Source organism: Aythya fuligula, chromosome 7 (assembly GCF_009819795.1).
Source record: "Aythya fuligula isolate bAytFul2 chromosome 7, bAytFul2.pri, whole genome shotgun sequence".
Taxonomy (NCBI): Eukaryota; Metazoa; Chordata; class Aves; order Anseriformes; family Anatidae; genus Aythya; species Aythya fuligula.
The window spans coordinates 1,167,111-1,311,289 of NC_045565.1; the positions used below are offsets into that span (position 1 = coordinate 1,167,111).

Consider the following 144,179-nt stretch of genomic DNA (forward strand, 5'->3'; position numbering starts at 1 on the left):
TCATCCAAGATGCTGACTGAGAGAATACGAAAAAGCACCTGAAGTATTAATTTCCCCCAAAACTGAAAACCGCTGTAACATTCACACTAAACAAGTCAACAGACAACCAAAGCCAGAGCACAGTAGCTGTATCATGAGCTCTCTTAGATAAGCCCCAAAGAATAAAGGCAACTTTGCAGACAGCATCATCAGATGCAGAGCATGAAGTGGTTACCCAGGTCCCTTGCCAACAGTGCAAGTGACTGGCTGTGGTCTACTACAAAACGATGAGATTAAGTTTTACACAGCGCTGCCCCAGAGCAAAGTCTCTCCAACCCTGACATGAGAGAGAGACAGAATATACAGCAGCTACTGTAACTCTCAGGAAAGTGACACTGTGCTAATGGATTTTGCTAAATTCAAATGAAATGGCAGGATAAATCTGCTAAAAGAAAAGTTATTCTACTCTACACTGATAAGGGTTTAGTGATTTAACACTCACCAGAAGGACAACCACTGAGGTCTTGAATTGCCTGTTTGGAAATACTGTTTGGAAAGCTATGACTCAGAAATCCTGAAACTTGCCATTCTATGTTTATTTCTTCTTCTTTAAAGATAGCAGAAGTTTTGTTTTATTAGCTATGATAAAATAATGTTTTGTTTTTCATCTGGTACTACCAGACTTTTTGATTTGTTGATTTCTGTGATTGTATTTATCTCTTGCCCACAAAACAATTACAGCTATACCTTATACTTTACACTGCCTTGTCTTGCAGTCAGATATTTATAGCATTTAAGTCCTAACCTTTTATATTAGAAATTGTTGAAACATCCCTTTACCTTTACCAGGCAGTGAGAAAAGTAAGGAGCCCAGAGGTATTATATACTCAGTGAAAAAGAATCACGGCCGTTTTATTTGTCACGGGCCTTATTTCGCAGTCACATGCAATGATTTGTACTTCTTACTTTTCTTACTTCTTGATTCAATGCTGCATAAAGTCAATCCACTGATGTTCCTCCCCACCACCAGATAATTATAGCCTAATGAGTCTGATAGAGCATATTGATGTTCTTCTCAGGGAAGGTGGTTTCTGTGAGATTAGTTTTCTGCCAGTTTAGCTCTTAGAACTGAGTACCAAAGCACATGTAGGGAACAGGATATAACCTGGGAAAAGGGGTAGGGAAGGCAGGAAGAAGCAGGTAACTAGATTGGGTATGTTGTCAACCTACATCCCTCATAACAGCTTCATGAGAGAGACAAAGTTTTGAGAATACACCACTACATCTCCCGAAGGGAATCTGGTCACTGACACTTGAGCTTTGCACTGTCGTGGCTTCAGATGCCACCTTCCTTCTCTTTACGTGTCACAGTCACATGGAAGAAAGCAAAGTGGCCAAAGAGCTGCTCTGAAAAGTATGAGCACTTTGGTGGAATGACCTTGCTTATGAGCAGGACTTATTTAACAGCCAGAACGTAACTGGCTCATTGCAAATGCCAGTTTTGTACTAGCAGGAATTGGAAATAAATGGAATCTAACAGTCTTGTAAGAACACATTTACATGTAAGGTTTGGCATGAGAGATAACTCAGTGGAGTTCTCTTTCTAAACTATATAAAAACTTTGACTAAGCAAATAAAAATCCTAAATCCAAATTTCTCTAAAAGCAAAATGGGAAATGGTTGATACAGGGAATCTCCACCAGACTCACTGCTACTAATGCATGAGCAGGCAAAGCACCAGTCACCAAGGGTGTCATCATAAAACATTCCTCAAAGCCATTTGCACAATGAAAACATCAGATGTGTTTTATAGAGTTTGGTCTTCTCTCTGCTCTCATGAATTGCAGCTGTGACTCAGAAATCCTATGCCTCTGCTGAATGAATGGCTGTCACTTCAGGAAGCCATTCCAAAAGGGTTCACTATTCTGAGCAAAGCCATACTACTACCAGGACAATTTTTTCCTTCATCCATATTTCTCTTTTCTCATCTTCTTTCTCTATTTCTTTCTTCTTGTTCATTGCTTTACCTCTTGCTATATGAAAACCACATTTTGTATTTTATTATTATAGAACATACCTTGGAAAACTGCTTGATGGTGTTAGAATGCATGCATAAGCAATACTACACTAATGCAACCACCTGCTGATTGCTTGGTGTGGATACACCAACAAGTTGTGTCCAGGTTGGCTGAGTCTTATTTCCTCATCCTTGGGGCAGAGAGGCAGCAGGGCTGGGGACAGACAGACAGACTCAGTTGTAACCACATGAGGGGCCAGGTCTAGGAGACAGATTGACCCTTATGCTACCCAATGAAATCCTGCAGGTCAAAACCCTATTAAAAAATAAATAAATAAATAAATATATATATATATATAAAATAAAAAACCACATGCAACTACATGCATTCTATATTCCAAAGTGCAAACCATCTTGCAAAAAACAGCATCTTCTAGACACCAACATGTTCTTTTTCAAAGCAAATATTCTTGGAAGAAAAAGAAAAATGTGGGAAGCAGAAGGGACAAAAAAAGAAAAGAAAAAAAACCTGCTCCAAATCAAGTCTACAGAAAAGAGAATTTGATCAACAGATACCTAACCTATACACAACTTGTATAAACATCACTAACTGATGATAGTGACATTGGAGTGGTTCATGTGGATAAGTTTAAACACCATTGAACATAAGTGTGTGATTATAAATGAAAGACAGTTAAAAAGAAGTACCGTAAAGTACCGTAACATGCAGAGGAACACACACACACTGGAGCAACAGGGATAACACGGCTTCATCCACAATCTCACTAGGAGAACTTACAGGAGAAAAAAATAAACATTTTAAAATGACATTAATATACGAGATTAACACTAATGAGTAAGCATGTGGACACAGAGGGAAAAAAAGCCCCAAGCAGACTAAGCCCAGCTTTAATTACTGCTAATCTGCAGATATGTTCACATCAGAAATATCACCCTGGCATTTTCCTGTTTACCAGCTGCAGATCGCGCTCTGTAACATTTAATCTTTGCAAGTACTTGCCCTTTGAAAATCTTGCTTTCCCTCATCTTTCTCTCCACAAATCACCTTTGCTCTTCTATTGCTCATGCTGCACAGCAGCTTCTGTCAGCCTCTTCTTGGCCAGTCCCCCACAGGGAGTGCTCCCACCTAGGTGTCCTTTCCACTTCACAGTATTTTCTTCCTGGAACCCACCAGTGGCGGAGATATCGGCTTACTCTGACCAACAACAACCCTGGGAGGCCAGGGCAGTCACAGACATGCTCCTGGCAGTGTGCACTGCAACTGCAAAACCAGTGAGAATTCACCTGGCAGAACGGTTTAGCTGTCATTAAAGTCAAAGTAAAGGGCTCACAAAGCTGTTGAGATCACAACATGTGGACCTAGTAGCACGCAAGTCACTTCAGGAGATCCAGAGCTACTTTGCTTCTAGATAAAGGCAATTTTAGCACCACCTCAGTTTAATAAACCTACGCTTAATTAAATTGCATATGCCAACGACCACACCAGAACAATGTTTATCCTCTAGGCATAACTAGCCAATAGGATCCCAATTATTTATACACACTGCAGTTGAGCTCATATATACTTGAGGCCAGACCTCACTTGTTTTTTGATTAATCCATTGCAACAGCCTGGAAAAGCACATTTCATAACCTGAACCATGACTTCACAAGCCATGTTATGCTGTTTCCCTCACACCCCCCCACACTCTTTTGTTCTAAGGTATAGGTCATGGCACTAAATAGAGCAGCAGCACATGAGGTCATGGGATGGTTCTTATTCCAGTTCTGACTCCAAAAAGAAATATCCATCCTTTTCTCACATTGCTTTAAAAATAACATTAAATAAATAATAATAATATTTTTCGGTATGAGTTGAAACACTGATAACCCCCTCTCCCAAGCAAGTTCACTTCCTTTTTCCAGATAGGTATATGCGAAATGTTTGTTAGTATCAGCACTAAATGTTTTAGGAAGAAATACAGATAATCCAAGCTCTACAACTGTCTTCACTTTTCTAAATGTTAAACTTCCTAAGTAATATATGGAGACTTAATCAGTTAATAATCCCTGCACATGAATTAATCAATACACTTTCCCTGTGATAGCGCTACATATGGTAAATGGTTCTATTTTGCCTGGCAGAAGTGACTCTTTCTAGATGTTTTGAAGCTATGGATACAGGTTTTAGGGCACTGGGGCTGGCACAGGAAAATTAAAGCACCAGAAAAAAAAAGACCTTCAGAACAGACCGGATCCTAAAGACTTCTGGATCCTAAGAAGAGTGATACCTGCTTTGTCACAACTTATTTCTTATTTTGTCCGTCTGTCCCTCACAGTATCCTGCAAAAAGAGGAAGAGCGATCAGCCATGGGTGATGTCTGGCTGTCAGACTGCATAGACAGGTTGTTTTCCTACCAGTTTGTCACAAAAGATTGGCATTATTGGTGGCATTAGATGTTCTCATAATCCTGTCAGAAACATCCCCATCACTGCATTGCACTGCTGTACTCCGCTGTGAACAAGTGTTCCCCAATGCAAGCTCCTTAGAGCTCACACAAGCCAAAATAGGGCCCATTATGCTCCTAACAAAGCTAAATGGGATCTTCCTTCCCAGTCCTGCAGCACATTATCAGTCATTATGAGAGTAAAAAGCATCTCTGACATCCCTCAGAGGGAACTGGAGCACTGCTGGAGAGAGCTAACAGCCACATGGCTGAAACTAATTACAACTTCCAGCAAGAGAGAGGAGGTAGAAACATGCTGTACAGTTGCACATCTTCGTAGCACCCTCAGTAGACATCTCACACAGTTCTTCACCATCGAGGATTCCACTGAAATATGCTGTTTGCCCCTCATCACCCCACCCCACAAAAACAAACAAACAAACAAACAAAAAACCACTACGCAAAACTCAAACTGTTTACATTGACTAAAAAAATACTGGAAAACAATCTTGACCTCTTTGTGACAAAAAAGATGTTGTCGCTAATCTAAACTGGGACTGCAGCTCGCTGTAAATCTATTTCATACTGAAAATAAAATCTCTTAGGATTCTGCCTCAAGGAAGCTTTGGATTTTCTTTTTCTATTTTTAAATCCCTACATTATTTCCAGTATAAAAAAAAATACATTATTTTTCTGGTCCATTCAAATATCTACCACACATTCTGAGACATCTCCACCCACATCCAGTAAGCAACATATACTAAATATGGTGTCAGAAAGACAACTCTTATCCTTATTTCTGCTCCTTTTGCCTACTGTCACAAGGGACAAGCCCTATTCCCCTGCTGTCTCACGCCGTGCACCAGAGATGATACCAGCCTTCCTTTGGAAACACTTTCAGAGCCCCCATATAAAAGGGACACCTGGGGCTGTTATGGACTTTCAGCTTTCCAGATGTAATAAAAATATGAATTTAGGCCTGGCTCGTAGCTTTAACTGTATTGAAATGTCCAAAAAAAAGTATAATGAAAATTTATCACTATCACCTTTATAAAATGTTTCATTATTTCATCTGTCGAATAACCCCCAGCCAGGAAAGGCTTAAGACTGGAGGAAGAGGGAGCATTACAGGCCAGAAGAAAGGTGCAGCTGGACACTGACAGTCACCATCAGCTGAGAGGGACACCCTCAAGCACTGTGCTAACGTCCTTGTCCAGAAACAGAATTTAAATTACAGTGGGGAATTGTGTGCAGTAGACAGACTCCAAATTAAGAATCAAAGTTTTCCTTCATACTTTTGAAGGAAAAAAGTATGCCTAACAGACTGACCTGAAAAAGTCAGTATGCAGAATCTTCTACTTCTCTGAGAAGAGAGGCTTTCTTTCAACAGAAGCATGACAGACTGACGGGGGGCACGCTGGAACATGCTATTCCTCTGCCAGGGAAGGAAAGCATCACCACCTGAGCTCAAGGCACACCCTGTCTGGTGGTGAATACCCCTTACTGTGCTTCATCACAACCACTTACTTGGGAGAGACTTACACTAACACAGTGTGCAATAAAGGCTTTGGAAGCACTGGAAAGCTCAAGGCACCAAGACAAACAAACAAGCAAGCGCTTTTTTTTTTTTTTTTTTTTTTTTTTGAGAAATCCCACAGTTTGCTTAGCACTTGTTTTCAGAAACGTTCTCAGTACATTAACTTTTGTAAAGGAAACTAAGTCCTGACTGAATTTCCACAAGCCTCCCATTCTCACTTCTTGTCCTTCTTGTCCCCAGCAGAGTCATAACTTCTGCAACACCTCTACACCTCATGCTGTGACTAGGAGTGAGTATGCCTGAAGTAGCTATGACATGGTGTGACTGCATGTTCAAGGTCTGTAGCAACTAGATCACTAGACCATTTCAACATGCCACGATCAGATTTCAATCTACTGAGGATGATGTTAGCACAGCCGTTTTTACAGTGATGCAGTACAGTTTCATTGCACTTCCAGGCTAATGGAGCTACTGCTGCAGAGATGCATGGTTTCCCTAATTTTGACATAGTACAACATCTCTCCCCAAAATCAATGCAAAAGAGACATTCAACAGAAACATTTCCAAGTTATGGTAAAATAACCTGGAAAAATAACCTAAAAAGAACTTGTTTTAAAACATCTTTTCTCCAGTCTCAATCCCATTTTGTCTTTACTGGGTTCAGAAGTTAAGGAAGAATGCTGCAGGCCTTGGAAGCAAACAGCCACAAGCCTGCTACCTCTGCCAAACACAGCCTCTCAACTCAGCTGCATACTGGCAGGGGAACTCCCAGTTCAACTACTGTGCCAGTGTGGTACCTCCCAAAGGGCAATGCTGCCCTGTTGCTACTTAGACAGGTAAGCGAAAGAGCATTTATTCATGCTGAATGCAAGAAGAGTGAATAAGGAGAGAAAAAAATTACCAGCAGAACTTCTGATCAAAAAGCATCTCAGGAGCATAACATCCTTATTGACTTTAGCGACATTCTGACTTCATTATAATCTGCAGAACACCAGCTAAGAAAATTTGTAATTATTTTCCTCTGTAAAATAAATAAATAAATAAATCCTTTTGTTCGAACTAGTAAGCTGAGAATTCAGGCCTTTATTTAGCAAAACATTCAAGCACGTTCCCAGCTACTGCTCTTGACCTTTGTTTTTGCAGTGATGCTGCATCAGCCCGTAGTAGGCACAAAACTACAGCCTCTGGATGGCCAGCAGAACTTTCCAGAGACTATGAATCCCCAAGACACACAGCTAATGAAAACAGCACTTCATCATCTGCTTTTCCACATCAACAACCAAATCAGCAGAGGAAACTCAGTTGGCAGATTGTAAAAGAAAATCAAACTCGTCTGGCGCTCATCAAATAAGGAGGCCATTATTCTCAAAGCAGTCGTCATATAAGGTTAATTCGTTATTAATGTCAGCAGACATATTTTTGTTCATTTCAGTCAATTCTGCCTGATATATATTGTTACCTTAACATCACTTAAGCACAACGTCTCTTGTTCCCAGATCTGCTCACCCTGTGGCCATGCCTTCTTGCAGGTGATTAAAAACAAAGTCTAAAATTTCTTTTGCCACAGCTGAGTGTCTCTGGCCTGCTCCTGTCTATTCCTCCTTGTAGTTTTTTTTAAGTGTAATACTGATTAAACAGCAGTACTCGGCAGTAAGCATTATGCTTCACTAGGCCCTACCTTTACATTCAGGCTCTGCTGGCTCAGACTACTGCCATAAAGAAGACAGGATACTTGCTTCATTACACAGAGCAGCTTTCCCTACAGAGCTCTGTGGAACCCCACCATAAGCTGGGAGATGCTGACTTGCAGAGAGCACAGACCTGGCTATGCCATCCTGGTGTCAGGAGTCAGTGCTTAAATGGAGCTGCGTTCCCAAGGACCCTTCTCCCAGGAGCTCGTCAGAGGCTGGCAATGCAGCCATTCCCCTTCTCTGCAGAAGCAAGAGTCCTGTTGAGTTCGGATCCCTCTTACTCCATCCCATTTTTAAAACCAGTTTCTTAGCATATTTTCCAGACCATGCAAAGAAACTTCCTAAGATCATCACCCCCCATACCCCACCTTTCCACCCTCCCTAGGGAACTCATTTGTAAGAATTACTTCTCACAGGTAGCCACGGGTCTTTCAAGTAACCAAGAAAGGCTGAACTATCAAAACACGAAGTTCAGCTCTCTCTTGTTTTCTCTGTGGAAGCAGCATGTGTTTTTACCCATTGATGGTATTAAAAAGGCTAGGAAAAAAAAAAAAAAAAAGTCTCACATTTAAACTAAAGTTGTCATATTCCAGTGCACTGGCCATAAATATGCTTAGTGTCATGTCACTAAACCTCATCATACTGAAAAAAAAGTTTCCTTAACAGCCACAGACCCCACAAAGGGAAGTATATCGTCTGAATGGCAGCAGTTCCTACGGAGTTACTGAACAGCCAAATCACCTCCTTCAAGGAGCGGCTTAGAAAGAAAGGCCTGAAACACAGGAGGAATGCTGAAAAGGTCAAGAAGTTTTGGGAGTACACCTGAGGCTGAGGGGACATGGGAAGGAAACATGGATACAGATACCAAGAGCCAGGGAAGGCTGAAAGCAGCTCACAGTGACAAGGAACCATCACCCCTGTACAGCAGAGAAATCCCACACAGGGATCTGGGCAACCCCAGGAAAACAGGCCTCAGTTACTCAGGAGCTCCTTACCCAGACAAGGAGGAAAAGTGCCTGGAGACACACAGGCTCCAGGATAACCACAGACTGCAGGGAAGCCCAAGTGCAGACATACGCAGTCTTCTGGACGTAGGCAGCTTGAGTCCTTTACCTTTCTGGCAGAGAGGTCACACACAACTGGCCTTGACTTTACGTAGGTGTGTCACATCAGGGTCAGCAAAAAAAGTACTAATTTGCCAAAATGAATCCCCCCCACGTGCACACCTACTCCCTTCTCACTTGGGAAAGGTAAGAGAGCTCAGCTCATCAATACGGAAATTGACTTGCTAGTAACCTGGATAGAGTTGGAGAAATTCATTTGCTTGCCTGATGACTACAGAGGGACTTCGTGCAATGGATTTTCTTATAATGTTTGCTGTTTAAACAAAAAAATGTATAGAGCCAGCAACTACCTCAGACTTTGAATCCCCTTGCAATTGCAAACGTCACTGTGTTTGGCTAGCTGGTTCTCCTCCACTGCTCTTCTTCTCTCCACTCTGGTGACACTTATAGGAAAAACATCTTTCAGTTAGCTGCCCTGGGAGTTACTAGATTGTTAGAACTCAGCCTTACTGCTAGTACTAGTAAAGGGAGAAGAGAAACAGACTATTGCAAAGAACGGCACTTGTTTAGAAACCTCTGAGAGCCCTTATGTGCCCTGGAAAACTCCTCTTCTTCTACCAGCACTACTAACTGAGAGTCACTTAACCTTTGACTGTTTCAAGCAATCAAATTCAGTGATCTATCAGGTTGCCACCAAAGAAATAATTAATGCAGACATCGAAGGAAATAATAATTTACACTCGCATGTCTGCAATCCCAAGTTCTCAATGTGTTCTACAACTGTTAACAAAAAATATATGAGAGATAGTGGGTTACGTGGTTAAACATGATTAATGTTAAAGTCCTTCCCAGTACAGCAACGTGATGAAGGGAGGATGACACCATCAAAACTGAGCAGAGAAGGGAGAGAATGGCTGAGCTGACAGAATGCACTTCTCTTGTTTTATAGATGGCACTTGCTTAGTTTTACTTTAAACAATAGCAAAAGGTATGAGGATGTTATAAATTCATGCAAGCTTGCAAAGTTGAGTGTCCTTATAAAAAGAGCAATTATATACACACTTTAAGCACGAAGCAGCACAATAATTAAATGAGTAATTACCTTCCCACTTTTAAGCTGTCATGCAATTAAACTTAATTAAACATTCTCTATACTTCACTAATCTTATTCAAACAGAAGAAGGTAAGAAGGGTGTGGTAAAGAAAGAAAAGGGCATTTGGCAGAAGGTTAAGCCTATTATTTTGCCTGTAATAAAAAATATCACTGAACAGTCAGCACTAGATTCTCATGTAATTGCCTTGTTCCTAGCGAAAATATAACCTGGCTTGAGATGCAAGACAAACAATAGACTGAGACAATACAATAGCATTTAAATTTATGTAGCATTCTTCTATATAGCGTTGCAAAATGCTTTTCAGAAGAGACAACTATAAGGAAAAGGAGAACGGAATTCTTTCCTCCCAGAGCAGAGGGAGGGAAGAATTCCATACAGAAAGGCCAGTGCAAATGTAAAACAAAATCTTTCATGTAAACACAAGATTTCTCTTGTCCCCTGTAGAGGCATGTTTGCAGAGACACAACAGAGGAATGGCTAAAGCAAGACAAGGGAATTCTGCTGACAAGGATAGAGACAGCTGTAGTGCCAAAACCGTTGTGAATTTGCTCCTATCCTGATATTAAATTCAAACGAGCTTTGTAAGAGCACAACCCACAGACCTCTGCTAGTTAGTTATTCATTCACAGGTAGGCTGTATCACATATTCTGTCTCTAGCTATGTTATTCTTATGGTAAGTGATAAAATTAACATAAAAATAAATCCTCTCAAGTAACAAAAATCCTCTGTTCCATAACTCCCCGAGGCAAAGGCCAAACTAGGTATATCTAGAAACAAAGTCTGACCATGTTCAGTCTGCAGATATGTTTGCTATCTCCAGGTGTCTTCAGATCCCTGCCCACACTCACACCTTCCTACACACATGCACAAGCCTTTTTCCTTCTTTTCTTTTCTATTCAGTCCTGAGCCTGAGAGCTACAGAAGCAATTTGAGCTCATCTCAGCACATGTAGCCAGGACCATCAATTTTGCCATTTTTCACACTCATTTCTTCCAGCACCCACAGCAGTTCCACAAACTGAAACCTGTCATTAATATTAGCAGAAGGAACATAAACATGGGTTGAACCTATTGGTACAATGATGGAACAAAAGTAGGATGCTTGAAGATAAATGCTGTTGTCAGACAACATTAGGTGTCATTATAAAAAGGGATGAAAAAATAACAATACTGAGCAGCATGAGTGTGTGACTGAGTGCTGAAAAATTCTGATAAAAAAATATAGTTTGATAAAGTCTAAAATACAAATATATAACCACATATTTGGACAAAAAATGCTTAGGGAACACGTGAAGTAAATGCTACTATAGTGAGGTGAGTCACCTGTCCCATTTTCCCCATGAAAAACTACAATATGGAAGAGTGAAAGATTCTCATCAACTCCACTTAATATTAACTTTAGTTCAAATCAGAAGTAAGGGTGTTTTCAGGGTCTTAACAGCCAGGGTCTGCTCAGAGCACCCCAACACAACACAGATGCCACTAGTATTGCCTGTATTTCAGAGATACACCACATGGAAGGGAATACCATTAATAATGAAAGTTATAGTAGAGTAGCAGAACACAAGTCTTTAAAACATCTCCTACCAGACTGGATTCATCTCATCCTGCTTTCAAAGCACCAAATTATATCCAAGTAATATATCCCAACACTGCCAGTAAACAAAGGACAAATCTAAAGCAAGTGGTAAATACAGAGTAGTCTCATCTAGCAGCCCTCTCTCTCTGGAAGACAATACTGCTTCTTATGCATTGTAAGCCAAAATAAGTAAATAAACATCTTGAAAACATCAGAGGGGCAGCATTTAAGAAAAGACTTATTATGGCTAGCCTGTGCTTTCTTGCAAACAAGAACAACCAGCCTGGGAACTCTCCTTTTGGCTGCTTTGACCCTGCTGTCAGTCCTCAGAGCAATGAGAGGCAGGCAGTGCCAAGCAGACCCTGCCAGGCATACAGTGACAGGGCAATTCCTCCACCTCCCTTGCAACACAGCTAATTTAGAAGCTGAGGACCTTGGGTCCTGTCCCAGCTGCTGCTCAACTGCGGGGAGCCTTCAGAAGTATCCAGCCTTAGCTGTTTAACCCAAGCTGACAAGCTCCAACGGATATTTTATTTCAGGTCTGGGACATTATATCATTTTGTTAACAGACTGCAAGTGAACAGTCGTCTGCAGCTGGCAGCGCTTAGTGCTGGGTGATTTAAATTGGGAATTAGCAATAGAAACAGCATTAAAGTTATGGTTTCTGCCTCAAAAATCCATCATACCACCCATACCCACATGTCCAAAATGAAATCCCAGCAGACAAGATGTCCACAACTAACACAGCCCTTTGTTTTCCATGATTCAGGCTGTGGTTTGGTGTCAGCAGTTTTGCTGTTTTATTTTGTTTTCCTGCTTGTTTTGTTTCCACATTTTTCAGATTTGGTAACATCACCTTAACTCCTCTTGCTGCTTTCTGACTCAGACCCAGCCCAGCTCCCTCTATCCCCATGAGCACAGCTATCATCTGCTACTGAGGAACCGTTCAGATGGACCATGTCAGTGTTACCTTGTCTGCAGAAGCAAAGGAAATAGCCATATGAAACTAATTTGTAAACAGGAACCCAAAGACAACAAACCTGTACCCTGACTCAAGGATCACTATGGAAAAAGAGAGGTTAACTAACCCATGTCGCCCTGCATTGCCTGTTATAAGCAGCCCAACTAACTCAAAGTTCATTTCAGTATATTCAGAAAGGATGAGAGAGACAGAGAGAGAGACTTTTTTTCCATGCTGCAATTTCCTTTTGTATGGTTTCCATGACGGTCTTGACATATTTTACTGCATATCTGCAAATGTCAGAGAAACCACCCTCCTTCTGAACTTACAGTGTGAAACACAATTAAGATACATGCAGCACAGTGTTGTATTTAATGCTGTGGGGGCTGCTACAGAGCTGTGTTTAACTATGTGGATGTGTTTAACTCTGGGGGGGGGTTGTCTCTCACTGGTATGGGCTGAAAGTCTTGTGTGACTTATTTCCTGTGTTTCAAGGAGTTCTTTGATTTATATCACCAATCACTGCATTGCCACTAAAATACTTACACGATGAACAGTTGGGGCCAGCTCATGCAGCTTGTCTCCTGCCCTGCAATAGCTGTTTCCTCAGGACTGTTCATAAGGCACAAGCAGGCTTTGGTAAAGATACCAGATTTTCCTCAACTGGACTTTTCATGCTGGCTCCGGTTCTCCAAAAGTCAAAAGGGCACCAACCATCAACGTGGAGTTGGTTTGTAAAACACACTAAAAAAATAGAAAAAATCAGTTTGGGAGGAATCTAGAGCTCCTCCGGCACAACCTCCCACTCAGTGCCAAATCCTGGAAAGTTACTCAGCTGAGTGTGCTCTCGGGCAAACTTGTTCCAATGTTTCAACGCCCTTATGATCTTTTTTTTTTCTTAATGCCTAATGAGAATTCCCATTGTTGCAATTCATCTCTGATGCACCTCATCCTGCCACTGATCACCTCCAGGAGGAGGCTGCCTCTGTCCTTTCTGCACTCTCCCTGTCATTAGATAGTAACACAACCTCCTCATCGCCTTCCCAGGACTGAAGAAATGCAGCCCCTCCAGGCTCTCCAGCTCCAACCCCCAAGCAGTTTGATGGGAACTATGGGCAGAAACTACAATTTGCCTCCCAGAAATAATGACCCAACACAGTGGGATCTGTCTCAGAGGCTGTGCTCACTCTTTACTGAGTATATCCCACACCCTTTTCATATGAAAAGATTTTCATAAGGCACTCCAGCATTGAGATAGCACAGCCTCAGCTTCTTATAAAGAGCAACAAAACAACACTGGTTCTGAGTAGAGTTCACAGTAAGATAGACCAGAAGCAACCACATTGCCACTTCCATCTTCAGGGTATAAGTGCCACTGCACCAGTCTCGCCTCTGGTGCATCTCTTCCATAGTGCACATAGTCAAGCCCTAGGTCTGTGCTGTCCTCATGACAGCTCATCAGAGAACTGCTCTAACCGCTAGCTGAAGAGCACCAATAATACATTACCTACCTGACACTGAAAAACCACTGTGACTTCATAATTAGTAACCTCACTAAACATTAAATGAGAAAATAGACATGGATATGCCCAGCTTTAAACAGTCTCTGTGATACGTTAATGTGTAGAAGAACAGAGTAATACAGACCCCTTCTGGCTTCACTCTAATGGCATTATGTGTGCATCAGCTGTTCTCACAGTCTTTGTTACAGCAATAATAAATAACAGCCCGAAAATGAAAGAGGAAAAAATCCACTCAGCTTGGAGGCTGCTTCTTGGCAATCAATAAACTCTGAAAGACCTAAAAAACCTGTGGGATTTAAGAGGTAAAGTCCCACTGTCCTTCTACCTTTAAACACTGGTCTTCACTGTAACTGCTTTTCATTTAGAAGCGCTCACTTCCATCACTGCTGCTGCTTAGCTCCATTCTCTTCCCCCAAAAGCAAAGGGAATGAAAAGTGAACAGACTGAGGCAGCCTTGACTACACACTTCCATTTACAAGGCACTTCTTAACTGCCTCTGTGAAGTCTCCTCTAAGCTGGTTTGCAAAGATCACAGAAGATGAGGCAAAAACTGCAGAAGCATTCAGATAACTGGCTAATGCAGCTCAGTAAGGAGAGCAAAAGCTTCACAACTTTCTTATTATTATTTATTTTAAAACTACTCATTTGGTCCAGTGAAGGGTTCTCTCCTTGTAAGGCAGTGGGGCTGGATCATGACTGTTCATACTTCAAGCCCAGCTCAGGAAAGACGTTAGGACCGAAAAACACCTCCAGGGATGGGGCATCCACAGCTTCCCTGGGCAGCTTATGCCAGTGCCTCACACCCTCTGAGTAAAGAATTTCTTCCTTATAACCTATCTAAATCTACCCTCTTTTAGTTTAAAATTGTCGTGTCACTACAGCTAAACTCTCCTTCCCACATGCCCATGTCAAGTTGGGGCACTTTCTCTAATCCTTTAGAAACAGCTGTGGGTGCAGACTTCTCACCTTCCTTGGCAATACCTGCCATGCAGTCCCATTTCCAAACACACAAACAGTAATGTTAAACTCATGCACGCACCCCAGCCAACTTGGAACTCCCTTGTAGCAGTTCCCCACCAAGATTATCAGACGTGGTTAGAAACAAGGTCACCCTGGGGCAAGGAGCAGCTCCACAGCCAAAGGGAACCTCGAGCAAACCAGTGGCTGTTGCTGGGTGTGAGTTAGACGCTCGTTGCTTTAACAGCATGCATGAGCTGAAAGCTGTTTCAAGAAAGAAACAAAGGAATGCTGGTGTGTCAGTTCAAGGCAAGGAAATAGTACTTTGGAAGTGTTTAGCAGAAAGCTGTAGCCAAGCAGAACTCCCTGGTGCCCCCTGTGGCCGCCACGATGTTAAGTGACTTCTCTCCACCTGCTGTACAAGCGTGGGCATCTGTGGACAATGAGCACTCATTAACATCGATTCATTAACTTGGCACTAAGGACACTGTTCATCACAGCTGCATAAATACTAAAGAGGGAGAGAAACTGTGCATTAGGCAGCATCTGCACGGATCAGAAAAACAGAACTAAACTGCAAATAACTGGCCATTAAAGCATTGGCTCCGGCCATAGGTCAAAGCAGCAGACAGACCCAGGCCTCATAAAACAACGTAGCATCATTCCTGAATCATTCCCGACCCAGGCTGGGTGACTTCTCTCTTATTATGACAGTAATCTAAAGGTGACAAGTTTGGTGCATTTCAGCACTGCTCCTCTGAGGCAGTCACTCCCCAGCTAGCTTTCAACTCCAGGGAATGGTCCAAAGTGTTGTTAAGACTTTCCCTCAGCTGGAGGCTTTTTCACCTTCTAAAGCTAATCAGCAAGCCTGGATCCAGGGCATAAGGTGCTTGGTTTAGATTCCAGAACTCAGTGAAATGAAGAGCACAGGTTGAGGACTAGCAAAATAACCTCTGGAAAAGAGAAAGTAGATCCATGCATCTAAAGCCACTTCAGCACTTCATAAGGAAAAGGTAACTAAATTATGCCCAATTGTCCCACAGGGTGATGCAGTGATAGCAGCCGAGTTGTAAAGACCTGCCCTCCTGCTTGATTGGATGCTCAGCTCTATGCCCCTCAACTCCCTCCCAGGAGACTGGGAAACAACTGCCTGTGAATGGAAGTGCATTATCAGTAGCTTGCTGCTGAGCGGTGATCAGATGAGTATTAAAAAGAAAATTTCCTGTTTAGATCTGAGAGACTGTTAACCTGGACTGTTCAGGAACACTACTTTGACACGTTATTAAAACTATCTTGTTTGTATTGAAAACTATGTTATGAGAAACATAGAAGCTGCAACATTTCTTCTAAGAAATGTGCACAATTGATAAAAACAAGAACAACAACAAAACCCTACCAACTCCTTCCTTACCCTTCTTCTTATAAGTCCTTCTTATAACTTAGGCTTGGCAATGAACATACAATGTACTCCACTGGTAACATTTCTGAAAAAATCTGAGTTATGGTCCAGAAATACTGCTAACCTGATATCTGCTAGCACCTAAAGTGCTTCAGCATCCTCCTCCACCTCTAACTGCTTCCATCTTTGAGAGGATCCAACACCTTCATTCTGTGACGTTCCATGATGTCCACGAGCAGAGCGAACTGTATACACAAAACCATACCATCAAGTAAGACAGAAGAATCTAGCGCTTGTTTTTCACCCCAGGACTGACAGCAATAATGACATCAAAGGCAGACATCACTGGAAGTACTCAAGTATTCAAAATCCCAAAGGAAACCAGCCTATAGCTTTCAGTGATGAGAAGGTCCTACAGCATCAGCTGCAAGACCTGAACTGTCAAAACAGAACTGACCACCGATGAATCACACACAAATATGAAGTGATTCATGCTGTCCAGCACAGGGAAAATCCTACATTTAGTAGCACTTCTCAGACTGCCTGGATCACCTTATGTTGATAAGTACATCACGTACAGATGTAATTTAATTATATTGCAATTAAGATGTTGAGACCAGACTCTGAAAAGGACATCTATCAGCTCTTTCAATATAGTCTAACAGTCTAATAAGGGTCGCAAAACAAGGCATACATCACAATGTAACAGAAGTCTCAGGCAGCTAAAAGCAGTAGCTGAAATAAACTATTTTTTTTTCAACAACTCAAGAGATATTCCATAGAAAACTACCATAAAATTCTGGATTAAAATGCTATTTTAAAAATACTTACCAAATTAAAATATTTGAAGATATAAAGTCTTCAGTGAATCAACCTCTTACTCAATCCTTCCACACAAAATCCTTGTGGACCTACTCAAGTGCTACTGCAACCAAGTTACTCGATTCTGCTGGTTGACAGCAGGCTCAATATGAGCTTGCAGTGCATCTGGCTTTTGGGGGCATTAAACACAGCATAGCCAGCCAGCCAAAAGAGGTGATTATTGTTCCAGTTCTACAGAGGTATGGGTCAAACCTGTAAGATTCTTCCTCTAGGAAGCTTCCCTACCTGCTTACACCAGGAAAGTCTCTCTGTCATTCATCCAGTAGTTGAGGTCTCTCTCTCCAGTTAGCTTTGGTTTTGGCTGAGACTCCTTTTAGTCAGAAAACCAAGCTGAAAGCAAATAAATATTCTCTTTCAGTTTTCAGAAGTTGAGATCAAGAATTGCCCAAACAATAGTTGCTTAGTCCGTGCCTGTATGACACGCGATTATCCAGGTCATCTCTTCCCACAGCAATTGCACCAACGCCAACCCAAAACATGTGCTGCTTTCAGGGTCACAGAGAATGATGTCTGTGCAAATACATCAGTACCAGAGGCACTTATGGAAAGGTTCAGTAGACAGCTCATGTACTAAACACAGTCACTGTTGCTCCTACTGTGCAGAGGGATGCTCCTGGAACACCACAAACCTGGAATTTAGCTTCCCTTGAGCTTTTCAAGTTCAGGACTTACTTGCCTGGCTCCATTAAGAACAGCAGGAAGTGAGCAGTTAAAATCCTTAAAAAGCCTTTGAAAGCTACCTATGAAAAGTTCCAGTGCCCCCTCACAATTCAGCAATTGAGCAAATGGGGAGGGACGGAGGGGACTGAGGAATGGCAGAGCAGTTAGAGCATGAAAGGGGCTGGGAGGAATACAAGAAAAAATTTGGCAGCTCCCTTTCACACTTCATTCCATGGGGCCCATTCTTCTCTAACCCTGCTAAGCCTCCCAGATGTGAGAAAAGGTACCAAACCTTCCAAAGCTGCAGAGTAGTCTGATCTTCAAAACCAGGTTGATTTATTTTTCCAGCTTTTTGCCCACTGCATCATGCATTTTCACACCTGATCTCTCTGTGAAACTGCCTGGGCAGCTGCCGAAGCAGGATGTATCCTGCAAACATCTCTGGCTGCAAATGGAAGTCCTGAAACTCATGTCTTGGCTAAGACCCATCTGGGTTCTCACTCTATAGGGTCTGTGAAGAACAGGGAGAAAAGCCTTCCAATATAACACTTCCTAAGTGCTAGAGGAGACATCCTATTTTAACAAGGTTGTTATCTCAAATATAGACAAGTCTACTCACTTTCTCTTGTTGCCTTGGAGCCTCATTTGTCTCTGCTCAATACACTTCAATTGTTTTCTTAACCTATTGCAGATTAATTCTCTTGATTGATGCAGACTTCTGGATGCAGGGAACAAACTATACAAATTTGCACTGAAGGATGTGAAATCCACCAATTTAGGTTCATTGTTATGGAAGCAGGTTCCTGGAAAGATTATGACAGAAACCACACTGTGCCCACTCCTGCGAGGAGGTTCAGGCAATCTCAAACCTCTTCAACAGCCTGCTCCCAAGGCGAGTAATCATTCCCAACAACAGCAGCGATTTGAACTAATAAGCTACAGGTCCTACAGACCCGGGAATTTGTTTGTCTCTGTCACAAGACAGGAAGAAAAGGAGCAAAAATACTGAATTCTGGTAAAATGGTGGACAAGGTCTAAGATCCCACCCCACTGCACAGCATTCAGGATGGCTGTTGAGTAACATAGCAATGGGGGATGAAGAGAAAACAGAGGGAGTCTGTTTCACACCTTTCTGTGATGGAAAGAAGGACTGCAGGTAGGCAGCCTTTCAGTTCTGCTTCACTGCAGAGAGGAGCTCTGGAGACAAAAGCTTTGCATTAGGAACAAACATTTGAAATCCCAAAATATAATCTGAGCTTTCTTTGTAATACCTAGGCACATCAACAAGCAGGATTCTACCATTCGCTTTATCTCTTGCAACCCAACTGATGATGTGACCCCTCTGCCCAAGAGCAGCCTTCACACTTACAGAACCTGCAGGAGATGTCAACCCACCACAGCCAGTCTCACGGGCACAGCAGCGATTCCAACAAGGAAATTGCCAACCTCTGATAATGGCATTTTATGAATTTATCTTATAACTTAGCATAATTTCCCAAATACCTTTTTTCCTGCCCAGAAAGTACTGCAGACCATAACCTTCAACAAGTTTTGGTCAGACAGGCTTCTGGATGAGGCACAGAGCCACTAAACTGCACGTAAGTACTTCAGGTTCCCTAATTTGACTCTGCTATTCACAGCCCAGACAATTGCAGATGAAAGCCTCATGTTGAAGTTGATACATACCAAAATAAGCCAAATGATGTTTTTGGCATAACTTTTCTAATGATAGCTAGCATAGGTCTACCAAAACCACTTGGTCACCTGGCAGTTAAGTATTCCTAATAGAATTTCACTCTCTGCATGATTCCAGTTCACAGACAAATCAATATCTTGCCTGATGTTCCAGCTAGTTTTTCTTCATCATTACGTCACTTCAAACAACCAAACAAAAAAAGAAACACTTTTTCTTTGATTACAGAACCTTGTAAGTATTTGTATGAGTTCACCCTTAGCTTTGTCACATACACCTGTGAGGGCACACACACACACACACACACACACACACACACACACACACACTTGCCCACCAGGCTCCTGTTCCCATAGGTCTCTTTGACCTCTCTGTTCTTCACAGTTACACATTACCTTCCCAGAAGTACTTGTGGGATCCTGGCCTGGATTCTCTGCTATGGCTCCATCCTTCAAGTCCTGCTCAATTTTGTTTCCATTCCCTGAACTCCTTCCAATTTGTTTACTATAACCTAACAGCAAGAGAAATGAACTTTGGCTCTGCTTCAGATGTCTGTCTCAGAGCGGGTACACTTGACACTATTGGTAGAAGACGAGGGATAGCACAATACCACTATCAGTTTTGGCTAGACTGCTGGAAAATAACTAGCACTGATCCTACAACCGTGTCTCCTGTCACCTAAAATGACCCTCCTCTGGTAACAATGTTGTTCTCCTCACCATACTTGATTCCGAAGCTCCTTGAATATGTTCCAAGATGAGACTGTGGCAACGAGCTCCACACAACTAGCCTTTCAGTATTTTCCTCCATGAGAAGGAAAAAAAAAACCATGAGATCACCTAAGAGAATACACAGGCAATTAACCACAGCAGTTTGCTAGTTCTGAGTGCTCTGCATTGCAGTCTTAACAATAAGGGGAAGAAGTTATTGGGTTTAATTATTATAGTAGGCTTTTCTCATTACCAAGGAAATCCAGGTATGTATATACATACATGTATATCTATGTATTTATACAAACACAGTTAAACCAGGGATTCCACCCCCTTTACAAATTCAATGCATCTTGTATTACTAAAGTGGCAACCTCAACTATTTACAGGTAAATTGGAAGATCTAGAACCGTTCAGCATACTTAATGGGTTCCTTTTTCTCTCCCTGGTTACATGGGGAGAATATGTCTTATACACCTGCAAAGCCTCATGTAAAGCTTTGACCTATAAAAGCTATAAAATTACACTCTAGCTTCTTCATTGCATGAGCCTTCACCATCAAAATGCAGCTGAAATCGACAGGTTCCAGCTGATTTCCCTCCCAGGTCTCCATTAATTACAAGGTCTTTTAATTACTACACACACACGAGGGGTGAAACAACTTAGCTGCTCCTCCAAGATGTAATTACCAAGCTCAGCCCCAGTGACCCAGCTTGGCCCAGTGCAGTGGGAGCCAATTGCTCTAGCAAGATCCTGTCACTGACACAACCACTCTCCAGTACCGCAGCACCCTCCAGATCCAAGGATGCAGTTACTGGTAGGACTGGGGAGAGGAGGGAGCCCGACTGTCTTTTCCTCTTCCCGTTCAAGCAAGGGGGAGGCACAGCTGGTCACCCACACAACTAGGGTGCTGTTGGTAGCAAGGAAAATCTTTGCAATCTTCCTAGGTAGGCAAAACCACTAAACAGTTCTGAAGAGGCTCATCAAAGACAGCAATGCCTCTGGAAGCCAGAAATGGTGTAAATCTCTTCCTGTTCTCCTCTACAGCACTCCTGTACAGCCTTCATTCTGCAAGATGAACAAGTAGTAACAACCCCCAGACAAAATCCAGGTAATAAGAGATTGAAAAGCAAGCCAACACTACTCGGCCCTCTCTGGACAGTGCATCCAGCCCAAGTGGATTCCTGTTGAGAAAACACTGCTCTTCAAACATTCAGAACGAGCTCCAGGTAGCAACTGTATGGGTCTCAAACTGCAACACAATAAACACCACATAAAGAAGCCACTACTGTCTGTTAGGAAGGATATTAAGACCTCCTGGGAGTGTAACTTCAGCAAACACTTAGACTGAATTTCCAGTCCAATCCTTCGGTTCTCTGCTCCAGAAGAAATGACTGGTCCTTACATTCTTTATACCAGTGTGTTCATTCCCAAGTATGTTTTTTTTCTGGGGGGGGGGGGGGGGGGGAAGAGCAGAGAACTCAGCTGAGCAGCAGCTCAAAACCCTCAGCTGGTATTTTATTCACTTTGTTTTCCATTAATTCTTTCATTTGAAAATGAAATGTTCACCTCCTACATACGAGAGGAGAACAACCAGCAATAAAGGCTGCTAAGAGAATAATTTGGAGCTGTGAACAGAGATCAATAAATAAATTGGAGATGTGTTCAGTCAACACCCCCCAGAGTCAAGCAGAATTAAAAACCAATTAAAAACCATGCACCTTTCTTCCAGTCACTCAATTGGAAAACAAAGGACAATCATAAGGCAAAAGTTATCAAGAGAAAATGGATCTTCCTGGACTCTTTAAAGCTGATCTTATAGCAATTAACTTACAAATAAATTAACCCAAAATTCACTACACTATAAACCCCTGGTTATAGTTTTACAAAGCAACAGAACCCCCTCCTCGTTGATCATCTCAGCACAGTTAGCATTTGATTCATGAAGCTGCGCCTCAGGTTGCCAAGAGCAGAGCTGCTCCTTAATTAATAATAATGAGCATTAGCTCAGGAGCCTCACACCTTTAAGACCCCAAAGGAGCACCAGCTGAAGCCGGAATCTCAGTGGGCAACTCTTATTCAGCCTGAAGCAGAACCACCAAGAGATTAGCAAGAGAGCCTTTACAGCAGATACATTGATTTTTGATGTTCACCTGTATAAAAATCATTGTCAAAAATAAGACCTTTTCGGGTTTTGGCAAAGCATTTGGTACCATGGCTCATGAAACTACCTCAAAATAATTTCATCTATAAGTTGAACAGGCACAGCTTCGTAATAAACTATCAGACAGTAGTGAGCATCAGTTTACAGTAACTGAGAGGAAAAAAAACAACAACAACAACAAACATTTGTTTTCTGTGGCACAACCTGTGAAAAGGAAGAGGAAAAAGCAAGGCCACTACATGAGTAAAAAACGTGATGAAAAAGCATTTAGTTGCAAATACTAAGTGTAAGTCAGCTGAATACTTACGTGACACAGGAACCATTCTGCCTCAGGACATACAACACCAGCTATGCTACACACCTCTGTTACAGATTACCTGTTTGTGGAATTACATACACCAAATTACAGCTGATGCCGGGTCAGAATTTTGTCCTTAGATCTGTTCCCGGAGATATACCAGCAAAACTTCCCAATCAACCCAACAGCCAGCAGTCTGCTTGGATCAAACAGCATGTTGGAGCCCAGGTGGGGATAAGAAACATCTTTTGATCAGGGTGCTCATGTCTGTAAACTGTTTCAGACTCGGGCTGAGAGGAAGGACCGTGTTCCTTACCAGACTCCTTTAGAGGCTGTAGGATCCTGTTCAGCTTGTGGTGAAATAAATACAAATGTATTCTAACTGATCAATGCTGTTAGAAACTGTACAGAAAATGAGCATATGAAGCACCAGAACAAGAAAAATATTTTCTTCAGAACTGAATAACTTTTTTTCCCCTTTTCTCACATTATTTACAGGAAGAAAGTAACAGCCATTTAAAAGTGCCAAGAAACCTTTTGTACCTTTCAAACCCTGCATGAATCACACCCACATACAGTAACACACACCGCTAATCTTCTCCAATAATCTCGTTTCCCCAGCCCTGTGCAACACCAGGTGCTCCAGCTGCACATTTCACGTTTAAAACCCTGCAAAGTGCTCAGCGCTTCACCAACATCAGCCCACCACCACACTCCCCAACACCCCAGTGCGATCAGCAGGCCAAATTTCAGCCGCTTATTCACAGACCTTTCCTTATTTTATTCTTCCCTTGATGGCACACTGGATTTCTGCCCAAAGGGCCACTGACGCACGCTCAAAATGGCGGCTGCCGCCCCTCACCAATGGCCCTGTGGGGCTAACTGAGCGCGGCCCTCGCCCCCTGTGGAGGTGGTGGCCAGGGCCAGTGGGGTGGCTGCAGGGGGGGCACGACACAGCTTTTGTGGCTACAGCAAGCAGGGTTCAAGGGTTTTCAAAGCGAGAGAACTCCAGTGGTAATGGGCTGTAGCCTGAAACCAGTCACAGTTAGGTTTACCTCACATCTGGGCAGCCTTTAGTGCACTTGGGGGAACAAAACCCTCCACTATTTACTAGCTGTTATCTCACATACAGGTCTGCAATAAAGCCTACCACCGACAATTCACCTTCCTGAAATCTCCACAGATGTGGAAGTTTGCGGCAGTATTGTGCTTCCCTGACCTTGCTCTGATGAGTGGCTCCTTTGCTGGGCTAAAAGTGCCTAATATGCTCCTAGGGATCACAGACGATTCAGAATTGCCTCTGGCAAAGCCACGGGCTCCGCAAGGCATCAGCCCACAGACAGCAAAAAATTTTTACAGAAACAAAACTAAGAGAGACCCTTATAGCTTACAGTAATTACTGGCCCCAGTACTGTTAGTCACACTTGTCACACAAGGCTCATCTGAACAATTGTGACTGGCATATATTGCAACTAAGAAACACCAAAGCCCTAGCATGCTCCCAGCCTCATCTGGCAATGGGTGAACACACAAGTAAGGTGTGCAGGACACTCAACACCTCCTAGACGAGTTGTCACAAATCTCTACACACCTTCCCTCACAGTAGAAACGCAACTTAGCTTTCAAATACAGAGAATGAACTTGAAATGCAGTCCAGCTGCTGTTAGATTTAGGGCTGTGCATTTCTTCACTCTAGTTCCCTGCTGCAGCTAGCCTGTATGCAGCAAGGGTGTGATGAGAGATCACGCATGTTTTAATGGAGGAAACCAGAAGGAAAAAAGGGAGGCTGAATCCTTATTACAGCTGCAGCTTTAAAGAGTTAAAAGTAAATAACTGACTTAAAATGAATTCAGATAGTGTTTGTTCTGTTTCTACAAAAAAACATTCCAAAGCTGAGGAGAATTAATTACTCCCATACCTGTGATGGAACAGAAGTTGACAATATGGCTTTAGACAGCCAGGAAATGTCTCTGAGGAGCAGGCTCAGGACTGAAAAGCGATTTCTTAGTTCCAGTAGTAGGAGGTTAATTCATTGTCAGTCTACACTCTGCTGTTGAAACACTTCTTTCTGTCAACTGTAGTTATGTGATGAAAAACTCAGTAATGCCCATGGGTCAGTATGGAAGAGAAGAACAAAGTAGTAGTTATCAATAATCAAATAAATAAGTGCCAAGACCAAATGTAATCTAGGACTGACAGGAAAAATGGGTAAGACAATGTGGAGTTCAAGTTGGGGTAAGGAAATTGTCTTCAGATAGCCTTTTCTTATTACAAGGAGAAAAAAAAAAAAAAGAGGAAGGGAAACGTTTCAGCATTTTTTAAGTTACTGTGATAATATTTATATATATGATTACAAATAAAAGGAATCCACATATGCAAACAGCTGAGGGACTGTAGAGATGCATGGCAAGTGAGAATCTGTATACACACATGAAAACATCTTAGGAAGAAAAAAGACAAGGGACAAAACATCCACAGAGCTGCAGAATATCAGATGTTTGTCAAACAGCACCATTCTCCCAACTTAAGGCAGATCAAGTCTGCAGTCGATCTGGAGATGACAAAAGAGAAGCAACAATGATCTGAAAGTGGGGTCAAAATACTTCTGTAGATAGAACTGCATCTTTTATTCCAAAGCCTGCATCAGCATCGTTTCGAGTGTGATGCTACTGGAAAGACTAAAAAAAAAACAAAGTTCCTCCCCTACTCAACACCCTTTTCTGTTGTTGTTAGAAAACATATACACATACATATAGCCATATTCCAGCTTGAGCAGGTACATTCTGCATTCAGATGCATTCTTCAGAAGGAACAGTTGTTGCTGCATGCCTGCCTTGTCTGTAACTCATTTTGCAAGGGTGGAAAGGAGAGAGAGAGAAACATTTATTTACAGGAGGCACATATGTGCCTAGGAACATAGTGTGGTGAACAAGTGCCTAAATCAACATCACGCTGAGCTTTGTACGCATATATATATATATATATATATATATATATATATATATATATATATAAATGTAAGCTAACATGCACTGCTACACAGATGGAGCAAGCATAGCAACCCTACTAACAGTTTGCTGCTTCTGGTCATGCAGTTACTACAGTTAAGTCGGCGCTGTATTCTGCTGCACAGAAGACATGCTGATCGCATGTCCAGTCTTTCCTTCAACAGACTTTTACAAAATTTGGTGTTACAGCTTTCTTATGCAGCTTCTATATAATGTACCTGACTTCCTGGCTGTAACAACTACTTGCAGACTTTTTATAATAGCACAAGTTGGCAATGCTTCTTGTTCTTCATGCTTAAGGGGAATGAGGAATACCAACATTAATTCAGAGCACATTTGGAACATAGGAGAACAGGCCATCATTACTTTAAAAAAGACCCCCAAACTCCCTCTGCTGGATTCAGTCTGGAAAAATCAATTATTCTTCAGTAATGGTGCAAAGCACTACCGTCCTGAGAGCATCACACAGATTGAACAATAGAAAACAAGTTTGCTGAATATCATGCCGTGTTTCTACACAGGTTGCACCCAAGACAGAGTTTTGATTGCTTACTGTTAAAATTAACATGTGTTGCTTGTGTGTGTGTGTGTTATTTACCTTCAGACAACAACAACAAAAAAAAAAAAAGAAAAAAGAAAAAGAAAAAAGTAGCTTTTCAGAGACAAGTAGCCAGGAAACGTTTTCTGAATAAGCACTAAAAATTACAATTTGGATGAGAATGTGATGACAGGCTAATCCCTTTGAACCTTCAAGCCAAATTTTCAGACAGTTGCATTTTAGGGGCCGTTAAGAACTTTTTCCTTGTGTACTGGGACAGAACTACTAGAAAAAAATAGTTAAGTTCAAGTTTTTCCTGAAACAAACAGGTCAAAATAAAGCCCTATGCTTAATTTAATTCTCTGGAAAAAAAAAAAAAAAAAAAAAAAAAAAAAAAAAAAAAAAAAGTGCTTGTTTTTATCTATCCTGATTCAGGGCAGTAATACAACTCATAAATTCATCTAACCTTAATTCATACTTTCACTAGCTGTAGAAATATAATCTTTAGGTGAAGCAGTATGATCACACCTCTCAAATTTCACACTAAAATCTGTAGTGTTAAGAAAATTAAACCAGCATGTCAAACATGTTCAGATATAACATCTCCTTTGCAGGATGAAGAGCTTACTGAAACAAGGCTGCCCACTATAATCTGTGTATCACAGTGCAAGTGGTAATAAAACAACAGAAAACTGAGAGATGGAAAATTAATTATGCTAGTATAAGCATGTGACAAGTGCTTCCAAAGTCCGATGAGGAAATCCTATCCACTGTGTAACAAGTAAGAAATTTTAGGAGCGTGTTGTTGTTGTTGTGTTTTGTTTTGTTTGGTTGGTTTTATTTTTAAAAAGATTTAACAAATTTATGCTCAAGAAATCAGGCTCATTTAAAGAGCATTGAAAACCAAGGACCCAACAGCAATAGTCATTTCTGATTATTTAATCTACATTATATTCAGTAGTTAACATTTATGTGCAATTAGGAAAAAAAAAAAAAAAAAAAAAAAAAACATTTTCCCTAAGTAATTTTCCAAAAGTCATCACCAGCACAGCAAATTGTTGGAGTATACTGAAGAGGACAACTCTTCCCGGGCACAATTTTCTCTTCAGAGGAGTCTGTGCACTGAAAGAGCAGTTAAAGAGTTCTGCAAAGGCTTGGAGTTGCAAACACATTAGCACGTTCAGTCTTTATCTCCCATATCCCTTGTGAATTTCCAGCCTTAGCAGTCAGTGAGCTGAATGATAAATACAGCTGGCTGAAACAAGGCCAGCCTGTCACAGAGACCAAGCAGGGAAAACCAACTCCGTTATTCCAGTTCAAACGACGCAGATGCCTCAGTTAAGGTTATCGATGTCTGCTGTAATCCCTCCACCTCCAAACAGATGATTGCTTCATTCGACTGAGCAATGTTGCTTCTGCTCACTGGAATAAAATGAATCACTATTGCTTAGTCTGGGGCTTGTCCATTAAAGTAAATAGGACGGAGTGAGAGGACAGACTATCTGTATGTTAGTCAAAGGCATAGCCCCACCTATGCCTGGGAAGGTGCTTTGACATACTCTAAGTAACATATTTATAAATGTGCGCTTTCAGCTGCTTGCATTGCAGTGCCCTCTGCTGTTTGCAGGAGCAAAAGGCAGCCTGCTAGCTGCATTAACACACGGTGGAGGAAGGGCAAGAACTGAAGTTTTGGCTACGGCAGCAGATGAAAATACGAGTTCTTCTTTGAGCTGACCAGAAAAGGAGGCAACTGGAAGTATTTTTCCATGAGATTTCGCAGCAAGCATTTCATTTTCCTTGTTGTCATCCACCTGTTCCCTATGCATTTATGATTTAAAAAAATTTTAATTCTTGTCCTTTTTCTTCATCAGTAGAACTCCAAGTGCTTCGTGAAGAAAGTGCATACTATTAGGACTTCTTGTTTACCCTGAAGACTCTAGGATGTGTTTGCTGAGGTCTGTGCATCTGGGACTCAGTTTAAAGCAGTTAGCTCTGTGTAGTGACATTTGCTGTTGCTTGTGGTAACTGTTGAAGAGCCCCTGCATAGCGTTTATCCTGTGACCACTACAATACTTCTCACATGCCTCTCAGCTTAGTTTCTTGATTAGTTTGTACTTGAACTAGTTGCATCCCAGGTAAGACTGGAAAACATACTTTACACACATGATGCAGTGTTCTGTCCGTCAGCAGTGCAAAAGACAGTACTGCAATGTGAAAATAGCCTCCCTTTTCCTCCCTTAAGAGAAAGGTATAAAATCAGACATGACACGGCAGAAGAACTGTCAAAGATAATCCATTATCTTTGGAGAAAATTAATGTCCTTGAAGTAACTTTAAAAAGTGCTACTGGAAGTATATTCTTAAGAAAATATGCATTTTGCATAGAAATACAAATATACAGTATTGTTTTCAGTACCCTGCATGTCCCAGAAACACCACACACAAAGCTTCCAACAGCAGTTATAGTGCACACACAGATCTTAACTCTTTTGAAGTAAGAAGTTGAATGCCAGCATAAAATGCTCAAGAGTATTATTAGCAAAGAGTTTGTGTATCATTAAGCTTCCTTGCACAGTAATACCAAGTCTGCAACAGCTTATAAGCATATGGTTTGAACATCAGACTTTCTACAAACATAAGTTCAGATCCTGGCAGGATCAACTCAGCTTGACAACCTTCTGCTGTGCATCTTGTAGCAGTAACTGCTTTGCTACTACCGCTTGCTACATCTCACAGAAAGGGCTCTCTCACCTGTGACTGGGGACTTCCAGGTTACTGCTGTAGCACAAAAAAAGTACCAGCCCAGAGAAGTTACAGAGCAGAACTCTAGAAGGATCATAAACCAGCACTGAATTTTGACTTACCTGTAGGAAGGAGCCTGAAAAACACAAACTGCTTTGCCAAAAGTGAATGAAAAACAAACAAACAAACCACACACACACACAAACTTGCAACTTTTGGGGAAAGCATAATGTACAGCTCTAGAATCATTCACGAAGCCTCCATGAAGCCAGGGACACAGGTTCCTGCTGCCCCATGATACTGTTAGTCTAGCGTTTGGGATATACACGCCCAGGATAACTTCCTCCTAGGGCCTCACAGTTTGCCTTATGTGGTGCACAGAACTTGCATACGGAAACTATTCTGTCTCATTTACACTTTCACAAGATTCCTGCAAATAACTGGTCTGGAACCTAATAAGACTGAAACTTGCTGGATCTGGTATTAATTACATAGCTCCGGTGAGGTCTATGATATTTACCCTACACTGAATTACTTTTTTCCTCCTTTTTGAAAAGAGGAAATAAAACCTTTTTGTACAGCTCAGGCTTCTGAAGACATACTCATTTACCTAGCAGGTAAATGCAGGGAGATGTATATAATGTTCAAGAAAGTACAGGAGGATTTGTTTCCTCCCTTGTCATGTTGTCAGCGTTTTGTCATAAACGAATCATGTAGTTCTCAACTTCACCAATTACTGGTATTATTCTCATTTTATACATATAGAAAGTAAGGTACTGTGATTACAGATAGCATATGACAATTAGTATAGTTTGTCAAACTCAGGAGCAATTAAAATGGAATAAAGAACTGTAGGAATTGGTGGACTTTAATTCTATTATGCATTGAAATCTATCAGATTAATTTACCCAAGTTTTCAAATGCTCATAGGTATTATATGCATACTGTTATGATATATCTAAATTATTTACCACCACCTAAAAAATTTAGCACTGTTTGTGCACAGTGTATTTTATACTGACAATCAGAATGAAATGACAAATTTACACAGGCTGATTTTCAAGGATCCCTCTCTTTTTAACTGTAACATCTAAAGTAATGAATCAGGTCTCTTCAGAGTAAAATTTGAACAATTCTTTTGACTGGAGAGGTATTAAGAGAAGCACATTCCACCAGAATGTGAGGTTCCACAAAAGTCTAAACTCTTCTCTGAAATTGCTACATTTCCAGAAAATAATAAAATAAAAAAAAAGTGCAAGTAAAGTAACTATCAAAGTGTCCTAGCTCCACAGCTGTTTAAACGCCTGAAAGCTCATGGTATTTCTGAGGTTTGTGTTGCAGAAAGCTTTAAAAATAACAACAAAACAGTATCTGTCATGAATTTAAAATGCTTTCAATAACTTGAAATGATTTCTAGAGGCAGAGATAGAGGGAAGGATTTTACTTAAAGAGCTTTTAAGTTTTCAGATTTTTCTCTGGTTTGGAATAAACAACTTCAAAATTGTTCCTAAACCAGTTTCTGGTCTGTTATATAAGGCAATTACTTCTGCCTTTAGCTTCATACTTTCAGAGCTCTGATATTTATGTTCAATGTCCTCTGCAAAACATCAATTCTCATTTGAAAGAGCAGCTGATATTCATAACCTTGGAAAACAGCAACCATATGAATCTGATATTACACATGCTTCGGTATTAATTTGTCTCATGGTTCAGCTGTATTCAAGTGTGTTCATGAAAATAAACCATTCCTGCACCAGGAATGGTGCCAAGAATGATCACTCTGGGTTGCAGAAGGAAGGGGCCTTTGGAAATTTCTCATCACCAAATACTCTCTTCTCACATACAGTATTATGCTCAATGACAGTAAAGATGTGTCCCAGTGTGAGCAGAACATTGCTCTCAGTCCGCTAACAGCACTGCTGCAAGGCCTGTGTCTCTGGATGGGAGAGGGCAGGCAAGAAAAAATGGGAGGGACCTGTGAATTACTGCTTTTTAGGAATACTACTTAGTCGTTGCATCAGCTGTTGATCATCTGATGATCACTGATAGCATTGGACACCACTGTAATAGTCTTGTCACCAATGAATAGCGTACTTATCCAGCAGAAACCCAAGGCAGGAGGATCCACAAAGATGTAGCTGGCTTTTTAGCTCTCAGATGAGGAAGGTACATAAAACATGTTTGAACTTGGAAGCTCTATCGAGGAGTTCCCCCCACCCCCAAAACCTCTAGAAGTCTTCAAAGATCTAGAAGCTCAAAGTGAAATCTTAGGTTAAGGATTACAAGCATCTGTCTGCAGCACTTTTAAAAAGTTTCTTCTAACTTCACGATTCTCCCCTTTACCGATCCCCAAATTTTGGCTGAAATTTCAAACTTCGATTTCCATCTGCTGAAACATCTTAGATTGAATTAGTGAAACAAATGTCCTTTTCTTGCAAGGATAATAAACCATCCAGACTGTGGGCAAAATACTGATATACGACCAGGAACCCGATGTTCATATGTATGCACTGTGTTGATTTCAACTCCTACATCAAACAACTTGCTCAAATTAATCTGTGATAATAATTTTAACTAGTCAACACAAGAAAACTACAAAATAACCATCTATTTTCCTCAACTGTGCATTAGAATTGAAATAACATACCTGTAAAAACTAACCACATCAGTCCTTGTTCAGCTGGAAACAATAGATTAAGATGTTTAGCTTTTCTAAGTCTTTTTGGTTTTGAATGCTCTCATACTTAAAGTCAGAAGAAAAAAAAAGCCTGCAACTCTGCTGGAAAAAATATAAAAATAAAATAAAATTCTATGAGAAAACATAAAACTGTAAGCTTAAGAACAATCTCTCCTCCCCCCTCCCTCAACCCCTCTCTACAGTGCTATAATTCTGCAGTCAATGATAGATTTAAAAAAAAAATACATAAAGTGAACAGTCAGGAGAAATAGCTACCGATTAGAATTATGACTTTTATTTTTATTCACTAGAGCAACATTGAGGAAAGAATTTTTACATACAGGTTTTAAATCAACTTTACAAGCAAATTCCAATATACAGTATTTACTCTGGTCTGGGTTTAAAAAAACAAAAAATCAACAAAGCAGATATAGTAAGGGTACCTCTTGTTAGCTAGTACTGAATTTAAGATTTCACTGACACTGGCATTATATTGGTTTTATTGTGGTGCTTTTACAGTTAAATAGGCAGTGAGCAGCTTTACCACAACAGTGACTGAATTTCCTCGATAGCATAGTTGGAAGATGACTATACTGAGGCCTACCACCAGAACCGTATTAAATCCACTCTGCTCAGAAAAAAGCCACTATAACAAGATAAGGAATAGCTATGGAAGCCCAATTCAAGAACAGAATTCCATTTGAATGGCAAGAAAATGTCCATATTAAGAGGATTATGTGCTGTGCAAAAACAGAAACACTTCTCCCCCCTCCCCCCGACATGCAAGCTACCCGAGTATGACAGCTCACAATGTGCATATGGTGGTGACATGCAAACAAACCAAATCACAGAGACGGTATGCAGTTTTCTAGCATTGTTACAGCAAATGAGCATTTAGATCAAGGACAAAATTTTAGGTCAAGGGCAAAATAAATTTTCCTGACCTATGATGCAGTCTAGTTGCTATGTCTAACTTCTAATCTCATAGCAGAGACTAAGGAGACCGCTTTTTTTTCCAGAACTATGTGAAAAATTCATTGCAGTTTTGGATTTTCAGGGCCTTTGTGATTATTTTCAGAAAGTGTAACAGTCAGTATTGCACTTTTTCAAACAAAAATATATGCTGAGACCATTATTGTTTAAGGGCTACGCTACTCCTAGGAAAGTTTTGCTGTTGGCCTTGACTGGCAACATGAAGCGCAGGCTTCAGGGAAGGTAATCATCTGGCTGCAGCAGAGTGAAATTCCACAGTAAAATTAACGTCATTGCACAACAAAAATTCAGTACACTCCATGAGTGTTTTTAAACATGCTAGAGTGCATAGCAATGATGTGAAGGTGATGTGAAGATATCTTGGAAACAGCAACACTAGCAGGGAAATCAGTTTCAAACAAAAGCCACGTAGCAGGAGGCATCTAGATTATTTTAGGCACAACTCCAAGCAATAAAGCTCATTTAAAGTGCATTTCTGTTTTTTTCTTGTGTTTATTCACTTGTTAAAACATGTAATTGCCTCTGTACACACATACTGAACAGTAGTTTAATACTTCTGTGAATATTGCACAAAAGAATAAGACATCAAAAATTGCAATAAACCAGTTTTAGATATCTAAAAACAAAAATTGAAAGATATCAAATCCTTCGATTTATGCATTGAGGATAATCTGCACACATACTGATAATACATCTGCAATTTTCATAAAGTAGATAAATTACCTGAAAATACTTCCTTAATCCCATTTGACAAGCTCGACACAACACCCTCTTACCCATTTCCTCCCAACCCATCCTTCACTGAAGCAAGGCTTCAAACTTCACTGCTACTCTTCCCATTTGCCCATCTGCTGACAGGCTTTGCTCGTACTCTGGACTTACTATACATGCAACAGAGCCTTCCCTGGATAACTCAGAAGAGCCAAATTATGCAGTTGTCTTTAACGATATGAGAGATCAGCAGCTGAATACGAACAATTCAGACTAGTATCCGTCTTATCCGTGATCAAATAATGCTTTCTCCAGCTCCATCTTACTAATCTGTCAGAACAAAACAGGGAAATGCAATATATTTGCATCAAATAATATAATCTAGCTATGCTCCTTTAACAGGGAAAACAGAGTATTTTGTTCTTCTGAAAAAAATACGAACCATCTTCTGTTTTATGAAAACACTGATCATCTCTTCGCTTCATTCCTTAATTTTCAGTAAAGGTGCAGATTGATGGATATCTATACTTTTAATTGTAAACCTAAAAATTTTAACACTACTAAAACAGACTGGTGACAGTTTCAGAGTAAGAAGCAACAGAACTTACGATGAAACATCTGTCAATAGCGTTAAGTGAAAATAATCTTTTTAAACAAAACCATTTACAACCAAAAATAAAATAAATTCTCTTCAAGGGAAGTAAACCTGAAAGAAAACAACCTTCCATGGAAGTTTACACGGACCGGAAAACAAATCAGGAATCTGATCATTCCCTCTGCAGTTTTTGAACTCTTGAAAAACACAGTTAGCTGCCAGGAGCTAATTTTGGGGAATATTAAAAAAAAATAATAAATTATTTTCTTATCAAAAGCACATGTTTACGTTGAAGGCCATCTATTTCAATACTTTGCAAGAAAAGGTAAGTTTTCTGGAGAATATTTGTAACAGCAATCTTGACTTACAGTTAATATAAAGTCAAAGTAAACACAACAGCCAAGGTTCTTCTTGTTACTTCCTGGTTACATTCTCTTCACCCCAGCCCCTCAATTAACAGAAAGTCCCTCCCGCAGGTCTCTTAGTTCAGATTCTTATCAGCAGTTCTGAAATAGAAACCCTACCCTACCCTTTCCCCCTGAGCTTCTCATTTTTCTACTTCATTGTCAGTTAAAAGAATTGACAGCATGACAAATCCTAAACCTTTCTTGGACATTAAGTACTGAGAAATTCAAGTCATATGATTTTATCCTTCACCCATTTGACTAAGGTATCCATCAGGATATGCCTAGTCAAAGGGCTTATATTAGAGAAATTGATTATGGAAAATACTCATGAAATGTCTATACCCGTTATGCTTTATTGTTTCAAAGAAAATACTGTAATATGTCAGTGTCCTGTAGGCAAAGACTAGAACAAACTATTACTATATTTCATTTTTTTGTCATTATATGACATATGGGAACAGATTTGGAGTGAAATAATTTTAACAGCCTTCAGCTGCTCACTTTAAAAATCAATTCAAGAGTAGAAAAAATAGCAGTAACATCTAAGATTCAGCGATGGGAAAGAAGCGAAGAATAGGAGATGGGACATAATGTTAAATTCTCAGAACTCCTCAATGGATATGCATATATTCAGCTCACAGCTCATGTGTTACGGTCCCATAGTTGCACCACAATGGGCACATATTTCCAGACCACTTTCAGAAAAAAAAAAAAACTTCTCCTCGAGAGCAGAAGAACATTTTGTTGTTGTTATTTTATTTCCCCAAAGTGCTCCTTCCCAGTTACCATGCATTTCTTCAGAAATTACAAAAAAAAAATTTACAAAAAACTCCAAAAACAAAATACACATCTCTGAAAAACTCTTAGAGTACCAGCTCTGGATTAGGACACAATAGGATTGCTCAAAGCAAGTAAGTGGGGTTAATTCATTATCATCATTATTTAAAAATAGCAGGTTTTTTTTAATACAAGTTTTATTACGTAAAATAGTTTCAAATCCTTACCCATATGGCAAAGTTTGTGCAAACATTTCAAGTCAGGTACTTCAGAGTCTTTCAATATTAAACAGAAATCAATAAATAGAAGTAGTACAATAAAAGTTAAAATATATTAATTAAAATGCATGTTGTGCAACCTCAACATAGGTGTTATGGACCCCTTATTCACCAATTCATAAGAGCCTGTATAAGGTTTTGCACAAGTATCCCTAGCACTGCATTTCAAGAATCTAGCCAGTAACGTGTCTATTGAACACAATACAAACATACCACAGTATCTTAACAAATGATGATGTTTAAGAGAGAAGATCCGTTTCACCCTGTGAAATCTGCTTACTGTCTGTGAAGAGTGAAAATGAGATAAATAAAGAACATAGCAACTTCATATTACAGCAAAACAAAACAACACAAACCACCCAACCTGTCAGATTAAATAACATTAAATATGTCAGTCTTGAGATAATGATAAATACAAGGATTTTTGCATAGGCCTCTGGAATACAGAGTCAGAATTATGGCCAATAAAACATCCACTAATAAGTCTAATTTTCTACCACTCCAGCCTAACGAGTACTCAGAACCAAGAAGTTAAACCAAATAGTAATTTCATTAGCTAATTAATCAAGTTAACAGAGGTAAGAAATGATTTCTGCCTTCCTGGATACACAGTGCAGCACTCCGGTATTCATGGTCACTGGACTTCAGTACATGATTAAGATCACTGTGCAATACAATCATTAATACAGAATTACAATACAATTTAACACTCAGGAACTGCTGCACTGCTCATAACATGATCTTCAGAACATAACAATAGCATACACGAACACAAAAGGAAGATGCTCTTTTTGCTGTTCACTCCGGATTTGTAGGCTGTAGATAAAGCAACCTCAATGGCAGTTGATATATAGGAAGTAATTTAACATGAGATACCATTCAATGAGATGTAGGTATGTTCTCAATGTGTCTTTGGTTTAGGGAGGCGGGAATACCGATTAGAGAGCAAACTGTCCCCAGAATGCACAACGGTATTCTGTGTTTGCACATTTTCCTTTCTCTGTACTGGTGGCTTTGGGATGTTCGTCTTCAGACAGGTGTTTTGAGGCTCTTGAGACACCGGTGTGGATTTCTGGCTGCTCGTTTGCTTAGATTTAACAAAGGACATAGTTGGTGGGCGAAGTTTGGACACCTTCTGACTCTGTTTACCCTTTAGATCATCTGGACCAGATGTTGGCTGTAGCTGAGTCGAACTACTTGATGGTAGAAGCTCAGGTTCCTTGGAAGCAGCGGAATGATTTGCAGATCGTGCGAGTACAGCCGCTGTAGGAGGCACTAAAGCATTTGGGGGCTTTGTAATTCTTAAAGTCTTTGGCCGAGAAGCCTGGTATGTGAATGAGGGTTGACCTTTCACAGCTAACTCAGTCTGCACCTCTCTAGCATCACCTCGTGCAGAGGTCTGAAAACAAGAACGAGATGATAACGTCCCTTCCTTATTACTAGCCACCTCTCCAGGGTCTTCAGTGTTTTTATTTTTCATATTTTCTAAATACGATGTACTCTCATCTTTTATGTTTAATTGTATGTTCATTGAAGTGTTTACATCATTCAGGCTATTTGTAAGAGACACACTTGCAGCATTTTGATTCTCATGATTGCCATTTTCATGCACACCATATTTAGAATATTCACTGTGGGCCTCGATATGTGGCATTTTTACTAGTTTTCCCTGGGCGAGGTCTGTGGAACTGGGAAGGCTGCTGGAAGGCTGTAGTACTTGAGGCTGTTCAAGAGAGAAGAATGCAATAACACATTAGGCACAGGAAACTCCAGATAACATTCTGAACCCAAAGTATGCTGATTGGATGCTTGATAACAGCTGTATATCTTTTTTAAAATCAAAACTTTGACTTGATAAAACAGGATGGTTCATGGGACATGTACAAACATGATTTGTAACTTAGGTGCAAAGTTAAACCATCACTGAAATACACAGCAACATAAAGACCAGAAAAAAAATGGATTCGCTTAAAGTAAGAACATGAAGAAGGCTTGGTTGATGGCTTTGCCCTAGTCTGCAGTACACCCTAAGAATGACAAATACCGATCAAATTCTGACTTAAGTTCTTAAACAACTGCAACAGCTATCAGACTGTATCCATCTTTTAATTTCTATTCACTGCACACTCAAATTAGCTGTCCCAAAACTTTCATCAGTGCTACACACTATACAGGCATGAAAGGAGTTCAATGGACCACATGAATTTGTGGTGCGTTTTCTTCACCTAACCAAGGTCAGAAAATTGGATACAGATATGCTGTAATTTAGGTCACTGAACAGATTTAGGCAACCGTTTGATACTGAAATGAATTCAAATGGACTGATAAAGAAACCATCTTCAACAAAACAGTACAAAGTACATGTGAAGCTACAGATCACATACTGCCACCCTAATAACCAAGGAGATAAAGATAACTTGATGAAGCCTTTACATTTTGCCAGAAGAGGCATTCTAGAATCAGACGAGAATTGCCAATACCTCTTTCTGGGTCACTTCTACATTTATTTTTTTTGCTCTTCCCTCTAAAAAAAAAACTAAATGTGTACACAAACACATCTTGGACCTTAAACTTGTACACAGATCTTGGAAGAATTATTTAAAAAAAAAAAAAAAAAAAATCAATGCATGGCAAACCCCCAAACCTAGTAAACTTTAAACTATAATTTTTAGCAAGTTTTAGGTTTGAATTATTTTCTTATTTTCCTCATAAAGGGAAGACACTCAACTACAACAAGCTATTCCTATCCCTAAAGTTTTCTGAAACTACCTGAATTCTTACTAAGAGATAGTACGGACACAGTAGACAGATTTATAACATTTGTTTACGAGTGAAATACAGTTCTATGACAAAGCAATAATGTTTATCTTTAGGGATTATGTCACCTCAGTCATCCTCTTGAATTATCCTCAACTTGTAAATGGGAAAGCCAACTGTAGTCTTTTTAGCTACTAGAATTAGCAGAGAGAATGTGATAATTGTGCGTGCCAAAGTCGATTCTAGGAAGAGAGAGTATCTCAATATTCTTTAGATTTTCATCTTTCACCCAGCAGGATTACTGCAGAAAACCAAATCCTCAGAAGTTCATCATCAAGAGAAAAGTTTAATAGTAATGAGAGAACTACCAAGGTTTCTTGATCTAATTCAGATTTACTGGAGCGTTTCCTACTTAGTATAACCAGTTCTGCCTGTAAGGAAAGGCAACATCTAAGTTGGACCGGTGATAACAGCAAGCAATAGACAAGGAAGTGCAAACATGTTGAGCAGTCTGAATACAAATTGTTTTGGAAAGAAGTAAAGAAGATTTTATTATTTATTTTTTTAAAAGTGTCAGATGAATATCAAAACATTACTCCAGAAGTAATGTGTTTTTCCTTACTTAGCCAAAACTACCTTATTTCTGTGAGTGCTGTCAAATGAAGAACTATCCTTCTTAAGCAAACAATCCTACAGAAGGGAAGCAATAAGCACAAGAAGCAGTTCTATATTTTAAGAGTTACAGCTTAAAAAAAAGAATCCTCCTGACATTTTCCTAATTTCAGTATTCCTGTAATGGTTTACAGAAATCATTATCCTTCCACCTTAGGAGTTGAAAGACAAATGTTAGCCATAATGATTCATTGTTTTGAGACCATGCTTGCAATAACAGAACTGCTAAAAATGAGAGCAGAAACCAAAGCAATACATACCTGATTACTGTATAAATACTTAAGTAATTCAGATTTTCTAATCTGAATGAAGGCAAAAATTAGTAAATTTATAGCAAGCAGTATTGTGTCAAATCCAAATACATAAAAATAATTGTCAAAAAACTTTTCCCCCTCACCTAGAAAGGGTTTCTAAACACCAGTCTTAAAAAAAAATACAGATAATTATTTTATCTGATTCTATAAATCCTAGCTTTATATCAAATAATGCCGGTTATACTAATCAGCGAAATAAAAAATTTAAGTTATAGAAAAAATTAAACTTCTACAAGAAGTTAACAGAAAAATGCAATACACCAAAGAAACAAGGTTTCTATAATGATATTTCAATGATATTTTTGATAAGAGATATTTGAGCTTTTCCATTTTGACAATTTTGCATTTAATGCTTTATATAGAAAAATAGCCAGTTATGTACTTTCTTCATTATCTTTCATAACCTAAAAGGGTCTAAGCAGTATAATTTTCATGAAGTTAGCAATTCAAAAGTAGAAAACAGCTACATGCACAGAATTATGAGGAGGGCAGTACAGCTATGGTATTATCTTTCTCTAATTTGCTTTAAATACTGTACTGTTTCCTAACACTGAGTTTCTATTTAGTCTAAGTCCATCCGGTTTGCTACACATTACCACTCAAGATTACAGTGAAAGCAGAAACACTTCCAAAATATGCAAGTAAATGTCTACACGGTATTCAACGCTGAAGATTGCATTATCTTCATCCGCAGCTTACATCTTTGCCTTATACATAAATTTTGTTTTTATCAGGGAGGCTTAAATTATGACTAGGTAGTAATGAAAGCACCAGCAGAAGGATAAGCACTTGGTGAAATCCACCATGAGAAGGAGGGGGTAATAGGAAGAAGCATTCCACCTTCTAAGGAGATTTTATTTCATGGAAGTCTTAAACAAGTTTGTCATCTGCCTTGCTCTAAATACTGTTTGGATATTTCAGGGAGGTACAGACTATGACTTGGTGTAGACTGTCATTCTAGGAGTGTTTATTGGACAAAAATAGAAGTAAACTGTTCGGGGAGACAAAAAACACCTGCACGCCTTTGTGGTACTCCTGAAATCTGAAACTGAACTCTAAAACATTTCTAGTACCACGCAACTGAGGAAAATTAATTCTCCCCAAAACGAAAGTACATTAAACAAAATGCTTCATGCACGCATTTCTTTTTTGTGAGACGAGGGAACAGTCTTTTCTGTAATGGCAAGAGCTTTAAAGACTTGGATATACTGATGCATCAAAAAGACTAAATTACAGTTCCTACCGCATTAGGCTAAGATTCTTTTGTTTCTCTCATCATCCAGAGAAAAGTGACAACACATCTGCAAAGAGGTTTACCATTAATATTCAGTACTGAACCACTGAGATAGTTTTCCAACAAAAAGCCAATAAAGATACAAATATTTTATACTGAAAGTAGTTGTATCAGTGTGGCCATAACAGTAATAGTCTTTGCAGTATCCTTACTATAAAATTCCCTTCAGTTTTGCTTTGGTTATTCTTTATCTCTAATCTGGATACCCATCTCAATTCCCCATACAATAACTCTGCAGAATGAAATATAGACATTTTCTCCCTGTGGTATTTTGAGGAACGAAGGAAGCGAAGCAATGGGAAATCAGAACTGCATGCACATCTCCAATAGACATGCATCATGCACAGGGCAAAAAAAGTGAAAATGCATGAGGAGGAGATGGGAAAAAATCTGAAGTTGTACTGTACCACGCTTTATCACAGAAGTAATGGACTAACTTCTCAACTCCTTGCCAATGGCATAATGGGAAAGCAGAGACAAGAAAAAGACAAGGACAATGATGTCAGAGGACCAAGACAAAACACTGAGCAATTGCCATGACAGAACTGCAACTTTTCATCATTTAAATTGCAATTAGCACATCCCCCACTTGTTTTTAATCCATCTTCAAGAAACAAAAATAGCAGTAGTGTTGCAGTAGTAGTAATGCAGTACGAACAATATTTATAGCAAGACTTGCACAGAACACCTTTGTTCTTCAAACTTGAAGTCTTTAACATATTTCATCTCTTGAACTCCAAATACCATTAAGAATAGTAAATAGAATTTGTGTATGATTAAAAATGTATGCAACAGAAATGTCTGCATCCACGTATATACACATTGTTAGGTATCTAATGAATAGCAACGTCATAAGATAAACTGTATTACATATTTTGACCTCGCTGCCTTTACCCATCTTGCTTGCAACTCACTCATGAGCCTGAGAAGACTCCAAGCTATCAGTTTCTTCTTTTTGGAAAGGGGTAAGGAGCAAGGAAGAAGACAAACCTTCTTGATCAGAAACTGAAACACTTACTGGGCAATCTGACATCCTTATCTCACTGCCATGGCAAAATCCAAGATTTTGCACCTTAAATCTGTAGCATTTGTCAATACTTTCATTGTGGATTTTTTTCCCCCCATTCTCTTCCATCTAGCTGTACCACACCTGTATTTCAAAATCATGAAACAGTATTCTACAGCATGTTGTATTACCTCAAACTACAATACAAAACAAGCCCAATATTTTCTTATTGGGCTTGATTGTGTTGTGTTGTTTTTTTTTTTTCCTTCTCCAAACCATCATTCCCCCTTGTACAGGGTAGTACAATAATTAGTAATATGACATAGCATGGACTTTTTTCTGTGTAGTCTGTATATAAAAACAGCTTCCTACAAGAAAAATATTGTCTTAAAGAAAAATGACTGGAAATTATATATAGCAATATCAAGGCAGGTATTTCATCCATAAACTCTGATATATGTGCAACAAACAAAATTATGACCACAAATAAAATTGAGTTTTGTCTGCAAACACAACCAATTAGGTACAAGAAACATTTCCACTGTAGTCCAAGCTGCACACTAATCTCCCACAGCACAAACACGTTATGTATAAAGGACAATAATATAATCATTCCAGGACATTTTTAATACTTTGTCACTTCACATGAGGGTCATAAAACTTCCAAGGCAGTTTTCTGAGGCAAATTTGTCCTCCTAACATGAACACTTCGCACCCCATACCAAGAACTTGAATTGGTCAATAAAGTCTTAGATTAATCACAGAAGCACATGATAATGTAAAGCAATATACCCCGCTTTAAAAAAATGCGAGAAAAAGTAAAGCACGCACCTGATTTATAGTCAACATGCATACAGCAGCTTTCTTGTTGGTGATAAAAACCTACATATCACCTGCTAGAATTAAATTACCTTTATTTGTAATGCTTTAATACAGAAGCTCTAAATCTCCCCACAAAGTACATAGTAAACAGATGTGAACTGCAATTCTTGAGGTGAGCAACAAAACAGTTTTCATCTGTTTTTGCATGGAGAAGAACTTGAGGTTAGGTGTCTACTGAAACTGGTATAATATTTTAATTTTAATAGTTTATAGTCAGTTCATTGAAAATGTGTATTCTACATGCTGCATTTCTAGAGCTGCATCAGTAAAGCTCCAGAATACAAACACAAAAGTTTCAAGTGGCATTGAGGAAAGCTTGCTATGTCATCAAGATATATATCCTATTACCAAGAAAAAAAAGGAACACAGCATAAGAGCCGAGTTCAACACGAATTATATGAATAAAAACCGTACATTGATTTCTTTTTTTTTTTTTTTTTTTTTTTTTAAGAATGAAATTGTATTATTGGGAAATGGTTATGAAATATAAAATCCTGAATTGTTTCTCAGGCTGTTGAAACAACAGGAAGTTAAAGTACTACAAAAATAGTTCTCATTGAAATTACAAAACACAGTATCCAATTCCAAAGCACAGTAGCAAGGTGTTATGGCAGGCTCTTAGGACAACTTAAGCAGTAGGGATGGTGACCCTGTAACTGGTGCTAACTAAACTGTTTACATGACAGTATTATAATATTACATAGCAGGGAGATGGTACCTGTCCTGTATATGCTATACTTTTATGGCTGCTGTAAACTAAATAGGAACAATTTAGAGATTTATACCCTCAATCTACTGTGTTTGCAAGTGTTTTATGTATCCATCACCTATCAACAAGACAGCAAAGAAACCTACATCATTCACAAGCGCAGACGCTACTTTAGGTTTGGAATCCTGAATTTCAGTGTCTCCCAGAATGGTTGGGGTTGGCAGGGACCTCCGGAGGCCATGTGGGCCAAACCCCCTGCTCAGGGCCTCCCAGAGCAGGGTGCCCAGCACCACATCCAGGTGGCTTTTAAAGATCCCTAAAGAGGAGTCTACCACCTGTCTGGGCAGCCCATGGCAGCGCTCCATCACCTGTGCAGTAAGGAAATGCTCCCTGGTGTTGAGACTGAACGTCTGGTGCTCCGGTTCATGCAGACTTTGGGCAGAATTTACAGAAGTGCCTGAATTCCAGCATCTCCAGACAAAAAAAAAATGGCCAAACAAAACTGAGATTCCTTTGTGGTCCCAACACCTTCTCTATATTATTGCAAAACAACATTAATTTGACTGTAAGCTTTTCCTGTTCTTAGTGGTGACACCCAGCTCACCACTTGCCTCAAAACCCCACCTTTGGCATTCCCTGCCAACTCAAAAGACAGGAGACTTAAAACCACAAAACCAAGGGAAGATGTAGTGTGGGGACAGAAGGATGCTAATGATAATTCTAGTAGTATGCTTCTTCATGGGATCCTGCTCTAAAAAAAAAAAAAAAGTCACTGACCTTGTGAGTATCAGATGAATTTCCAACCTAACTCTCAATTTATATTTAATTTTTTCTCAGCCTTGATCAAAAAGATAAATACTTCGACAAAGAAAAATGCTAGAAACAATTATTAAAAAAAAACATTTTCCTGAGCAGCAATTAGAGTTTAGGTTGATAACCAGTTAGGTTAATCATATCAATTTTAACCTACTTTATTTCCATTACTATCAATTCATACAACTTAATACATATGATGTATACTAAAAAAATCCAACCAACTTTAGTAATGGAAGCTCGCTATGGAGTTCCTGAAAAAGAGGCTGCTGCTGTTGGAAGAACGAAGTCAGGGCTCAGAACAGGGAAGAGATGAGCAAAGTTTTCTTCTTTGTAAAACAGTCGGTGTGAATAATGTGGCAACAGATGCACACATCTGGCAGCTTGGACAGCACCATCCCATTCTGACTATGATTGGTAAGCTCCCAAAACATGGTATTTATATGTTTCTCAGATCTAATACCTCTCTTTACAAAGTATTTCTCTGCTGACAGGACAGCAGCCTAGCTATGCTGTGCTACGGCTTCCTCTAGCCAGAAACAGACCACACGATGATCAGCTTTTGGGGTTCTACATTCTTTTGGGCTTCTACATTCATTACACTTACACATATGCACACACAGAAACAAGGCAAATCCCTCTATGGCATAGAGAAAAGCCTATGAGACACGGAGTGCATTCCTGGTGAGTTGATTGAATGAATACTGTCACAGAAACGTCAAGAGAGTATTTGAAATACAATTTGAGATATTTTACAAGATTTTTTTTCTTGCATTTGAAATAATCTTAGTGTTATTTCAAATAACGAAATAGATGTAAGCTTAGTTTTCCAAGGTGCAGCTTATTCTTCAGATCTCTGCTGGGCCTGGAAATCTTAGTGTTTCCATAATTTTACTGCATTTCCTGTCCAAATACACTCTTAGACATTGCTAAGCAAACACTGTAATTTTCAAATTACAGTAAGTTTTTAAAATATAACTTTAGCTTTATTAACCAGTTATATTTCTCTGAACAATTAACCGTTTACAATGCAATACCCAAGCACAAAATAAGACTTACCAGTTCTCTATGATTATGTAAGCACACATTTTTAAAATCAGCAATTGTCTTGTTTTGCAGATCCAAGCCAAGAGAACAAAAGCATCTCAAAACAGCCCGTCTTATAGCTAGCACAAAAGCAATGTTAGCAAATCATGCAGGTTTTGCAACAGCCACTTCAGTGTATTAGAAGTCTTTTTACAATGAACATCATGAGGAAAAAAACACTAGTTTCAGGAAAGCTCTTCTGTAAGTTAAGAAAACTTCTTGTGAGAGGCAATGACAATTACTTTTCTCACCAATATTTTTATGTACTTCCACAACACATTTATGTAAATACATCCACATATGCATACATGCAGACTCATGAGCAAACAGAACACACAAATAGGAGAGTATATTACGGCCATGAAAAAGGGAAAAATGCAGCAAGCAAGAATTATGTTAAGACGAGACGGGAAACGGGGGCCTATTTGGTTTTGCCTGAGGAAATGCTGAAGTAAATCAGCGTTTAATATCTGTTATAAAGCTCTAAGTTGTAGCTGCTTATATGCTGGGTGAAGGAAGCAATTTGGTTAGCCACAGACTGTTGTGTATGCCTGTAAATCTGCCTGAAAAGGAGGATACTACGAGATGAACAGTGCGTGCAAAGGGAAAGCTTCTACTGGAACACAGTGAGGGAGATGAGTGAGAGGTACAGACTCACTCTGTCTGCGGTGCGGTGGAACAGTCCGAGGGATGCCCTGGAATGAGCCCTGCCAGGGAGAGAAGGAGGGAGCAGAATACCCACCCTGTGCAGAAAGAGAGAGGGGGAGAAGTATAATAAAAAAAGAGAACAGGGAAAAACAAGACACCAAAAAGCCACACCAACCTTTTCTGTTTTCCCCCAGAAAGGCATCATTATATTCACAGTTTTGCCACTTTAAGGCAGCCTTAAAGTCCACATTACAATACCCTAAACTAGCCAGAAGTCTTATACACATCCATTTGAATTCAATAGGTATGTAACATTTCTGTTATTTTAACGGAGAAATATAGGAGCTGAACTTTTCGTGTTAAAATGGCTGCTACAATTGTTATTTTCATAGCTTTCAGAAATGTTTTTAAAATGTCTCCCTGATTAGTACATTGGTGAACAATACCAAGCCACTAGGAAAACAACCAGCTTCAGTTTACAACAAAAAGATTCTATCTCAAAATACATTTCCTAGCAAAGCCTGGTGCATTTTGATAGTATTATTTAATGTGAAAGAGGAGAGGTGGCATTTAAATGTTTTCCTTGTGTTTCGTTTTAAGAGCTTGAGCTTTCTTCTACAGGATCAGAGAACTGTGACTATGTAAGTCAATGACACGCAAGGCTTGGCTGTCAGATGTTTCAGGTAACTGAAGTGACCCAAGGAAAAGTCGCTTTATGTAGTTTATGATTTTTCCCTTTAAAGGAAACCTACCCAAGTTGGAATTACCCTTTTAAGTTAGACAATCTTGGTTTCTTATTTCAGTAAGACAGGTTTAAGTCTTTACTATCCCTTTACTTACCAATTGAAAACATCTGTTTCAGCACACTCTGGAATACTGGTGCTGAGAATAAGGACTGCCACTGCCTCCTGCCTACCAGTAACCACCAAAGAGCAAGAGCAAGCATTTGTGGCATTCCCTTACACAGCAGGTACAATACATCTGAACAAGCATCTCAATCAGAAGTGACAGGAACACCATCTGCCCCACTCCTCTTGTTTCTCTGCTGGCCTATCAGTTGCACATCAGATTGCCCTTTGTCCAAGGCTGAACAAATAATTCAGCAATATTTTATTTCCATGCTTCTTTTAAAAGACTATTAAGCATCAAATTATTTCTACAAAAATATTTTTCTTTATCCCAGCAGAACTTTAAACTACCACTTGTCTTCATCTAATTAGATTTTACCCATCATTACTCCAAGTTTCATTCCTGTTAAAACATAACAATGCAACCCATTTAAATCAAGTCTTGGACTTTGTTAGCTAGAACACAAACTAGAACAGGAAATAAAGGAAAAAGTTGAGAAGACTACTTGATTCTTCAGAAGCTGAGACAGAATAATTACTTGAAAGAAATTGCAAGGATTTTTTTTTATCCAATTATCTCTAGATGGAGATATTGATTATTTAACATGTTCTTACAGTCCTCCATCAGTAGTCATCAACACTCACAATTTTCAGACTGCTGCATGAAAGAACATAACTAGTTTCAGTCAAGTGGTATTACAAAACACTGTAATATATTGTCTTTAAAACAGAAATATTCCTAGAAACAAGATGAAATGATCACTGTACAAAAGACAACTACATTTTTCAGGCCAGCTGTAGTAGGTTTGCTCACATTTTATCCTGTCAGGGTGGAAGAAGAACAACAACAAACTCTTTCCATTCTCTAAACATCTAAACAAAACACAATCTCCAGACTGTAGAAAGCCCAGTATCATCAGGTACAGGTCCCATCTTCTAAAGGCCTCTTCAACGTGGCAATGTGTGGTGGTGTTTTTTTGTCATTAGTGGTGTTTGGTATTTTTCCTGTTAGATTTCTTTGACATTAAGGCGTTAAATAAAGAGGAGTAGTGAAAATTCGATATCCTCTTCCTTCCTTTAAAGGAAGAGATTAAGACAAGTACAAGCCAGCTGACCTACAAAAGTTATGATATTATTATAAAAGTATTTAGATGTATTTAGATGTCTTGATACATTCCAGTACTTTTTAAGCATTCATATTAGCACTTCAAAGCACAGCCCTAAATACAGTCTTCTCCATAATTCTTCATGGTATTTAATCATTACTTATTGACTGGAGAAGGAAATGAAGAAAAGGCAAATAACTTCTTCCAGTGTTTTGCCTGCTAAACTAAACCACTCTCCAGGCATGGTTCAGTTCCCTTCTCACTGATGCCAGAGAACATTCTATAAGCTGAGAAGCAGAACCAGCTATTCCTCCGACAGCAGTCTTCAGAGATTGGCCTGCATGGAGCAATGTAATCTCAAATAAAAGCTAAATTTCTCCTTTGTAGAAATCACAATAGCATTGCCTAATTGTACATTACATAAAGTAATTAAAAATCAACATCAGTGGAACCAAATAAGGAACAAGAAATACAGTGTTGGGAATTTATTAGTGTGGGTATTTTAAGTTGATTTTTTTTTAATGATAAAGACTGTACTGATCCTCAAGTACATTACATTAAGAGAGGTATCTGACAGTAAGGCTGGCTTAAGAAAAGATTACTTATAATAGTATTTTACAGAACTTCAGCAACGAAATCTACAAAGCTCTTCTTTCTAGAATGACTCACATTCACTCCCCCATTAGGCAGACATATGCTGATGCTCCCAAGAAATCCAAAGAACAGGAAAAAAACACATACACACAAATAAGCGTGTCTCCTAGATTATGGCATATATTTAAAACACACAAAAAATAGTAGTTTCCTAATGAATATAGGGAAGAAATGTGAAAAACAATCTTTTTTTTTTGCTTGACTATTAAAGAGCCTCTAAATATAATAAGCAAACAATGGTAGAATTGAAAGATGAAAACACAACTTATCTAAGTGTTTATTTAAAAAAATGGATTATGCAAAAGTGCAAAAACCAATAATATTCTTCTGGGTCCTGAACCTTAGTGTGATGCAGGTCTTTACACCTGCACTTTACTGTTAGCCAGCAGTCCCCACAGTTCCTCCCCTCAGCTGTTATGTGCATCTGGGCCCTAAACACCGAAGTCCCATTCCTCTCATTTCCCAGATACCGAAATTGTGAAACAACAAAAACATTTCAACGGGAAACTGATTCAGAATTTAGTACCAGGCAAAATACTCAGGAAAACCGTGGAAAAACGAGAGCAATTGAGATCATCAAGCAGCCTACAAACCAGAATAAAGTGATGAATGTTTTTCACAGAACCTGAGGAACTGTACAATTGCAGCTAAAACATTTGACCCTGAAGTTTTGACCTTCACTGCACTGCAAAACCTGGTGGGGGCCAGGAGGATTCGTTTTTAGAAAACTGCTACTACAAAGATATTAAGGCCAGAGTTTTCCATTGCTAGGAAAAGACCTCAACCTTAGAATAAGCAATCACATGAATAAAAGCAACTGCTTTTGCCAGAGCAGGACAAGAGAAATAGTACTAAGGTACTGCTGCACAGTAATCTTAGACCAACAGCCAAACATTGCGGCTATTTTTCCAAGGATACACCAATATCCAAAACCACTACTGCTTTGCTTTAGAATGTCTTTCCTGTTACAGGAACAAATGCAGGAAAAAGCCACTTTTATCCACGTCTATCTTTGCTGTCTCACCTAGCCTTGCCAGCTGCCTCACACAAACTCAGAGCACTACCTCATGAACAAATTTACAATGACATACTCCAAGTATCAATGAAAACAAAATGTTTTTGCAGCTGCTTCCTTTTGCTAGCCTACCACCCAGGAAGATTATAAATGAGCAGCTCTGACATGCAATGGTATTTTTGGAAGTACAGAACACCGAGTTTTATGTGCTGGTTGTAGACTGAACAAACAAGAACCGCTGTGTAAGATTTAAAGGACTTGTGCTCTGCACATGCCTACGTGTCATGCAGCATCACTGGAACAAAGCAAGAAGCAGATGCACAACAAGAATATCTAGTCCAGTCATGGTACTTTGTTGCCAAGAAAGTACATGCATTAGTGGTATTTTTGTTAGTATGTTAAAACAGATCAGCAAGTGAACAGCACAGCAGAGAAGTGCTGGACAACGGGAGAAACCTACGTCAGATGTGAAGATAAACACTTACATAGCAACTAGGCTTCAATACCTGGAAATTTGAAGTTGCAGAGTCAAAGCATACTGAAGATTTATAGCTCAGGGAAGAAAATACTCGAAAACAACAATACAAAGACAACCAAAGCATTATGAAGGTTCACCAAAACAATTGATGTGCAAGGCCTTGGAACAAGCAGCTGGAACAATACACTAATGGAAGGTAAAGAGTATCTCAGCACAGAAGTAGAAAAGAGGTGTAGCAAAGAACAAGAATATGCATGCTCCTGTGCACACTGAGTTTTTCTATTGTTTTACCAGAGACAAGAGTGCAATTATATATAACCTTTAAGAAGCAAAATAAATCTCATCACTACTTGCTATTCTGAGACAGTGGAGAAAGTCAGCTCTTACTGTTCCTATTTACTGTTTCAAGGCACAGGAGAGCACTTGAATCATGTTCTGCTAAGGAACTGGACCTCAGGGCCAGAATTTTTTTTTACAGGCATGTTCATCCAAATTCAGGGGTTTATAGTTAGCTTAATGTACTTTACTTCTCAGCATCTGCAAACAACCTTTCTAGTTCACGACATCAAATAACTTGACAATAGAAATTGAAGACATCTAACCCCTGTTAGTACCTTTACAATCTCAGTATCTTTCACTATTTTGTATTACACAAACAATGCTGCAAAACATGCAAGACAATTGTGGTAACAGATGCTCATATTTTTCTCCCTGTAAGCTTTCTCCATCAACATTCAATTCCTCAGGTAACTTTGTATTCAAGATTTCCATCAAGTTTTTACTTTTATTATTCTCATGATAGTTAAGCAGAAGGAATAGACTGACTAGAAGTGAATTCACTATAAGAGATGTATATAAAATCCGTCTAGACATGTCATGCTCTACCCTGGCAGTCAATACCTGCACAAGACTTTATTCTGTGGATGGCTAACCAAAAAGAATGGTTGCCTCTAAATTGTCATTTTTAGCATACTTGCAGGACACGGGATGTACTATGTAACAACTGGAGCGTGACTGGGCAATAAGTAGCTATTAAATTTTAATATGCCCAGTTTTCAAAACATTTCAAAACAGGTTTGAACAATTAACCTAAAGTTACACAGTTCATATTTATGTACATATTTACCTTTAAATATAACCCTTGCACCCCATAGAAGTACTTTCAAAAAATTTGCAGTCTCTATTAAGAATAACCCCAAATTTATTTTCACATCAACATTGGCCATTTTGTAGAACTGTACCTGGTAATAAAGAAACAAACTGATAATATAAAATTTTTGAAAGAATACATTTAATGATACTTACATGTCTATTCACTAGGAAAACCATAAGCAATCATGAATTTCAGCTATTTTAAGTAGATTGTAATGTTGCAAAAAATTACTGCAATTAACATGGTCTTAAATTTCTGAGATCTTCTAATAGCTGATTTCCACTCTCACTATTTTCTAGCTTATTCCAGCAACTATTTGTTATATACCACTACATTAACAAAGTTTAAGCACGTTTCTGGAAGCACTTCTTGAAAAAGTTACTTAGTATGTTCAAGGACTTACTTATGCTTCACAAATTAACACACAGTTAACAGTTCTACTAGAATTTGTGAACTGTTAGAATAAAGTAGATCCCTCAAGAAAATGTAGCTTACTTCTGCTTTCCACTGCAAGTGACATTTTGTTATTGGGTTCCAGATTGACAATGACTTAATGTCAAGGCTTTATCTATATTTATTCTACTTATATTAAACCATGCAATAAAGCATACAGCAGAGGAACTCTTAAACCAGAAAACTGAGGTCTGATTATTAGAACTGGATCTTGGCTACAGCAGCAAAACTGCTGCCCTTTAAGAAGTCCTGCCTTAAGCTACTGTCCATTTGTTTGTTTGGGGTTTTGTTTGTTTTTAATGTCTTCTTATTTAAGTTTCATGGAGTCATTCTATAAGCATTCTGCCCAAAAATGTTTTGAGCTAATATTTACAAATAACGGTTCCTGAAAAGCAGTTTGTTTTGAACATTTGTCAATACTTTGCACTTTCCAGTTCCACTATCAATGGTCTTGAGAAATTTCACATATAAAGATAAAAATACTGAGAGGTTTATTATGCGTATACATATACGTATATAAAGACACACCCAACCAGGAATAAAGCTGTAAGTCCTTTTTTTTATTTAAAAAGGTATTCTCCCTTAACCTGAATAAATTTCCGTATGACAATAGTGTATTCTCAAGCAGAAGTACTGAATAAGTTCAAAGTAGCGTACTTCATCCTGAAGAAAGAGATAATGGGGTTAAATGAATCCTTTACCTGAGATTTAAGGTCTTAGTTTCCTCCCTTTCTCCATCTCCTCCAATATCTTTGGATTACAAATTAGTAATACAGGTTGCTCAAACTGAAGCTTCTGCAGTCAGCAGTTAAAAATTAACTGTTACTAATCTGTCTCTGAATTTACACTGAAAATGAGATTGGAAAAAAGGACCACCAACAGTAACCACTAACTCAGGCACAGTATCAGTGTAGAAAAATGTTATATGTATGTCACAGATTAAATTAAAATCTGGGAAAAAGAAATAGTACAAGAGCTCCAAAGACATAGGATAACAGAATGGAACAAACATCAAGGACATTACATTTACTTACTGGAACAGAAGTGCCAGAGCAAACTAAGAGACAGTTAAGATTATGTTCTCTTTACTTCGGGTGCTTTCTAGAGAAAATGTTGAAAAGCTAGGTCTCAACAGGAAAAAAGTGTTCGCTATCAACTGCTAATCATACTTCTATCCTAGCACTATATACTTAAAAGAATAGTTTTAGAGGGCCGGCAGGGGCAATTCATCTTTACTACGATCTGACATCAAATAACTAGGGGCAGGGTAAAAGGAAACAAGAATTCTAATCCATTTTTCGTCTTTCAAAGAAGTCTCTCCGGATTCTCTCTCTAGAAGCAGTAGCTACAAGATTATGATCTGAAGACTATTTGCTGGTGACTGATAAAAGCCTCGTTCAAAGACATTTCATTATTTTTTTAGAAGTGTTGCCTCCCCTCACATCATCTTAAGTATTCTATTACTGATCCTTGAAGAATTTAACAATGTTGTATAACAAGCAAATATGATCCATGCAACAACATATGGGAATGAACACGTCCTTTGTCAGAGTGATTTTCACCCAATAAGTTTTTGAATAAGCTAAACTCTTCAAGTGAATTATTGAAAAAAATATTAACTTTGCTGTTGTTGCTGTTGTCTTTTACACTTAGGGACTGAGAGTTAGAACACACAGTTTTCTACAAACATGTGCACAGCAGCAATGAAACTTCAACAACAAAAAACAGATATGAATACCTATGACTTGAAAATCAGATAGGAAAATGTCTTAATGTATGCTTAGATATACAGCTTGGGCTGCCTGTAACATAAGTAGTGCAAAATATGATTAAGCACAGAATTCTAAAATTTTATTATACATTTTAAAATAGACGTTTGTAATAAACTTATAAATAAGAAAAGGTCAGCAAAAGAATGTGTACGGTAGGCACAGGAGTAAGGATGTATGAATAAAACACTCATTTAAGAGTATAATCTCTTAAATAAGGCCAGCCAACTTGTATAATAAAATTAAGAATAAAACTGGGGAGTGAATCACAAAGTAATAACCAAGAAGGAAAGGCAAGTTTTACTCACAGAACTCCTTCTCCAGGAGGTTTGCGTAAATTTATCAGCACACACAGACGTTGCCCCTGAAGGTTTTTGGTTGTCTCTCTGGCAGTTACATCTAGTGGCCTTAACCCCCGAAGAGAAAGGAGAATTTGTTAGAAAACGACTAGGTAAGATTCTTGTAAAGCACCACTGAGGCCCAGAAGTCAATACCATGTTTATTTTGTATTGATACAAATAGAGTATTGGTCTAGTGTTAATTGCTTATCTAACAATTAATTCTCCAGGACTGTCTCCCTCTCAGGAGAGTACTTGAAAGATGTCCATCATACATATACATATGCAAAAAAATGCAGTAATTGCAAATATATGCAATTAATCAAGATGAACAGGTAGGTAACAGTATGTTCAAAAGCTTTACTCAGTATGTATCAAGAAGAAATTGAAACATAAATGTTACTACCATTTAACAAAAGGAAGGTGCATGGGGACTGTTATAAAACTTTTTATAAAATGAGATTTCATATCCAGTAACACATCCCATAGTGTGAATTAAGTTTCACTACCATTAATTTAAAAAGGGTTATGAAAGCAGTTATAAATAGTCTCATTAGCCATGGAATATGGTATGGACTGCACAGGAAATCACAAAGAAAAAATTATTCCCATCACAGAAATCTATTAGGAATGTTCTTCTAAAGCCCAAAATACATTTAGGTGACATCATACCCTCCCCTCCATGTTACTTTGTGGTTTTGGTTGAGATAAGATCAATCAATGAGTTTCAAGTAAATACAAAAAGCAATTTATCTAAAATAGCTTCGGAAAATGGCTTGAGAACATAGGACTATTTTGCAAGAATTGTCATACCAGACTAGTTTGGCGGAACCAAATGCAGAAACATACATGGCAAAACCCAAAATTTAGTTTACTTTGAACAGGAACAAAAAGTGAATAGGCATAAAATAATTTTGCCTCAGGGTATCTGTGTTTATCTGGACACGATTTATGATAAGCGTCCCCTAGTTTCAGAGACATAACTTTTCTGTGGTCAACTTAACATTAAACAAAAAATCATGACTGACCCTACTGAATTAAAGATAACCCACAAAAATACTTGAAGTCAGAAGTTTAGCTCTCTTAAATTCTTTGTAAGAATTACCTATTAAACCTGTACTCTGCAGTACGTACTTGGGATTTTGTTAAGCATTTAACATTATACTTACAAGTTGATGCTCTAATCGGTTGATTGTTTCATCCTTTTTCTTCAGTTCATCTTTAAGCTTCCTGATCTCATTCACCAAATCTTCTGTCTGCAACAGAACATTGGGCAATATGAAGTTTTCCATATGGGCTGCACAACCTAACTCTACGCCTCTACAGGACATGCTCCTTCAGGTGTTCGTTGTGTCCTAGCAGTAATACTAGCACATGCTTTCCTTATTTTTTTTCACCTGGTGAAGTGGGCTGATGAATACAACTAAGAACAAAGAAACTTGACTAGAAGTCTCTTTTAAAGAGAGTTTAACCAACTCCCTACATTCACAATGTGTAAGTAAATCTGCTGCAATTTCAATACGGATTCATCTGTCAGTCAAGAAACTGGTGTCGTGGAGTGTCAAAAAAAATGTAACCATTAAATACTGCCCCTAGTAGTATTTCTGTGAGCAACATTAAATAATACCAGTCCAAATATTTCTAACATCTTTGTTGTCAACATGGTCAGTTGGATTGAGAGTACCCTCAGCATGTTTGCCAGCGACACCAGGCTATGTGGTGGTGTTGACGCTTTGAATGGAAGGGATGCCATCCAGAGGAACTTTGACAGGCTCGAGAGGTTGGCTCGTGTAAACCTGTTGAAGTTCAACAATGCTAAGCATAAGGTCCTGCGCTTGGTCAGGGCAATCTCAAACATCAGTAACAGGCTGTGTCATGAGTAGATAGAGAGCAGCCCTGCCGAGGAAGACTTCGGGATATTGGTGAATGAAAGCCCAAATGTGAGCTGGCCATGTGTGCTTGCAGGCAAGAAAGTCAATTGCATCCTGGGCTGCATCAAAAACAGCGTGGCCAGCAGGTCGATGGACATGATTTTTTTTTTTTTTTTCTCATCACATGGTAATCTGAATGTACTTCACAGCTCTGCCATTATAGCAAGGCCATACATTGAGGGGTGTTCTTTCATTCAGTATCATTCATCTTCTCTTTTATTTTGACTATTGTTTTGACTAGATGTTATTAGTTACTGCTTTAGGACAGCATCCAGATGGATTTCTTATGCAGTTTTTCTAAACCATATGCTAACTTCAATTAAGGAAATGACAATTCAAAGTGTCAGCTAAACCTAGCTTTTGTTTTTTGCTGTGAAGTTGAAAACCAACATATTTTGCTTTAGAATTTAAAACTAAGATTGTGAGGGAGATGGTTGTTGAAGTACAAGCTCAACTAATGTATCAGACAAACAATTCAAGAGAAAATAAGTCCTAAATGAAGTGTTAATAATGTTGAAATCAGGATTGTTAAAGGATCATGTACATAGGTCTATGGTTTTGGCAAACCTCTTAAACACTGATTTGGACAAGTGACTTTCAAACAGAAATCGGACTGTAAGTGTTCTTCCCTTTCAAAATATATTTTCAACTTCAACTCCTCAACAAGTATTATTCTCCTACTGTAGCGTAGGATTAGTGATCTTTCTCTATTGACTTTACAGTAATAGCCTCCAGTAATTCCACAAAACTTCAACACTGTAGAAAGCACAGTCCTCTGACCACAAAAGATGATCCTTTCTGGAATAACCATTGTGATTGCTTTTCTCTTTAATATCCACTCTAAAACAATAAGTCAACTTAAAACAGTAAGTCAACTTCGATTTTGCAGGGTTAATTCTGTTAATTTTTAAGTTCTTACATTTGCTTTACCTGCAGTATTTCAGGAAAAACTTGCTTTAGAGGAATGATATTTTAAACCAGACCAGAAGTCAACATAAAGTCTCATGAAATAAAGCATGTAACAAAAATTATGGTATGATTATACTTCAAAGCAAAAATTGTCATCAGCAAAAATTGTCTTTTCAAATTCTAACAGTTATCAAATTGAGAAAAATCTTGAAAGATGTTACTCTATAGTTTAGTCTGCCATAACTGCTACAAGTATCAGAAGTTATTATTTAAACTGTACTGGTATTAGTCAGTATTTCAGAAGGTCAAATAAATCCTTTCATTTGAACAACATTTGATTTGACAGAATAGATTTGAATAGATGCAAAAAACATTACTTCAGTGATAAAAAATAATTTTCCTTTTACAAGCAAGTTTGTATCTATTCTGGAGAGTAAATCAGTGTCATTTACCTTACTGTAAGTTGTCTCAGGTTCTTGTAGTTCTGGACTGGATGGAATTGAGAGTGTGATGTCCTGGAGTGACACATTCTCATCATTCTAAGAGAGTAAGAAGAAATCATCAAATTACTCATTGGGGGGAAAAAAAAAAAAAAAAAAACATACTCTTCCCAACTTTCTTTCAAGGATATACATGTAGACAGACACATCAACCCTGCAGAAGCTGCAACAGCGTCTGACTCATCTCACTGTGAGTTTTCCTTTCTTGCTGTTGTTTTCATCTGATTTGAATGTGTGCCTTGCAGCACGTGTACACTGCCCAAACAAGGGCCACAAACAACTTCTCTCTCCTCATGAAGCTGTCCAGGTAGCTATGTCAAAACGTATTGATTTTGTGCAAATATTGGCCATTATGTTTTTTGTTTGTTTTTTAAATCGGGAAGGAATAGTAATACTACATAATTTTAAAAGCTTCATTTCCTTCAGTACCCATTCTAAAATGGGTACTGAATATTTTATTTGAAAGTATACTTCAACTTGTAAATATTGCTTTTCTAGTTAAGAATTTCCAGTGTACAGTTTAAGACTAAATTATTTCACAGCCATAAGAACTGAATATCAATTACGAGAACTGGAACCGTGAAAGGGTGTTCTTCACCCCTATAATGACAGCCATAAATCCTGAAATTAATCAGAGCAAGGAGAAACAGAAAGAACCAGCAATGACACTACAGGATAACTGCTTAGGTATGTCCTTAAACACCTACACTGCCATGACAAAAAGTCTTTACTCAAAGACCTTACAGCCTAGGATTGCACTTGTAGAACATATTGAAACATATAATATGAGATCAACATGTCTCAAAATCTGTCTAAAACCACAAGCCTGAGCCAGCAAGTCCCAAAAAATCACAAGGGTAAAAGTGCAGCTCAAATGCTAAAAATCACCTGAGGGGAAAAAAAGATAGCCCTATTTATGTCCTTTATATACACGAGGAATATATCTGATTTTTTTTTGATTCCTTAACAAAATTCTTATAAATTTTTAATTAAACATTGAAGAGATTGACCGGATGTAAAAAGTAAAAAATGAATTTTGTGATTTTTAACCATTTAATCTTTACTTTTTTCTAGAGGCACTGATTGTTTGCAGCCAAAGTTATTTGATTTTCTGCATGCAAAAAATCAAATTTGATTATTTGATTATTTGCATGCAAAACCATCACAAACTTAAAGACCAAAATACTAAGAACAAGCATACAGTTCCAAAATGCTTCCATCATACTAGAGACAGTTAGCTTAATTTCCATTACCTAAATCTATGTTTTAAACCATCCCGGTCTTTTTTTTTTTTTTTTTTTGGGGGGGGGGGGGGGGGGGGGGGGGGGGGTTGTTCTGAGCAAGACTATCCAGCTTTGTTGTTGAAGGCTTCTGAGTCCATAACAGGTATCTCAGCTTACACTGTCCAACACATGGTTTAGGTCAATTGACAAGTAGCTGTTTGTCCATCCCAGGCAGATTGCCAGCCCGTGACAGGCTGATGAAGCAGCAATTTGCAGTCTATAGTTCTAATAGTGTTTGGAAATATTTTGAATTATTCTGCCCCACTATGCATTAGAGATAAGAACCAAGATAAGAACCATTTAAACCAAACATTTCTAAAATGCTAAAGGAAAGGATCAACAACCAACAGTTTTCATCAACTTTTTTTTGTTTTAACTACTCATATATTTATTATAACTACTCAAATCCAAGCACTCAGAAGGAAAGGTGCATCAGACTGTCACAGTTACATCTGTGACAGGAATCATGTGGAGGGAAAAATACAAACCAAAACAAACTTACTACTTCCAACTGGTACCTCTGCTACACAAATAAAATGCACAAAACCAGAGAAATAAGACATTCACAGCAGTAGACTATGACCTTATTGCAAAGAAAGCAAGACAATAATTTCCTGGCAATTAAATTAGAATACTCAAGCCCTGTGCTGTACCTGATAACCAAAGAAAAAGCTATGTTCATCTGCACTAATTTCCTTACCATTGTTTTAATTATCTTATTATATACAATTAACACAGTACAACTAAAAAAAAAAAAGACACAACACAGATCTAACACCATCAATGGAAATTTAAGTACCCTTTTGTGAACATATGCTAGTACTAAGGTACAAATCTTTGGTTTTGCTGTTTTTTTCATAATTGCATTGCTAAAATGAGATGGGGGAAAAAAACAGCATGAACAAGGTTATCCATATACAAAGAAAAAAAGAAATTAGAACAAAGCAGGATTTGCAAAACAACGCAACTGGTTATATGCACGTTATTTTTGGTAGCCTAGAAATAACCCATTAAGACATCAACTTTAGAAAACTTGGAGAGAGCATATAATTTTAACCCCTAGGTAAAATTATGATGACGAACTTTTTAAAAAGCTTATCACCACACTGCAATTACCAATATAGAAAGCTACTGGCTCGTGTTGTTTTTTGTTTTTTCCCCCCTCCAACAACACAATACATAATTATACCATAAACATACATTTAAAACAGTTGGACTGGTCTCATTTGTGCAAATATAAAAGATGCTTGCAAATCCAGCAACATATCAAGAACAAATGCTTACCAAAGGCATTAAAAAAATAAGTTGTTTGAAAATATAAGCAAAAATAAAGCATTTTTATTTTTTCAGCACACGATTGCTTTTGTAAAGCTGCAGCATTAGAAGGACAAAATGGTAATGTTTGTAACTATTTCCTAAATTTTAAACATTGCAACACACCAACAAAATACATACATTTTGGCTTTCCTGTTACAGTTGGTTTTAAACATTACTGTCACTTCAGGTGTGAAAATAGCCTTTAGTGTGTAAATTGACAGAGAAATAATGCTGTAATATTCACATTTAAATAGCTATGTAGGAACAGGTCTTTAGTTAGAGATTCATTTTTGAACCTGATATAAATTTATGCATGTATTTGCATGCACTGCTCAATCAGGTGTGCTCTCTTTTAAGTATCTACCACATAACGTTGCAGTGACCCATCGGTTTAGCCTCCTTTTCTTGATGCTGTATCAGCAATGCATTTGAATCACTACCTTTCTATACTGATTTTTAGTTCAATCATGTTTACTCGACACTTTCTGCTGGACTTGGGTCAACAGCACACACTGCAGTTTGTGGCCATTTTTGTTTGGTCCCTATGTCATAAACTGGGGGTCATCGCATGCTTCAAGATATATTTTAAGTGGTTTATAAAATTCAACAGCAAGATTTTTAAAAAATCCTTAATTCATTAATAACTACTTAAACTAAACGCGTAAAAGTGGTGGAATAAGAAAAAACCTTGACCGTTAACTTTTCGAAAACAAGTATGAATAAACGTTACAGCCTCTTTAACAATATTTTTGTATTTCTCTGCATGATGTTACTTGCAGGTTTGTTTTTAGTTAAATGCACATGCAAAGTGCAGAAAACATGGAACTTCTAAAAGAGCAGAGGTGAGAGGGCAAAGGAGATCCTCTCAGAAGAAGTCTTCCATATTGCATTACAGGAAAATGAGCTCCAAGTTTAAAGAGAATAGTTGTTTTCAGTATACTAACATATTTTAGATTCTTCTATTAAAAATAAATCCAATCAAATGCATTTTCAGCGATTGTCTTGTGGATCTTAACAACACAAGCTATGTTTTAACATGCAGGATTTTAAGCTAACATGCTACCAATGATGTAATAATTTCATCTTGAGAACTGAATGTTCCAACAGCTAAAATTCATGAAGAAGCTGAAAAGTAATGAACATTTTTTAAAGCTTTAATCAAGTTCTAGCCTTTAATTCCTACAAGGAGTAGGGATGATTCCAAGTTCTCTACACTACAAATTGCTTGCTTGAAGAGCCTCATTTTCCAGTTTAGCATTTTTGCAAAGGTACCAGCAGAAAACTCATCAAGTGTTCAGCAAGTAGAGGGTGCTATTCACCGACTAACTACTTAACATTTTCCTGTGTGTTTGACTGTAGTCGTATTGAAATATTACCATGAACGTCAGTTTCCATTTCCACTGTCCAACACTGTTATAATGACAGCCCAACAGCTAACAACCAACAGTTTAAGCCTAAGATATACCATTTCTTTATTTGCTACCTTGAATACTACTTTGGTTTTGTTTCTTTCAAGCAGTTTCAGTAAAGGCCACCAAACAAGCCTCCGAAGCACTATACCTGCCCTTCCCCTAAAGGGCATTCCAACTGCACAAGTCAGCAGCAGCCTGAACCCTTACTCCAAATCCCACAACTTACCACTGGTTATTTAACAGAGTAGGAAGTGGGTGAGAAAGGCAGCTCTTGGCCAATGCAGCACACAGAAATAGCCAATTGGCTCCTCTTCCACAAATCCACCCAGTCTCTTTCTAGCACTGGTGAAGCCCCGCACAAGCCTGCAAGTTGTGTTTTGGCCGGAGCTACAGGTGATTCAGGGCATGCAGGAGATGGTAGGAGACACATCCAGAAATAGAAATTGTGCTTAGGAAAGGAAACTGGTCATAAAATTTTCTTCAAGTGTAAGCAAACAATTCATTCTCCTTCATCTACTGACAAAATTCGAACAGGTTACAAGGAATCACTTCACCCAACAGGGCTTGTGAATTCCCACCCGTCAGCGCCCTGAGTTAGAGCACGCTGCATTTAAACTGCTTCAACAAGCTTCATATCTGCCTGAAGGGCAGCAGCCTGTAATTCCCAAAACTGCACCCGAGCCTACTTCAAGACAGACTCCTAATCATTCAGTACGGTACTTTTATTAAACTGGTGAACTGGCCTTAGCCACAGCTTTCTGAAGTTTGTTCAGACCTTGTCAACCTAGGGGCACATCTTACTTGGTGCAACCTCATTTTAACCATGAAAACAAAGCAGTTCCTTCTTACATTGGCAGTTCAGGAAACACAAGTATTTCTTACAACAACATACATAATCTGCCCCATCATCTTCACTCTCTGGTTGGCCACCAATTCTCACAGACTCCTAATATATTCTATTTCATTTCTCTTTGAGTGGCCCCTCACCAAATTTCAGTTTATTCCTTCAACAGGCTGAACCCAGGCTAGACTTGGTTTCATTTAAACCAGTCTACCTATCTACTATTATTCAGCTTACTGATCACCTTCGCACTACACTTTATCATAATATAGCATGATTAAACACATTTAAAATTACTTGAGGCTTTGGAGTATGCCTTGCATTAGTTTCTCAAACCTCAGCTCCCTGCATTTATTTTCTTTGTTTTCAATTCAGTCCCTGCTGTGAAGAAGCTGAAAGCTCTGACTATTACTCTTCCGCGCATGCTTCCATCGTGCCCCCAGAAAAGAGTAATAAAAATAAAATTAGCAATGCTACATTTTGGGCTGTGTTCTAAATCCTGCGAATTCCAACCAGCACTTTTTTTCCCTACAGAGTACTATATTGATAAAATGTTTGAAGTTAGATGAAGGTCTTATTCTACCAATGCCGTTTGTAATCTATTTTCCTGTACCGTAGAAAGCAATGACTTCAGAGAAGAGTTAGCAGATAAGCATTTGGATGGATCCTTTAAAATTCACTTTGCAACTGGACAATCTGCTACGTGATACAGACTATGCATCCTGAAACAGATTTGAGCACAAGGTTTCTGCAAATGTAACAAAGGTCTCAAAACAATCCTACATTTTTTCTGTTGTCATTTCTATTGACTAGACATAACTGTTTATGTTCCATGCATATTAGCAATAAGAGGCTGCAGGGTATATAAATGGTAATCATCACCAGTTCCCTATACGCACAAGCCTAGAGCAGTAACGAGCAGATATTACCAGTGCCCCATACGTTTTTTTCATGTCTCTTAGAAAAGCTTACAGTTTCAAAATACACACAGAAGGCAAAGAATGACAGGCTCCAGTAAATTCTGCAGTTCCCCTGCTGAATAGTAACAGGGAAGTAATCCCCACGTTTCCATGACAGTAGCATGTTCCAGCTAGGAATTTATTTCAGAGAACAGCCAAAGTATAGCAAAATATTAATGAACTACTTGTTTCTTTCTCAAGGTGACACAAAATCCATTAATGATCATCTTAAAATTCCGAACTCCATCTAAACATCTTTTTAAGATTCTTTGGAAGATTTGGTATGTCATATTAAATAAGTTCCTATAAACCATTTTAACAGAGAAATATTATTTTTTTATTTTTTTATATTTTTTTTTTTTTTACCTCATGACTATCTTTTAACTAGACAATTATTGCTTTTATAAAAAGTAAAAATTCCTAAATTCAGATAATGGTTAAGATGTTAACATTTCAGAATAATCATGAAGCCATCACACAAGTGATGTTCAGAGGTCACAAGATTCCTAAAAAAAAAAAAAAAAAAAAAAAAGTGCTTCCAAGAAAAAACATCTTTTACATGCATTTTCAGGAACAGTCCAATCAGTTGCTGACATACATGCAATTGTCAAAAAGTTAAATCAATGAGATGAAGTACTTCAGGGTTAAGAAAAACATATAAGTAACTGCAGATGTAAAGAGAAAAGAGCAACACATTTCAAAGGAACTCACGTGACATATGAAACTTATCCCTCAGCAAAAATATAGACACATTTAACAGTTTTGCACTACAGATTTTATCTTTCCATTCATGCTTCTTCATATGCTTCAGATAGTCATATCTGATGCTACAATGAAGATCTGTGCTTGAAAAACAGCTTTCCTGAATAGAAAGGAAATTAATTTGGAAAGAAGCATTTTTATAAGCCTTGCTACTCCAGAAAAGGGCTTCACAGATCTTACAGTTCTGTAGCCTGCTTCATGTTTTAGTCCTCCTTAAAACGTAAGTGCTTATTTGAGATAAGACAAGTTGAGTGGCAATCTTTGATGCCACTCTTGAGAGGAATTACTACAGAGCAAGGCCAGTCCTTCCTTAGATCAAAGGCTCCAGTGCTTCTTAAATAATACAATCCTTATTTAAGTAAGGAAGCTCTAACACATGAGTTTCGCTCAAACTAGAGCAACAAATTAAAGAAATTGAGGAGGAAGATGAGGAAGGAAGTAATCTTTAAGATCAAAATAAAACATTTACTATTAAGCATGCAGATGAACTCTTAATCAATATTTAATAGGCATTAACATTTAGACGTTAATTAAAGACTGCTTACAACAAAAAAGTGTTTCAGTTAAATTTTAAGTGAAAACATGCACCAGTATCTCAGCATCTCTCCATAAATAATTACAATCACATGTAGTGCAGAAAGAAGGTGTATTCTCCATACAAGCTGGTATAACATTACTGGAGAATCAGAAGTTTACGCTTACCATGGTGAAAATTTCCAAACTCCTGCATGAGATAGACCCTTATTCTCTATTTCACTGTTTGATTTAAGACACAATGATGGCAGTATGTGAGAAGCAAGTAGACAGCATGTGTACTGCTGGCATTGTTATCCTGCTCACAGAGTTCAGAGAAGGCCAGACTACTCTAATAAGTAGTTATTTTTCTAGGTAGAACTCCAAATTCAACACAAATCCCATGCTGCTGCAGCTGTTACTTGACTACTTTCGACAGAGTTATGTCAGCTACAGCCGCAGCAGTGCATCCAGTACAGCACCTCCAGTCTCCCCAGGAGACTGCTAGGTATACATTCATTATGTGCTGCGTGCTGTAGCATGGCATGCCACAGTTGGTTAGATAAACGTCTGAGTCTATTTACATCTTGCCTTAAAAAAAAAAAAAAAAAAAAAAAAAAAAAAAAAAAAGACACAACTACTCCTCACACCTGAAACCTGGCTACGCTTCTACTCTCACCCAAATGAGAACTACTGCTGAAATAACTCAAAAAAGGTAACATTTATATATATTTAAATGTATATATTTCATTAATACATAATATACATTAAATACGTATTTCACTTGTGTAAATATAGGTGAAGCAAAGAAATAACTTCTGCTTCCTTTACTAAAGCTAGTGTTTGAAAGAAGCTCTCACTCTGCATCTTGCCTTTTCACATATTTTAAGAAGCAGCCTGTTATATGAGCCTGACTGAGATCAAGTCCTAGTTCAGTGTTGAGACTGCTAAAGTTCATGTAATGTTTTCAAAGTTATATTTGTTTTTCTTAATGAAGCAAAAAAATGAAATATTTTTATTCATTGACATTATTACAAAACAAACCAAGTTTTTAACTAGAGAAGCAAATAATTTTAAAGAACATACACCTTAGGAGTAGCTACTTGTCTCTTTTGTAATTTATTTTAAAAAAAAAAAAAAAAAAAAACAAGGCTTGATGCAAGGCTCATCTTTTAACACTTTTCAGAGAACTCTGACTATTATAAACTAGGACAAGATTTAAAATGCAACATTCTGCAAGGCCACATGCTCTTTGGCTATAACTTGCACACCTTTACACAATGAGCTACAAGTATACAGATCATTTGTCTAGTTATTTAATTGCCCTTGTGTTAAATGCATTAAGAGCTCTGGCCAAGAAGTTCCCTGTTATCTCAGATACTAATCACTCGCTCGAGGCTGTTGGGGAGGCACAGCGTATGCAGCCTACTGCTCCCACTTAGGCTTTAAGAACACATCCTCCCTCTGTGACACTTTGTACAACAGTATTTCTGATTTTGTCAGTGGAAAAACATCTCCAGTGTTCTGTTACCATAGGAAGCAAATATTCACATTTCTAAAAGGCAGAGTCATATCCTTCAATTAGCCCCAAGACTGATATGCTTTTTGTTTTGTTGTGCTTTGTCTTAGTGTCTTGCTTCTAAGGCACAAAGTTGTTTCTATTACATTATGCTGTTAGGAAACAACCACCATAAACCTAATATTAAAGAAAACATCATGCACACTTTTACATGCTGATCTGTAAATGCATCCAAACAGGAAGTCCTATAGATTTCCATGTATTTAAAGACTAAGGGATTTTTGCAGCTGATATCTTATACTTTTGCAGAATGATCCAGCAGTTTATGAACTCCCAACAATTTGCCGATTTTTGAGGTTAAATTGAAAAGGCTCCTTAAAAGCTTATGACAACACATTGAAAAGGTTAAGTTCTAGTACTTCCAATAGAGATGACCTAGCAGGATGTGCTAAGCTTCTTGCTGAAACACCAATAAATGATGAAAAGGAGGGGAAAGGTTTTTTTATTATTATTTTTGTTTGTTTGTTTTAAAAGGAAGAAGCTATAGCCATTGACTTGCTGAATGCAAGCTTGTTCAATGTGATAGATTTTTATTTATTCATTACTCCTAGCCTTCTAGGACTTGATTAAATAAAAGCCTGTCTTCACATCCACTGATTTAATTTACCATTATTACCACGGAGGAACAGAATACTAATACGTTATGTTTTTGCATTCAGTAAAGTGCTGAAAAGGCAAAAAATTACTATTTTACAGAGCAAAAAGTGCACTCTTAAATACTAAATCAATGTATGAAGAAAATGAAAACAGTTTAATAAGGCCAGATGACAAACCAACTGAGACAACTCCCCAACATACTCTTTGGCTTTTGTTCCATTTAAACAGCTTACCTGGTGTAGTAATCTTTCCAATTTCAATAACTGAGTTTTCACAGCTGTACAGTCTTGGACCATGTGCCGAAGCGTCACTTCGTCGAGCATCACAGTATTCTCCGGTAAGCCCACCAGCTGTCTAGGAGCCTGGTAACAATTGGGTGCCCCATAGCTTTCAAAGTGACCAACAGGAGACTCTAGGGAGTTTGATCCCCTGATTAAAAAATATATACATATATGTATCTACATGCATACTCACACACAGGGATGACAAATTAGAGCTAGGAAGCATTTAGTAAAATAAATTATTATATAACGTAGCCTATAGTTACATACTGTGGTATACAGAGGAAAATAAATCAGAAAATGCCAATGCTATTTCACTTTCCTTCCCACTTGCACAAATCCACAGACCAGCATCTACAGTACCCTAAAATCAGTTTGCTCATCATGGTTTCTAAACTCAGCCATGCAAGCTATAGCCTGTACAAGGTACAAGATCACATGTATTTTAAAAACAAATTGGTAAGGAAAAAACCTGCAAATTTCAAACATGCAAGTAATAAGACATTATTATTTCCCCATGGAATACATACAGTAACATAAGCAAGCCATTTACAGTATCCTATAAAGACAACTATTAAATCAGAACATTTCCAAGTACGTTCCAGCTCAAGGCAAAACACTTGTATTTTAATTAAAAACCCACGACAAAATAGTTTTACAAAGAAATCATTACAAATCTAAGGGATGCTCCCACTCAGACAATGCTATTCAATAACATACAACTACTCTGCAAACGTCTTATTATCACTTGACACCTTTGATATGAAGGGGATTTCTCATCATAGTATTTTAATGGGGGTAAAGGCAGCTAAAGTCTTTACCTGTTCAAATCATTTTTGCCGTGAATATAGTGCTCAGTATGGCCGAGATGATAGTGATCCTGTGCATTCCATCGTTGTTGTGGTGCTCTTTTCCAGAATCCTTCCGGATGTTGCCTAGCATTTCTGTCTTGTCTATCATAACGGCTCATATTTTCACATTCCTCTACAGAATGTAAAGTAAAAAAATAAAAAAAAATGTATTACATGGTCTTGGGAACAATATTTACTATGTGCTGATAATGCAATATAAAATCAGTTCTGTTTTTTTTTTCTAAAACAGCCAAAAAAAAAAAAAAGACAGCATTTTTAGAAGTATCCAGCAGACTGCTGCAATGAACTCAGGTTTTTACTAGCATATAGAACTTGTTACAAGAATAAAAGTAACCTGAAGCAGAAACTACAGAGCTCAGCCTTAACAATATTTCAGGTCTAAGAAAATCACTTGGAAGAGACAAGGCTATAGGGAAAGAAAACAGAATAAAAGTAACATGTTCTTTTCTTTCTTAGTATCTTCAGGATTTTAAAAAGTTAGAACAAAACAAACACAGAGATTGTATTTTAGAAAAATGCCAGAACTTCATTACAAAAAAAGACTAGTTTCAGTACTTAAATTACATATCTCTCTCACTCTAGTCATCTGTCTTGTGATCAAACTTCAAAGAATTTTAATCTTTATTTACCTGGACAAAAAAAACATAAAACAAGCAAACAAAATCTCTTTAAAACACTAACTTCTGTAAAGCAAAGCAAATTCCACAAACTTCTGAAGCAAACAAGTGCTATATTTGGCAACAGCTTATAAACCACTAGAAAGAAAGCCAAAACAACTGCTGCCCGTGCAGTCAGGCACGGTGAAAAAGTCCTAAACTGCTATTCTGCCATCGCACCGTCCCCTTCACTTACCCAACCAGCTTTTCCTCACATTGTCAGCCCTTGTATAGGTTTATTCTTCTAGCCAAGAGGACATTGTTTTGCTCGGCTGCCTACTCAGACATAGCTGCGCATGAGACGCTCATAAACAGGCCTTCCTTCCTGCCGAGCTCCCAGCCTGCGTGTTGGTGGGAAGGCAGCCCAGTTTTACCCTGTGATTTAAGACTGCCATCCTCACTCACTGCATACTTGTTGAACTAGAACTGCTGCTATAAATAGTGTCCAAGCGGCATCCTCCACTCCAAAACGAAACAAGGAGAGTTTCCGCGGACCTGGGAAAGTCTTAAAAGGCTGACATCAGTGAAGCTGCACACAAGTGCGGAAATAAGGTTGGCAAAAAGTGCTGCTAGGTATTATAATACTCATATCTCCGATCCCAGTTGTAATCAACTAGTTCAATAACCGAATGTTGATGTAAGAAAATAACTTGTACAGCTAAAATAACAAAAGATTTGTTTTCCTTTAGAGGCATATTTCCACAGCTCACACTGCACGAAAGCTCAAACGGGTCAGCTCGAAATAAGCCCTCAGTAAGTTTGTTGGTAGTTATGATACACAGCTTTGGAAAATAAATTGAGACACGGAATGAAAACCATACGGATACTAGCAAAGAACAAACTTCACTGGTGGTTAGTCATGTTTGCTTAAGGGGAAGCACGAGATGACGTCTGATTTCCTCTTTTTAGAGCTTATTTTGAAATCACTGGATTTTTATCAGTGAGGTGATTATAGCAGAGATACCCAATTCATTCCACATTAATTTTATATGGAAACCTATGGAAAAAAATGCCTAGAACAGAAGTAATTATCTGAAATCGATCCCGAACAGCAATAGTTTCTCCACCTGAACCACCAGCTTAAACATCACAGATTGCTGCAGTCACAAGACACACTCCAGCTATGTGAACACTACAGATACTTGCTGTAGCAATGTGAGTACAGATTATATTGATGCAATTCAGAAAGCACTGAAGTAAACACAGTATTTCACCCATAGCCAGATTAAATAGCAAGCTAACTTTTTTTTGTGAGGCAAACATTCTCCTTTAAAATGCACGTATTTTGAACATTTTTTAAATTAGTTTGAAATGAAATTACTGATGCAGATACACTATGGGTCTCTTAAAAAAAAAAAAAAAAAAAAACAACACCTAAAAAAATTGATCTATCCCTTACAATTGTTTCTTAGTTTTTCCAACAGGATACCAATTACCATTATTGAAAGAATGCTTAGTGCGTGACCACAAGCACTGTGAGTTATCACATATGCTTGGTTTGTTATTCAGTCCAGGAAATTAAAAAGAAACTTAAATGTCTGAGTTGAAAAGTTGACTAGCAGCACAGCAGTAATAGTCATCAATAAGCCCCTTTCACACAAGTACTTTGGAAAAATTACTGAGATTTAAAAGGTTAAGTATTGCACTTCATGTGCGCCACTGCTTTTGTAGGTGGCAGACTATTTATTTTATTCTTAATTTGGCTTCATAGCTAACATACCTGTATGAATCTTCATCCAAAGAACTCAAACATACTGTCAAAGCAACTGAATTACCCCATACTTCATCACATAGCTGAACAGTACACAAAACAGGCAAAGCTTTTTTCTTTCAGTGCCTGTTTGAACAGGGTAGGACATGACTGTGGTCCACATCCAACTTTCCGTTCATCTGAAGATATTGACACAATTCTCACAGCCAGTGACAATTGTTATCAAGTTGGAATGACCAAAACCAAATGCCTCAAAGGAGGCTAGAATTTGAAGAAGTGTGGCATTAATTTGCCTGACCCAGTTAATCCTGGTCTAAATTTCTATTATGAATTTTTATTATGTTAGTGGCATCTGTCTTCCCCATGAAAAGGTTGACAGCATTCTCACAGACAACAAGCGCATAAAAGACTCCTCAAAATACTGCATCTTAAGACTTAAGGCTGCTGTTACCCTAAAGCGTATAAAATATATTAGGAGATAATTCTACTTTCCACAAAACGACAGCCATCTCAAGAAGAATTATGCTGTCAAAGCTGAAAATATCACTCCAGCAACATACTTCAGCTATATCTGAAAATGAAACCAAAGTACTAACCTGCAATTTCAAAGCTTATTGTACACACAGTTTAAAGAAACAGTCTGCAACAATGTTTGTTTAGTTTGGGTTGGTTTTGCTTTTCCTTTTTAATAAAAAGGCAGTAAATTTCTAACATTAGAATTCAAGTGTAGGAGTTGTATTAATTTCTACATTTCAGAAAAGAAAGTTGCCTAAATAAAAACCAATTGAAAGTGTGCATCTTATTCAGGCAGAAGTTAGAACAACGAAATCCAGAAATATCTTAAACCCATAATGTAGTTTCACAGTAAGATTGCTTGGCTACTTTACTAACCTTTGTCATGAGGTGGGTCCTCAGGCAGGTCCACATCAAGCATGAGATCATCATCTTCAAGATCACATGAATCAAGATTATTCAAGATATCCTACAAGAAAGAAAATGGCAGATGGAGCTGTTTTCATGATACCTCATTTATTCCAGTGCCATAAAGAGTTGATTGCAAAGCTTTGTTACATCTCTTCTGTATACATATCTGATGTTGTCAGCAGCTTCCTCTCTTTTGAGACAAGATCAGCCTTACCTGAGACTGTCTACACAAACTAACAACCTTCCTACTGATCTGGTACAGTAACGGATGGATTTAAACAATTTTCTGCTTTGTACCTATGGAATGCTCCCAAGATTTTCTTATTTATTAATATTCTGCCTCCATTGTAAAACTAAATTATTTTACTTAGGATTCAAAGACAAGTTTGCGAGAAGATGTTAAATCACCTTGTTTCAGCTCTCACGTCACACTGATCAAAAGATCATCATGTCATGGAAATGAAAAGGGTGGGTTAGGGACCTATATTTTCAGATTCAGATTTACCTTGTTGCTATATTTCAGCATAAATAATAGCCAAAGCCAGACTCAGGACAAATACTGCCCCTCTAAAACGAAGGAATATAGAGGCCTAGAGGCCTCTCCATTCTTAATGTTACCAAAGGCACCTAGCACTTCAGAAGAAAAACAAGAAACTTAACCGTTTAACGAGCTGAGAAATAGTACCTAATCATGCTTCTGGCTTTTAAGCATGTTTTAGTGTGGAACAGAAGGAGGAGAACACCTATATCCCTTAACATGTTTTGTCAGCCAGAGATTGGAATAGTCCCAAGGTTCTGACAAGAACTTACAGCTCCCAGCAGCTTTTTCGGCCAACAAAATTTAAAATATGTAATTATCAGTACCAAGTGCTGCTGCCTTTTGTCTTTAAAAATGTGCTTATATAAAGCTGTTTCTAAAGTTACACAACACGATGTTTTGTTTGTAAGAAAGATAATAACACAAAAATGCAGTAACATTAGTACCAATACTCCATTCAAAAAATTAGTCAGGTATATTAGAGGAAAACAACTGCAGTGACAGCAAAGTCAACTGATAGTGAAAGAGACAGAGATTAACTAACCTCTCTTCCTTTAAGAACACCAACAGTACAAAAAAACCTCAAGAGGTCAAGGCTGCAGAATATTCTGTTGGAGTAGCCAGATGCTGCTAGCAACATGCTGCTGGAAAGCTATGTCAGACAAAATGCGGTACTTGATTAGACAACACAGCCTCTCCCACTTGATTGTTCAAAGACAGATAAACTTATTAGTACCAAGTGATCATAATACAAAGCAGGTCTAAGGAAATTGTTAATGGTTACACAGCTCTAAAGCTCTTGATCTGTATTTTCTGAAATCCCACAAATAGAAGTCATAGCTTTAAGGCCTAGGATTAGATTCAGACGTTTCACATCTGCTTCTTTTCCAAGCACAGAACTGCAGATTTTTCTTAGCTTTAGCAGCTACGTCTAAAGATGATTCACAGGACCTATACTGAAAACTATTAAGGTAGTGTTTTGCTAATTACTTCTCACTGGGTGTTGCAGATATCAGTAAACACTTAACTGCATACTAGTACACAGACTATCGATACTCTGCAAAAACTGTATTCAATTGGAAAGCTATCCCTTCGCCAGCTAATCATGTTAGATTTGCTCTGTCAGAGATGTCAGAAACGAGTAACATTGACAAGCATCGCTAACCTGTTGACCCAACTCTTCTTCTTCAGTATTCCTATAGTGTTCACAATGTACTCCTCTATTTTATTACAAATAGTGGAAAAAGCTAAGGATATTTTAAGATTTTTTTCTTGACAGAACAATAAACATTCTCCATTTCTGCAGGGAAATGCGTTTCTTGACATTGGAGAGAGGATATGAAACAAAAAGTTAACATTCACTTCATAAAACATGAGCAATATCAAGGGACAGTTGAATACTTGAGACAAAACCACCTCGTTTTGTTATATTCTAGAAGTCCTACCTGAATAATACTGCTTACATGTGTCATTCTAAGTACTTACAGGAAAAGAAGAGAAGAAAAGCACAGAATATCAGGACACTGAATAATAAATTACTAGACTGAATAATAAATTACTAGAGAAAAGCTTTCAGAAATTGCAAGTAATTTAAACAAAATGCAGATTTACCGTTCAGGGGAACAGACTGCAGATGTTCACTTATTTTTACATCCATTAATTTACATTTTTCCAGGAACTCAAATGTTTTTAAGCAACGTGTATTTTTTAAGCAATTTCGTAAAATGTAGGTGTTGGAGAGGCAAATTCAGTTTGTTAGTTGATAAATTGCTTCTATGCCATGCTTTGATCTTCAAAATTAGTACGAAGAAGCACCATTTTTCCCTACTGTGGGAACCTTAATGAACATGACAAATTAGTTGAGCAGTGGCCACAAATGCTTAAGAAAGTTGAAAACATTGCCATTACCATGCAAATGCATTTTAAAGTACAATAAAAAAACATAGTATGTCAGAGTGTTAACTAATAAACCCAGATAAGCCACTTTGCTATCCCTGTACCAGAGCTTCAGAAGTCTAATGATGTCAGAAAAGGTCAGCATTTGAGATGCCAAACATACTTCTCTGTCAACAGCACATTTCATTATGTTTCCCTAATTATACATTCCTGAACCGCACTGAGGCAACTCCACGCTAGAAAACAAAATCTGACTATGAAGTCTTTGCAATATCTGGACCCCATGTGAGTTCCCTTTGAGCATTTCCAACTGTTATCTAGGTAGGAAAGATAACAGGAGATGAACTGCTATTAATGTCATCTTGAAATAGTTACAAGATACACTTCAGGTTTCATCAGCAAGTTTGCACATATAAACCTCCATTTACAGGCTTCGGTTATTCTCACTGCTGTATAAGGAATTTAACTACAAGGCAGTAACGTTACTAAGAGTGCTCAACAGCTGCTAGCATCAAGTTCTGCCTTGAACAGGATGTAGAAATTCTCCAAAACTACACCAGCTACAACCCTATAGATTATTACATGTTTTAGCAAGTACTAAGAGTTCCATTAAGGGAATAATCCTACTTGGTCGGTATCACTGAGAAGAATAATGCATTATAAAGGTGGATAGCAGCTGGTCAGAAGAGGCAGTTCTCCTGCTCTGTTTAGCCTTGGTGCAGCCTCACCTGGAATACTGCACGCGGTTCTGGGCTCCACAATTTAAAAAGGACACTAAGGTCCTTAAAAGCATCCAGAGGAGGGCAAAGCTGGTAAAAGGGCTGGAGGGCATCTCCTGTGAGGAGAGGATGGGCACTCAGGTTGACTAGCCTGGAGAAAAGGAGGCTGGAAGGTGACCTTGTTGCTCTCTGCAACTCCCCGAGGATGGGAAGTGGAGAGGGAGGCGCTCCTCTTTTCTCCCTGGTATCCAGTGACAGGACGCACAGGAATGGTTCAAAGCGGTGCCAGGGAAGGCTCAGAGTGAACATCAGGAAAAACTTACGAGAGGTTAGACAGACACCAGAACACGCTGCCCAGAGAGGTGGTTGGTGCCCCATGCCTATCAGCATTCAAGAGGCTGTAACTTTTGGTGAGCCCCGAAGTGGTCAGGCAGCTGGTCTCTGACCTTCAGAGGTCCCTTCCCACTGAACTTTTTTTTTTTTTTTTTTTAATTTCACAAGACTAGATTCTCAAGATGTTACAACCTATGAAGACATACAAACTGCGTAAATTAGAAGTCCTCTGAACAAATTTCTACCATAACCCTCAAAATACTGGAGTTACTAATTACTTAAAAGACAGGACAGTATAAGGAAAACATCTTTAAAAATTTCACATGCAGGACACCAACCAAATCTTAAAAAAAAAAAAAAAAAAGCTAAACAACTACCACCTGTTAGCATTACAATGTACTTCCCTGTAAACTTCAAAAAAGCAGCTTGCCAAAGTCCCTAAATCATTTAAAGCAGACAGGTGCGCTTGTCACATTTCACAAAAGAAAGAGAAGTCAGATATCCTGGTCAGATGTCAACTTCATTCTTTGTCTACGACCAAAGAGAGACTATTTAAATAGAAACATCGGTGTCTGTGTTAGCAGAACAGCGAACAATACGGGTGCTGCGCCATATGGGTTTTAACATGAGTCTGATCCTGTAGCAATGGATACATTACTACAAATTCAGTAATATTGATTTTGCTTCATATCACACAGGAGGAAACAGTAATCAAAGTTCTCAAAAAACACTCTTGAAACAACAGATCATGTAGAAGGATTCTGGGACAGGAAACTAAATTTCCAGTCTAATGCATAAGGCTCTAAGAAGTAAGTAATTGTTTCAAGTCAGTTATTCGTTTAATTCATCCAGAAATGGGAGTCTTCACATTTGCAGCATCAAAACAGAACTATATTTTGCTATTTTGCAAATAGCAAAATTTAGTTTTAGCTCCAAAAACCTTAACAGAGAAGGTGAACTGAAGCCTTTGCAATCATTCCTCCAATTTGAATTCTTGGTGACAGCAAGCATCACTAAAGAAAGTGAAAAGTATTCTTTTCCTCAAAGAAAAATTTAGAGTAGATTTTCTTTTACATATAATACCTCAGTTTTTCTAAAATTACTTACTCATTATATGCAAGACCGTATACAAATATATATACACATTTTTTAAAAAAATGTATCAGTAATCCTTCCAGTACGCCAGAGAGAAAGGCTAGAATCCTGCAAGATACCAAGAACAGGGTAGGAAAGGAGCTATTTTAAATGTTGTATGCTGCAAGTCATATTAGGGATAATTAAGCCCAGCATCCAAACAAGTGTTTTATCATTTTGTTCATGCTCCATTAGGGAGTGTTGCCAAGACAACAAATGCAACGGGACCTTTGTTCTGAATACCCAAGACATTTTAACTATTGGATATTGGTCTTAAATAATGGTATATTCCTCTTTGAAAACATTTTTATAAGGGCATTGTATGTTCTATCTAGGTTTACAGAACGCAGATAGGAAATAATTATTAGGTTAAGTTACTATCCACTATTTCTCAAAGAGCAGCTAGGCTCGCTGCTTAATTATTTTAATTATATGCTAGAACATATAAAAAAAGAAAAAGTTCAAGAGCACAAAGGGAAAGAAAAAGAAAACCTGAAATATTAACTGTTCTGTTGAGATTTTACCAATTCATAAGCAATAGCACTAACCAAACATGCAGCACAAGTGAAATCCCACAGCCACAAAAAGCGTTCCTTTACTGCCATCTAGCCCCCAGTAATGAATCTACAAAAACACACCAGGAGGGAAAAACAGTCTGACCTTCTTTCTGCGGAATTCCAACAACGGTTAAGAATGTTTCATAATTCCAGTTTTGGTTTGATTTACAGAATGACATCAACATTAAGTGTAATGAACATAGGCAATATCTGCTCCTTTCTACTCATTGCTTCTGCTTCCAGAAAAGTCTGCCAATAGCAGAAGTTCAGCTTTATTTCTGAAGTTACTTGCAGTTAATGTACAAATAATGGACCGTTTTACATCATGATGCAATATTTATTTTTTACTTAAACTCTTAAAGGGCAAAAGCCACTATGAATGATGATGTTCTCTCCACTGACTTACACTTGTATTAGAGCTGCGAGGTTCAGCTGACATGAGTATGGTGAGCAGAAGGCCTTGAGAATCAGGAGGAACTACAATTTAAGTAGTTTGTTACCTCAGGACTTCCAGGTTACCAGACATCCTGTATGATGGGTCAGTCTACTGCTCTTTTCTAGGGATCAGTAGAGACACACCAATATGCTTCAGCTCTCCAAATGCTTTTGAAATTGGTTTTACTGCCTTTTCTTAGGCACAAGCATCAGCGGTGAACTTGAAAAACACATAACATGAAATACCAAGAACGATCCAGTTTAATTTGGCAATTCAGTTATAATAGAAGAGCTATATAAAAATAACTTCAGGCCTCAAACAACTCCCAGTCGATAATGAAATCAAAACAATCTGAATTTAGAAGAATACCATGGGCAAGGTAGCTACCAGGAGATCAATTAAGTTTCTTCTGTATACTGAGTTTTAGTTATGCCCTAGCTAGAATTTCCATGTGAACTGAATATGACTTTTTACACAGCATTTGTGTGTTCTTATACAGGTTACTGAATACAGTTGTTTCTAATTTAAAAAAAAAAAAAAAAAAAAAAAAGAACAAAAACCTCAAATATTTTTATTAAACCTTTTTTGACCAGTCTTTAAATGAACTGTGCATCATGTCTTTAGAACTGTGGAGACAGTAAGACTGGAAATGGGTGTGCACATTTCATCCAGAGAGACCAGATTTGCACATACTACAAACATAATTGACCCTAATACGTAGAAGATACAGCCCTTCCTCAAAGTTTGATGGTTTGTAACTGAAAGTCAGTCACAAGAAGATTCAACACCAGTGTTCTTATAACTTACTGGGACACAGCTTCAGGTTAAAAAAAAAAAAAAAAAAAAAAAAAAAAAAGAAACTGTGTGCCAATCCATGTGTTTTCTATCAAGTTATCTGTCAGTGTTCAGAAACCCAGTTAGATTCCTCTCAATTCATTTGGTATACTCTTAAGTGATTTTCTTGTTTGCACTGACAAAAAACACCAGAGGTACACCAAAATTAAGACTGTACTGTTCTTTGAGCACATGCCTACCTGTTTCAAGATTTCCTAGGAGCAATGAAAACAATGTGTGATACTTGAAAAAAACACAGCAATACAATTAACTGAAGCACACTAGAGTACTTCTGAAGTTCCCTTATAGAAAACTGATGCCAGTTGGTAGAACAAAGAAAAACATCAACAAGGAATTGCTATAAACTAACTAAAAATACTACACTGCATATGCAGCTGCAAACTCATACTGGAAACCTCACTTAAAGCTTATGAATTAAAAGTAGTACTAATTTCTACCAGTATTTATTATTATATTGCACTCAACACATCTGCTGCTCTCTCTCCCCACCATACAAAATCAAAGCTGTCATTAATGGCCACCACAAATGAAAGACAGGAGGAGCATGAGAGAAGTTGCCTTCCTTGATTTCACCAAAACAGGATGAGAAGATTTACTGTGTCAATTCTGCATCATACAGCTCTCAAAGCCATATATACCTTTTTATCCCAAAGGAAAAAAAAGGTAATTTGCCATAAAAGCTTGTTCACAAAATGTCATACCTCTCAAAGCAACACCACAAGAGATTTGTGCACTGTAATACAGTCATATAACCTCTTAATAACATTTGACAGCAGGGACATGCACATCACCCAAGACACAGACAGAAATGCCATCTCAGTAAGCAGTGCAGTTTCTCACTACCTCCCATTGCTGTAACAATTAAGCTCTGAAGCTGAAGACTGGAGTGGTGGTGGGAGGGCAGACAGCAGCTATTTTCTCTCAGAAGGCAGCGCCTCTGAAGTCAGTCCCTACCTCCATGACATTTATCTACGCCACAAGCAGAAAACTGACTGTCAGCAAACACGCCTGAACAAGTGGGCAAGGATCACTGCTAGCAAAACGCACTGAAACAAGCAGGTACTCTTAAATCTGTATTACCAGCACTTTTACATCGCACTTGCACAGTTTACTAAAAGCTTAACTGGGGACACATTGATGAAGGATGCTCTCACCCTGATTTACTATGTCCAGAAGCGCTATCTTCTCAAATTGAAACTAAATGCAAAGAAGGTAACACTTCTCTAGCCTTTCTGAATCTTCTGAGATCAGAAAGCTGTACGCTTGAGTCTTCTCCAAATATCAATTATATCAATCTAATTAAAGTTATAAAGTTAGAACATGACAATTCAAGAGAATCCTCAGTTCCAGAAGAGCTCAGAGCTCAGATAAACATGTAACCTCTGCTTAAGGTGGTGAGGTTAACAGCAACACCAGCTTCACATTTGTGGCACACAAACACATGCCAGTGAAAAATGCCTTCCCAGGCTGACATTTGTATGATATCCCAATCCCTGATTCTCTGTGTTTCTGAGCAGGAGGTCTCAACCACTATGCATTTAAGTAAAACTGCTGAAGCTCTTTCATAACGACGCTCTAAGCAGAAATACCAGCTTATCAAGGTAAGGTATTTCCAAGAAACATTTTTCTATCAGAAGTAAAATTCAGACACGGTGTTTGTCATTACCTAAAATACATTAGTAAAAGCTAAAATCTCATAAAAGACTTCCCAGGCTACTCTGATGTCTCTGTCAAAAAAAAAAAAAAAAAAAAAAAAATATCTTGACCTAGAAACCCAACAGTCATGCTTTTGGGTAAAGCAGCATGAAAGACCAATGGATTACCTAATCTGCCTTGCAAGACAGGATTTCTTTGGTGCTAAATGCAACAATCGAAAATTCCCTGAGCAGAAGCAGAAGATATAAAACTCCAAACTGCCATTCCACATTAGTGATGCTACACACACTACAATTCTCTCCACAAGAACTGCCTCCAGTGTGCTGGGCCCAGAGGGAAACAGTAGAAAGAAGTACAGCACATTGCCAAGTATCCAGCACTACCTATAGTACCAGTATGCTGGCATTATACTTGCAGTCTCATTACACTGATGCAATGAAGCCTAATTTTTATTTGAATTGCTACAGAGCAACTTTGCTTGATTTCCTCCTCCGTGGTCCAGTTGTACCACGACAGTGGCCAGATAAATTGGCAGCAGCAGCAAAGACCAAAATGACTGGGAGCTCACAGCCATGTTAGGCAGCATCTTTTGGTGACAAAAAAAGGACTGTCTCCTTCAAAACCCAAACGATACTACTATAGTAAAGCAAAGAGACAGGATGGGGTCCAGGAAGAGGCCACACCAGCACATTCCCCCAAAGCTTAAATCAGAGCTGTGAAACACTGGGAATAAATCATAAGAAACCCTTCCTCTTGATCCACCTGAACCTGAGCAGGAAGTACAAATACATTGATAATGTTATATAATGTAATATACACTGATGATAACGTTAATTAAAATTATTCATTTTTAATTCATCCATCATTCCAAAGAAAGAAAAATAAGATGAAGGCTCCATGAGACTTATTTAAGGTCACGAAGTGTTGCAGATCAGTGGCTGGAGTTCCTCTACTTACAGGTCACAAAGCTAGCTATTTTATATACTACCTGCAAGGATGCTCAGTGTATCAGTGGACAAAACTTTTTGGTTGATCCTGTCTCTTACATGGGGGAGTAGGGGAAGAGCTGAGTGGTGTGTAAGTATTTCCTAACTGGAACATCTCTGATAACAGAGATGGAGCATTTTAACACCAATTTGCACACAGAAAAGCAAATACAGGAATGGGAGATAAAAGCTTCAGATTTTATAAATCTACAGATTTCAGTAATGGCTTACATGAAGATACTATGAAAATCTAAACACATTTAAGAGTCTTTGTTTCAATAAAAAAAAAAAAAGAAAATTTTTTCCTATGAACACAGTTTTTACATTGAAGCAGTTAATTTCAAAGTTTTTTTTAAATTTACCTTCAGCTTCTTAAAATCTTAGACACTTCACTTGCAGCATGAAAAGCAGAAAAAGGAACCAAGTTTAAATTAGTTCATTAGATGGAATCTGCTCGTGTGCTTCTTATAACTAGTTTGCCCCTCAAGGCCTCATTTCAAAAGATCTTCTTTCTAAAGCAGCTCAAAAAACAAGTGTCTATATATGAAGAAAATATAGATATTTAGTTCCATTATCTCCTGTTAAAAAGTGAAAATGAAGCACAAGAATTTCTGAATACTCTGTACTGAATGCTTCATTATTTCAACAACTGCTTCTGATGAAAAATATCACGATGCAACCACTTCTCACTCTCAGCATACTATTTAAATGGCATTTAAGTCTGTAAACATTACTATTAGTTCAGAAGGTCTCTGTCTTGAAAATTCTTCCAATGGATCTTACACAGTGCTGCTAGCACGGTATGGAGACTCGTTATTCACCTATTTGGAATAAGCATTAAAAATTTGTAGTGTTTAGAATAATTCAGTAATTCTATATTAGTATTACATATATCCAAATAAAAAAAATAAAACAAACACCACACACTGAGGAAAAAAAACACTTTCTCACACATGGTAAAGTTTATGGGGTTCAAACCTCACTGAAGCCATCCAAATACTACTTAAAGAACTCTTGTCTATCTGAATAGCCTTTTTATTCCATACTAGTACACCACCTTAATAAAAATACAAGCACAAGTAAGCTTACAGCTGTAGCAAAGTAATCCAAAATCCAAAGTCCAGAACAGCAACTATGGATTTGGCACTATCCCATTAGAAAGGATGTACAACTAAAAGCAGAAATGGGTAGAAGACAATACTTCGAACACTTGGCTCTTTAATAGCGAACGTGTTGGAAGTATGCATACTACAAGTCTCAATTCCTATATAACAAAGTACTCATCTGGTACATCAGACTGTCATTTAAAGTTTAGTCATTGAGAGAAGGAAATGATTTTAAAAACTCAATTACTTTTAAGTAACTAAAACTACTGTAAGAAAATAGCAAGTACCACAGACTGAACATTACACAATGTTATTTTAGCAAGCTCATCTTTTCTGTAGTTAAGAAGTACATACATTTGAACAGCATATTTCAGTGAGTATCTGTGCCTCTAGAACAATAAGCCATGCCAGTCTCAGAAACTAGTTCAGAATCTCCCTTTCCCAAGCTGCAATCAGAGGGGAAAAAAAAGTATCATGAGATTTCAAAAATATGCTAGGAAGCTGAGAAAAATGTAACCATTTCAGACTCTGTGGCTGAAACTCTAACCACACTGATAAATGACAAAGCAGATTCATTCCACTAAGATCTAGATTTCATCCCAAGAGCAATTAAATTCTAAGCAAAGCAGCTAAAACCCATCTGTCTCTTCAAGATGGATTTCAATTATTGTTCCATAATCCTATATCCTTGTCACTAAATCGATGCTCACTTGGTGTATACCCCAAATACCAGCTTTAGTTCAGTAAAAATTCAGATAGCAGAGACATACACAGTTACTAAAGCCTCTAATAACAAAAGGCCAGAGGATTGGATCTCTGTCTAAGAGAGGGTCTTCATACAACCTGGTAATAAAGAAAACACAAGTTTTCTAAACCTATTAGTGCAAATGAAATTTCTTTGAAAGAGGAAAAAAAGAAACAACTTACTCTCTAGAGGCATTAAAAATGCTAATCGAAAAATTTTATCTTGAATTTTTACTTCTTGCAGACCCCTGTATGGTAGAATATTGTAGCATCTTTTAAAAGCAGTAATACCTCATAATAATACAGGGACCCTTGCTTGGATTATCTATCCTATTCTCAATGTAAATAAGAGCTTTAAACTTCAAAAAAAAAAAAAAAAACAACAAAGCTTTACTCAAACAAACACATACTAAAGGTTATGTTTCTCACGTGTCTAGTTAATACAATGGATAGCACAGAACAACTCAAACAAGCCTTGCTACAGCAAAATAGTACTTTGTTTTCTGTTAAGGAAAGGGGCGATGAGACTCCAGGTAGGACCCATGTTTTCATCCATTCTGTTTATATGTACATTATTTCCAGACAAAAATAAATGAAAGCAAAAAATTCAGCAAGGTTCATGTAGTCAAGTAGACTACTGTATATGAAATGAAGTCCTACGACTCTCATTATCATTCCACAGACCTAATTAACACCACCCTAGGCAAATAGGCCAAACCACTTCTCATTTGACTACCCAACAAGGTCTACACTGCCATCTATACATTTGTTGATGCTATAGATGGCAAACAGATGACTAAACACTGCCAATATTTACCATCTTATTATGAGTAATTCAGATGTACTGCTGGAATCCCAAGCATCACAAAGGCTCACACTGCTCCTACTCACACCAGCCTAAAGCCAGGGAAACTCCAGAACCACCTATCTGCTTCAGACTTCCCCAGAAGCAATACTTCCCAGGGGCAGTCAGGCTGATATTAGCTTAAAAGACTCTTATCAGTTGGATTTTGACAAAGATTTACTGCTTTCACCTTCACAATACTAGAGGACAGAAAAAGCACAATTTGATCATACACCTCCTAGCAATCAAAACATCAACATATGCTGCCTAATCACAATAATTATTCTCATGACCTTCAGGGGTTTTTTAAGCTGCCTTTATACTCACTGCCTTCAGACAGAAGCAGCAACAACAGAGAACAAAAGCTTATACTAACCCACCCAACATCACGATTCTTCGGAACTAAGAACTGTATCAGAAATTCTTCTACATCTGAAGACTAAACGTGATGAGTGTTTAATTTGTAGGCTAAAAAAAAAAAAAAAAAAAAAAAGCCTCTAAATCTCATTCTTTCTGCCAACAGTAACAAGCATAGGAAAAAAAAAAAAAAACAGGACTCCCACTAAAATGCAATTCAACAAACATTTCAGAGTGCAGCCTCTCTTAAAAAACAAGTATGAACACAAGATGTATTATTGACGTTTCCCTTACTTAGGATGAAAATTCAGATGAAAATATAGTGCTTACTGCACTACAACTCTGGAAAAGAAATAATGGAATAAAAATCAAAATGAGTGGAAAGCACGATTTTATTTTATTTTTATTTTTTTTTTTTTTTAAGATTCAGCATTAAGTCTTACACCCCTCCTTCTTTCTCCACTACATCTAAACCAAATAAGTTTATTCTTCCACTTTTAAGACCTCTCTAACAGCTATTTACTTTCAATAAAGAAATTAACCAAAACATTGAACAAAAATATCATAAGCTTCTAACAAACCTCTGTTCTTTTATGCTTACAACAGCTTCTATCAATCAGAACATCAATGTTCTGAAATCAACACCTTCAATTCATATAAATGCATAAATTAACGCATGGAGGATATGCACATCAAATACAAGGTACATAGCCCAAAAGCCCATGAAAGCAGTGCCTTTTGTTTTGATCAACTGCACTGTATGTATCAGAAATATCAATTTCAGGTTTATCAAGGAGAAACTTCAAGAACTTTTTCTGGTATATGCATGCATGTGACAGGGAGAAGGGTGTTTATTTTTGCAGTGCCCTATGTTAAATTTTTTCCTGTAAACATCAATATAACTACAAAGTCCATACTGGAAAAAGAAATCTCAAAATGCTTTTCCAAACTGGCCATAATTACCAAGAGAAGTTAATAACTATTTCTAAGCTTACTTTTAAGCACCACATCCCAAGATTGTAATTTAAGACAGAAAATGAACAGCACCACAGGCAGCTGAAAATATATCAGGAATTCCTCTTATGTAGTTACATATAACAATATAATTATGTAGCTATGCCCCAGTTTCAGAAAAACATCTATGCTGTTCTGCTGTTGGGCTAGACAACCCTAACAAAACTAAAAATTAAAATCTGACTTAGAGCCACAAGGCCCTTTCAAAGGCAGAAAACAGCATCTACACTACTGATAATGGCACTGATGACATAATACTTAGCACTTCTCAAATTTAAGAAGCTGGAGACACTGATTGATTATACCTAATTTTTCTTGGAAGTTCTGAATGAATAATATCGTGTTAATATAATCTGAGCCGTCTTTTAATTAAGCAACCCAAATAAGTTAGAACAGTGTTTCTGTGGAAAAGAATGAAGGACAGACAGACAACTTACATCAAGCCTACCAGAACCCAGAGGCTGGCTAACTGACCTCAGCTGAAGGGTTAGAGCGCTGCAACTACTCTCCGTCTGCTCCAGACAGAATGTTTGATGCAAGTCATTTGTGTTTAGTGGTAAGAATATGGCTATTACTTATCTTGCTTTCTGTTTTCCAGACATAAAGAGTCCAGTTCATCTGAGGAGCTAGTCAGCTACCTACTTTAAAGATGCTATGCTTGAACAGACAAATGAAAATAAATTCATTTTGAAAAGGGTCCTGTGCAGATATAGGATAGAAACAAATCAATGGGAGTCAGACAAGAACCAACTGTTTTCTTGTTGTTACTCCTAGGTTTAAAGATTGGTAGGAGATATTTTACTTATTTGCTGAAGTAATTTCTTTATTGTTGAATGCCATCATGAGATTGCATAAGGAAGAAGCTGTGTTGTTCCAGCTTTAGAATGGGGAAAAAATGCATGTAAGCAGCCTAATTCAAGGCCATCTGTCCAGAAAGAGGAACTCCTTAACAAGAAGTTTCAGAAAGCTGTAAACTACAGAGGAAAGAAGAAACAGTTATCAAGTGAAAAAAATACATTAATTATTTTTAAAATATACATCAGCAATAAAATGAGAAAGAAACTACAGAGATTCAGATGATGCATATAAATACATACTATGCTGTTCATTTCTGAAGACTCGTAACTTCCACATGGATGGACACTTCCAATAGGTTCCAGCCCTTCTTCATCCCACATGTATGTGCCATCAGAGCTATCAGATGGAGAAAGCTCAAAAGAGGACCCAGCTCTGTAATTTATCTCTGGAGAAATCACACTCTCAGCAGTATTCTTTGTACTTTCACTGTTGTCATCCACTGCTTAAAGAAAACAGAAACAGTCAAGATTCTAAAAAACAACACAATATTAAAAAAAAAAAAATACAAATTAAGGTGTGTAAAAACATTAAAGTCTCAATAATAAACTGTGTTCTAACAGGAGTATCTGAAAGCATTCTACAATAGTAAGAACACTAATCCTAGGAGGTAAAAAGCTCAGGCTGGACTGGCCATTACAATTAAGTATTCTTTTAAACTACATCTTTCCTAGCTTTATACAATGCAGCAATTCATCTGTCAAGAAAGACGCATTTTAGAATTCTGTATCTTTTTAATAAAATACGTTTCCACCTTTGGATCCAATCAACATCTCTCAAAGTAAATATATACTAAGAAAAAAAATACATCAGATTTGAAAATGCAGCTTCGCTTTTAAAGCATCTTCCATCTCTTCCACTGGTATTTTTTTTTTTTTTTTTAAAGAATTAATACAACGTGCTTTTGGAAAAAAAACAGTAACATAACAATTTATAAAATTAAGTAATTAAAGAGGACACCCTACATTTATTGCCACTACTTTAAGCGGTTACAGATGTTCTCTGCCTACAGAGGAGGATATGCAGAGATCACTAGTCCAAAAGAAATGAATGCCAAGTAAGGCTAAAAGGAATTCTACAATTCTATAACAAGTTTGGCTAAAGGAGATACCACTACTTCTTATTCCAATGAAATAAGAGCTCTTACAAAAAAAAACATGCTTGAAAATGTTTACTATCATGCAAAAAAAAAAAAAAAAAGCACTGTGAGAAAATAAATTGGCCAGCATAGTTCCACTCTGAAAAAAATCAGAATGGTTAAACGTAACTTAACTGCAATTACAGAATCTTGACAGAGTACGTAAAATATCACACAGAATGCAAAGTATTTACCCGACATATTTATATCGAGCCAGTCATCAGCATTACAGCAAGATCCTCCACTTTCCTTGAGAGAAGTGAACGGCTCCATCGACGTTATGCTCCCATGCTCTAACTCTTGAACGCGGCTCTCCTTTTGCTGTAGTTGCATAGTTCTATTTGGATCCTCTATATCTATGAAGTCATCACTGAAGTCTTCACTCAAGTCATTTTTCTCCGAGGATGACAAAGAAGATATAGATATTTCATCTCCGTCATCACTCATACACATGACATTTGACCCATGTTTTCCCATGCTTTCATGGCCATCGACAGATTCTGCTCTTCGAGCATCACACTCTAGAATGCTGTTTTTGTCAATTGCTCGATTAATATTTGTTGCAAGTTCAGAGTTCTCCACTATACACATGTCAGGAGTTGTAGTTTTGCCATCATCCACAATGATATTTCCAGCAAATCGCTGCCTAGTAGGCTTCAGCAAAGAAGGTCGACTTAATCTGTATCCAAAAGAAGGTGCGGGCCCAGACCCATTTGACAGTGGGGGCTTCTTTGAAGCAGGAGCTGATATACCCGAGTACGGCCTGGTAAATCCGTACTTCATAGGTTCGTTTCCATTGGGTACATCCAACTGTCGTGCATTTCTTGACAGCAGAGACGACCTCTGAGATGTCCTAACAGATAGATTTTGACTATAAGGCCTTGTAAGATCCACAGCTTTATTAAAGGAATGTGACCTGGTTAAAGATGCAGTGGGGAGGAAGGAATTCTGAATGGAATGTGAAAAACTTTGTGATCTTACCATTTTTTCACAGGAAAAAGGCTTGTTATTGTCTGTAGATTGTGCAAGGCTTTCTCCTGAACTTGTCCTTGTGGCACTGGAATTAGCTCTAGGTCTTTGCAAACCTACCATTGGCCTATTTCCATAAAATCCATTTAAGTGTGATTTTGGAGCATTGAGTCCAGAATATGAGGTCCTTCCTGACAGGGTACCTTTGGCGAATTTTGCTGAACTAGGAAGTCCAGGCAAAGACTTTGGATTTAATTCCTCTGTAGAAGATACAAACATATTGTTTTGCTTTACTGTTTTTGATGCAACTGAAGCAGCGTTGTTCAAACCCGCCCTGAGCACATCGTTACTCAGTGCTCCTTGAGATGAAGAATACTTCTCAGAATCGATTAGTTTTTCATTACAATTATGTTTGGAATCAATGTCTCTCCCATTTTGATCATGAAGTTGATGTTTATTTGATTTTCTCCAGTTGAAAGAAAAGGAAGACATACGCACAGTGCCATTGTGCTTGCTGAAATTTTTGCCCCCGTTATTGCCTGCTAAATTAACAGCCGAGCCATTTGGCATAGGTTGCAAGACGCTTCCTAAAGTTTTCGTTCCATATTTCGGTAGCCTGGAAACCAAGGATGTCCTGGTTTGATTTTTTTCTTCCATGAGCTACAGGGTACATTAGTCCTTAAAGAGTGCTTGAATCTAAGGAAAAGAAAGAACATATTAGACCTTAAATAACCACACATTAAACAATATTCTTTAATGCACATTTGCATCTGTGTAGATGACTATGCCACAATTATATAAAGTAACTCACGCATTCTGTGAACTCCTGAGAAATATTAATCAACAGCAGCAATTTGGCACTAATATTATTCAAGTGTCACTCTCCACCCCCAACATTTTCATTGTCTAGATAAACTGCACTTTTTGCCTTCTTTACAGCATTAAAATAAGCTTTAAAAAGGGTGCATATTTTTCCTTTACCTATTTTGAGCAGCAAACTGAATTTTTCAATTGTACTACAATTATTCAACTATATACTTAAGACTTCATATTTAAAAAGGAACATAGCACAAGTCTGCTGTCAGCAGCATAGGACTTGCAAATCTTTAATATAAAACCTGACCAAAAGCTTTTTTTTTTTTTCCAAAATTATTTTTCCTTGCCAAAACGTTCACATTGACCTGCCACGGCCCCTGCATGAAAGGAGATTGTGACAGACACCTCGACACATAACCCTTAAGTATGAACAAATACAAAATAGCAGTAGAAGAAACATTTTTGAAAAACAACTGAAAATAAGTTTCCAAATTATTCACTGCCTTGGGAATTTCTCAAGCAATTTCTTGTGCATCTTCATGCACAAGATTTGAGGAAACAGACATTCAGGGGTGTTTTGTTTTTAACACTAGCGGATCAGGTTTCTGCTAGCAGAACCAGCACAGTGTATAGGAAATCCAGCAAGTGTAAAAGTAGCAAATGCACAGACCATATGAGAATGATAACCAACCTCTGAAAGAAACCTATTACTGAAGAAAGCTACTTATAATAAGCATCATCAATAGAATTCAGAATCCAAAAATTCACTATTTTTGTCAGCTGGTCATACTGCGAAGGCAAGAGATGCGTCCTAGCAGATGCTCACAGCAAGCATCTTCTCCTCATTCCAACAGGGATACTTGCCCACTACATCCTCCCAGACTCCACTCATCTCAGAACTTCCCGAGCAAGGAGCTGAGTTCATAGCCTCCTGTTTAACTGTGCTTCAGTACAGGCTTTTCTTCACTAATTCTTTGAATCACCTATTCTATTTTTCAAATAGTCTTAGAGCTCCAGAACTCCATACTTTGTGGTACAACTGTTTGCTTTCATTTGTTTAAAACTCAATAGCTGATCATTTAATTTGGTGTCCCCAATTTATATGTTATGAGATACAAAATAATCACTCATCATTGACCTTCACCTCAGCATCTTGTTTTTCCACATCTAAAGGATATCCCCATTCAGGATGAAAAATCCTGGCCATTCTTCCTCTTTCCATGGAAACTATGGTCAATTTTGGTTATCTTTTTATTTGTGTACAAGATCTGAAGAACATGGCAGCAGCTGCCTACAGCATTCAAGTTAATAAAACTCTTAGCAAAGGTGAATTTAAAAGCTTTACTTTTGTGCTGTAGTATGTGAACACAGCCCTAGACCCAGATTCTGAGTTAAAAAGATAATTACAGTACTTATTCATTTCCTTACATCTGTGAATTTTCATTCCCCACCCCCAGTTGGGAACATTACACTGCCACCTTCACTAAAGATCTGTTCCATCTGAACTTATGTCATTTTGGTGTCATGCTTTTATTTTATAAAGCCACATCTGCTTTACAGGCATATCTCTGCCTCAATTCCTGCCTTGAGAATCCCCATCTCCTTGCTTTAATACATCACTTGTTTCTTCCACACTTATCCACATATTCATCCTATTATTTTATTTATTTTTTTTTTTACAGATGTCTGCATCATCCTTTTGCACAGCACTTCATCTGTTGTTTTTCTGGCAATACAATACAAAGAATGTATCTAAATGCTATTAGCAAAGACTAATAATTCAGATAATAAGGGCTTTCAAGTTCCTAAGTTGTATATTCAACACTGTATATAAAGAAAAGGTTTACTCCAACACTAATTTCTTTATTTGCAAGATGAGGTTTCTCTTTTTACCAACACAGATGTGAAAGGATACTTTTGTTATGCTAGATTTTATTCATCAGTCAGTTTCACACACTGGTCTTGTAATGGTGCCAAGACAATTAATTTCACTAGTTCATACGTTATTCCCTGATACTTATATCTGTATTTCCTTCATCGCAGACCTACTACACACAGCTAGCAGGACTGAAAAGCACCCTGAAAGCTTTTAAACCATGGCAATCATGGACCATGAGAAGCAGGATGATGAGAGGTAAGATACAGCAAGTATCATTATCCTCATTCGAGGTACAGGAAACACCCTGTGTAACCAAAGCAAACACTACCCAAAGTGAGTCACTCCCCAAGCTGCAAGACCTCACTAAGAAACATTTAAGATAAAATCAAAGTGGCATAAAACTCATGCAAACTGAAGCACCCTTAGGATTTCGTAAATGAATAGGATGCCCCAGAGCTGTACTTCTGAAAATAGGTCTACATTAAAGAGAGAATCACTCAGAAAGACGGCTTTTTAGGGGCTCCTAATGTAGTGAAAATATCAGGATCCACATTCTGCAACTGGTAGAGCACAATTCCATTTAGAAACACAAATCCACAGTTCCAAAATACTGAGTGTAAGTGAATGCTTGCACATTGGAGATGTAGCCCACAGAGCTGTACACATTTCATTCTCAGCAGTGGTTTCTTATTTTTATACTGAGGAACGTAAGTTAGAGTCATAACAAGATGATCAGCTAGTAAGAACAGCATGTATTGCTCCATGTGCTCAATACAGACTGTCGCACGTGATAAAAGGCTGCCATACTACAGAACCGTAGTAGATGGTATGAGACTCACCAGTTTGTACCTTAGAACATCCATTAATCGACATAAAATTGTTTTCTATATAGTCAAGGAAAACATATGGAGAGCCACTCACAAGTACATCACCACTCATTAACTGTGCCTTAGTAACTAATGATGCAGATGTTCCTAGCTTGCTACAGCTGAGAAGTGCTTGAAATACTTCCTTATGCAAACTTAAAACAGAGAAGAGGCATGCATTATGCAAAGTTTGTTGGTTAGCTATATTTAAAATAAAGCTTTAATCAAAAAAGAGAAGAAAAATCTATCAAATTTAGCAATAATTACCTAAAGTCACAATGATTATCATATGCTTTTTTTTTTTTTGGAAAAGATGCAATGAGCTTACAACCATCGCACTACTCAGCTTGCTGACTTTGCAATACAGCTGGCAAACAAGTAGCAGCCCACGCTTCTTTATAGAGTTTCTGCTGTGCAGTTGCCAGTATTTTTATTGGCTGGCATGCATTAATATCCCCCTATACTACAGCAAAGACAGGGACATAACGTACACGTTCTCTTCTACTTAGATCTCTGCAGAAATCATCCCAGCTAGATTTAAAACAATTTCACATGAACTACATGATGATTTACAATCAGATCAAAAAAATTAGAACTGTAATTTTGGAATTAATATTTTCAAGCATAAACTCTGTTTCTGAGCTGAAAAAAGATCTCAGTCCCCACAGAGCTGAGTAACTTGGCACCTCTACTGTCTCTAAACCACAAAGAGATTCCTAAATTCAGTCAGGAGCCCACTGTCCCTGCTGCATCTCCGACTGGAGACTGCTGCAGTGAAGCGCCTAAACCCACAGTTCAGACCCCTACCTGCCAGCTGCACAGAAATGCCGAGCACTCCGCAGTTTGCTTTGACCTTACTTAAGTGCCTGTATGTGAATTTAGGTGCCTAATCATCTCAAAAAAGACTACGACCAATGTTTTCTGCTAAGAAAATGTACTTAAAGCAACATATTTGTGTGTCTGTACCTATAAAAAAGAAACTTGCCCACAGTGTACCTGCATAAGAGATTTTTTCATTTATAATGTCTTTGAGGTTGACATTCAACATTACCTTATGTCAAATATATTTAGGTACGTTGTATTAATTTTTTTTTTTTTTTAATAACTCAATGCATAAAAATGGCTTGAACACTATGATGAATTCAGTCATGGCAAGCACCATACTATAGAGCCAAAGATATCCCAAAGCTAGCAAAAAATGCTCAACTCTTGTGAAGTCTTCAAAACTAAGAAAAAAGTTAAATTAGAAAGCTGCTAATTTAGCTTTCATGCTTTATGGATAAATCCCTTTTCATATCTGTCTACCATCTCTTAGGTGACCGCAAAATTTAAATGAGGCCATTTAATGAGATTACTTTAATCCTCCAACAAGCACTGCAAATTAAACTCGAAAGGACGACCATTCAGTCCTCTAGGAAGGGTGCTTGCTCATTTATCCTTAATTAGGGAAAGACAAAATGTTATCTTCAAGAAAACTGCACTGATTGCTTAAAACGCTTCAGATAATTAAATTAAAAAACTGCTTACAACAAAAACTTGACTATGTTTTATGAGCTGTAGCTACTGTGTCGCATCTTCAATTCTAAGTTGCATTCATTTGGTTGAAGTACAAATGCTGTCAAAAAACTTCACACTACCATGTTTGGCAGATAATACTTTCCCCTCAAATCCAGAAACTTTCTCATGAAGTTCTCTCAAACTTCCTGAATTTCAGCAAACACTTTCTATTAAAAATGACGTTTTAACAGTGAAATTTCATTACCAAGAAACACAGTACCTGCAAGTTATGCATTCCACAAAACTCAGGTTCAGTATAATTTGAATTGTATTTTTCTGTATTATAAAAAATTCAAAGTACTTTTAGACCTGAGCAATCCATGGATTTTTTTAAACAGACATTTGGGAGAACAAGCTTTACACATTCTGCCCCAGGAAATGCTTTATCAAGTGCACACAAGTCTAAATGGGAATTAAACTAAAGGGCCTAGACTTTACACATAATAATCCAAGGAAAAGGAATTAAGACTTAGAAACCCTCTGAAGTGCAACCTGAACAGAAAAGGTGCTACATCCCTTCAAGGGCATTTGAGATGCTGGTGATAAGAAGGATATTCATTTTCACTCTCCCTTGTACTTTCCATATAGGCTTATGCACATGCAGACAAGTCTTCCAACACTAGTTCCAAGTAGCAAACACGCCATTCACAGTCTGTTTCAACACCATCAGGAAAGCAGTTTCCTGTATCATCATCTCAGCATAGTTTTGCACCTGAAACTGCCCTACGTGTTGTGGAAGGATTCTTATAGTACGAGACAGCTGAAAGTTCACACATTTCACGTTTGGGCACCCTTAAAATATCACTACCCCTATGGCCCAGGCCAGAGAGCTAACAGCAGCCTGAAGCTCCAAACAAGTTGCTATTTGAGGGACCAAACCCCCTCTTACTCTCATGGCAGCGTGGAGCAAACAGCTGCCAGATGGAACACACCCAGTAGACAGGTGACAGATGAGCAGCTCTGCAGAACTATTGCTATGCCAACAGTTTTGTAATGCATCCTTCGTTCATCTTCTCAATTTTAAGCAGACTTCAATAATGAGAATTACCAAGCAGCAATCTTTAGATGCTTTTCTTTGAGCAAATTTGTTCCCCACATGAAGGAGATCTTCTTGATGCTAGAGACAAACAGAAGTTCACGAAAGTTTGTCCAGAAACAGAAGTTTCACGGCTGTGCTGAAAACCCAAGGTAGTCACCACCTCCTCATTACTTCTGGGAAACAGGAACAGTGCCTTCCTGAAGGTGTACAGGAAGCTGGCAGCTGCCAGAGGACACGAGCTTGCTTATCCATCCAGAAATATCAGGTCCACCAGCATCCATTTAGCAGCAAGCACCCATTATTAATCCATCAAGGCGGTTCGGTATTTGGTGTGGTGTCAGACTGACAGAGCAACGAGCACAGAGCTCAGCCCCGTTATGCACATTTCTGCTATCACATGTTGGATGTTACTTAAGACCAAGTTCAGTAACCACACTTGCCAAGCCAAACCTCATAGTCTTATTATTTGCCTTCCCCAGAAAGACCAAGTAGTAAGAGACTGTCTAATTCTACTTGTTTGGCTCGGTGGCAGGTGATCTGAAGCAGCAGTTTACCCATTTTACACACATTTTTAGCAACACAAACTTGACACGTTGGTTTCCAGGGACCTTCATTCTTTTCCCTAGAAAACGAAAGCACATTTCTATCCATGCACACAACATGGATAGGAAGGCAAAAACATTCCTCCCATGGAAACCTAAACCATCTCCTCTAGCTCAAAACCTACTCAGCCACAGCATTGCACTAGGGCATAGAAAAGAACTGGTAAGGAACATCCAAGAAGCATGAAAAACAAGTGATGCACAGCCTTCAGAACCGAAAGGAGACTGGCAGGCAGTGAATGGATATCTGCAGGCAGGCAGAATCCACCCCCGTCAGCCACCGCTACATCCTGCTTCCTGCACCACGCTTATAGCAGGATGTTTGCCCTGCTGCACACAGACACAAGACCAGGTATTCAAGATGCTGCAAAAAGCCTTCAGGACAACTGCTCCTAACATCCCAGTGGTTTTCACTCTGTGATGCCTTACACACACACAAAATACACAATGATCAATGTAAAAAAAAAAAAAAACAAAAAAGATTGTATTTTACTTGTAATTTGCTGGACATAGATATATCACATGGCCTTTGTGAGTTTTAGTGCAAGTATGTTTCAGCAAACAAGCTCTGAGCAGGACAAGTCCTGATCTGAAAGGAATCAAAAGAGAGACATCCTGAGGAAACTGTGCAATTGCATGAATTAGAACACAATTAAAAGTTTTGATGGTTGAAAGATTGAACTGAGTATTTATGGGTGTCGCTTGTTCTTTTGTATTATTTACCCTGCAGACTGGCTCCAGCATAGACAAAATAAACTTCTATAAAATTCAAGGTCCGGTAAGATTTACCTGCTTTGCAGTGACATCCTCCAAGCTTGCCTTCCTTCCCCTGTCCTCAGTGTCTCTGAAACACCTCTGTTCTTGAATCTATTCCTGATGCTTCATGAAGGCACCTACGAATTCCTCAGTGCACCTCTTTATTATGCGCAAGCTGCACAGTGACTCACCCCAGCATCCTTGACAGCTCATCCTTTGAGAGTACAATGGTCAAAGTACAGTATGAAATCGCAAGGCACTTAATAATGCTGTTTTATTTAACTTCTGTGTTCGAAGCTGTAGGATTCCTTTCCCAGACTCAAGAGCCTAGAGGGAAGTCCTTTTCTGTTCATCCTCCCTCACCTGTAGGCGTGGAGATGTTCTACTCACATGTGAATTTGTTGTATCCGACACCACGCACAGCAGCCACCCAAGCTGCTCTCATGCTGAACTACGACACCATCAGCACACACTAGGTCAGGGAACAAAAGCAGAGGATGATAATGAATGGAGATGGAAAGAGGAAAGAATACAGACATCACAAAGAGACCGGGATTCTCGTATGCCTGAGCAACATATTCGGTCAACACAACAGAAAGATGTGGCTTTCCTTGCAGTTTAAAAATAAGCATTGTTGTTACTCATCAGAATATGGATTCTTAATGTTTTGTACGGCTAGAGGACATAAGTGCTTACTGAAGATGAAGTAACAGGAAAATGCAGCTCTATTTTTGTAGAGGAAAGCTACTAGAATACTTTCAGAGTCAAAAACTTAATTCATGTCCCTTAGGGCCACACTCACAGTTCACTCCACCATTAATGCTACTTACATTGAGTATCAGGCACCTCAAGGGAAGGGGGGAGCTACTTGCTATCTGCTAGACATTTCTGCTCTGTAATAGTTTGCCCTCCTGAGCTTTACGCAACGGTCAAATGGAGACTATACTTTTTCAAAGCCAAAATTTCCTACGAACCTTACGAAAAGGTTTTTCACTGGAAAGCAAAAGCACTTTTGTATGCATGTAAACAACATGGACAGGAGGGTGAAAACATTCCTCCCGCAGAAACCTGAACTATCTCCTCTAGTGAAAACTCAGTCACAGCACTACACAAGGGCATAAAAAAGAACCTGAAAAATAGGAAAAAAGAAAACAAGAACTACAAACAGAATTAGAGTTATCATAAATACTTTAAAATTTTATTGAAAATCATATGAATTCCCATGAAAAGCGAAACCTCTGCTAAGGTTTCTCATAGAAGTAAACCTGCACTGATTTTCACTGTTCTTACAACAGACTGTTGAGGCACGTGGCAGTCAACACCTAGAGGCTGAGCCAGCTGCAACAAGGGAGCAGCTTCAGGACAAAGAAAGGACAGAAGAAAGATGATACTGCAAAGAGCTGTCGATATTTTACGCCAACAAAAAGAAAGTTTCAGAGCCTGCAGAAAGAATAAACCTGAAATTCTTGCGTTTTGCTTAAATTCCCATCACATTCCTCTTAAATAGTACAAACATTACAGTTCATTCATAAATGAGAAGTGAAATCCAATGGTATTTGCTATTTCCTGCATTCCTGGCTGGCAGCCTGTTCTCAGGGGCAGGGGTCAGCTGGCAGCCAGTGAAGCGTTGCAGAGGCACACACCGTGCCTCTGAAGCTGCCAGCTCTCTGAGGCATCTTCAGAGAGCCACCAATTCCACCCTTCTCCAAGAGGCTTACTCTTCTGGCCACAGCTGAGGTGAAACATAGGTGTGATCAGGCTTCTGGCAAATCTCTGGAAAACTCCTTTAGTAAGAACTAAAGGTGACTGAGACACCGATGGACATAAGGCTTTCCTTAAATTCACTTTCCTGCATTCCTCTGATCCTTCACCAGAAGGTAGCAGAGCCACGTCCTGTTCAGTCTGAACTAGCAGTGTCAACTCTGTACCTGCAGCTGGAAACACCACGTGCTTCCTGCATAACCAGCTCCTCTAAACGGAAGATCCAAACCAGCACAGCTTTCTCTAGAAACCCAGAGAACAAGGCAGAGCTGATAAGCATGCTACAGTAAGCGTGCTGACTGCAAGAACACGTTTCAAAGCATTACAAGAGGAGGATGAGACGCACTGTAATAAATCAGAAGTGATTGACATAATCGTGACTGATACACCTGGCTCCAGTGGAAACACACATGCTACAAACAGTTAGATTAGGTGGACTGCTTCATTTGTTACACAACAAAGAACAGCCTCCCAGGGCACAACAGATTCAGCCTTAGAAAGTGAGTCACACCGACCAGCTTCAGCAGGGTGGCTTAAACACTTAGCTTGCGAAATACGTATTGTTTTCAAAATCCTTGGTGAGGAGATACAAAGAGTCTTTATTTGCTTCAATTCTTTGATGACGTTATTTGGTTTAGATTGTTACCAAATTCACAAGGACGGTAAAAAGAAAAGGGGAAATCCAAATTGGGGAGAGACATACCCCATCTGCCTGCCACACAGCTCCAGTGCCCCGCGACCTACAGACACAGCCCTGTTGCTACACAGAGGGGAAGAGCCGAGCTGTCCTGCTCTGCAAGCACACCCCCCAGGTACCGTAGCTATGAGGCACATCTGTATCTAAGTTACTCTTTTGTGCAGTCTCATCACACGTCGCTGTTTGGCAAGACTTCTATCCTGGAAAGTAAATAATCGGGGGAGGGAGGGGAAGGAGTGACACATTTATCTTCCTCGTTAGATGTCGGCAAAAGCCTTTCAGAGAAGTTTTAAAGCTGACATCACCATCTATGTCATGAAGGCTAATTAAGTTTTATTCTATAGCTAAGATTGACTGAATAATCCCAGGGACTACAGGCCAGAACACAAGAGTAGAAGTGAAACAGCAGGTCTCAGCCCCTCCTCTCGAAGACTGTGGTGATCGTGTCAGCATCAAAGCAACCGATACCAGGAACAGGCTGTGTTCTGCTGTGCTCACAGATGGTGTTACTCCCCCAGCAACGTTTCATGTTGGTCACTTCAATCTTCCTGAATTTATTCTTGAGACAAATCGCTTCTATGTCAGAACTCAAGAGGCAGAGCGATGCCATTCTGCAAACAAGTGGGATTTAGTCGCTGTTGTCTAGCAAATGCTTCACTCACAGATACACCAGGAACACACTGGAATCTGTTACCTTAAAACCAAAGGTTTAAGTCCAAAACACATGCATTTACAGAAGAACCATTCCCCATTGCGCAGTTGAACACTCGTGAAGATGAGTGTGCCATTTCCCTCAAACCTACCCACTGCCACCCAAGGATTCAAACACACCCACTCTGGTCTGTAGCTCTACCCCGAGAGATTTACTTCACCACTGCTTCAGTAACAGCCCGAAGAGCCAGCTGCTGGCTACTGTTTTCTGTTCACTATTTAGTGATGCTACCTGGAGCAAGATTTTCTTGCTGATAAGACCAGGCAGGCTGGAAGCCAAATGAAGCACGGAATGTAACTGATTACAAATGGAAACAGCCCTTCTTGTCCTCTCACCTTGTCCATCCTTCTCCTCCAGTTCATTTATTCATCTGAGGCAAGGTCTCCAAACAGGGACACCGAATTACCTTGAGCTAAAACCCCTTCCGATTGCACGAACAGATATTGTTTAATACATTGTTTTATTGACTGTGCAACAACTAATGATGGAAGCAGTGCTACCTGCACAAACCACATTTGAGCACTTTATCCACGTAGGTATCTTAAAATCAAGATTTCCCATCAGTTTCTATCCGCAGCTTGGCTGTGCTTACCAGCCACATGTCAGATTTTTCCTCCCCCCAGCTCACACACACCCATTCTTCCTGGTGAATAAGTAAGCAGTTTAGTTCCAGGTTAAGCTGGAGGACAAGTACAGATAACTCAAGGAGACAGCACACAATTCCTAGACACTGCTACTGAGATAAGCCTCAGAGGTTCACAGGTAACAACTGAATGAGACCAGACAAGACAACAGGTAGGTAGAGGGAAGAAAACTGTAGGAATTCCCTTTCTATATGCTGCCGGTGCTATTTTAACTCGGCTCATTTCTTGTCAGAAGACCATGATATTAAGAAAAGAACGTCAAACCTCAGCTACAGACAAAGAAAAATATATTCTTAAATCAGCTACTGCTGGATTAAAGAGAGACTTGAAAATGGAGTGACAGAGCAAATCTTAAACTTCTCTCATGAAACAAAGCAAACCCTGCATAAGCTTGAAGTATTAAACAAATCATATTTCTCAGGTTTTGGATCATCACTTTTTTCCAAGGTTGCAAGTCCTAGGAGGACATCATACCTCCTCAAACCATCTTTTTACTCTTCTGGGTTCAAAACACTCTCTCTTATATATATTAATTAGCACACAAATTTTGGAACAGGAACCATGAATGCCTACAGTTCCCATCTCCAAGCATGGGCACAAACGAATTTATGGAATGGCATAACGATACATAATGATACTTGAGTGTTGGTTTTTTTTTCTAACTGACACGGACCAATGAGTTTATTTTTTTAGCTATGTATTATAATCCCACAAATCTCATCCCAGAGTGACAAACCCAACCCATACCCTATTTGTTTATGCACAAAGCTAGGATTGTTCTTCTCTCCCACAGACGTATCTCAATGTTTATGATTGGTTTTACATGCCACTTTATATGCAAACAACCAGCAGAAGCAATAAGGTTTTGCTGCAGGTCTTTCTACCACATAATCTTTTCAACACTTTGAAGAACACTGCTCATGTCAGCTCATCATTCACCTCGTTTGCCAGGTCATTTGAGATACAGGAATCCTCGCACACGCTCCTGTGGAACACTACTTGTAAATGCCCCACCTTACAAGAACTGGCTACTGATTTCTGCCTTCCTAACTACCAAACAAACCAGTTACATGGATCAATCTGTTCCATATCTGTGCTTTCAAGAAGATACTAGGTTGCTTGTATTCTCTGAAGTTAAATTTGACTTTTCTTCAACATCCAGCCTTAACCAAAATCACTGCAGCCACATAAAAGCATATAATAGCTTTCAGCTGAAGCTTGCTTATTTTTGAACCACAGCTTCAGTGTACCACTCTCTTGCTATGGGATTCCATTTCGTTAGTGCTGGACACTTACAGCTTCTGTCTGTGATTCGATTCCTACAGATCAATTTCCTATCAGAACACCCAACTCTGGAAGAATACTGTAGTACCAAGTAACTTGGCAAGTCCGCCACAGCATAACAAATAAACATATTTATAACTACAGACCGACAAAACTTCCTTGAGTATTTTGTATCTTCTGACTGACTTTCTGATTAGCAGTTAGATTTGTATGTACCCATCAAGGCCAGCCTTTTAAAATGCTGGAGCCACAGATACTGATTATATAATAATTTGCAAGTGAAACAGTTTCTCTAAGAAATTGAAAGAAACTGACCTGTAGAACATTAATGACTAGTGACAGTTTCCCCACAGTATCTGTTTCTCCCACATTATCTTATTAAATTATGCAGCCATGGTCATCTGTGCTCACGCATTGTTTGAAATTAAAGGAAGGTGATGCGTACAATTTGTTTTGTTTACTCAGTATCTCAAATTTATATAGTAAAGCACTATTTTTATACATCACCATTTCAGAGCACTTCCACAACGAACAGATTTACACAGATTGGGGCATTCTGTTTTGTCGTTGTTTGGTTTGGGTTTGCTTTTTATATGTCTGATGGACAAGCTGTGCAGGATGCAAGCTTCTGCTGCTTTCCTCAGGTCTCCTGCTACTAACAGCTGTAGCTCAGGCCTTGCAAAGCTTAAACCTATGCAAGCTTGCCTTGCTGGGATGCAGGTCAGTTGAAAGTCATAGCTTCCTCCAAATCATCAAAGATACAGATTCACATGCCTATGTAATAATATGATAGAAGATGAGGATTTACTTAGACCTGATTTTCTATCTTTAATATGATTCACAAAAATAAACTGTGTATCACACTGATTCAGACTCTAGGGAGAATCTCTGCATCGATGTAGAGCCTGAGTCTCCAGCTCAAAGCATACACAATATTTGAGTCAAGAGAACACAGGGTGTTCAGGACATCCTCCCATGACACTGAAGTTGTGTTGTGTGTTTCACAAGCCACCTAGGCTAATGAGGCTCAAAACACAGGAGTTCTTATGCATTTCAAAAATCATTTGCAATTTAAGGGTTATTCCAGACCAAAAACTTGCTCATCCACCACATAAAAGTAAATCTTTATCAGCTGTTTTCCTCTGGCTAAGAGACTAGGACATTTTGTGCAGGCTGAACCTTGCCAACATTAGCCATACTTCTGCTTCAATCAGAGCCATTACAACGCACTCCACAGAACACTACCTCGAGTCATCACGGGCTAAGTGCTCACGAAAATCCCAGCAATCTTTCCAGTGGGAAAGGCATTTCACTGACAGCTCGTGACACCAATTCCCCATGTGACCAGAGATAAGCATCCCCCAACTCAAGGAGACTTTCTTGCTTCACTTACTAGAGGAGACAATCCACAGAACCGTTCCAGCTGAATCCTCCCCTCTAGGATAGAGGATAGCTAGCAAGTGAAGCCCAGATCTCTGCAGCTCTGGAAACGAAGTAACTTTGGACTAAGGAGGATACAATATTCTCAGAATGCCTTCAAAAATGCACCTAACTTGACTGAAGTTTAGAAGTGAGTTTCAGTCTGTGTCCCAGAGATAGGAAGAAACACGAAGACCCACGCTGCCTAGCTAAGCATCTTTGGAATAGTTATTATAACACTGTCTTGACTTTACTCAAACATCCATGTGTTCAGGTATACAGAGATTTACATAAGGTTTTTTATTGCTTCAACTGAAACACAATACAGGATTTTAAACCTAATTATCACAAGCACCATTAGTATTTTGATCTTCTTAGCATCCCTATTGGCAAGGAATTTAACCAGGCTTGAAAGCTAACTAGGAAGAGGGCACTGCTGCTTACGTTTCCAAACAGTGGCAAAAAGACAATACCACGATCGCTGCCATAACTGGTACCTTTTGCCCTGTCTCCATTTTCACAGAGCTGCATCCTGCCAACAACTTCAGGCAAGCGATGCTCATTTGAGGACGGAAGGCCTGATGGCTCTCCAGATAGAGAGCCTGTGCCAGCTCTTCTACGTAACGGGTTTATTGCAAGTGACCAATCCATCTTAAGGGATGATCAGGTCCAAAAGTAATAGGTTTTACTCTCGCACGCTTTTACACCAGCAGTTCCATTAAATGGGATTACCCATTAGTACAACACTATGCTAAACGAGCACATTATGCGCACGGAGATCATCACTATTCATATTCCCACACATTCGTATGCATTATTAATTGCCTAAACGCCGAAACACGAGGTGCCACGAGCAATAAGGCGCAAGGTAGAGGTCTATTCGTGCAGCATTCCTGCAGCCTTGCGATTAGCAGACCGCACTCGGCACCTCTTGGCGCCCAAGCAGCGAGGCTGCTATGGTGCGAGGTGCCAGCTGCAGGCACGGATCGCAGCTCTGCTCTCAGCCCTGGATCGCAGCTCTGCTCTAGAGGCGCCGTGTCTCCAGGAGCGGGATGCTCACGCAGCTCCAGAGGCAGCGCTTGGCGCTGGCCTCCCCAGCCCTCGGGTGCAGCCCAGCCCCGGGGCTCCGCATCCCCACACGCAGCTGCCGGCCGTGACAAAGCATTTTACCCCCAAAAACGCAATTCCCAGCGGCTCCCGGCCGCAGCAGCCCCCCGCGGCCGCCGCCCCTTACCTCCTGCCCCCGTGCCCGCGGGGCCGGGCCGCCGCCGCCTCATGGCCCGGAGCTTGCGGGGGGAGCGCTCCCCAGCCCCCAGCCTCACGCCCTCAGCCCCCTGCCTGCCCTGCCTCGCTCGGGGCTCCCCGCACCCTCCCCCGGCCCCGGCCGGGCCGCACTCACCGCCCCGCCGCACCGCACCTCACCGCACCGCGCCGGGCCCGAGCCGCCCCCCCCGCCCCTCAGCGCCTCAGCGCGGCGCCCTCAGGTACCGCCCGCCCCGCCCCGCCCCTCCCCGCCGCCGGGGCGCGCCGCCCCTCTGCGCATGCTCGGCACCTCCCCGCCGCGCCCCTCGCCTCAGCCCGACGTCAGCGCGGGCGGCCCCCGCCCGCCTCCTGCAGCAGCGCCCTGAGGGAGCCGTGCTGGGGGGGAGCAGTGACAGCCCTGCCGTAGGCACCCATTGCGTGCAGCCTCCCGGCTGGGTGTGCGTGTTGTAATCACTCCCCTGTGGTACAGGAAGGGAAAATAAATAAAAATGGAGAGAGATTAAATCTCTCGCACAAGGCTACAGAGATAGCGCAGCCAGGAAGTGAGCTCAGCTTTCCCGAGTCAGGCGTCCTTGCTGTAACCACACAGTCATCCTTTCTTTGGGCCTTCTCAGTTTCTGAGCATTAATGTAAACCTCAGCAGCCTTAGCACAGATTTGACGTCCCAATACTTTGTTCAACAGAACAACTTTACTGTTCCCACCAAAATTCCCTCCAACTTCTTTTCCGTCCCAAAATTAACAGAAATTCTATTACAGGTTCACTGAGGCCTTCTTACGTTCCCCACTTCTCAGTTACCTTCCCTTTTCTCAGGCACAGTATTTCTCAGTGGCAGGTATTTCCTCAACCCAAATACTTTAAATATAAGCTCATAAAATGACCACGGAGCTTCAAAGATGAAGCTCTTGGGCCGGCACCCAAATGGGCATAGTAAAACAGATCAAGGAACAAATTGTTTCCTCTCATCACACTTTCCAGTAGAGCAGAAGACTAGGAAATCTTGTACTAACACAAAGGGGGCACATAAGCTTCATGTACTGACCTAGAAGTGGTGGTACAACCACCTTTTTATCTATAGCTCACGTGCCATAATGCCTATATGGCCTCAATCATAAGATGCAGGCTTTCCACAGAATGCATAGCTTTTTTTTGAATAATAACTTCAGAAAAGGAAGCATTACAGAATCACACAATCACAGAATGGCCAAGGTTGGAAGAGACCTCTGAAGATCATCTGGTCCAACCCCCCGGCAAGCAGGACCACCTAGAGCACATTGCACAGGATGGCACCCAGGCGGGTTTTGAGTATCTCCAGAGAAGGCAACGCTACAACCTGTCCCAGGGCTCTGTCACCCTCACAGCAAAGAAGTGCCCCCTCATATCGAGCCAGAACCTCTCATCCTGTCACTGGGCACAACTGAAAAGAGACCCAACTCCATTCTCTTGACACCCTCCCCTCAGATATTTGTACACATTGATGAGGTCTCCCCTCAGTCTCCCCTCTTCCAGGCTAACCAGGCCCAGCTCTCTCAGCCTGTCCTCATACGACAGGCGCTCCAGTCCTCTCATCAGCTTTGTAGCCCTCCCCTGGACTTGCTGCATTAGCTCCGTGTCCCTCTCGTACTGGGGAGCCCAGAACTGGACACAGTACTCCAAGTGTGGCTTCACCAGAGCTGAGCAGAGGGGCAGGATCACCTCCCTTGACCTGCTGGCAGCACTCTCCTGCATGCAGCCCAGGGTACCTTTGGCCTCCTTGGCCACAAGAGCACATTGCTGACTCATGGCCAGCATGCTGTCCTCCAGGACTCACAAGTCTCTCTCTGCAGAGCTGCTCTCCATCGGGTCAGCCCCCAGCCTGTAGTGCTGCTTGGGGTTATTCCTCCCTAGGTGCAGGACCCTGCACTTGTCCTTGTTGAACTTCATGAGGTTCCTCTCGGCTCAACCCTGCAGCCTGTCGAGGTCCCTCTGAATGGCAGCACAGCCCTCTGGGGTGCCAGCCACCCCTCCGAGCTTTGTGACAGCAAACTTGCTGAGGGTGCACTCTGTTCCATCTTCCAGGTTGTTGATGAAAAAGTTGAACAAGACTGGACCCAGCACTGACCCCTGGGGGACACCGCTAGCTACAGGCCTCAACTAGGCGCTGCGCCACTAAGCACAACTCTCTCAGCCCTGTTGTCAGGCCAATTGCCGACCCAGCTCACTGCCCATTCATCTAGGCCACACTTCCTGAGCTCGTCTATGAGGATGTGATGGGAGACAGCGTCAAAAGCCTTGCTGAAGTCAAGGCAGACCACGTCCACAGCTCTCGCCTCATCTACCCAGCTAGTCATCTCATCACAGAAGGCCATCAAACTGCTCAAGCATTATTTTCCCCGTGGTGAATCCATGCTGACTATTCCTGACTATTCTTCTAAGCGCTAACCACCCATAATGCTTCAAAACACTCTGCTAGCGTAAATAACATAGACCTGATTTGGTCTAAGAGACTAGTTGAACTACTTAATCAGTCTAGTTAAACTACTTAAACAATCTATTTGAAACGACTTTGTAAAATACTGCCATTTTTTTCTGCACGTCTTCAGTGGCCATATTTCTACAGTATGTCACCTTCACAAACATGCAAAAGCATTTCTAGACAGCAATTAAAATCATATTGTACATGTCTAAAATCCAAATATGCTGTATTTCATTTATTTTTCAATACATTTCCCTCAGTATCTGTTAAAGCAAATTAGTATATATTTCATTTAAGCCTGGTACAGTTTATTTTTTATTCCAACTTAGCTTGTATTCACATACGCCGAAAGCCCCAAGGAATACAAATGTCTAACATTTCCATTGAGTCAGTAGGAAGCTTCAGGATTCTGAAACATAAGTAAAAGCTGTTATTTCAGCCTGAGGTATACGTATGGAAATTATATCCTTTTGTATAAATAAAAATGATTCTAAATCAGGCTGGATAAACATTTTGCCCCATATTTTGTAACCGAAATGTTGACTGATAATCTCAGTACTCAAAAAATATCTTTCCATTAGTGACACTGTTACGGAAATTTATCTAGTGTGTTTGGGATTTTTTTTAAACCCAACCTATGAAGACGCCATTCAGTGACACAGTAGAAAAAATAACTTAGACTTATGTTTCTAATAATTCCCTCCAAATTTAATATAATGAGAAAAGTTGACTGGAATTCAATGAAATCTCTGTAGACTCAATAAAAACATTTAAATATATTTGGCATTGTACCACTTATCTTCATGTAAACGTCGTCGTAAAAGATCCGGTTCTAAATGAATGCTTGTCCTAAGCTGATTGATGTGGTAAATTTTGCTATTTACTAACAGTTTAAATAGCACAATCCTTTTTTTTTTTTAAAAAAAAAAAAAAAAAAAAGTTTAATAAAGATGAAATGCAGTCTTTTTGTTTGTATAGCTAGTGTCCTCCATTTTACAATACCATTATGGTCTTTAATCTTGTGATATGCAGAAGTAATAATCTACTTATAAGCAGCCTACAATGCCGTGAATAACAAAGCAATACAGCTATACATATTAAGAAATAAAACATAAAGCAAATAGCAAAAGAATACATAAATAAGCACATCACATGTATGTATTTGTTTTCATTTGACAGCATTCATCTTAACAGGGAGAGATTGTCAGCATCACTCAGCAGCCAGAAGCAAAGAACCTGGTCCTTTTGAGCCTCATTCAAAAATTGGTTAGAAAAGACAAAAGATACCTGTTGGTGCGGTGACCACATTTGGACATGCTGTTAGCACAAAAATAAATGCAAAATTTGTAACAGAGATGCTCATTTATACCCCCACTGATTAATCCCCACCTTGAAGTGACAAGACAGCTAAGAGAAACACACCAGTTTAATTCTAGTCATCCTCTCCACTAGGACTGCCAATGATTTTACCAGTCCTAAAAACAGCTTGATTATACGATGTCCCCTTGCATTACCTCCTCATGTTTCATTGTAACACATGATACTCGGCTTTAGAGTGATTAAGGAGTGTCCAATATTATCTTTATGAGAAAATAATTTTGTTTCTTTAAATACTATTTTTTCCAATGACAGATATTCTGAAATATGGTGACACTTCACAAGAAACCTAGGATAGACTCGCAGATTAATCCGATCTTCCCTTCGTAGGGAAAATTCCCACTGACTAGGCAACTTCATGAGAAAATATATCACTGAAAGTATTGAGGTTAATTCATTCTCATTTATCTCAACCCAGAGAGGATCCTTTTAAGAGGAATTGCACATTTTCTGAAACTTGATTCATAGCTGAAGCAGACTGCAGAAAGGAATTAACTCAAAGTGATGTTTTTTCCATGAATATTTCTTCAATCATATTAAATTTTTATATGCAAATTATTAGTTTCAATGAAATTTGAGATGTAAAAAAAAAAAAAAAAAAAAAAACTGACAAAAACAAGCTGACTGTTCCAATAGCAAACAGCACTTTCAAAATACAGTTCAGGACTTCAGAAACAGTTTTACTCCCTGTATATATTTGACCCTAATCTTTCTTGTCTGAACACGTGAAAGCATCCAAAGATAAAAAATCAAAGTTGAAATTCCATTTTTCAGTGATTAGATTACATTTTCAGTATTAAATGCCAATGAAAAACAAGGAGCTCAAAGATGCAGATTAAAAGATGCAATTGCTTTTCCTCTCTTTGTGCACATGGCAGTAACATGTGCACCGAGAAAAGAGCTGACCTTATCTGAATTTGCGTGACCAACTTAACCAGGGTAGCTCAATAATTAACTGAATGTCTCAGAGCTCCACTGGAACATTAAGTACAGTTACACTGTTTTCTCAAAATTGTAGTCACTTGAATAAAACCATGAAATATTATATCAGAAAATGTTATGTATCTTACAAGGATTTTTCTTCTCTTTTATACTTACTCCTTCCCCTTTTTTCTTTATTTTGTTAGCTCTAGTTACTCAGGAAAATTATGCTTAAACATGCATAAACATGTGTATGAACACAAATATATTTATATAAAATGTTACTTTTACATGTACCCTGATATATACGTATGTTAAAAACGTTGTTCTAGGCACTGGGAATCACCTGGACAATCTAAGTAGACAGTTGGATGATTCCTCCACAGCAATCCTGGGCTATTGGAGCTAATCCTGGGCTAATTTATACAGGCTGATAGCGATCGCTCCTCCAGGTGGGGTTGGTTGGCCTGCCTCAACACCAGCTGGAGGATGAGCCTTCACTCTCTCCAAGGTCCTTCCTTACCACTGGATCTTTCTGGAAACTTCTGTTAAAATCAAACCTAGTTCAGTTGCAATGAGTGCTGAGGAGTTGCTTTCCTGGCAAGTAAGAAAGCTGGATTCTCGCAAAGGCAAAATAGGAGAAATTTTATTCTTATAAGCTGGTGCCTGCCCTTGGTTCATGGACTTCTAAGGCATCGTCCTGAGAGATTCTGACAGAAATACTGGCACCAGAGATTCAATCGCTGATCTATCCAGTAAGAGACTTAGCAAGGTTTTGCTTGCTAAGAAGGCTTTTCTAACCAGGAGATGCTGAAGGTGTTTTTCTCTGAGTTAATAATTACTAACTGGAGATAGCAGCAAGCTGGAAAGAGACTGAACTATTTTAGAAATGCATGCAATAAATAATAGTGGATATGCTTCAGATGGTTATCACAAGGCTCAAGGACAAATTCTAAGCAGCATGACTGGCATTTTAATGGCTAAAAATATGTCTGCAATCCACATTATGAAAAATCAATTAGAAAATGCTGGCAGGCCAAAACTTACATGCAAAATTGCGAGTAGAACTGCTGCTCTTCCTGCCTCACCATAAAGGTAGCTATCAAAAATACTTTGCCCTCTAGATCCTTCGTAGTCAGGGAACTCCTGGTGCGCTGCAAACATGAGCGTATCCTCAGAACAGGTTTCAGCAGGGGTAAGGCTATTTCTAATTCATTTCAAATAAACCGAGGTACAGAAGGTGCCAGGGTCAAACCGGCAAGCTGGTGGCGGAGGCAGGGCTGGAATCCGCTGTTCCTCACTTCAGATCAGGGTGTTTATGACCAAACCACGCAACACCCAGCATGAAACTCTACGCCCTACTGAAGCGGTGTGGAGAAAGAACATAAAATCCAATACACTTAATGTAAGGAAGCTGTAACAATAATAACCATGAGTAAAATAAGAAATGTTGGGGGATATTCACCTAACTGGTGGGGATTAAACAGGCGTGACTGACATGCCTGTGATTCTCAGAGATGCAGGAAAAGAAGACAACACAAACAAGCAAAAGGAAACCTCCACTGAGAATGCAGCTAAAGTGCAGAACTAACTCAGACCGCAGTGATGCACATAATGAAAGTGGTAGCAAATAAGCACTTAGAAAGTAGTGAACCTACAAAGAATGCACAGAGAGGTGGATAAGCTTTTATGGAATGCCTGGCTTTCCTCCATCTCTTAATATCACTTTGAACTGGGTATTTGATTGCAAGCGTTTTTCAGACATCTGATTTTATTTTTATGCTGCATTTTTATAATCCACTGCAATCCTTTTTCAAGAACATTATGATACTCTGGCAACATGACTGTATATACCGAAAAAAAAATAAAAAATGAGGCCAAATATTGTATAGTTTGATCAGTAACACAAGGAGAGCTGCTGGGTTTGAACACAGCACCTACATGTAAAGGAGGAGCTTGGTAAAAGGGGAATATTCTCCTCAAAGTGAAAACAGGACCACCTGGAGGGTGGTTCTTCCAGTGCCTGCAGTGGCAGGCATCCATGTATGTTTATAGTATTAAATTCCTCCTAAGACTCCAGAGTCAGCTGCTGTGTAAATGAGATAGTGTTACACACCACTGCATGGAATATCATTTCCTTCACGTTCATCAGAAAGCACTTAAAAAAATAAGTTCTCGTTTCAGAGGCAGAATTTCTAATGATAATTAACTCAAGACATACTGTGGTATCCAGAGGGAAAAGAGATTTGGAGGCATTTTCATTTAAAAGAGATACCTTCTTATTACCTCTTGCGAAATTTTTCAGATGACAACCCTCATTAACGTGGAAATTCAGCAACTGAAATTCTCTTACTGATTCCAAAGGACTTAATGACAGAACGTAGATGGGGGAAAAGGTTCTAATGTTAATTTTCTTTAGGATAGAATTCTTTACAGTCCTAATCACCTAAATAAATAACTGCGCCCTTCCTCCTGGCAGTGGTAGCGCGATACTGTGCATTTAAAGGGCCACATTTCAATACTAAGGAAGCGGTAGCATGTGCTGCTGATGCACCCAAATCATGAGTAGTAGTGCAGACTCCAGCTAGCAGAAATGAACCTCCGTTTTCCCTGGGGCTGTACTTCTGTTATGGTCTAGGCATCCTAGCAGTCTTTTGATTCTGTGGGAAGTAGCAAAAGCATAGAAAGAGCTGCAGATAAGAATATTAAGCCTTATTTGTCCAGATTGAAGATAAGAATATTAAACAGTATTTATCTGGATGTAGATGACCTGGAGTGGTCCAAAGGTGGGAGAAAACAGAGGGGAATTAGACATCAGAAATAAGGAAACAAAAAAAAATACAACTTGAGACAGAAAAAGGGTTTTCAGACCAGAAAGAGACAGCAATTTTGATGATAAAAGATCAGGTCTCATGAAATACTGAAGACAGAAGTAACAGAAATAGGCCTGCTGTTTTCCCCTGAAGTGCTGCAGCTCCCCAGTTTGCAGTTGCTTCAGGTCACTTTTAATTCCTTATGCTAACGCAGGGGCATCCTCTGCCTCGATGGATAGAGCAGAGCGTCGCTGGGGAGACACAGCTGCGATCTCTACAATCTTACACCTGAGGCCAAGTACAAGCACTTAGCTAAACGTATAGTTTGCATATTCAGTGAATGAATTAAAATGTATGTATCAGATAGAAGCACAATAGCCCTCAGATCTATTTTCTGCTCCGACGCTTACGGCTACATGTAAATCTCCTTGTCTGTTAGTCACTGAAGAAACAGGTGCTGGTACAGTCTTCTGTGCCATTTCATGAGTCATGGAAGTCTATTGTCATTTTAAAAGCAGAACGTAGCTGGCAATTTTAATACATCAGTGCCCAAGGTTACTGGCTTTCTAAAAAAAAAAGCTTAAGCAAGGATCTGCAGTCCTGTGATACTCCTACCTCTGGGCTACTCCTCCAGGTGCACGCTGTAGATTCAGTACCAGCGTGGGGAAATCTGTATGTGAAATACAATTTAAATGAATGCATTCGATACACTTATTTGCTGTAAGCTCAAGATGGATCTGCAGGCATTTGCCATCCTCAGAAGCTTTTGACTTAAGCACAGTGAATCTACAGAATTATTGCTTAAATGAATGTGGTTCCATAAATAAATTTTAAACATTGAAATTTTGGTTAAGGGCATACTGGGAAACATTATCATTTTGCCTGCAGCCCCAACAGTGTAAATCACCAAGACATACTACACATTTAATAGTAATACAGGTATAAAAGATGAATTATGAGTTAGATTATCTTTCTCACATCAGTGCCTTATTGCTTTGCAAAACTCAAACTGCTTTACTAGCATTCAGTGTCTGTTATTTCCATTACCTACTGTTAGATAGCTTCAAGAAAAACAGGCTACAGAGTCAGTAGTATCTCTTCCTTTACCGGAGGAGCAAGATGAAGACTGACACATGATGCAACCACCATGGTGGCTTTTTGAGTGGCCTGAAATTTTTCTTATGGTTGCTCCTGAAATTCAATGCATGGGCAATATACTCAACACCATTTACAAGTTAATTCCCTTCACCTTGAGAAATATTGTGTGGAAAATCATATCCTTCATCAAATTTAACTGATAGTAGAACTGAAATGTGTGCTTTGGCACACATTTAAAATATTGTTTTATTTTACAAACATGTTCCTCTTTCTAATGTTGTCCAACTGTCCTTAAAATCTGCTTCCTACATGTTTTTCACATTTTTATGTCTTGTCAGTAAGTAAAAATACAATTACAAGTTCGATGTTAAAATGAACATATCTCATTTAGAAGAAATGACATATGTATTTATGGCTTCATCATCAATCAGCACCTTTGTTTTTAAAATAGATATCAAGTTAACTTTGCATGGCATAACCATTTCAAAACCAAGTACAAACTATAAACTACAGCATAATGCTTCTTTCTCAGATGGACACTAAGATTTTCTTCCCAAACCTGATGGATGCCATGCTTCCTCCTCCCCATCCCTGGAAGACCTTGCCTATAGCATCACCCTCAGTAGGATGGTTTCTAACCTGATTCATAAGTACTTTTGTTTTACTTTCAAGCAAAGATAAATAGCTGCAAAGAAAGCTTCATCGAATTAGGCTTACATGCCTCTGAAATGTCCTGCAGAATGACCACTTGCTACAGTGGTCCATTTTCCCTCACAGAATACCTAGTGTTAGGGATATGATGTTGCCCTTTTGAAATAATTATGGAATTAATACTTTGGTTTAGTCTGTGGCTTGGGATGGGTCTTTACTGGGTTAAAAAAAAAAAAAAAAAAAAAAAAAAAAAAAGTACTTAATCTCTTAGTACTATAAAGATCATAAAAACCACTCAGCTGCCTGCTTTCTTCCCCAAGTTGTTGTACAAAAGTACATTGAGAGCAGTTTCCAGACACACTGAGACTAAAGGCATCTACAGCTGATGGCAAACAACAAGTCTAACAATAAAAGTTATTGTGAAAAACAAAACAAAACAAAACAAACAAGCAAACAAAAAGAATACAAATATATGGATAGATTATTTCAGATCTTTGCATGGCTAATCACAGAATCACAGAATTGTAGGAGTTGGAAGGGACCTTGAGAGGTCATTGGGTCCAACCCCTAAGTAATAATTTTTGGGATCCAACCCCCAAATAACAATTCCGTGGCAGATGATTTGGGCCTTTTACAAGTTTAGAAAGCTATGATGATAAAGGTATCAGATTAAGAAAGCTGAAAACCAAATCCTTCATTTTTACACAATTTAGAAACACCCGCAAAGAAAATTATTGCCTTGCCAAATTATGTCTTCTCTAAGCTAAGAGATCTTCTTCAGGGGAGAAGACACGTCTAATTAGTCTATGTCCTTTTTAATCAAAACTACTAACATTCTGCTTTATAGAATAAAGAGCACATGGTCACAAGACAGAAATATTAATACCCGCTGGGAATACCAGCTTTCACTGGAAGTTTGACCACTGAGGACTGGACTACGATCATCAAATTTACTCTGTTGCTCTTTTAATAGTCATCGGACCATAATGTCTGTCAGAAATAATACATCTTTTTGCTGAGACGTGACCCAGTTGATGACTGCGAATTGAATCTCGCTATATTCCCTTTACTACTCCTTTGAGATATAGATCTTATTATCCATTATCTCTTTTTAGAGATGTAATTTCTTATAAAATTTACTCAGTCAAAAGCTAATAATATGTTTCAAGTGCTATATTAGATGGTCTTTTGTCACTGCCAGCAGGGAATGAAGTTAACACTAAAAGTTCATCAACGTGTATGGTAAACAGAAAGAATAGAAACTGATTAGTAAGAGTGTTTTTTATATTTGGTCTGCAAGACTGGGTTCTGTAAAATGATACATACAAGTCAGAATACATTTCCATATCAAAATGCAGGCAACAGCAGGAGGCTGTATTTTGATTAGTGTAGTAAATTGTGTATTTGCCAGCTTACAAATAGACGGGGGGAAGAGGGAGAGTGAGAATATACTTAAGATCTTCTGTCTTTTTTTCTTATTGTGGGAAAAAAATATCATTATTGCAGCTCTGATGCTTTCCTGTTTGTACCTAAGTTTAAGTAGATAAACTAGATCTGTAGTAGATAAACTAGTTTGCTTATTTTTATCATTCATTCTCCTGCCTTGATTTTTACATCTATTTATATATCATATATATTTATTTATATATCTTGCCAACTTACTCTTGGAGGGAGGAATTCAAGCACTCATTTCATTCACATTGGCTACTCTGAGACTTGGCAAGTGTACCCCACTGCTGAGCCATTTCAGTCATTGCTTTTAACTGCTTTACGGGCCATCAGCTTAAGGGGATATTGAGACAGAGCAAGTCATGTCTTGCTAAAGCAAAGTTTTTGTTTTGTTTTGTTTGTTAAGTAGAAGATGAGAGGAGAAAAATAAAGCAGAGAAGGAAAGCAGAAAAGTCTTCTCAGGTTTTGTTTGCCGGTCAAGATGGCAGTCTCGATATTCCTTATCTCTGGCTTTTCTCATCAGTGCATGTCCCTGGATCAGGCCCAGAAACGATGCAGTTATGAGCAGGGTGTGGGGGGGAAGCAGGTGGACTTCTCTAAATCCCAGGGATACTAAGGATGGCAAACATGACAGAAAAATTCCTTCCACCCTCCCAGCTCTCCTCCACAGCCGCTTCCCACACTTTTTAATGACTTCAGAAAAGATGTGGAGCAGAGTCATCCCCCCGGCACCCCGTCTGCTAGTTGGCTCTAATTCCCGACACATCAATTATGATCCATTAATTTCTGTTTCCATTCTTCCCTTGTTTACCAGACATGATGTCAAGCCAGTCCTTGGGTTTTATCGGTCGATGTTTTTGTTTTCATTAGTTCGGTAAGCCACTCTCTCCATTGTTTCCCTTAGCATCCATTGTTATAGGCAAATAGGACATTTTGTAAAACGCCTCTCACCCGAATACCCAGTTTACAGCTTGGTTTGGCCCAATAAGACCCCAGTAATTACAAGAGAAAATCTAGTAGGTGAGTGTCTCCTAAGAACCCATCATCTTCTTGCTCTATTTAAACGGGAAAGCTAATGCCATTACCAATTCAAATTGTCCTGCCCTCTAGACCTGTAATAACATTTAAGTAAGGCAAGTACTATGTGCTGTGTTCACTTTGACAGCTGTGTCACTCCTGAGTGCTCTCGGTACCAAGAGTATTTCCACAAGGGCAGCACTATTTTATTCATCCTCTGTGTGCAGCGTGACAAGTCATTCTTCCTCTCCATGTAATGCACTAATTAAAAAATAAACATGTAGTATGACAAGTCGTGTTCAAAAATCTCTGAAGGACAGACCTGCAGACAGCGAATCTGCTGATACTTTGTGCCCTCAACGATGACTTATTCCTATTCTCTTAAATTACACTCTACCGGCTGATCAGTCCATAAAGCAAATGGACAGCTGCAGTAGAGAGCAGGCATTTTAATAGTAGAGTGCTGTAGACGTGGCTGACTGCCAAAGAACACATTGTTAAAGCAAGCAGCATAAAATGAAAAATTAAGATATTGGCACCAAGACCTGCTGGTAAGAGCTGAGGGTCAGTAAAGGACACAGCAATAATCTAAAAGATTTCTTCCACTAGATTAAATTCAGGACAGGCAAAGCAGCCTTGCTTTGGAGAAGCGTTCTGCAGTGCTGGGAACTGTGGCGTGTCTCAAAACAAACATAAAAGATGCTGTCGGCTGCCCTGGCTGCTACAGATCCTGTTCTTGGCCTATTAGTGATGTGGTACAATCCTTCTTTATAGCCCAGCCACAGCTGGACACAACGCCACCCAGATCTGTTCTGAAATGCACTCTATATCTACGTATATTTTAATATATATATATATATTTTAATATAGTCTTTCAGACTTTTTGTTTTGTTTATTTGAAAAACATCAACAATTTCTTGGAATTGCCTTTTGCTTCAGATGCAGAATAACAGCAGCAAGGCGAGAGAATGTGCAGATGCTCCTTCCTCAGTAGCCACCACAGTTACTGCCAGTTAATACCCAGTGCACGTGAAACCAGGCCTGAGTGCTGTAGTGAAATGGCTGTGCGCTCATTATTCAGGAAAACCCAAACATATGACTCCCTTCATAGGGGTACGTATATTGTGCTCCATTCTTTAGTTATATCATCATGTACTGTACTCAAATAGCATCGTGGGTTTTTTTTATGGCTGTCCTATACAATGACTACAGTATCGTCTGCGATGTGTCCTCATTCCTCTCGGTAATTCTATTGTCACTGTGATCCATGGGCTCTTTATTCACTCCGACTTCTTTATGCGAGTTGCATTTTACTCCACAGATGCATGTAGTTTGTCAGCATCTGTATACCATCCCATTTAGTTCTGTGCCTAAGAATACATCCTTCCTTTGGGAGAATTTAAAGCTGAAGCAATTAAACACACAGCTACAAATTGAGATGGTCAGAATCTTCAACGTCTTACAGGGCCTTTGGCTTCATATTACAGTATAATCCTAAATCCCTTTTGGTTTTTTGTATGCACTCCATCTAGGACTGTTCCCAGTGGGTCCTGGAGAGCACAGCTATGAATTAGAAGTCTCCTGGACCTGTGATTTTTTACTAACAACAGGCAATCGTAGCTGCAGTTTTCATTATTTGGAAACATTTAGCCAAAGCCAAAGGTACAAAATACAGCCTGCATACGTGTGCCAGAAAATCTTCTTAGGTCAACGCGGTGAGAATTTCTCTCTCAAAGCAGAGCAGCTCTAAAATTTCTAAGATGAATGATAAAGAACGTCCTTTTCTAAATTTCTATTATAGGGCAGAAGCATTACTAAGTCTTCTGGTGATTTACAAAGGTTATAGGGATCGAGTCTGAGAATCTTCAGCACGTTGTTCATTGTTCATTCATGTTAGCTGAGCATAGCTCTGCTCTCCCTACACTGCACTGGAAAGCAGGCACCGTGTCTGCAATTTTTGACAAGGACAGAGCCAACCCTGCCCTGCGAGGTGCTGAGAAGAGGGAGAGGAAAGCGGAGAGCTGCTCAACCACAAGACAGCAAACACCTCACCAGATGTGGGAGCTTTTCTGCCACATCCACCCTTGCTCACGTGGAGGAAGGGGAGGCGTACACCTCCCTGAATTTCTTTTCTCTTCACACCACCTAGTGAAGGATATACCTCTCAGGGCAGATTTCAATCACTATCGCATCGGACAGCCTTACACCTTATGGTTAGGACTGAACGTAAGGTTCTTGTCTGACCTTGCTTCTGGATATTTTTAGACATCCTAAACAACTGTGGTGAATCATACTGCTTTCAGACATTTTGGATTAGCAAATTATACAGAAGAGCTTGGGAAACTTCACTGATTTCTTTTCAACAGCTTAATACAACCACTGAAAAAATAAAAAATCAGCTTTTTTCACATCACACGCCTTAGCAATAAAGCATGTGACATTTGTACCATCATCTAATTTCTCTAATGAAAATCATCTCAACAGGGTGTGAAATGAAAGCTCGTAGATTCATTCTCCTAAGCGTCTGCCATGCACGCTTCAGCGTGGATAACCTACCCTGGGTCTGACACCCTAATCAAAAGATGCGAGCCTCTAAGACACACCACCAGACGTAGATGTTCTATAACGGCATCCATATGGATTTTTTTGACTTAGCCATACTGACCCTAATTGATTGTGACTGTCCACTCACTTTATTTTACAGCAGAGAGCCTGGGTCAATTTCTCATTAGAAAATTGAATTGCATTTGCATTATGTTAATCCAGGGTGAAGAAACAGGCTGAGTATAAGGAAAGGTTAAAATCTGGCAGAGGGAAATCAATCAGAGTCTGCTGACGCATTATTTCATTGTCTCACGCTGTACCAATCAGGGCTGATACAAACACAGGTAGTCAGATTACTCCCATTTTAAGCAGCATTATGAAAAGGAGTTGGAAAGTGGGACAACTTAGCAGCTTAATATCACTCTAACACAGTGCAGAGACTAATCTCTAATATCTTTATCCTGGACTCCTTTTCTGGGTTCCCTGCCAACACCTTTTCCCTCTCAGCAGCTCCGTCTCAGCATGGGAAGATCTAGGTCCCGAGCGATTGAGGTCAGTGGGGCAGCCAGACCCGGGGACACAACCACAAGGCTGCAGCCCGCAGGAATGTGAGCTGGGAGCTGACAAAACCCCAGCCGCTGGCTGCCCCCACCGGGCTCGGGAGGCGAGCCAGACAGCCCCCCAGCCGGGCCAGCCATCCGTACGGCTGCCCCAGGGCCCACAACTGAACCGAGTCCCTCACTGATGCTCAGTGTCTCGGTGCTCAGGAGACAGCACCGCCTGCCACGAGCATCTCTCAGCAGAAAAACACCGCTGCTGGCCGTTAAGTGAGTGCATTGAAAATGCTACAACAGCAGATTCTTTTCTGAGCGCTGCATGGGACAGGCCAGCCTAATCAGGGGCTGTGAAGGCTACGATTGAAAGTTAGTATGAATCCTCTTTATCCTAATACCTCCTACATATTATTGCTGATAAAGCTGAGCTAATAATAAGAAAGTCAGTTTTAAGGAGACAGAAAAACCACCACTGACATAGGCATAATTTAGCGAAGGTGAAGCCAAATATAACAGTAATAATGATGAGTGCAATAAAGAATATCAATTTATTGCATCTTCTAATGATGAGACTCATAGTAAATAACGTAGTATACATGTACATACATAGTATGTTAACGGTTAAAGTAATACCAAGGCTTGCTTATTTAGTTCCTCAGCCTTCTGAAATCCTCTCTTAAATTTTAAGGCTTCAGTGACATCTGCTGTTGAAGACGTGTTTAATTAATTAGTTGCAATTTAACAGATACTCCCTCTGAGTGAACACTTCTTCCACAGAGTTGGTGGTATTCAATTCTGTTAGCAAAGTGCCCTGCCTGTATGGAGACCTTTTAATCTGATCAGAAGACCTCCAAGACAGCTCTTCCGCTGTTCTAGTCATCAACAAGCTGTTAAATCACTCTTGTTTTCTAAAGCAACAGAAATTTTCTGTCTTGCTCCTGCCCTCCCTCCCAGATTTTAGAAATTCAGCACTGTGCATAAACACAAAGTGTTTACCTGCCAAGAAAGCTCTTCCTGATGTGTTCAAATCCATTGGAACGTCAAGACGGAGCTTGCGATCGAAACGGATGACAAAATGTTCTGTGTAAAACGATCCCCAAAATTAGTCAATTAATGCTTCTGTGGCCTCGCAGTAGCCTTTAAGGAGGACTAGCAGAACCGAGCACGAGATCAGCCTCCATTCCATGTGTGAGCTTAATGATCCTGAGAGGAGAACAGAAAGGCCAACAGGCTCCTGTCATGCTCCATCCGAGCAGTTCAGGACAGGCTAAAAGCCTTATTCTTCAGCTCAGGGCAAAGGCAGAATTCAGCACTAAAAGCGCTCAGTTGACACCACCAGTGATGCGATATGGTGATTACGATCCTGGATGAAAGGCGTTGTGTCAACGTAACACTGTATTAACAAGATGCAGTCAAGCAGCACGCTGAATACTGCTGTTGCACTGCTCACCCTGAACAAAAACCCTTTTCACATGAAAATTAATGGTCCACGCTTCCATGGTCCAGTGAAGATAAGGCTGCAAAGTTGGGGTCCACAGTTTTGCATCTTGGTTCTCCTACAAAACTGCTGTATGAACTCCAGCAGCCACAAAGTCAAATTTTCAAAAGCATCCTGCATTTCTGTATGATCAACTACTGACACTTTTTGTTGTTGTTTTGGTTTGTTTGTTGTCAGAAGCACCCAGTACATCCACAGCAATCTGGATTGCTGTGACTGGAGCATGCATTTTGCACCCAAGGAGCCCTAGACCAAGGTCCACCAAGCTGGTTGCCCAGAATGGAGGCATTTAGCAAAAAAAAAAAAAAAAAAAAGTGTCTTTTGGAAATAAAAACTGATTTACAAAACTGATTTACTTGCAGATACAGAGAAAAGATAAAGAACTGTGAAGTATTTATATTTTAATATTTGAAGCCCATAGCAGGCAGTGACTTTTTAACTTTATTTCATTAAAACACAACCTGTGAGAAGCCAGATGTGAGGGACTGAAGTAAAGAAGCCTTGGGGAATGGCCCATCCAATTTACAGTCCCCCGCATCCAATGGACTTTAAACAGTTACCAAATGATTGTATTATTTATTTCTAATCTTTTTAAAACTTTGCCTGTGATCAAAACATCTTGTCTTGAGCGTTTTGACCTTGGGTACGGCTGTAGTAAACAGAACCAGTCCAATTTAATATTTTTGCTCACTTGAAGGGCTCCAGATCCAACTTTAGCAACTGTTTTCAGATTCTTAAGAGTTTCTGTACAGCTGCCTGAGCAGGGAAGGGCCCAAGGGAGTGAAAAATAATTGGCTGAGGAAGAGAGACTCCTCTCTACCAAAAAGAGGTAAGTGCCAGCAATACAAACTTTTAAAGAGCTAAATTAAGTAGCACAAAATCAAAACTCAGTTGTAGCTAATCCTTTTAGGGGTAAATTGTTGCATAGTGTAGAACTACGAAAGAAAAACAAGAAAAGCGAATTATCTGTCTTTCCAAAATGCATTTACAATGTACTTTGCAGTTAGATACATTACGCATACTTATATATTATTGAATTTTAAAGCTTTTATTTTTATAAGACTTTCTTGCCATTATTTATCAACTAAAAAAAAAAAAAAAAAAAAAAGCTGCTTTAATATGGAGAGTTTATTCCAAGGTTATTTCCCTGTTTTTGGAACACAGAAGTGTTGTACCAGTGAGGGGTTCCTTTTGCACAGAATAAGCAAGTATTGTGCTATACACATTTTGGATGTTTTCAGCTGATAAATGGAGTACGGTTTGTACTTTTATTTATTTGTATTTCTTTTAGATTTCTGAGAAATAAAAAAGCACAAATTAGGAAACTGTTATATTTAACTAATTTAAACATGATAGTCTTTTACTAACTTGTGAAGTCAGATTAGGAACAGCTAAATAAAGTTTAATATTCTGGTAAGTCATACGATACGTTACCTGAACAGTTCTCACCCACATTTAGACCTTATGACTAAGACTTCCTTATCTGATTTTTTTATTTTCCAACACAAGTGGAATATGGGTAATACCTACCTTTTTAAGTAGTTTTCAGGAGAAATACAACTAGAAAACGTATTTTTATTTGCAATACAGAGCTTGTATTTTGCACAGGCCCTCACTGCACAGTTGCAATGCAAACACAATACTCAGCAATCCAAACTCGTATTGCAAGCAAGACCTGAACGGATAAATGAAAAGCTGCACAGTGCAGCCACGGTAAGAATCACCCCCTGCCCCAGCAACTTTTCAAAGCCGTGCTCATGTTCTGGCAAAGCTCCTGCACCAGCCCCACTTTCCGTAGGTGTGCCTCACTTCCTCTGCGGGTCAAGTCACACAGGGGAAGATATGTTTACACAAGAGATTGCTGCTGTGAATAAACTTCCTGCAGTCTCTCTCAAGGGATTTGTCTTCCAGTACTTGGGATGCCACGACTCCGAGAGAATGACAAGAACTAAAATAATTAGTGGGCTTTTTTGTTTTGTTGTGTTCAGGAAAAATGGCAATTAGGTTGCTATATTTACCTGGGTACAATTACGATTTTACTAATAAAATCAAAAATACTTTTTGAGCTAAGTATGTGCAAGCTCAATCATTTTTTTTTTTTGAATGTTCCAGACTAGCCCATAAATTCCTTTAAAACATATTTCAGCTTATATGAAAGCAGGGCTTTCTCTATCAAATAACATTCAGTAAATTTAAGTCAGTCTTTTGTATACATATCCTTCCTGGAATAACTTCCATTAGAAATGAATGGCTTCATCCCTAAGTGAAATATTTTAAACACAAAGGCTATGATTATCTTTAAGACCTTCACAGGTAATTGAACATTTCTATAAAAGCAAGTTAAATACTCTAAGTTCAACTTGCAAAAGGTATTGCAAGATTGTAAAATATTTTTATACTCTGTATCATCTTTTCAGGGCCCTATGGGACTGAAGTTGTGAATCCATCATTCATGACAATACATCATCACATCCTCTTACCTTTCAGTGTTCATGCTTCTTACATCCATCTTTCTGCTTTACCAAAGGCAGTGCAAAATGTTGAAAGTATTTCTGTGTACCTCTCTGTTCAAAGTATTTCTGTGTACCTCTCTGTTCCCTTTGTTGAGCATATGGGAAAAGAAAACAGCCATGTTGTACAAGTGCTGGGAACAGTGACAAACCTTGCTTTCAGGAGACTGCCTTGTCTTTATCTTTCACACATCCTGTAGGATGAAATTAATTCCAAAGACAATGAGAAACAGGAGAGACGGATAAAAAATTTCAGGTACTCCCTGCACAGGCCGATACCAGAGGTGAGTTTTTCTCTCCATGTGGAAGTGTCCTGCTGAAGAACAGCAGTTTCCTTGCACTGCCCAGCTTAACAGAAATCAGACATGAAAAGGAGTGCCCTCAAAATCCAGTGAGTGATGACATCTCTCACTGGGAGGCATCTGGTAAAACTGGAGCAGCACTTTTTTTATACCCATCCTTTCATTGCAAATATTCTTTTTTCTTTGATAGAAAACAAAACCAAACCCCTTATTAAGGAATTTCTCGTGATTTGTACCTAAAACTACCTCCACCTCTTTGGCTGTTACACAGCTTATAATACTTATTTCACAATTGCTAGATTACATTTTGTCATAGTGCTGTGAAATATATTTGAAAACCTTTTATTGATGTTATATTCGATGTGATAAATTCAATTTTAGTTTCCTGCAAGCTAAATAAGAATCTTCAAAACTGTAAAAACAACGGGTAACCTGATCATTTGTTAGCTCCTTGTACTGAGATTTGCAAATGCACGGATGTCCCTAAGGTATGGCTGATGAGGAAATGGGTTTCATATTTTAATGTATTATCTCCAACTCCCAGGCCAGACATGGGCAGTAGGTAGGCATCGTGCTGGCACCAGATCTGCCAGCATGCTAAGATTTGCCTCAACCGGAGTCAAATATTACAGTGACTTAAATATGAGTTAAAGCAATTGCACTCAGGAATCTCAACTCACTCCCATTTGCGTGAAAGACCAAAGATTGAAAGAGAACAGTCCTAGAAACACCCTTGAGTGTATTTCTTGTAAAGACTGGAAGGAGCAGATGGCTTTTGGACCCTGATGCTATCAGCACTGTCTGCATGATGAAGCACTCTATCCTCACTTGTACTGATTGGGGTCAAATCAGCTCTAGCCTTTAATTCACCCTAACCACTGAGTATTTCTCCTAATTAGAAGATACGTCATTATCTATTTCTAGAGTAATGATAACCTGCTGAACTCTAATGCATCAATTCCATCTGCATTGCCGTGCATAAACTCAGCTATTTCACCGCTCAGAATCAGGAGTTCACTGCGGTGCACAAGCAGGGAACCAGAAGTTTATCACGACAGCCCTGCTCCACGTATTGCAATGTACATGGAGCAGCACTGTGATTTTCTGCAGAATTTTATCACTGAGGAGTTTGTAAGGTCATTCCCACGAGAACCTCCGATAGCCTGCAGAGCCAAACACCAAATACAAAAGCAGGAGATCTGTTCTTCAGCTGAGAACTGATGGTCCTCCGTGAAGGACAGAGATAAAGGGCACTGAACAGATGCATTCCAGCTAAACACCACAGTTTAAGCTCCTGGAGGAGTTTATGCATTACAGACTGAACTCTGCTGAATTTGACACCTGGTTTAGATCGGAGGCATTCAAGCACCACCCCAGCAGGTAACAGATGCGATTCTGGCAGCTACCACAAAGTTACAGGCAAGCCCTCGCAGATCTGCTGGCGTCCCGGAGCGCGGCGCGATAGTTCCCGTTACTCTCCCAAAGATGCCTTCTGGGCAGCTGAGCTGTGCGAGGCCCACGTGCCACGCTCACAAACAATTTAGAAAGTGCTGCTTATTTAAAGAGGATTTATCTCCTGATTCCAGTTCAATCTGCCACGCACAGGAATGTTTTGTAGGAGAAAGAGGACAACAGCGGTGAGATTACTAACAGTAATCAGGTTTAAAAACAGTTTTCACAGGTCTACAGTTTGGAGGGGAATAGACTTTCTATCTCTTTTTCCCATAATTGTGCTCATTCGATATTCTTTATTGCCTTGCGTTTTTCTCTTCATGCTTTTCTTCTTGGTTTCACGCCCAGCTGGCTGTTACCTCAGTAAGATGATGTGTGGAAAAAGCCTCAGGAACTAACAAAATTGATTCAAAATTGCTAGAAACAATTGCATTTAATGCTTCAGCTAAAATACGAAAGACTAAATTCACCTGGGAGGTCAGAATCTCTGCACAGTGAAGGTCTGCTTGTCTGCATTATTTTCAACTAGAAAATTAGCAGCAGCCAGCAATGACAGGGTTTTAGAGAATACGGAGACCATTGCATTTGTTTCTGCCACTCGAGCCATTGCCCCTGCATTTACCTGTATAAACAATGGCGAAGGAAGTACACGCAGCCCTCCAGCAGACACTAATTTTTGCCTGTAAGTGCTTTCGACAAAGTCACAATACTACAGCCTGCAGTATTTTACTGTGAGACTGTACAGCAGCCACAGTTCAGCAGAGCGGCAACCTCAACTGGGAAAAGGATTCACAGACTGGGAAAATTTGGGCTGGCAAACACTAACCCTTACCTATTAACTCATGACAGATCCCAGGTGTTTGGATGAGTTACAACAGAGGAGCAGAGCTTTACAGAACTTGCTTAGCTCTGCATATTAACTGTGGCAGGAAAAAATAAATCTGCTCTGCTCAGCCCTGTAGGATCTTGGTGGGAATATTCCCTTTCCTCACTACGCAGCCCGGTTATGCTGGCAGAAAGGTCTGATCTCTAACTTCTGGCTCAGGGTTGGCCTGCAATTATACCAGTGGCTAGGAGGGAGGATTAAATTGTTCCAGCCTTCTGGCTGAAACATGTTTCTGCTTACTTCACACGCAGCCTAGAAGTGAAAAGAGACGTTTCAAGCCTTTCATATCCAGCATGATCCACCCTGGAAATCTCTATCTTTTCCCAAAGGAAAGGCTTAGTAAAATTTGGCCTGACATATGAGACATGTTTCAATCATGTTTTTATTGCTAAGTTCTGGCAAGAACCTCGAATTTCATTTTCAGATTCAGATACTTGCTTCTGAAGCATCAAGAACAGAAGTCCTGTTTCTGGCTTTCCCCACTGCCAGCCAGCGACCGGCCGGTGAGGTACAGCTGGAGCCACGAGCCCCTGGGATTTTGCCAGTGCAAGACCATGCAGAACAACTGGAAAGGTGTAACAACAGACTGCGTACATGCTCCCACGTAAGAGATGCACCAGGGATGAATTTCCATAGGTAGGGATGTCAGATCAGTGCCATCCACTGATTCATTGTCGGCTGTGCTGGGCCCCCCAGGCCACACAGCCCCAGCAATACAGCAGTGTCATCAGTGACACCAGGCAAGCCCGTTCTGCCCAGGCACGGCCCCGCTCTTGGTGTGCCCACCCAAATTCCCTCTGTTCACCCTCCCTCACCCTTGCAGGCCCCAGGCTGTTCCTAGGCCCAGAGGAGCCCTGCTGGCTCTGCCCGCACAGCTCGGAGCGCACGACTCCAGCGCAAGGCCCCAGAGCAACACACAGGAGCAAAAAGGGAGCTGTAATTGTCTCGGTAGATACCTTAAGCAGACATTTAATACTGCAGAGTCAAAAAGCATACAGTACAGGCCCCTGTAATATAATCGTTGCTGAAGGTTGATGAGAAATGCAAAGTCACGTTGAAATAGATTTAGCCATTTGGTCAATACTGGAGCTGCTTTTCCAGACGAGTGCGTATTCCAAAGCTGTCATTGTCACAGCCCCATTCGGACATTTGTCACGGGATTATCAAAGGGTTTTTTTAATGTTTCTATCAATTAACTAGCTACTGTTACTAATCGCTGGCCTTTTCTTCTCTCCAGCTTTTCATTAAGTGCAGGGGGAACAACTGCTTTTAAGTTCTGCTTACAGAAGGGCTGAAGGCTGAGCCCACCGCTCCAGCCCGCGTGGGGCTTGGCCGCAGCTGCGGGTGTGAAGGACACAACTTCCACACTGGGGATGGACGGTGGAGCCGAAACCCCGAAAAGTGTAGCCTTGTGGTATTGTGTCAGAGGCTAGCAGGCTTTTGGCCTGGACTGCCATACTCAGCTACCAAGTTTTTTATTGTCTAAAGAAAGGATTAGGTGGGTTAATAGTCCATTAATGCAAGTATTTCATTATTCCATCTGCATCAGGAGGCATAAGAATGGAGATGTTATGCAGAGAGAGCATAAACAGCCTGCAGCAGGCGACGTAAGCACAGATTTATAGCTTCACAGAAAACTGCACTACAAGGAATTTTAGATGTCACTTAGTATGTCCCAGTAACCCCTAAAAATGCTATTTAAAGCACTCCTGACAGCACCTGGGTCTGTGGAACTTGGACCAGGCCCTCAGCAGCTGGATGTGGAGCCCCCTGACAGTGACCGTCCCTACAGCCTGTGACCTTCAGCTCCTTGTCCCCTCCACCTGCTGCCTCACCAGAGGCAAAGCCCACTGCTCCTGGACTGCATGGCCATCCTCCCCTGCAGCAGATCAATTAGCTATAACAAATTGCAGCTATTCCTGCCACTCCAAGAACTCTACCAGGTGTGCATTTACAGGACTGGATCTATAGAACGAAAGGCCTGAGTGGAAGAAGTTGCTTTCTTGCTTAATGTGCAATGATCGAGTTCATTGCAATAGTATAATAATAGGGAGGAATATTTAAGCTTCACATAAAACAGCAACTGATATGAAAGCTCAGCTGCAGCTGTCATTTGTAGAAATACAGAGGGTGTATGAGACTTATTAGGATACAAAAGATTGTATCTCGGACAAGAGCAGGCAACCTTACTCCATCATCTGAACCAATTGTTCCCGGGAGCAAGTGCTTATCTAAAGCCTGCTAAAGAAAAAAGCACAATATGACATCAGAGTATGATATTACACCCCCAGATATAGCTCCAGGTCAGGGTTTGATGATGTCTGTCTGCTTCTTGTATGACTGAAATGATGGCTTAGCCTGGGACTTGCATATTAGGTTTTCTTCTTTTCTTGCCTTGGCTGAGATTTTAAAAATGAGAACCTGTGCTTAACTATTAACTACATTCAAAATCAGTTATCTCAAGACTTAAGTACGTTCATGTTTAAATAGTAGCTACCATATGATTTAAATTAAAATTTCACCTATAGCCAGTTAATTAGATAATGGGAAACTTATTGTACTTGTAAGTGTACTTCTGCAAAAAGTCAACCCATCGTGTAGAACAGAAGTCTGTTTCATATCAACTATTTGATATCATAATTAGGACAAATTCAAGCAGAGAATTACCACATGGTACCAACACTATCAAAAAAAAAAAAAAATCAAAGTCTGAACTTCACATGAACAGTTGCAGTAACTGATAAAACAGATAATAGCACAGAAAAAAAAAAAAAAAAAAAAAAAAAAAAAAAAAGAAAGTGGTTAAGTATACTATTCTTCAAGGATTTCTACATTATCTTCTGATTTATTTCCTTTTTTTTTTCCCTAGCACAAAGCACAATATGTATTTAATACTTTCTAATTAGAATAAATGCTTCACAGCAATGTGAGGTTTCTAGAATTTTGTTTGACAAACATCGAGTTATTTCAACCTAATTGCTGTAGTTTATTATGGCATTTAACCACAGAATCACAGAATCACAGAATTTCTAGGTTGGAAGAGACCTCAAGATCATCGAGTCCAACCTCTGACCTAACGCTAGCAGTCCCCACTAAACCATATCCCTAAGCTCTACATCTAAACGTCTTTTGAAGACTTCCAGGGATGGTGACTCCACCACTTCCCTGGGCAGCCTGTTCCAATGCCTCACAACCCTTTCAGTAAAGAAGTTCTTCCTATTACACTTTTTATTTAGTCTCGTTATCAACAGTAATGCACCTATTCTTATATTTCTGCTTTGTCTTGACAGACTTGTAGATGTACTAATTTAATTCAATTATTTGCATTCCTTTACTGACTTTAGAGTTACTAGACACTTCCCAGTCAACGGGATGCCTGACAGCAACCCCATATACCATGGAATAAATCCAATTCACTTAGTTGCTCTTAAGAAAGAGTTTCAGGTTGCTTTTGACATAGATACTCTGGCACCAGTAACTGCACAGGCTGATCACAATTCAGTCCTGAGTTAGGGATTTTTGTGCTGTACTGTTTCAAGCTGCCACAGCAGAATGGAAATAGATTTTGGGGTACGTCCTCATGATGTAAGAGCAGGAATAACAGAAGTAGCTCTAACGTTTCACCTAAATCATAGCTACTGAGCTACAATTTTCTAAGGAGCCTGTGGAACTAAAAGGGAGTATGAGAAGTCCATGAACATGTGCTGAAACTCCTTGCAAAACTGAAGCTTCTTTCAAAGGTAAGAGATCCTACCCCAGTTTCTCCCCCCCTAATTTCCAGAGAGCAGGATATACAGCCTTAAAAAAGAAGCCCTGTTAGTATTACTGTGCAGTCGCAAAGGTTAGCAGTTACTTCCAGTGCCCCCATGGACAAGCATTTTGGAGCACACTTGCACTGCAAAGGCTTCACCCCGTTTCCTTCAGGAATATTGGTTTGGATGGGCCCACGGTGTTAACTCCAGCAGGAGAGGGTTTTATTGTTATTTTTGTACGCTTTTCAGTTAACATAGCTGCACATTAAAGCAGAAATGGAGCACAAACTTTTCTTTCTAGGCCCCAGCACCGAATGTTTGCCTAGGGTCTAACCTATTGTTTACGGCAATATTTGCTTATGCGTGTGAAAACAGCCACAGTACGCAAGGCCAAGCTCTCAATTAGTATCAAAGCTAGTTCTCCCCTGTGTCAACACGCCTCTGATGAGCAGACCCTTTTCTTGCAGAAAGCCTGAGTTCAGAAGTGTTCTCCCACCCCCAAGAGGCAGGGAAGCGTAGGTCTAAAGATGACAAACTGGAAAACATGCACCAGGAGTTCACCAAGGCCAGGATCTGCCCTTATCCCGGCACAGATTTGGAGTAAAGCTGGTGGATTTGCAAGCTCCGTTTCTAAGTAAAGGGACTGGAGGTTGCCCACTTTTTTTATTCTGGCATGTTCCCTGGGTGTTATTAGGGGCAGGGGAGAAGTGCAAAGGGAGTAGGAAGCAGCGATCCTGGCCATGGCACTCACACACACAGCGATGCCGGATGGCAAAAGCAGCACTCAAGCTCCTGTGCCACCTGAAGAGGGGAACGACGGCACAAAGAGAGGCGTGCAGGCACTTACAGCGAGCAGAGAAACATCACCAGCACCCCGAGAGCATGCTCTTAATGTCAGTCCCTGCGACTGAATTTATAAAACACAATGAAAATATCAAGGGCCTTTTAGGCTCCTTGAAACCTTATTGAGATACCCCCAGCTGTACCAGACACATAACACGAGACTTTCTGTTGTCTTCTCTGTTTCTCTCTCTCGGTGGCATTGAAAGCATCAGCAGCACCCATCAGAGTAGCCCTGGTCCACATCAGTCAAGGGGCAGGGGGGTTACAGGGCCAAAGAGGGCCACGCAGCAGCCAGTGATGACCCCACATCACTCCCATTGCTGAAGGGATGCATTTTTCACTCTCATCAAACAACAGCGTTTACATACGTGCTAGTGGAAAGATAAATCCCACGTGCAAAGTCCCATCCAGGTCTGCAGCACTGCCTGCGTGTTGCTTGCCATCGTTATGACTTCTCCCTGGGAGAAGACTCCTCTTGTACCTTCCTGAAGGGGAGAAAGTCCCCTGCCTGCTGCAGAGCGAGGTACCAGGCCCACGGGGGTTAACTGATGGCCCAGGGAATTGATTTGTCAGCAGCGATACAACAGCGGGATGCGCTGCAGGATGACACAGCAGAACCAGAACGAGGGAGTCGGACCCTGAGGGATCTAAAAGGAATTTTCCTGGCCTCTGAGCACCATAGGTAGTTGTCGAAAATACATTTTAATGTGCTCATGAGACTGAAATGGATCTAGAAGTGGAAAATTCCCTCACCCGTGAGGGCATCCAGCAAATTCTGCAGCAATAAACAAAATGCTTTCCGCATAATCGATACACAAGTTTAACTTGTAGGCTCTACAGAAATGCCCTTCTGTTTAATATGAGGGAGAACAGTTACAGGACCTTGCTGGAAGAAAAAAAAATGTTGTTTTTTTTTTTTTTTTTTCCTTCAGTCTGTGACAGCCTGCTTGGCTTCAGCCTGGGCTACAAAGCAGCTGATGCTGCTGCTGGCCTCCTCATTCCCAGCACTCTGCGTTAGTTCATTAGCAGCTTGATACGTGCAGGGTGGTGAATACATTTCCAGGTTAATTCTGCCCAAATATATGATACCCCCTGGAAGTTGCTTGTGAATATCCCAAACCCAAATTCAGCCTGTACAAAAAGTCCCCAGGGCAGCTGACCTAAACCAACCAAAGGGGCATCTCCCACCCCTCACACCCCTTTTCCCGTCGGTGAAGTTACCTTTACCACAACCAGGGAGCCTTTTTCTTTCCCAGTTTGCTTTCTTTCCCCACTCTCCCTTTGAGGAGGGGGAGTGAGAGCACCGCAGCCCTCCGAAGGAGCGCGCTGTGCTGCTGCTCCCCGCTTCCTTCACTGACATTTGGCTAAATTGCCATTGCTAAGTGGGGGTGCTGTAATGATAGGTTAGGAGCTTTTCCTACTCAAAATAGCCCTTTTCTTCCTCTTACGAGTCTCTCAAGCTGCACAATAGCCTGAAGTAGATCATGCAAGTTCTAGCCCAGAAGTTCTAAACGAACAGAATAGCCATTTCTAAGGGTGAGTTAAAAAAAAAAAAAAAAAAAGTTATTTTAAAGGACTCCATGCCAGCGGGTCCTGTTATGTGCATTTACCTAGCCCCGTGCTGCTTTGTGCCCAGCTCATATAAGAGCTGATTCATGGCAGTACCTGGAGATGAGATTAAGACTTCCCATTGCATCCAACCCCCTTCCCTTTGCACCGGGGCAGCCTTTACTGCAGTTTTAAATGACCGTATGGCTCTCATGCAGCAGGAACCCACGTAGGGCATTTTTATGGACTGCCTTCCAGACAGAAGAATACTGCAGAGCCGTTGAAGTTTCCCAATGTATTTTCTGGGGGTACTGATGGGATGTCAGGTTTTAAAGATTTCTGGATGAGTCATTTGCAGCTATACCAGTTGCAAGCACCTCAATGTAGTGATTTTTTGCCTCAAGTGACAACAGATAAATTGCATCAATAACCTGACACTGTTACGGGCCTCACCTGCAGAGCGATGCTAGGGTATGTAAGCCTCTGGCACAGATGACCGAGTGCCAGAAGGGTCTTAAAAACTCCATATTGAGAGAGACAGGCTGCACCTGCAACAGCGGGGGCAGATCCTGGGCTATATTTCATCAACACTTTATGCCACGGGCACATGAGACTCGCTGCGGTGTGCAGCCAGCTGTGCCTGCAGGGGAAGCCCAGGGTCAGGCCAAGGTGACCCCACAGCAGCTTAGCACTGGCCATGCCCCCGGTTAATCTGACCCCACCCTGACATTATTAATATCTAACTGGTAGGAGCTCTGCCTGCTTGCTAATCCCATACCTGGCACACCGACCGCCAGTCAATCATCTTCATCATCTTCTCATCCTGGGTGATTTTAGTAGCAAAATGCTTTTTCCCACCCCCTCAGACATTTCTTACAGCTCTTCCATGACTCCAGGCCCTACCCATGCCTACTGCAGCCAGCAAAAGGCTCCCATTGGAGTAGTTCCTTTGAAGTTTTCTTCCATAGTCAATTTAGATTTGAATTAACATTACAAATTTTCTACTCTATTAATTTCATTACAAGTCCTTTTATGCAATTGAGTAATTAATTTCAGTCCTCAATAAGGGCTTTCATTAAAGTATTGCTATTGTTGAAACCCTATTTTCCTCAAAAGAACGGGTGGGACATTCTCTGGAAAGGCATTTAAACTGTTCTTCAAATTTAGATAAAGTTAGTGATTGAAATTACTCATATATTATTCAATTTAAGTCCTGTGATGTTTCCAGCCCCATATCTAAAATTAAAAACGAAGGCTAACTTTTCTCACAAGCTGACAGAAACAATGCAGCTCTCATATCTCCTCAGTAGCCAGTTATATTGATTTGCATTCGTATTGTAGTTATCTATAATAAAATAAGTTAACAAACCTTAGCTGATACGCTCTACTTAATCATTTCATTTGTAAGTAAATGTGAAATACAGGTGACAGCCTGTATTTATTTATACATTGCCTTGGCAGCATGAGATTTAATTGTTCTACTGTGTCTCATAGAATTGAAATCTTTTGTTCCCTTTTCCTTATAGTGCCTACGAGGCACTAACAAGCACCACAGCATTTTATGTGTGTGCAAAGACTGCAGGAAAACAGCATGCACCATCCAGGCTCTGCAAGGGAAAGGCAGGGGGGAAAGAGGTTGCTGTGTGAGACCTTTGTGCTTTGATGTTTTGGTTGCCCCAGGTGCCTCCCCCATGGGATCTTTTCCATGCTGCTTCCAAATCCTCTGACCCACTGCTGGGTCAACACACGAAGAAAGCAGCAGCGCTGCCCTGGAGGATGGAGTGGCCATGGATAGGAAGGTCCCTGCCCCGAGGGACAGAGGCCAGCTCATGTGGGTGCCGCACGCTGCCCTCGGTGGCAGCACCACCTGGCAGCTGCTCCTGGGGGCCCTCAGAGCCCACGGCTCTTCTGTGGGGTTTCTGGCTGGAACTGGGGGAGGACGTGCAGCGTGACGTAGGTGCCGTGTTGTACAAAACGAGGTGGTGTCCAAGGACTGACACCCTGCCCTGAAGGCTGACAACAGGGCTCGAGTTCTTGCAGACACGGTAGCTGCTTTGTCCAGGCTCAGGAGGACTGCGACAAGTCTCCGTGCTTGTTATCTGACTTCCTGAGCTGCTTTTCAGAAGCAAGCATTTATTTTTTTTCTTAGAGAAAGAGCAGAACACGGTATCTATTCTGTAAGAACAAACATGACTTTTCTGTCCACATTTTGACAAGGACTAAAGGGCAGCAGTAACCAGCAAAGCTTCAGATTCAATAAGCTACTTAAAGCAGCTGTGCAGATGCCTCTAGCCAGCAGTGTGCTCATTTCAACAGCTGCATGGCATAAATAGAAACTGCTCGCTCCTATCTCGGCTAAATAGATGGCTGTGGGCTTTAACCCCTGTAAGGGTCCTGTACAGTTCCCTCAGGGGAAAGCAATGCTTTCCTAACTGAAACACCTCTAAGCACATCAGTGACAAGCTGCATCACCAGGAGACCTGCTCCAGCTTCCCCTTGTGTACATACCGAGAGTCCCCAGGTCTCTGCTGGGGTGTGAACTAAGGGAATCTGACCCACAGTTATCCCAGTGTGGACATGGCCTAGAACACTAAAAATTAAACAAAATCAGTTATTTAACTGAACACTCAGCATACTTCCTAAAACACTTTGTTGTGCCCAGCGTATATCCAGGACTCACAGGCACAGTACGGGGCAGAGCTCACATGCATTAGCCACTTGTGCACCACAGTGGGCTGGCCTGGTTCTGCAGCCCTCAAAACTTCTGACTTCTGCAAGAGCAGCAGTTACTGTGTCCCTGAATGCCAACACAGCTCCACTCACAGCAATGTGGCTCGCCAGAAGGAAAACACGGCTGGCTCCAATGTATTTGGATCCCCTGACCCCCAAGTTTGTGGTATAACAGCAGAGCCCTGTTATGCCAAACAGCAAACAGACAAAAAATAAAAAAGTTTATGTTGGCAACGGCCTGCAAAGACTGTGTGTTGAAGTTACTACATTACCAAACCAGATCACACTGCAGGTCAGCGACCCACTGGCTCTTGCTAAATGCAGTACTTGATATATTTCCAAGCAGTGTGATCCCTAAGCAGGGAACCATGGACCACGTGGACAAGAATCACTGCATGGCACTTTCCAAGTGCATGACAAGAATCACTGCGTGGCACTTCCCAAACACCTTCCAAGGTGAGGAAAAAAATGTCAAGGGAGAACTTTTTCCACTATCTGCTGAATTAACAATATGTCAGAGTATTATTATAAAGGATTGCAATCAAAAGTTGAGGCATGAACTGTAAGAATTTCTTTTAATAGAGAAGTCCCAGGGGGCTGCTCATACATCCTCTTCTCAGTGCTGAAAAATAATGATTCATCTATTGCTCTGAAAAGTGATTGCTTTTCAAATTGAAAAAACATAGCAAACATGGGTGCTACAAATATTTCCAGATGCAGCTTTGCAATTAGCATCAATAGCTACTCAGTGCATTATGCTAATTGTGTTACCCAAAAAGATGCAAATAATATGAAAAATGGGGTGGGCCCATTCTTAGCTGCCTTTACAGCATTGGGCAATTATCCAATTAGACCAAAAGATGCCTCGAGGCTAATTCCTGCCTGGATGCTCAAGACAGCCAGGCATTTTTAGAAACATTACTGACGGTCTGGAAATGCAACTTATTTGTAAAACTGCATCATCTGTAAAGCCAGAGGTCCCCAAGACCTCCAGATAAGATGTGAGAGGTAGCCATTAAGCAAAAAGCTTCACCCGTACGGACAGCTGGCCAAACAGAAATTTCAGGGGATTTGTAATGGGATAGCAAGCTTTTTACCCCATGTCACTGGTTGAAATCCAGTCCAGATGGGAGATGAAAGTAATTGAGCGGCCCTAGCAGCTGGCCAGCAGCCAGTACAACGGGCTCGTGCTCTGCGGCCAGGTTTAATGGGTCAAGTCCCTGCTTCAGCCCCCCGGCATTTCTGCAGGAGGGAGCACCCGCAGGGAGCACCCAGGAGCTCAGCAGAAGCAGAAATGAGCTGTGCTCCTAATAAGCTTTCCCTTGTGTCTGAGGCACTGTCCTGAAGGCCAAGGAGCTGTGTAGAGCCCACAATCTACATCACAAGCCAAGCTTCGTCATCAGACCCCAGTTTCTCACAGCTGGGGTCATGTTTGCAGCTGAGCCAAGACAGACTTTGAGAAAAGCTTTTGTAGTTCGTGTCAGTGCCTGCGAGCAGCTGAACTATGAACTGAGGGTAAGGCTGTCAAGGTTCACTGAAAAGATAGTAGGAATGAAGAACTGAAGCTGTGTCGTGGACTGAGAACTGAACAGTGACACCATTGAGAGCCTCTTAGAAAGTCCTTTAAATAAAATCAAAGCTCATGAATGTGAACACTTGGTTGTCTATTTCTAGTCCCGTGAAAGAGCACAAGAGGACAACCACCACTTCATCATGGTTTTTAACACTTCTTATATTAAATACCATGCTTTAGTTATTTATTTTGGCCAGAAACACGTCTTTTTCCCTCATGTACAACTTACTTGGGGGAAGATTGGGCAGGGAGGGTGTGTGCACCTTGTGCAAGCCCTGCAGACTGCTCAATGCCAGAAGAGTTACAGAGGACTGAAGAATGCTTACAGCAGTTCCTAGACTTGGGATCGAGAAGGAACTACCCTACAGAAGGCTGTTGGGGAGCCCTGGGGTCTTACTCATCCTCCTGTAAAGGAAGGCTCACAGCACACTCCTGCTGAGCACGTGCAAGTTGCAGCTGATCCGTGACCTGCTGTTACAGGTGGGGCTGGTGGCACAGCCCATGATCTTGGCTTTCTTCCTGGAAACATCGCAGTCCCAATTGCTAATCACCAGTGCAAAGTCCCTTAAGACACTGAGAAGTGTCGGGAATAGATGTGTTATGGACCTGTCCACATGCAGTAGGTGCGTATGAAGCTCTTCTGCAGTAACTCAGGATTTGAAGTCCTGAGGCAAAGTTCATTACTGGCACTGCCACCGTTTGGGGCAGCTCTCTTGGGAGCAGCACAGGACTGCTTCGTGTTTCAGCTCCACCTCCAGCCAGCAGATTAGCTGCAGAGCCCTGTCCAAATGGGAAAACAAGCCTGGAGCAGCCGCTGTCCCTTACATGGCTGTGTGGGGTCGGGTGGCACCAGGGATGCCATTACCCCCACCCCCCCATCCCGTGTTCCTGACACATGAAAGCTTCTAGTGTTGCGAGCCCCAGCTCTCATGCTCTGACACACCAGGCATACGGCACGGCCCTCAGGACCTCACAATGAGTCTTTTATTTTGCACAGAGCCTTACCACGCTGCACATGGGGCTCAGTGGCACAGCTGCTAGCATTCAGGGCAGAGCTGCGCAGCTTCATGTTGCTGTTTCATGAACATACAAACAAGCATGCAGTTTGTCACAGTATGGAAAGGGGTCATTTTCACTAACCCTGCTAATCCTAAATAAGCAGTAATGATAAGCACCTTCTGCAAGCTCTGTTTATAGTTTAATCTGCATCTACTCCCAAGGATCAAAAGCAGAAAAATATTGGAGAGGTATTAAAGGAAAGCCACTGTTACACTTTCAGGACGTTACACAGAACTGAAGTCAGACACCTTTTAGTGATTGTAGAGAGAATCATGTGGCTTAAATACTAGGAAAGGCTTTGAAAGTCAAGGAATTAGAAGAATCCACCTGACCTGCTCTGCCTGCAGAGCATTCAAGAGCAGCAGTGAACACGTAGCACAAATAACTGAGGACTGAGGGGAAAAGAAGCCTGAAAGAATGACTGAAGCTCCTAATAAGCTCTTAACTTGAGTTGCACAGAGATCTCCAGATAAGCCTGTAAAAGAGGCAGATATAAAACAAAGAAAATCAAGATTTAATCTAGAAGAGGAAACTACTCCTTGAAGAGGTATGTCACAGCCTATTAGGGAATATCTAAACATCACTTCGCTACAGAAAGCCCCAATTCTGTGAGGGGGGGTTACTCACAAGCTAAGCATCTGTGCTTTCAGAGTCAGCATATGGCAAAACAGTACTTCCCAAGCAAGCACTCCGTCTTCACTTTGCACTTTAAGACATCTTTTAAACACAGGGCAGCTCTATCCCAGGCAGCAATGCATGGTGGTGCAGATCATCTCCCCAGTTCATACATCAATATAGTATCTCTAGGAAAGTTATAAACTGCAAAGCAACAACAGTTACAGCTATTGGAATTTATATTTAACTCTTATATTCCTGTTTAGATGCTCCTTTTATAAATATGATTAAGATTCATTGTCTGTTACCCTTCAGGTTTTCTGGCTATTAGTTAGAGTATAGTGTACCCAAAAAACATTAAGTGTATCCCTCTACTATATACTTAAATCTAGTCCAAAACAAGACCTAAGTGACAAGAGATAAGCACATGAGTACAAAACCAATAAAACAGAATTACTCACTGTGACAGGCAGCGATCGCAACACAACAGCAGCACAGCCTAACTCTTCAACTTCTTCACATGTTGTTGTGACACAGTATTTTTTGGAAGAGATTTGGGTGGAAATTCACATTAACACTTATATAAGTTTATTAATATTTGCTACAAAAAGCCCAGAGGAATTTAAGAAATCTGTTGTACTGGAATAAAGCATACATCTTTTGTAGCCAGAAGCATAATAAAGACTAGTGATGTGGGACAGTCAAAAACAAGCCAAAAACAGTCAAAACAAGATAGACTCCTTGTCTTGGCATGCCTCAAGAATGCAGGAAGTTTGCTTTTTTTTTTTTTGCTAGGGATGGAGAGGAGTTCACATTTCCTCACGGCAGCTTTCCCCATTTGGTCACAGCTTAGAGACCAAAGGTGCAGAGGACTGAGTCCCAAATGAATGCAAGTCCTGTTTGTCCCATTCGGTGGTTCTGCAGATGCATGCACACATTCGTAATTCAGCACCCTCCATACAATATTTGATATTACTTGTCAATGTGAAATAGAGTTGATGATAAGACATGAGAAGATGTAGGGGTCATGTGCGTGTGAGCTTGAAACCTTCATTTGTGAACATTTGATTTATCTACCTTAAATTATGCTTCCCAATCAATGCTTGTTTTATTTTTCATATTAGCACTGTCTGTACAAACCATTAGTGTATGAAATATCTATAAAACAACAAAAGCTAGATGGAAGGAAGGATTTCAGAGATGTAAAACTGCTTTAGAGCCCCAGCTGAAAAACACCACTGCTGTTTTGCTGTTTCTCTAAGAAGGTATTCCAAAAGCCCTGTTTTTCCTGAAAATACCTCACTTTTCCCTACTTGTAGCTCCTCCCAGATGGGAGCACAAGGATGGACTGGAGAAGTTAACCAAACAGCAATAACAGAGCATTTTCTTGAAAAATATGAAAGCAGGTCACAACTGTGCAGTTTAATTATGGTATTATCTGTTTTGCAGAGGGGGAAAAACCCTAATCCATGGAGAATTAACAGATTTGTTGCCTCCAGTCTTGCCTTCATCCCCATCTCACTGCTCCAGAGACTGTGCTCAGAGGAGATGGGTGCCTGTGAGCAACACAGGAGGACCGCAGCCCTTCTCCGGGACCCCACAGGCTCTGATAACCACACAACCACAGTAGCAGCAGCTCCGTGCATCACCACTGTAACAAACTACCTCGGGTCAACTGGCCAACACATCCATCACCAGATCTGGGACAGGGGAGCAGGGGGAGAGCCGCAGCCTGCTGCAGCCCGTGACCCAGCCGTGCCATATGCTCCGCCTGACAGCAGCGGGGAGCCTCTCCGCAGCTGACACACAGCAGAGCCAGCACAGCCCTGCCTTCGGAGAGGAGAAACTCTTCGTTTTTGGCTGCAGACATGCTCCAGGAGCTCAGCAGCACTGGTCTCTGTATCCTCCCAGGCAGGGACCTGGGAAGTGTTGGCCTGTGGCTAACAGAGCAAGGCCGTGCCTGGGGCTTGCAGAAATAGCCAGCAATAAGCCAGGAAGCACAAAGCGGGATCTTCACCAAAGCCTAAGCAAACAGCCCGTATGAAAAGAGGTGGAGTATGGTGGTCCAGCACCCCCCAGCGCAGGGCAGGCATCTGGCAATGAGATACAGGTTACACGAGCAGGGACAGAAGGGACAGTGAAGTCCCAAGTGGATAAAAATAGTGGGTGAGAATTCCACCTTAATCTTGGAGGATAAACACTTCACACCCATGCTCCCAGGCACCAGCTTCAGATATACATTCTTTAAAATCAGCTCTGTGTTTTATAATGGAGATCACTTTGTGACTGCTTTTACAGCTTTGTTTTTACCATAACCCTATAATTATTAGGCATTTATTCGTTTCTACAAAAGATGCCATCAAGGATGTGAAGCAACATATATTGCTAACTGAGCACTGAATAGAAGCTTGAAATCATTTACGTGACTGGCAAGTTTTAAATTCAAATGTTTTAATGATAAAACAAGGCAAATTAGCATAGAAAGGCAATCAGAGGATATAAGCGCTTCTAATTGTTCTTTGTTACAGACCTGTCGGTTACCAGAAGACAGCTTTGTATCTCCAACTCTGAGCCCAGCCCGAGAAACAAGCTGACAGCAAAAAGCTTTTCTCGGTCTTAACCATTCCTTTAGTACCCTCTGCTGGCCGAAACAAGCACAGACGGGAAAGCCAAACATCCGACCTCCAGGAACAGAAAGAAGGTGCGGAGAAGCCACCGCGACCTTCAGCAGGGACGGGCTCGTTTGTGAGCGGGGAGCACGCTGACAAGCACTCAGCCCCGGGGAGGAAAACCGATCCAAGGCGCTGCAGCCCAGAGCCTCAGCGGGTTTCCACAGCGCAGGAAGCGACAGCAGCTCTCCCAGATGCACCATGTTTGCTTTCCTAGCATCAGCTCTCACTAAAAATAACATCGGTGCTCAGTCACCTGGATGGACGGGTGAAAGCCTGCGGTGCTTGCCTGCTCCCTCCTCCTCCTGCCTGAGGAGGAAGGCTCCAGCAGGCACCATAACCCCACCTGCGGCACAGCCCTGCTCTGGGGCACGCTGCTGGGAGGGGACAGCACCCCAGCCACTACTCATCACCCATCCCTACCAACTGCCAGGATTGCTTTGACTCAGAGTCACCAAGCAAACGGGGCAGCGCAGTTCCCAGTTCAGCTCCTGGTCAGGGCTCCAGTTCCCCTCTCCTGTCATTGCCATGCCCAGCTCAAAGGGACAAAAGTAAAGACAGCGCTGTCCTCTTGCCTTCTTTCAGACACAGAAGGGGTTCACACGGGGAGGCTGCACACATCCTTCTCCAGGCCACCTGCCCTCCACCTAACAGCAACGCAGCCACTTGAACAGCCCAGGACACATCTGTGCTACATCCCAGGGCGTTCAGACAAGGAGCCAGATTATTGATCCTAGCTTATTGTGATTATTATTGATCCTAGCTTATTGTGTAATTTTACCTGGGTCTTAGCAGAAAAAACTTGAAGTACATCACAATTAACCCAGTTTTGTGCTGAAACTTAACTTGAACTTCCTCATCACTTTGTCTTTTAAGATGAATGTAAACCAAGACATCACTTTCATCTATATCTTAGTGCCTTTATAAACTCTTAACAGTGGCGTTGGCAAAAGATTGTTTTTGAGATCACAACCCAAGTACACACATCCACTGCTCAGCTAATATACTTGAAATTCAGCAAGTTAGAGGAACATTATTTCTTTTGAAAAAGTCATTATTCAACCAAGTTTATAGAAGGACTTAGTATGACTGCAGCCAAAATGCAGGATGGCTGAAGTAAGACTTGAACAACTCTATCTTTTCATCACTCTTGATTTCTCATTTTTAAAGATACAGAGAATATACCTAAACTTCAAGCATTGCAAAAAAGCTTTAGGTTTATTTCTTCCTTCCCTTTTGGGGATATTACAGCAGAGTCCACATCTCAGATCATAACAGAAACCACAAACGTGGCCAACAAGAGCTGCAAAAACTTTATTACCTATGCCTTCCTCTGGCATAGCCTGCTGAAGCAATTTTCCCCAGTAAATCTTAATATGAAAATCCCCTCCAGTTAAAGAACAACACATCATTTCTGTGTTTCAGCAGGCACAAAGTTTTGCTTCCTTTCCCAGATGTGCTTCTTTGGTTCCCCTCTAAAATGCACTGCATCACATTTCCACATGCATTACCTGAGGCCCCAGGGACGAGAAGGTTCCTCCTGGAGGTTACATCCCGGGAGCACTCCCCATCCTTTCCCAAGTATCTGAAGTCTGAAATAAAGAGCTGGTGTGCTAAGCGCTCAGCAGGCAGCAGGACCTCCTACAGCTCCACGTTTAACTAAAAATACTACATCAGGGACTCTTCAGCTACATGTTTCACACCTCCAGGAGGCTCTTCCATGGCCACCCAGTCAGGTGCACAACACCAGTGAGCCAGACTTCAGTTACCCATCTTCCTGCCAGCACCCATAATGCCGACCTGAAGTGTACAGACTGGATTCCCATCTCACCGATGAGATTTGTAGAGTGGCTTTGGGGTAATGCAAGCTATATTTTGACATATGGAGAACAAGTTGAGTGGCTTGTTAGGGTGGTGACATGCAGGTGCCTCACAAAAGAGCCTGCAAAAGCAACACAGGCCAGCACTAGCATGGACAGCAGCACTGGCAGACACTGGATACAACCTAGTTCAGGCTCAGTTCCTATTACTGCTGCTTTATATGAAAAGCAAACAGACTCCAGCCGTGCTCATTTACAAGCAAGTCACAAAGTACTAGCTATCATACACTAAATAAGACAGGTATTTACAAATCACTGCTCTAGAAACTTGCCTGTTTCCTCGGGTATTTGTATGCTCCTCACCTCTCTGAAAGGCTCAGATGCCGTAAACATGAACAATTTGCCTCCCCCACTCCTGGGAGACACGAAATGTTCCTGGTGAATAGCTGCACTGAGATCAGATTTGCCAAAGATCAGAGGGACAGCGGAGATCCAAAATATTTTTCACGTCTTAGTTTAGCCTCAACCAGGAGGCTTTTCAGCCTGCACGAGGGAGCGCAATCTGAAGGATTACACCTTGAGAACTAATCCAATCAAATAAAGCAGCAAAACTGCACGTCTAGCACAGATAACCTCCTTGTTGGCCCCAGTAAGCTAAATTCAGGAACTTTAAGACCAACTTTTCTGACACCAGAAGAGCCAGTGTTAGCAGTACATAGATTTGGACAATAATATAATCCATTTCAGTCACAAAATCCAGCCTAGAACTGACGTCCCTTAAACTCTAATCTCTTCCACACATTTCTACAGATAAAAAACAGGACCAATGTTTTCTAGCATTTATTTGAACCTAAGCAGGTGAGAAACAGAAAAAGAGAGCAGAGGGAGGAGTTGGAAAAGAATCAAGGAAACATATGAAAAAGAAATACCAATTGAAAAGAGAAGTACAAATGGCACAATACCATGCTTTTTCTTCTTCCATCTGTTTCTCCTTCATCACTTAGCTCCCTTCCAAACCCCGTTTCTATTACTCTCTGCTCCATTCCTGGCACTGGCAGGCCTCAGCATTCCTAAATCAAAAGTCAGGCCCTCACAAGTACTTGACTGACTTATAGATCACAGAAATCTTGGAAGCAGCACCCTTGCCGTGTGCCTGCAGAGTTCACTTCTTCACACAGAGCCTGTGCCCATGAGGAGCTTTGAGTAACAGCTCACACACTAAATATTTCTACAGAAAAGAAAGCTTCTTCCTAGCTGGCCTCGGTCTGGTCTCTCAGCAAGGAGAGCCATCTAAACCAGAGTTCTGCAGTTCTGCATTTAAACTCTGTCTGTAAAAGGACCACATGCTCGCCTATACAAAGCCCTTTACTCTGCTTTCTGATTTTTAAGTTATTAGAATTTGCTTAGATAATGTTTCTCTGCAACCATATGGGCTTTTCGCTTTTTACACAGAAGCTGTAGAAAAAACTCATGAGAATTAAAGCAAGCCAGAGTGTTGCTAACTCTGGCTTTCTTTCAGAAGAAAGCTTTCTTTAATTGATATTTAGCTCAGAGGCGTGTTGCAAACACTCCGGGCACTGCAGTGCTCCCACAATTCTTCAAAGAGAGCTCATCTGCTGTTTGCAATCCACTTTCCATCTGAGTCCTGCAGCACAGATGGGAACACGAAGGTTAACCTGGATGAGTGGATCAGCTGTTTGGTGGAGGGCTCAGAAACCCAGTACAAGGATTTGACATGTAAGCAGCAAATCCCTAAAACATTCTGTTAGCAAGGGAATCAAATAAATAACCCCTGCTGGGACCCCTAGGTCAACCGAGCACAGAGTTTCAGCCACAGAGTGTCTCTCTTATACATTATTTTTTTGCTAATCTCATCACTGGAAGGCTATAAAATTGCCTGCTTGGTGATAAGCTGCACTTAAAGCACGTGGCAGCCCAAAGACTCCAGAAGCCAGCCATCCTAAGTGCCAGCAGCACAAAGCAAAGAAAAACCACATGGAACAAAAGTTACTTAGCAGCCATGAAACAAGCAGGTTATTAGATTTGTGAAGGAGACCTGTAATTACCTACAGCAGTTGTGGGAACCGCTACCAGTTGTATCTCCAAAAGAGATTTGACTTTACGAGGCATCACTGGAAGGCTCTAATCAATCCTGGATCTGTTTTGCAAGTCAGTTCAAAGAAAAATTTAAGTGTGGAAACAAATACCGTGTCTGTTCCATGGAAAGAAGAGACTATTCTTCTATTTCTACCAGCTTCACATTTCCAGCAGATTATCTTTTAAAAAAGCTTTTAAAATACAGCTGCAATCATCAGGCTTGAGAGGTATTACAGAACAGGGAACCATGCAAAGGGATTAACTCCTAATATCATCCAGCTGAACAGCATGAGCTCATCTGGGTTTAACCTTCCGAATCCACTCCATTTGTAGGACCCAAGCAAAACCAATAAATCACTTCTAACAATCAGGCAATTTTTATTTTAAATATTAAGGATAAATAACTTCCCTTGCTTCTCCATTAAGGAAACATTTTTTTTCCTGGAGAGGGCATATTTATCCATCCATTGCTGCTATGTTCCCATTAGTGCCAGGCAAATAACACATAAGGGATCATCTGACACAGCACATCCCTGTGAGCACAGATCGGCCACGAACAGACAATTTTTTCAACTCATTTATTAGTACAGAGCAAGGACCACAGGGCCGGTGGGGCTGTTTGCAGGTGGAGTGCAATTGCCAGCTGGCACAAGGAGCCTGGGGACAGCATTGCACAGACCACAGTCTTGTACAGTTCCTTGCCTGGCCCAAAGGAGAGCCCTTCCATGAAATGGTTACAGTGTAGAGTGCAGAAGAAAACCCATCTCCCACTTGTAGTTGGGCTTTTTTATTCATAAATATATTGAAGGAGCTGAAACTGCTCTGGAGACTGGCTCTGGGTAGGGCTGGTGAGAGCAGCTAGATGGGAACAGCTAGATGGGAACAGCCTGAGACACAGGATGCGACCAGCAGGACATTCAGGAAAGCTCTTTGCTCTTTTCCTGTGACCACTGAAAAACCTCCGCCTGTTACCTGTGTCTGCAGTCAGTCTCCTTTGCCCAGAGTTAAACACCCATTTCAGAAGTGAGGCTGGGGTCTCCAGTGAAGCAGTGAGCACCAGGTCTCCTCAGAGCAGTCTCTGGGTGCCCACTCCCTGAGGGAGCAGTGCAGCCACCCTGGAGGGCACGGGGGGACACAAAGTGCTCTCCTGCCCATGCCACAGGAGTAGGCTGGCCTCCCCAGCCAGGAGTGCGGGCGGCTCGGCAACACCTCCCCTTCCTCCAGCCCCAGTCAGGACCAGCAGGGTTGGAAGGATGCTGCATGGTTGGTTTTTGGCACACTTACAGAACACTTGAGTTCTTCCCTCTGTCCTGAGATGCATACTTTTTCTGGGACCTTGCATGTTCCCTGCCTGCACTTGGCTTTGAAATGAGGACTCCCTCAGAAATCAGCACTGCGTGCGCAGCTCCAGCCTGAGCCATCCGGGACCAACCCTGTCCAAATGACAACCAAAGCTAATTAATCATTTACGGTGTGTGTGACTTACAGCATAATGCAATTAAGAAGAAACAGGACTCCAAGCTGGATGCACACCAGGGTGCAGTAAATAAAGCACTTCTGGCTACAGGACCGTGCTCCCATCTCCCTGCACCCCGTGGCACACCCAGCACAGGTGCTGCGGGCTGCACCTCCTCTGCAGCACACCTCACCACAGGCTTTGTGGGAGCCTCTTCCCAACATTCATCCTTTAATTATAAACCACAGTAGATGTAATTATGTAATTTTTACTGATTAAGCCAATTTGATTGTTTGGGATGATTCAAATAGGCCACATGATGTCAGTTCTCATGAGGGATGAATGCACAAACACTTGATATGAATACCATCCTGTGGCATCTGAATTGCAAATATTCATGTGTGGCAATGACATTTGCTTGTTTAAAATTGTTTTCTAGAAAAAAAGTTGCAAATTTATAGGAGAAATTGTGTAGCTGTCTGAACAAGCCTGAAAGGAGAGAGGGAAGAGAAATGAACTCAGGAGTCTAATCCCTATTCAAAGGTGTTATTGTGCTCAACTGATATTTGGCGCTCCTTTCATCCTTTCCACCAAGTAACACTGAGTAACTCCATG

General features: G+C 40.0%; 1 protein-coding gene across 9 annotated transcripts; it reads right to left on the minus strand.

The window, feature by feature from the left end:
* Positions 1-31,913: 31,913 nt before the first annotated feature.
* Positions 31,914-102,065, minus strand: CCSER2 (coiled-coil serine rich protein 2). 9 transcript variants are annotated; one of them, XM_032191015.1, is made up of 12 exons: positions 102,012-102,065; positions 85,806-87,276; positions 84,716-84,918; positions 70,411-70,501; positions 67,102-67,264; positions 66,233-66,428; positions 56,689-56,775; positions 54,566-54,652; positions 53,367-53,465; positions 45,593-45,677; positions 40,846-40,885; positions 36,987-37,124 (listed from the first exon to the last, which is right to left on the minus strand). In XM_032191015.1, exons 2-12 carry the CDS (start codon positions 87,235-87,237, stop codon positions 37,061-37,063), a joined length of 2,547 nt encoding a protein of 848 aa, XP_032046906.1. In that variant the 5' UTR covers positions 87,238-87,276; positions 102,012-102,065; the 3' UTR covers positions 36,987-37,060. The 9 variants fall into 9 exon arrangements, with proteins under 9 accessions (XP_032046905.1, XP_032046900.1, XP_032046903.1 ...); XM_032191016.1 differs by lacking the exon at positions 40,846-40,885 and having other exon boundaries at positions 36,957-37,124; XM_032191018.1 differs by lacking the exons at positions 40,846-40,885; positions 102,012-102,065 and adding an exon at positions 100,587-100,607 and having other exon boundaries at positions 36,957-37,124; positions 84,716-84,915.
* Positions 102,066-144,179: the final 42,114 nt, after the last annotated feature.

What these genes read in the sequence shown, in the direction of transcription:
- CCSER2 (XM_032191009.1), bottom strand. Translation starts at nt 87,237, where the DNA reads ATGGAAGAAAAAAATCAAACCAGGACATCCTTGGTTTCCAGGCTACCG. An exon ending in CTTCAGAAATGAACAGCATA is followed by an intron (nt 70,502 to 84,715) that starts GTATGTATTTAT and finishes TCTTTCTTGTAG; the next exon opens with GATATCTTGAATAATCTTGA. An exon ending in CCTCCTGGAGAAGGAGTTCT is followed by an intron (nt 37,125 to 53,366) that starts GTGAGTAAAACT and finishes TCTCTTGAACAG; the next exon opens with CCTCAAGTACTACAGCCTTC.